Consider the following 143,774-nt stretch of genomic DNA (forward strand, 5'->3'; position numbering starts at 1 on the left):
TAATGATTTTTTTTTGCAATTTTGTCTTTACTTTTCCTATTTTAGACATTTTTATTGTTGGCAGATTTTTTTGTCACATATTTTTATTGTTGATTTTTAACATTTATGTGCTCTTGTTGTTGCTGTCGAGAGATGTTAGGTAGCGTTTGTTTTCGAAGACAGGACACAGAGACATGGATAGTACATTTTTAAAAAGCGTTTGGAAGCAAACATTGAACATATTGTTTTCGGGACAGTTTTTTATACTTTTGTGTCCACTCTTTTATGAAGGACAATGATGGACACGGGATTTGAAGGAGGGACACGGACTGTTTTTATGAATTTTTTTTCTTTTTTGTCCATGGTACTATTTTTTATTATTCCACTATTACCCCTTTTTATTTTTCCTATTTTGCGTTGTTCTCAGAAAGTACTTTTTTTTACTCCATGCTCTTTTTTTATCTTTACGTTCTTTTTCTTTCTCTTTTTTTCTCAGGTACTCTTTCCTTTTTATAAAAATTTGTATTGTACTGAATAATTTCTTTTTTCTTATCATTCTTACTTCAACATCATTTTAACTTTATATTATATTATTTGATTTGTAATAAAAATAATAACAAAAATAAGATAAATATTATAAAGGTAAAATTGATATTTTAAAATGCTAAAAAATAATTTATAAATTGTAATTGATTTTATATAATTTAAAGAAAAATTAATTTTTTGAAAAGAAAAATAAAATTTTAGATAAAAAAAATAATTTTATAAATAAAAATACATTTTTATGTGCAAAAATTAATTTTTTTCTATTTAAAAATGGATTCTTTTTTTAAAACTGATTTTGTATTTAAAATTAATTTGGCTTATTAACCTAAATGAAATTTTTTATTAATCAAACTCAGATTTTTTTTGTTAATATTAACCGTATGTATTCCTACATATTAATAATAAATTTTAAAAAATAATTATATTTATAAATTTTATTTTAATATAAATACTATTATATAATTTTTTATTAAAATTTTTGACTGCTTCAAATATTTTTTTTAAGTTTCCAGTGTCTGTACTCCTATGTACTCTTATTATTTATTAAATTAGTTTATACTAAAAAATTTGGAATCACATGGCTATTTTAGTCATTTTATATAATATTTTAGTCTTGTCCATGTGTATCCAAACATAATACTGGACATTACATTAGTGTCCTATCCATCGTATCTATTGTCTTTTGTCTCAGTGTCCTGTTCTGTCGTGTCTCTACAACCTTATGGTTATGGATTTTGTTAGGTAGATAATAATTTTTGTGAGTAATGTGAATAATGGAGTTTAGAATTGGTCCAATAAAGTAAAAAAATACTCCATTTTCAAATTATTCTCTAAACCTTAACATTAGGATAATCATTCGCATACTTAATGAATTAAACATCTACCCATTGTTAATTGTATATGAGTAAATCGAATAAAAATAAATAATCATCTAATTAAAAATAATAAACATAATCATCTGTATACCTATTAAATTGAACATTCGATATATCTATTATTCACATTATTTAATATTCTCATTATCTACCTATAATTTTTCTATTTTTATTATTTGATTTATTTTTGATATCTTATTATAGGTAAATTTTTTGTACTTTTATATTTTACATTTTATATGATCGGAAGAATCTTGTATATAAATATAATTTTTGTCTATATACTAAACTCTTTTCTCTTTTTCTTCTCCCACTCTTCTTTCTTTTCCTTCTTCATTTTTGTTTTTCCTCCTATTTTATTCCCTTCCAATTCCTCACTTTTGACCTCATCTTCTTGGTCTCTCCTTCTTTTAAATTAAAATCCTCCATCGTAATTACCGTTGTTATAATCACTATTCACTATCGTATCTACCCATGTTCTCAAATCAACCATTACCTCTGCTTCAAGTTGTATTTGTCATCATTTCTGATGTTATTAATTTTTAGAGATATTTTTCTCTTTTTTCTTCTAAAAATCTATCTCTTTTTTATACAATTATCTTCTTCTACTTTTAAATTTATTCTCCACTATATATCTTCTATTTAAGTTTTTTGCTATATTTTTTAAATTATATATTTAACTTTTTATTTATTTAAACTTTAATTAATATTTGTTAGATCTGATGATATTTTGTTTTCGTTAATTAGTTTAAGAGTTATAAATGATAGTAAAAAAGTGATACTGATAGTAATAAGAAAAAAATGGTAGTAGTGATAATTTTTTTATGATAAAAATAATACTGAAGATAATATTGACATTTATATTTTATTATTCTGTTTTGTATATAATTATCAAACAAATTAAGAAAATGTGTCTCATTATATTTATATCTTTAGTATTTATCTTCTTGTTTCTTTATCTCAATCCATACATCAATTAAACATAATTTTTGTTTTCTAACTAATACGAATATGCCAATGAGTTATAACTTAAATGACATAGTCTTTTTATATTCAATTAAGAAGTTACGAGTTTGAATTTTCTATCTTTAGTTAAAAAAAAAAAAACTAATACGAACATTATTAATCTCGATTCTTCTTTTGTTAGCATATTAATAGATTTTATACATACAACTATTACAACTATATATTCCTTATTCTGAACAATAGATTTCTTCTCTTTCATAAGAAGTGGATGAAAAATTAAAGATGTCAAATCTAATTCTGTATTAATTTATCAAAATCTTTTGAAAAATATTTATATTGCGTTTCTGATTCTAATTCCGTAGCTATTAATAAGGGCTGTTTTATTTTTTATTACTAATTTTATTTATTTTATGTTATTCACATAATGTACCTGATTTCTTTTGTTATTTTTTATTATATATATTTTTAATAATTTTATTTTAGTTAATAGGAGTTTTATCCAGGGCCATTTCATATTACCAGCAAAATTTTCATAATTCTCATTTACTACTAACATTTTCGCTCCTTGACTTTTTTGTAACTTAATATCTATACAAATTTTTCACGTCTATTTATATTATTATATTATTATGTATTTGTTCAAATATTAATCTTTCGTATAGTAATTAAAGACCAAAATGGATTATATAATATTTGTAAAAACCTTTTCTACAAATAGTTTAAGAAAAGTTGCTATGAATTTTTCTTTCTAAAAAAAACATGCATGATACATTATCTGTCATCATAATTTTAGATACAAATACATCTTAGGATATCATATAATTTAAGAGGTTAATATAAAAAGTATAAGAACGGTTGAGTTTGGAAAACTAAAACTTGATTAAAATAATGATTAAATATTATTGGACTATTATTAATTGTGTGTGTGATTTGTTTTGCTAAATATACAGGAAAATAATTTAATCAAAGCCAATGCAAGAAGCATAAAATGTAACTCAAATCCAGTCTGGTTCACATATGTATATTGACCTTCAATAAACAAAATCCCTCAACACACAATGAAAACATAAGGAAAGAAAAAAATGAGTCCAAATCTCTTCCAAGTCCAGTTCGGTGTTTACATTTAAACTCATCTCTCTTCAATCTAATCACTAATAACAAGACAAACAATTTAAACTTCATTTGAATCCTTTCTCAATTTTATCGAACACAAACTCTTTTTTCTCTTTTTTTTTTTCTTTTCACATCAAAACTCAGAGCAAAAAAAAAAACAATGAAAAAAGTCGGAGTTAGAGTAAGGTAAAGAACAAAAAAAGTTCTTACCAATTTCAAGTAAAAAAAAAAAAGACTACAACAAAAAGGTAAATCTCATCCAGACAGAGCAGCTAAAAAGTTGCTTTCTTCATTTGTACTACACTAAGAAACTGTGAAGAAATTTGCTGAGCTTCAAGCACAAATCAAGCAACTATGAAAAAAGTGAAGTTAATGATGCACAGAGGCTCATCCGAAAATCAAACTTGGGGCCAAAGCAAAGCTCAACGACCCAGATTCAAGATCCTTGAAGAAAAAGGTTGAGAGAGAAAGGTAAGGTTGCATGTCATTGGTTCTGCTTTCTCTCACATCTGACCACGCCGCTGTTAGTTCTGATATTGGATCAGAGAAGAAGATAACCCAAAGTGTTGAACTTGGTTTAAACCTTGGAAGTTTCATTCTTCTATAATAAGGATGAACAGCCAAGGATTGAAGGTAAGAAAGAAAGAGCACTTGTTTAGATTTCCATAGCTCATTGAGCTGATCTTGTTCTTCTCCTTCATGGTTTTTATTTTGTAATTTTTCTCAGTTTAGTCTCTCTAAGTTTCATTGGAAAAAGGCAAATATGGTGAGGTTTGTAAGAAAAAAGTCAATGAGTGAAAAAGAACAGTGAGCTAGACTTGGAGAAAAAGCCATAGTTATCTTAAAAATTCTTTGTCAGTTTTTCTGTTTTGTGTCATGATCTTGAGAAGATTCTCTTACAAGTTGGGTTAGCACTTTGCTGTTGAAAGTTAGGTTTGAGTCCTAGTCAAGTTTAGATTGGAATAGAATCTGGACTTGTTCCAAATAGGATTGGGTAAATCCTACGGAAAATTGGTAAATATAAATCTATTGAAAAGATAGTAAAATTATGTCACTGTTGTGATAGAGACTGGATGTAGGCTACATTGCACTAGGTAGCTGAATCAGGATATATTTGTGTGCCAATCTCCACTCTCATCTCTGTTTCTGATTCTGCACAATAGGAGACAAATCAAAAGTATCTCCTACCGAGTTAAGAGACAAAACCAAAATTTCTCCTTTATTTTCTTAACAGATATCAAGTTTACACGAAAAAAGAAAAAAGGGGTCAAGATTCAATCCCTCTTCTCTTACCCCACTGATAACCATCAAGGACAATACAAGGATCAGCTAACATAAACAACAACTTAAAAGATTAATTAATTTTAAATTAATATTAAAATCAGATTTTTAATTAATTAGAATAATTAGATTTTGTTTTTGAATTATTAAGAATAGGCGACACAATTTTCTCTCAACACACTCTCATACCACGTCTCCATTCCATCTCATTGTGTCAATGCTCTGCCACTCAGAAGGACGCATCCCCCGTCCCCCCACAATGCGTCGTCGCTACTGGTGGCAGCTGTCGCACATCCTCTCCTCCCTGTCGTCACATCGCCAATGTAGGAGGAACGTGCGCAAAGTGACGGAATCGCGTGCAATCACCGTTTGCGCCGCTGCTGTGTTACGTTGCTGCTGTCGTGTCACGCCACTCTTCACTTGTGCTGCTGCTGTGTTGCGCCATTCTTCCGGTGGTGTTGCCACTGTTTCGACGCGCAACCTCTACGGCTTCGTCCCATGACGCGCCACACTAAAGGAAAATAGCTCTATTACCATGCTTTTTGTGCTACCGAGATGCTTTTGAAAGGGTCACATCTGCTAACGTAGCGGTTGCTCTATCGCCATGCTTTATTTTTTGTCACGCTTGTCACCTTAAAAGCGTGGTCGTATTTGAGAGATATGGCAACACTTTTAAAGCGTGGAAATAATGAAAGATACGACCACACTTTTAAAGCGTGGCAATAGGGAGATATGACCACACTTTTAAAGCGTGGTGATAGCAAGAGATACGGCCACGCTTTGAAAGCGTGGCGATAACCTTATCAAATTTAAAAAAAAAAATATTTTTTCTGATTTTACTTTTATCATTGCACAGTATAAATTTTCAGTTCTTTATTATTACCAAACTTATAAATATAATATGCACTTTTTATTACAAGACAAATCAAACAGTAATTAGTGACGTATATAACTTTTGCTATAATTATTTTATACATTAATACTCAAATACAAAATAAATATCAAATTCAAAATTCTAATTTCTCGACAAGCGTCTCAACCTGAAGCTTAAAAGCATAGAAATAATCAAATGGCTAATGAATCATCTTCGTATATTAGTTCCACCGAAAAAAAAAATCCTAAGAGACTCTTTTTATATGAATAAAAGAACAAAAAAAATTTAAGAACTTAAAATTACAAGTCACTCTATATATAATGAATTCTATTCTTGTCTTCTACCAATTCACAACAAAAATAAAATTCTTTAAAAAGAGATAAGTTTATAAGTCACATTATATATAATAAATTATATATGTGCTTTACCATAAAACATACCAAGAGATAAGTCACTTCAAATTAAATCTAAACTTTCCTAAAAGTTTCTTCCACGGTTTTATTAAAGATTATGTAAATGTTAATCATCACAGAAAGTATAGATCCAACTACCTTGTTACAACTTGTAAGTGAATAGGAGAACTTTGTATGCATTTATTCGCATTTCAATGACTAAATCTCCATTTTGATTCTTGAGATTCACGTAATTATTTATTTTGGTTCTCAAAATTTAAAGTTATCTATATTGGTCCTTCAGATTCAAGTTCGAGAACTAATGTGGTCCCTCGACTCTTTCTGACGATGACTAAAAAAACGTAATGCTGAGATGGCATCCTCTCTGCCACGTTAGATGATGAGTAAACGACTTCGTTTACACTAGGCACCTAAACAAGTCAGAAATGTCGTCGCTTTGTATATGAAGGTAGAAGAAACGATGGAGACCCAAAATAAAATATTCTTTTTCTTCTTTACCTCTACTATTCTTCATTTTTAACTTGTTTGGGCGCTAAAAGTAAACGACGTCGTTTACTCATCATCTAGTGTGGTAGGAAAGGTGTCATTTTAGCACTCCGTTTGTTTAATCATTGCCAGAAAAAGTTGAGGGACCATATTGGTGCCCGAACGTGAATCTGAAAGACTAGTATAGGTAATTTTAAATTTTGAGGACCAAATTGAGTAATCGCGTGAATTTGAGGGACCAAAATAAAAAATTTAGTCCATTCCAATAGCACAGCATGCCAACAAAATATTTATAGAAGTGAACAAATCAATAATCTTTTGGGGTTAAAAAATATTCAAAAGTATCATATAACTGTCCACCATTCAAAAATAAATGAGAGTAGTTTTTCATATTTAGAATAAAAGAAGAATATTACCAAGACAAAGGCAAGAATGAACAACAAGCTAGAAAAACTAAACAAAGATTAGAAAAAAAAGCTATCAGTGAAGCATATATAGCTTTCAATTTCTCACCATGTCTAACAGGGAAAATCCAATAAAAAGATGATAAGCATTACACCAAATCGATGTTTAAAGACAAGTAAATTAAATCTAGGGAAAATTTTAGAAATTCGTTGTCCACAATAAAATAGACAGTATTGCATCAAAAACAAAATGGAACAACAAGGAACGTAAATGAAAGTGTAACAGCGTAGGTAAATAGATTGGGATGTTTTTCTTTTCATATTTACTGTTCAATAGATCTTAGTGTGTAGTTAGGGATGGAAATAGATCAGTTAATCTGTCAGGAGTCTGTAGTCTGGCCTGTATTTGATTTGGCCTGGTCTATTATAAAATAAGTACAGACTCAAATTTTTGTAAAAGCCTTAATATGTTAATAGGTCAGGTCCAGTAATTAGTTAGGCCTGTTAAAAACATAATTAAATATATAAATATTTTTTTATTATTATTACAATTATTAAATATTCTAAATTTATTATATTTTATTATAAATATTTTTGTATATTTTAAATACTTTAAAAATTTAAAATTTTTTGTAAATATTAAATATAATATATTATTTATAAATATTTTTATTAAAAAATAATTTTTTAAAATAATATTTTTATTTTTGTAAGAAAAAATTTATTAGGCCTTTTAACAGACTACATGTCAGGCCAGACTAAATAACAGGCCAAATTTAGAAATTTAAGAAAAAAATTATAATAGACTGCAAGTTAGACCCAGGCCAATTAACTACATAACAGACCAGGTCTCTTAAGAATAAAGTCTGGCCTGACTTGGTCTATTTTTACTATTAGATGTAGCCCAATAAAATATTGAGGGGTGTTGTCTGCACCCTTTGTTAATTATTACCTAATAGAATTGGGTTAGTAATAAAAATAGAAAAAGTATAGGTAGATAATAAAAATACTAAATAATGTGAATAATAGATATATTGGCAATTCAGTAGGTGTGCGGATAATTATTCTAATATTAAGATTTAGATGTGTAATTAAATAATGTAGTGTGTTTTTTATTTTATTGAGTTAATTTTAGAACTTATTGTTCACATTATACAAAAAAATTATTGTCTACTACCTAACAAAAAAATTTAAAAAATAAAAAAATCTATTATAAATATAGATATAAATTATTTAGTTAGGAACAATCAATTACTTAATCCAGTTCTCGCAAATATAAAAAATAGAATTAAATAAAATGTCAAAAATTAAAATTATGGAGACTAAAATATAAAAATAAAAAACTTCACATATAAAATTATTAATTTGGGAGGGTTATTACTCTTCTTAGACTACGGAAGACTTTGCCCCTCGAAACAGATTTTTTTTTGTTACTAGTAAAGAGTGGTTTATATATATAAATAATGGTGGAAACTCAGATGCAGTCGACTTCACATGAAGTTGATAACTGAGAGCCATTAGATGATTTGATTGATTTGACTAAATTTTCATCTAACGATTTTTAACTATCAACTTCACGTGAAGTCGACTGCACCTGAGTTTTCACTATAAATAATACTACGCGTGATCAAAAGAAATTATTATTTTTTATTAATATTAAGGATTAAATTTTAAAATTTAATAATATAAAAAAATTATTTAAAATATTGACTAATATTAATAAAAAAAATTTAATTTTCTAAAATTTATCTATAGGCCACCTTTCTGTAACACCTTAAGTTAAATCTTAACCATAAAGGTCGTTAAATAAGGTGCCACACTTGATAGAGATAGAAAATGAACTTAATCGTTATGCAAGAGAGGAGGAAGTGCGCGTGAAAGGAAAAACGAGTAGCACTAAAACGATAGAAGTGAATATAATAAATATGAAATAATAATTTATCCATGAGTATGGTTCAAAATAAAATGCTTAGAGGTAATTATAACAAAGAAACTAATACGTCCTAACTAATTTCGTCGAAGAGGCTCCCATACTTGTGTCCCATCCTATCCTTGATCGGGACCCTTCAGTTATTCACGAATCGGAGTACCAGTGGTCTTCCTCCAACACCTTTTCGCGCAGTGAAGATCCGGTTCCGTTATGTGGGATGAACTAAGACTCGACGGGGGTGCCGAGGTGGGTGAATAGGGTACGTATTCCACCTTTGGACTTTCGCAAGGATTCGACTCCTCCTCTGGATTCTCCTCCATGGTGTCCTTCTCCTGGTTAGGGTTGTCGAATTCTTCTTCCTCCGTCTCGAAATCTGATTCGAGATGCACCACTTCGGATGACCGTTTCTTAAATGCTGAAGTGTTCTTATCTAGGAAGGTTACGACGGGCAGTTGGGATTCTTTCTCCACGAACTCTCGACCTAAGTAGACAGTTTGGAGCACGGTAGTAGTGGTTGTAACTACCCACGCGTGCTTCGAGGGGTCGTACTTAGAAGTTACCTTCGGGGGGCACTGCGTCGTCTCTATCCGCCGTGCCATGTTCCTCTGGAGACAGTATGGAAAAAGAAAAGGGATGAGAACCTAAGGTCTCAGTAGGAGTGCTATGCAACACCTCCATGCCTATCTCCAACCCACGTGCAGGATTTTAAAAAAAGTCGTACGATATGGCATGTAATATGATTCTTTCTTGTAAAGCACATAGGTAAAAAGGAAAGCACATAGGAAAAATAGAAAAATAGTAACATATGAAATGTCGACATGTTCATAAATAAATCTTTAGAAAAAAACATCATCATGATCAAACTTTGCCTTATACTTTCTCTTTTCCTTAACTTATCACTTTTATGAAAGGTATTGAGCTCAAACCGGTATAAATGAGATTCCCCTTCCCTTATCGAAGGTTCTTATCTCGAATGTCTTGGCGACCACCTTTCCTTACCGAAAGATCATCTCGATCGATCACCCTCCCTTACCGAGGGATCATCTCGATATCTTGTCTTTGGGGGTCACCTTCCTTTACCAAAGAATCATTCTCTCAGTTCAATTTACAATCAAGGTTATTTAAACATACACAAGAAAAGAGTTATATCAACAAGATATCTTATTATATAAAATTGATGGGAGTCCCCTTCCCTTACCGAAGGTTCCCAAAAGTTTGCCGATCACCTTCCCTTATCGAAGGATCATCTCGATTCGATCACCTTTCCTTACCGAAGGATCATCTTGATTATCTTGTCTTTGGGGGTCACCTTCCCTTACCGAAAGATCATTCCCTCAATTTAATTTACAATTAGGGTTGTTTAGGCATACACAAGAAGAGATTCATGCGAGAATAGATTATGCAAAAATAGATCATGCAAGAGGTGGGACATATACCATAATAAAATGAGCATGTTGAATAATGATATTATAAGAAAGTAGGTACTCTCGGTCCTAAAGGGATATTAATAATATAGTGTATAAAATATCACATAAGTATTCATTTATTAAAAAATATGATATTTTAAATAGTTGAATAGTTATAAGGGGGTATGCACTCTTAACTCAAAGAAATATTATTAATCCAATGGTTTAAAAGTTAATATAATTTCATGTAATAAAATAGGGAATATTAATTAGTTGAATAAAACAATTATAAGGAAACATGTACTCTTAACCCTTAGAAGATATTAGTAATATAATGTATAAAATACAATCTAAGTGCACACAGTAAAAATGGGATATGTTAAATACTTGAGTAAAATATTATAAAGAAGCATATACCTTTTACTTTAAATTTTAAGAAGTAATAATAACATAATGATATAAGAAGTCATTTAGTTGCACATAATAGAATATAGTACACTAAACAAGATATAGAAAAATATGTACTCTTAACATTAAAGGAATAATAATAATATAATGGAATAAAAGGTCATGTAAATGTACATAGTAAAAATTAGAGTGATTAAATAAAATATGATAAAGGGGTATGTACTCTCAACGTTAAAGAAATAATAGTATGATGGTATAAAAGGTCATGTAAATGCACATAGAAAATATGGGATATAAATTAAGAAGGCATGAGCGATATAATAGATAATCATGATTAATGTGGATGAAAGATAAGTAAGGGATCATTAATACTATAAGACACATGAAAGATGGTAGCCATGCATGGATGAAAATAAAATAAATTAGAGCATACTACATGCCAACATAAAAGTAAGAAGAGTATAATTTCCTACTTTTTTTTCTAATGCCTCTTTTATTGCTTATGAGCTTGCCTCTTGTGTTTGCACACGAAATATTTGCGTAAAGGGAGAAGGGGAAGGATTAGTGTTTGAGAGGGGTGATCTTCTACCTATGGTGTATCCCTATTTATATAAGGTGGTTGGGATCATTTTGAATTCAAAAGAAGGACGGTTATTAGATTCCTATCCATAATTCAAAATTCTAAACACATCTCCTAACTGATTTTCAAAATTCGAATTTGATTTTATTTCTAGAAGGGGTGAAGGGAGGTTGTTACACTTTCTCTATACAAGGGGTGTTCATGGTCCGGTTCAATTTGAAGATTCGGCCTGGTCCGGTTCCAAACTTTTTAAGGACTAATTTAGTGTGATTTTACTGAGTCTAGAGTCGGGTAAGAATCTCAAAAATAGATCCAATCATTATTTTGGGTCAGATCCGAGTCATTACTTGAATCACCTGAACTCGACTTGGTAGCCAGCCATTATACACAATTAATATTTTGTGTTATTAGTAATGGATAATGGCTATTCTTATGTGAAATTTAAGTATTGTAAATCTTAATATTTTGTGTTATTAGTCATTATAAGACTATAAGTTAATGTTTTATGTTTAAAATACATAAGACTTTAGACTAATACATAATATTGTGTTATTTGTATTGATTTAAATATTTGGTGTTATTAGACAATACTAGTATTAATTATAGTTATGCTTTAATTTTAGGAAATGATTGGTTCTTGTTATATTTTTCTAAGTAAATTTTACCATGTCAAATAATGATCCAAGTCTTAAAAATTTAGATATTTTCAAATGCTAACTTACAAAAAGGCAATATTAACGGTCCAATTTTTATCCAATTTTTATCCAGTATAATCGTAGTCCGAAAATATATAAATTTCATCGAATCTAGAATGAAATTTGAACCTAATAAACAAGTCCAATATATATTTTAAACTGGATCTGAATCACATTAAATTCGATTTCATCCGACTATAAACACCCCTACTATATATATGCTGTTTAAATCAAATTTATACATGTGTTTGCAAAAATATGAGTGGATCAGATGCATTACAATTTAATGTGCGGACGAGTATACAGCTCTAATTTAAGATAAAAAATAGGCGGAGTTCAATCTTTTTTTAGTGTAGGCGACAAATATGTTTCATTCATTTATTGTATGGGTTCATATACGTGTTAGTTTATTTATAAATATACTATAAACTAGTCAAACTATATATTATATTAATAAAATATACTTTTCAATTTACAATATTTTTATTCATTACATATTCTCATCTTTTGATAAAATAAAGTAATCTTCAATTACTTTATCTTTTTAAGACACCAAAAAATTACTTTATCTTTTACCCAATAATTCTAAATACAAATAAATAATAAGATGACAATAATACAAAAATATTAATTACTTAATTATTATTATTGATATGATCGTTACATATTGGTTATACGTTATAATTTGACTATAAATATTATAAATTGACAGTCAATAATTATCATTTAAACAAACACAAATATATTATTATTTTTCGCTTAAAACACTATTACTAAAAAATATAACCGTTATTCTTTATTTTCAAATATAAACGAAAGGATAAAAAAATTGTTAGATTTATTACATTCTATAAATTTATTACTTATTTAGTGACTTGAGTATCAAAAAGTTTATAAATGTTCACCAATAAACAAGCTATATACGGATCAATCTCCACAAAAATAATAATAATAATTATTATTATTATACGAAAACTCACATGCAATAATTATTTTTATGTAAATTTGATAATAAAAAATTGTTAGATAATTTAATATATTTAATTTAATGATTAAATTATTATTTAATAATTATTAATTATTAATTTTATATAAAAATAAATTATATAAGTTTCTATTTTATTATTATTATTATTATTATTATTATTATTATTATTATTATTATTATAGTAGTATTAGTCGTCGTCGTCATAATTATTCTACTATGAGAAATTATAGGTAATTAATATTTTTTATTTTACTTTACATTTACATTAAATTTACTAATTTTTTTAATTAAAGGTGTTGACCTTCTTGTATTATCTCTTTATATCTGCTACCTCTATATTAGAAAATATTTAAGATATTATACATTAATATAATATCTAAATATATTTGTTATTGATTTTGTATATTTAATAAGAAAATATTATAATATATTCAAGATATTATATCTACATATATTCCTTGTAATTTTATATCAGTACTTGTTTGTATAAAATCAATATGAGATATATGTAGATACAATATTAATATTCTGAATATATTATAACGTACACTCCATGCTCCTATAAATTCCTTGATACAACAAGTCAACAACCAAACCAAACCTCCCACCAAATTCAAAACAGTATCTTCTCGCACTCTCTGGGCAACATGACGACGAGCACCCTTTTTCTCTTCATCCTCCCCCTCTTCTCATCCCTCGCTGTAAGCGTATACTTCTGATCTCTACGTCATAATTTTACATATCCACTTTCATGTTTACGACTTTACGTAATTTAGGCTAATATCATTTGTGCATTATTACTATTATTATGTAACTCACATTATATATATATTAACCACCGTAAATATAAAGTGGTCTATTGTAGAATTAAAATTTCAAAATTAATTTCCAGTCTAACACATTATGTGATCGAAAGAAACTAATAACATTCTTCTCATCAAACGCATTATTCACACGCAGATTGGTTTCTCCAGCAGCGGCGCCAACGGTGGAGACAAAAATCCGTTCACACCAAAGGCGTACGCTCTGCGGTACTGGGACAAAGCCATTCAAAACACGCTTCCAAAGCCATCCTTTCTCACCTCCAAGGCCTCGCCATTAACCGCCATCCAAGCCGCTTATTACGCCAAACTCGCCGCCACCAACGCCCTCACCACACGTCTCCCTGAGTTCTGTTCCGCCGCGCACCTTCTTTGCCTCCCGGACATCAAGCCCAATCTCTCCAAGCGAGACAAGAGCCAAAGCTTCACCGGCTACGAAGACGGCCAGAACTTCACCAGCTACGGCATCGGCGGAGCAGGAAGCGTCAACAACTTCAAGAACTACTCCGACGGCTTTGGCAACCCCGGGTTTAACGAGTTCCGCTCATACAGCCGCAATTCCGGTGGCGGAAACGAGACCTTCACGAGCTACGGTGAAGGCAACAGTAACTTCGAACAACGCTTCAACACCTACGGCAAAGGTTCCGGAGGCGGCACTGGCGAATTCACACAGTACGGAACCAACACAAACGACCCGACCCTCCGGTTCTCGTCGTACGGCGAAGAAACCGGCGGAAGGCAAGAACAATTCTCCAAGTACAGCGACGACGGCAATGCCGGAGAGCAAACGTTCTCGAACTACGGCAAAAACGCTGCCGGAGCCGTGAGCGAGTTGACAGCTATGGTAACAACTCGAACGTGGCGGCGTCGTCGTTCACTAGCTACGGCGGTGGTGGAGCGGGACAGAACGAGACGTTCATGAACTATGGGATAAACATGAACGTGCCTGAAGAGAATTTCAGTAATTATGGGGCTCGAACCACCGGAGGAACGCAAGCATTCACGAACTATAGAAATCAGGCGAACGTCGGGGATACCTCGTTTTCTTCGTACGATAAGGGATCAAACCAAGGAGCGGCCACTTTCACCAGCTACGGCCAATCCTTCAATGAAGGCTCCGATACCTTTAAAGGCTACGCCCTCAATTCTACGAGCAAGGTCAGTTCTCTTGTTTCTTGAGAATCACTTTTAATTATTAACTTAAAATATTTTTAACTTATACTTATAAATATTAATTATTAACTTATAAATATAAATAATAAATTCTGATAATTTTTTTTATATTTTTTTATTATTTAACTTCTAAATACAAATAATAACCCTGTGTGATATATTTAACTCATTATATTATGATTTTTAACTTTGTTAAGAATATTTCAGTATTTTGAGTATTATTAGCAGTATTTTAAGAATTTATGGTTTTGTAATTTGTTGGTTGCATAAAAGGCTGCGTTCAAAGAATACGGTGTGAACACGACCTTCAAGGATTACAACAAAGACGGTGTCTCCTTCTCCGGCTACACCAACGCCACCACTTCTTCCGCCCACATTAGTGGCAGTCTGGCCAAAAAATGGGTGGAGCCAGGCAAATTCTTCCGCGAAAGCATGCTAAAGGAAGGCACTATTATGCCCATGCCGGACATCAAGGACAAGATGCCCAAAAGGTCATTTTTGCCCCGTTCCGTTTTGACCAAATTACCCTTCTCCACCTCCGAGCTCAAGCGCATCTTCAAGGCCTCCGATGAATCCTCCATGGACAAGATGATAAAAGACTCCATGGGAGAGTGCACCAGAGCTCCCAGCGCGGGGGAGACAAAACGATGCGTTGGATCTGTGGAGGACATGATCGACTTTGCAACTTCCGTTTTGGGGCGTGACATTACCGTTAGAAGCACCGAGAACGTTAACGGGTCAAAGAAGAATGTGATGGTGAGTAAGGTCAAAGGGATCAACGGTGGGAAAGTAACCAAATCTGTTTCTTGCCATCAGAGCTTGTTCCCTTACTTATTGTATTACTGCCACTCGGTTCCTAAGGTTCGGGTTTACGAAGCGGATCTTTTGGACCCGAATACAAAAGCTAAGATTAACCACGGTGTTGCCATCTGTCACCTGGACACCACTGCATGGAGCCCAACCCATGGTGCATTCTTGGCCCTTGGATCGGGTCCTGGTAAGATTGAGGTTTGCCATTGGATCTTTGAGAACGATATGACTTGGACCATTGCTAATTGAGGAACAACGGATAATAATGGATTCGAAGCAACCTCTCCATCATCAGTTAATATAAGATTTTAATTTCATCCCTACTACCAATTAGTTAAGTCATGGTCGTCAGACCGTGGTCCTTTATTATTATTATTTATTAGTTATTACTATTAATTTTTTGTGGTCATGCATTTGGATCCGAGTATATATAGTTTATGTAGTTGTTAAAATATATAATGGCGAGATTGCCTTTTTAAGTGTGTATTTTATGGTTTCTCTACCATGGTAGTTGTAAGGCAACGACGAATCAAATGTGCATTTTGTATTTACATAAGTATTACTCAATCTCTATTTATAAAAGGTAAATTTTGTGATGGCAATGACATATTGACAATATTTTTGAAAACTTAGTTAAAAATTTAAAATTATATTAAATTTTTAATTTAATTGCTCTTTTTTATTTTTTTTTTTAAATTGAGAAGCGTTGCTAAAAAAGTAAATAAATAATGTGACTTAATTTTAGCTAAAATTTTATAATTATCATAACAATCAAAATCATAATTATAAAATGCATCTTAATAAAAATTATATTTTCTTTTTCCTTTTTTGGCCTTTATTTCATTATCCAATCCTTAACCCATATCATTTATTTCATCTATATCGGATGTGTAAGTATTACGTAAAGGAATTATGAGGTTGCTTCCTAAGCTTGTATTTTATGGATTCCAATTAATGCAACGAATATAAATCAACTCCACGTATACATGGAGAAATGAAAAAATAGTTCATACTTATCTTATTTATTATTTATTAATTATTTTAATAATTAATAAATATTAAATAAAATAAATTTATTTTTTTTAAATATTATTGATTAATATATAATTATTGGTCATTTCTTTAAGGTTTAATTACTTTGCAGGTCTCTATAATTTCACTGAATTTTCAATTAGGTCCCTATACTTTTTTTCTTTTCAATTAGATTCATGTACCTTATTTTTTTTCAATTAAGTCCCTACCGTCAGTATACCGTTTGAAATAACAGAATATTCTTCATAAAAAAAAATATTCTTGACAATTAGCTGTAGAGACTTGGTGAAGTAATCTGAATTTTTCCCTAATACCCAAATAACTCCTCACATTTCATTCCTAAGAAAAAAAGAAACCCTAAGTTTCTCCTGTCTTCTCCGTCTCCTGCCTCCGCCGACGGCGTGTGTGTCTGCCATCAACTGCAACAGACGGTTACTGGTGTCCCCTCCGTCGCCCTTTCTCTGGGTTGGGCCATTGTGCGTTGTTGTTGTCAGAGGTCTTCTCCACAGTTTGTCTGGCCAAGGCGTCTTCCTTCCGCCGCGGTGAAGGTCCTCGCCTGGAGTCACCGTGCCGCACGTTGCCGAGCCTCCGACCACGCCTCTACTCCATCTCTCTACAGTCAAAGTTTCTGCAAGTAAGTGACAAAGAAAAAACCCTAATTTTTTCAGTGTTAAAAGTTGATATTTGTGTTATTTTTTTCAAAAAAAATATGGCATTGTTTCACTGTTATTGTTGTGATGGTGGTGCTTTAAATGAATTCGACTTCTATTTTTATTAAATGGATGTTGCTTTTAATGGGAGATTTGTGAAAGTGTAATGTATGCTCATGGTTTCGACTTATGAAAGTCTGAACCTTTTTTTCAAATTATGTGATTGAATGGAGCTACTATGGTATTGGATGATGAATTTTATTTATTCTTGAATGTTGATTGTTGTGGCTGTGCTGATGTTGCTTTAAATGGATTATGTTTCTGTTTTTAATACCTGTAGGGATGGGTAGGGGTGTGCAAAAAAACTGGTTTCACTGAACTGAATTGAAACTGAACTGAAATTGTTTTAAATAAATCAGTTTTTTTAAATAAAAAACTGAACTGAAACCATAGTTTTTATGAAAAACCAGTTTATTAAAAACCAGTTTTTATGATACAGTTTAGTTTTAAACCAAATTAAAATTGGTTTTATTTAAACTCCAAAATTAGTTTTTACATACTCTTTCTTTCTCTTTCTCCCTTCACTCTCTCTCTTCCCTTCCTCCCTCTCTCTCTCTCTCTCCCTCTCTCTCTCTCTTTCTCTCTCTCATTTCCCTCTCTCTCTCCCTCATTTTCTCTCTACTCCTCTCCCTATCTCTTTCTCCCCCTTCTCTCTCTCACTCTCTCCCTCCTTTTTCTTTCTCTCTTCCCCTTTCTTTCTCTCTCCTCTCCCTCCTCTCTCTTCTTTTCCCCCTCTCCCTCCCCCTTCCTTCCCCTCTCTCTTCCTCTCTCTCTCCCCATCCCCTCTTTCCTCTTTCTCTCCTTTTTCTCTCTTTCTTTCTTTTTCTCTCTCTCTCTCTCTCTCTCTCTCTCTCTCTCTCCCCCTCTTTCTTCCTCTCTCTCTCTCACCCTATTTTTTCTTTTCTCCCCTCTCCCTCTCTCACCCCCTCCCATCCCCCCTCTCTCTCTCTCTCTCTTTCTCTCTCTCTCCCTCCCTTCCCCCCTTCCCCCTCTCTCCTCTTTTGTTTCTCTCCTCTCCCTCCTCTCTCTCCCCTTCTCCTCTTTCTCCCCGTTCTCTCTCTCTCTCACCCTCTCTTTCCTTTTCTTCCCTCTCCCTCTCTCACCCCATCCCATCCCCATTCTCTCTCTCTCTCTCTCTCTATCTATCTATCTATCTCCATCTCCCTCCCTTCCCTCCTTCTCTATCTCTTTTTCTCTTTTCCCTCTCTCCCCTTTTGTTTCTCTCCTTTCACTCCCCTCTCTCTCCCCATCTCGTCTCTCTTTCTCATTTTTTCTTTTTTTCTCTCTCCTATTCCTCTCTTTCTCCTTTCCTTTTTCTCTCTCTTTTTTTCTCTCTTTTTTCTCCTTCTTCTCTCTCCTTCTTCTCTTTGTTTCCTTTTTTTTCTCTTTTCTTTTTCTCTCTCTTCTTTCTCTCACTCTATATCCTTTTTCTCTCTCTCTCTTTCCCTCTTTTCTCCTAAATAAGAGAGAGAAAAGAGAAAAAAGAATAGAAGAGGAGAGACAGAAAAAAAGGAAAAAGAGGAGGAAGAGGATGAGAGTGGAAGAGAGGGGGAAAAGAGCATAAGGAGAGAGAGGAAGAGAGAGGGAGAGAAAGTGAGAGAGATAGAGAGAATGAGAGAGGGAGAAAGAGAGAGAGAGGAGGGCGAGAGGGAAGGAAAGAGAGATAAAGAGGAAGAGTGAAGGGGGAGAGAGAAATGGGAGAAAGGATAGAGAGGAAAAAAAGAGAGAGAAAGAAAAGAGAGGGGGAGAGAAAGAAGGAGATAAGGAGAAAGAGGGAGAGAGAGAGAAAAGGAAAAGGCGGAGAGAGGGGGAGGAAGAAAAAGAGAGGGGAGGGAGAAAAAGAGGGGGAGCGATAGAGAAGAGGAAGAGAGGGAGCAAAGAAGAGAAAGAGAGGAAGAGGGGAAGGAGAGAGAGAGAGAGAGGATGGAGCGAGAGGAAGAAAAGGAGAGAGGGGAAAGAGAGAGAGGGAGAGAAAAGGAGAGAGAGAAAGAGAGAGAGAGAGAGAGAGGAAGATGGATAGAGGAGAGAAAGAATGGGAGAAAGGGATAGAGAGGGAGAAAAGGGAGAGAGAGAAAGAGAGAGGGAGAGAGGGGGAGAGAGAGAGAGAAAGACAAAGAAATGGGAGGGGAAAAAGAGAGGAAGGGGGAGAGAGAGAGAGAGAAAAGAAAAAGAGAGATGAAGGAGAGAGGGAGAAAAGAAGAGAGAGAAAGGAAGAGGGGAAGGAGAGAGAGTGGGAAAGAGAGAAAAAAGGGGGAGAGAGGGAGGGAAGAAGAGAGAGAGAGAAAGAGAAAAAGGAAAGAGAAAGAGGAGGGGGAGAAAGAGGCAGAGAAGGAGAGAAAGTGTGTGTGGGAGAGAGAGGGAGAGAGAGAAAAAATGTAAAAACTAATTTTATATATGTTAAAAGTTAAAACTAGTGTTAGCCTATAAACTAGTTTAAACTGATTTTTTTAATTAAAACTGGTTTTATTTTTATGAACTGGTTTAAACTGATGTACTGTATTGTAAACTGGTTTAAAACCAGTTTCTTATGTGACAAAGCAGTTTGGTTTAGTTTTTAAACCATTTAAAATGGTTTAGTGCAGTTTCAGTTCAGTTTATGAAAAAACTGAACCATGAACACCCCTAGGGATGGGGGACTAGGATTTTACCATAGACATACACCATGGTGGCAAGTTTCATGATTTAGAGAACGGGCTAGAATATTTGGGGGAAAGGTGTTGGAAGATATGCATTATGAGCTCGATGAATTGGAGTTTGCAAGAAATAGTTAGTGAGTTGCAAAAGTTAGGGTACAAAGAGAATGCCAAGATCTGGTACTGTGAACCAAGCTGTCAATTGAGCTCGGGTCTTAGAGAGTTGATGAGTGATGGAGATACCATGAGAATGGGTAGGTTATTAGTGTCGCAAACTGTTAAGCATTGCTCGTTGTATGTTGTTGATGGCTGTAGGAAAGGTAACGGTGTTGAGATATATTCGAATGATAAGGACTATGTGCCAACTGAAGCTGAGTACAATGAGAGTGATTTCGTAGAAGTAGAGGTTGAATGTGAATCAGAAGCGTCTAGTGAGGAGGATAGATTTGATGACAGTGTAGACGATGGAGACAACGAGGATCATTTTGGGTTTGACGTTGAAGATGAAAATGATAGTGGAGTTGGAAATGCTTTTGGGGGATTTGATGGCCCTTTAAATGAACATGACAATGCTCAAACTGGTGGTGTTGATGCTGTTGTGAATGACGCCGTCGTTAGGGATGATGTTGAGGTTGGAGAGATTTCTGAGGGTTATGAAACTGAAGATATTGATAGCTATGAGGAAGATTCGGATGATATGATTAAGAAGAGAAGATATCCTAAATACAATGAGGTTGAGATGAGTAAGGAATATGTGTTTAAGGTGGGTTTGGAGTTCAAGTCACTTGGTCAGTTTAAGGATGCTATTAGGGAGCATGCTCTGTTGAATAGAAGGGATATTATGTATATCAAGAATGATAAGGTTAGATGTAGAGTGGGCTGTAGAGGAAAGAAAGAAAAGTGTAAGTGGATGGCATTTACATCAAAAGTTGGTGGTTCCAATTGCTTTCGGCTGAAGACCCTTAATGGAAAGCACACTTGTGGACGAGATTACAGCAGTAGGCTTGCATCAAGTAGTTGGGTGTCTCAGAAGATTGTTACCAATATTAGTAGGGGGAGGAGATGAAGATTGCAACAGTAATTCAGACCATTCAGGATAAATACATGGCTAATATTTCAGTCACAAAGGCTTATTGGGCGAGGAGAAAGGCGAGGGAAGAAGTACATGGCAGGGCTATTCTATAATATGGCAACTTTAGAGATTACTGTACAGAGATTATGAGGACAAATCCCGGGTCTACTACTCAGATTTTGGTTGACAGGCCTTCAATTACACACCAACCAAGATTTATGAGGATGTATATGTGTCTAAATTCTGTCAAGCAAGGCTTTTTGGCTAGTTGCAGGCCTATCATAGGAGTAGATGGCTGCCACTTGAAGGGTGATCATGGTCAACAACTGTTGGTGGCTATCGGAAGAGATCCAAACGATAACTATTTTCTAATTGTTGTTGCTGCTGTAGAGGCTGAGACTAGAGACAGTTGGGGTTGGTTTATAAACCTGTTATTGGATGATATTGGAGATGTCAGTAGAAGAAAGTGGGTATTCATGTCCGACCAACAAAAGGTTAGCATTTGCTATTTAAATCTTGTAAAATTGAACTTTTACTATGGCGATCTCTCTTGTAAAATTGTCTCTTGTTTTATCATTTTAGTGAAAATGTGGCTACAGTTTTCAATAGCCTTATAAAAGCTATAATGTAGCATGTGTATGATTTAGTAGTTGTCTTAGCTAGTTTGCTCTTAATTTTTTTTCTCATTACACACTTTTGCATTTCACATAATGGTTTTATGTTCTTGAAATATGTTTATATTGATCATATCTTGAAAATTTTATCTTATTTGCCCCACCCCTTGGTTTATATTTTAACATTGTTGTTCCACTAACTGATTGTGATGAACTAAGAAAGAGGTCTCATTACTTCTTTGTTATATTCAATCAAATGAAAATTAGTGTTGTAATTGAATCAAATAATTTATTATCATCAAGACTAAACTATGCAGAATGCTAAAGTATATTGCTAGAGAATTGATGCCTTTTCATATTATTATTTTTAATTACGTGATATATAAGACCCTTTGGCCACATATACTTTCCACAAGCTTAAGGAATTACTAGTCTTATTCTTATAGTCATTAGGTGTGTGTTCCCATGCACATTATTTATTATAGAATGAATGCTAATAAAATTAAACCACAAATGAAGTGTATAGTGATTTAGTAGTTGTGGTATGGTTACTTCTTTAATGAAAGATGTAGTAATAGTAGTAGTTAATGAAAGAATGAAACACAGAAGAATAATCATATCTATAGCCAGAATGAAAATCTTCTTTGACCCCAACATGATTGTATAGTGTTAACAAGTGGCTTTTGGTTTAGAGTTTGGTCTTGCAAGTTGCAACTGGACGACTTATTAAAACAGTTTTTTATTTTGCAGAAGTTATCATTGGCCACACAATAAATATTGCTATTAAAACACTTTTCTTACTAAGTTTATTATTATGGGAAAAAAACAAAAACAGTGATATAAGAATTTACTTTTTTTTAATTTATTTATTAATTTATTTACTTTTAATATGATATGTTGCAACTGCTGAAAACTGAAATATTTATCATATGTTGCTGCCGTTTATAAGTGAATTATATATGATATGTTGCAGCTCTATAAAAAGTTATTATATATAATATGATGCAGCTACATGGATCTGAATTATATATGTTGTGCTGTAGGGTTTGATGCAAGTTTTTCAAGAGATGATGCCAGCATTAGAGCATCGACTATGCTTGAGACATCTGTATGTGAATTGTAAAAAAGCATATGGAGGTGGGACTGTTTTGCGGGATCTAATTTTATCAATAGCTAAAGCTACATATGTGGAGGAATGGGAGAGGAGGATGACCCAACTAATGAACATCAACCGTCAATGCTATGAAAAGTTAGCATCATTGGATCCAAAGCTCTGGTGCAAGAGCTACTTCACATTTCTTGCTAAGAGCGACATGTTGATGAATAACATATCTGAAGCTTTCGATGGTAGGATCTTGGAGGTAAGAGATAAGCCCATACTTACTATGTTTGAGTGGATTCGGTGTTATTGGATGTCTCGGTTTGTTGAAAAAAAGAAGAAGGCCAAAAAATATGAGGCTACAATCATGCCTAAACCCAAAAAGAGGCTTGATGTCATTGCTACGCGAGCTATGGAGTGACAAGCAAGATGGGCTGGAGGACTGAAATACGAAATTTCTCATAAGAACCGGATGATTGTTGAGAGGTTTGTGGTTTACTTGTTGGCTGGAACGTGTAACTGCAGATTTTGGGGGTTATGTAGAATGCCCTGCCCGCATGCTTGTTGTACCATATTCGAGAAAGGGGATAGTCCAGAAGATTATTGCAGCAACTTCTATAGCCCAGCAGCCTATGTTGCAACTTATGGTAACTTAGTTTCTCCAATCAATGGAGAAAATATGTGGCCGAAGGTTAAGTGTGACACCATCATACCACCTATCTTTAGGGTGAAGTCAGGAAGACCACGGATGGTGAGGATCAGAGAACCTGATGAGAACCGTTCTCAGACAAAGCTAAGAAGGACGGGTTCATCTGTTATATGTAGCAACTGCGGCCAATATGGACATAATAAAAGGCATTAACCCAATCCAATAATGTCAGGTATCATGCAAATCTGAACATACAAACTGTTGTTTTACTATTTTAAATTCGAAATTATAGGGTATTCGAGGTGTCTAGTAGATTAGGTTGTGATTAGTATAACGTATGGTTTTTGAAAATTTATTATGCTGTGTTGTAAATTGTTGTGAATTGATTTGGATTGCAAACAGATTATACTGCCTTATAAATAGACTATAAGATGATTATCAATTGATTATGCTGTGTTATAAATAAATTGTAAATGGATTATAAATTTATTGAAAAAAGAGCTGAATATTCATGTTGCAATCTGTTGTTTACCTGATTTTAGAACCTGGACTTTTTGCTGTCGCCAACGGAGAAGATCCGAATGCTGCTGACACTGTGCCTACTGCTGCTGCTACTGCTGATCCTGCAACTGCTGTTAACACTGATCCTGCTGTCGACAACAGATCCGGTGTGAATATCCACAGATCTGAGTGAATAAGGCAAACAGGGGTAGCCAGGGGAAGATGAAGGGGCAGGGGAAGGGGTAGAGCTGCATCTTCACAACCACTCTCCACCACACCTGCATCTTCCCAACAGCTACCTGCCACACCTGCTATTGCTGCCTCCACTCAACCACCTCCCATACTTGCAACTTCAGCTTCTCAGGCTCCAACCACATCCACCGGTGAAGTGGCTCCAACCACAGCCACCTCACAACAAGCCTTACCTCTTGAAGGGCTAGCCTCCCAGCCTCTCCTAGCTGTGGCAAGTGTAAAATCTCACCAATCACCTAGAGCATCTTCTCAACCTTTACCAAAGACAAAGGTGTTTGGTGTGAGGAGAAGTGGGTGGCTGAAGTTAGGAGTGATGAAGCAAAAAGGAGCTCCTAGTCTACATATAGACCCAGGTGATGACTGAAGTCTCTTTATATTTATAGTTAGGGTTGTTGGGGTTGCTGTTAAATAGTATATCTTGTGATGAATTGTGTCTATGTGGCCACTGTTTATTATGTGGATAGGACCACTATTTTGATATTTTGTAATCCGGTTGGACCACTTTTAATTGTTGCACTTCTTGGATCCTTATTTTAGATTAGCTATATGTGGCATATTATATGACCACTTATGTTATGATATTTTGTGTAAGTATGATTTACAGGAACACTTAATGAAAATATATGTAGCATATTTTCTAGCCACTTCTTGCTGCAAGTTGTTGTCAATTGTGAAAATTTAAATATTCACATTGATAAAGTTGCTTTCCAACTATCATTTGTTATACACACAAAATACATCAAAGTGCAAAATTGATTCAAACTAAACTTAATTAACTTTAATTGGATTGAAGCCATACAATCTCTTATATTACAACTTCATAGCACATATAACTCTAAACTCTTGCAAACCACATTCCAATTATTAAGACTAGCAAAAACATAAATAGCATATATTGCATTTTACATTGAATTTTCATATTGTCATCCAACCTCCCAATTTGTTCTTGGAGAATATTCAACTCATCACATAATCTACCCACACAAGCATCTATTTCTTTGGCTTTAACAATTAATCTCTCCATCTCCACATTTAGCCTCTCTATCTTTCTTTCTTGTGCATCCAATTTCCACATTTCAGCTTCCAACTTAGCAGAATTTTGTGTTTCAACAACTCCAACAGCAGCGGCAAACACGTTACTTCTTGCACCAACTTCATCAACCCACTCAAAAAATCTGCATCTTCTGTTAGGGTAAGAAATAAATCTTCTATTATTAGGATTCTTTGTGTTTTCTGAAATTTGAAGACTGAGAGTGTCACCACACAAACAGTGAACTCGCCTTTCCTTTTCCTTTGGCCACCTATTATTTGCACCGTCATCAACCTCAATCCAATCAAAATCATCAATCCACTAAAAAAAGTTGCATTTTGGTATCTCCCCACAAGTAACATACCTCCTACCATGGTCAGAAACGACTGAGGAACGACGGACGGTTACTGCCTCTCCACAGAAACACAGGTGTCTTTTTTCCTTTGAGTACGAACTCCTCGAAACACAGCTTCCCGAAGAGAGAATGAATGAGGTTCCTTGACTATGAGCCATAAATTTGGAGAATATGAAAACTAAAAATGGAAAAGAGAGAAGAAGAGAAATTTCAGATACTGCAACGAAAGTGTTTATAGGGAGAAGACAGGGGTAAATAAGTCATTTCACAGCTCACTAACGTTTTTTTAACGTCAAATGTTAACAGGGACTTAATTGAAAAAAAAAATACAAAAATCCAATTAAAAAGAAAAAAAGTATAAGAATCTAATTGAAAATTCGATAAAACTATAAAGATCTACATAGTAATTAAACTTTTCTTTAACTACTCTATTATTTGAATTGGACGTAACTACGTAAGCCGTTACATATTATTGCCACGTAGCATCGCAAATATCATTTTAGTTCTGATTTGCCACTGGGTTTAGTATGGACCTATGGGGAATATTAATTAGAAATGCTAGATCATCAATAATTAATGCATGAATAGACAGAGACATAGTGACATGCTATAGTGATAGTATAGTCCACGATTCCACGTTTTAGAAGGGTGGACAAGCTAAGAAGGAAAACCAGCTTACACATAAAAGTTTGTGATTATATCCACAAACAGCAGTCATGTCGACAAATAATGAGTCCATACTTAAATGTCACCCATAATATACATGAACGGGTGTGCAAAAGTTTACAACACATTTATATATACATAATATATTAATTAATAGACAGCAACTTTTCTATTAATTTTTATATAAATATAATAAAAAATTTAAAATTAATTAAGATAATAAATAATACATTTTTATTTTATAAATTTTATATATAAAATTATATTTTGAGAAAATAATTTGGACACCAAAATACTTATCATATTTTTTGTATATAATAGATAAATAGATAAATAAATAAATAAATTATACTAAGTATATATTAAAATTAATTACTAATATAAAATATATATTAAAATATAAATATATATTAAAAATAAATTAAACTATATAAATATATTAGTAGTTAATTTTAATAGTTAATTTTAATATATATATTTAAACAATATTTTTGTAGATAGATAAATAATATCAAGATAGGAGAAAAATGAATTTATCGTTTTGAATTTTGATTTAGGTAAAAGAGTATTTTTTTTCTTTTATTTTTTTTTTCATTTAATGAGTTTTATTGACATAATTAAAATATAGTTAAGATATCACCTCTATATCGATTATCGAGTAAATCATGATACTTTAATGAAAAGAAACCCTCTTCTGATTTCTGGAATAAAAGCTGTAATGATTAACGATGATATTATGTATACGTTAAAGTCAGTTATTAATATAAATTATATATTAAAATATAAATATATATTAAAAATAAATTAAATTATATATATTTATATATAAATATATTAATAATTAATTTTAGTATATAAATTATATTTTTAATTATTAATATATTAATAATAAGCATATTTTTTTACTAAATAATTAATACTTATATATATAATTGAAGTGACTGACATTTGTGAAAGAAAGAAGAAAATAACCAAGAAATGTACGTAATAATGAATAAAGCAATATTAATCTTATCCGATCCTTTATTTATTTATTTATTTTTTTGTATACAGCTCACATCCTTTATTCTATGCAGCATTTAATCATTCATGATGCCCTGGGTTGAAAGTAATTAATTAGAACATTCTTGTTTGATGTGATAATTTAGACCCATCATTAGCTCTGAGTTATTCTTTTTTAGGTTAAGTAGCTTTGAGTTATTTCGATGGCCTTGACGAACTACTATTATAGTAGTATGCTTTTCCACTCCCCCTCCCCCCTTCTCTCTAGTACAGAATTATAACTAAGTACTACTATATCATTGCCTTTAGAAATTGAATTAAGACTTGCTTGCTTTTCAATATTTTTTTAGTAAGATAGGAAGATTCGAATCCACAATTTTTTAAGTAAGTATAAAAATATTATGTCATTTGAATTTTAATTTATTATTTATTATTTTTAAATGTTAACGGCATTGAAAACGTATAAATTATAAATTAACGGTCGGCTAACTAAATTACTATTAGTTTCATCACTAGTTTTAATAATCCATCTTCAACTATGTCCTAATCATGTGTCATTCTAGAGATGTATTTAGATTGAGTGACATCAAATTTATCTTAATTTGGATTCGACCTTGCATAATAATTGGATTTATTTTTTAGATGTTATTTGATTCTAAATACAGTAAAATTATACTATTTTTAGAGTTATTAAAATTAGGTTTAGATCAAATAAAGTTCAGATCTTAATAAAATTTATCTCAAAAAATTATGATGCATTTATTTATAAAAAAAAAATTAAAAAATTATACTTGTTATCGAAAAGTTGATATTTATATTTGAATTTAAATTTGTCTATAAATTGTAATTTCATACTTCTTTAATCTATTTTTCTAATTCAACAAATATGACTAAAAATAAAATAATAAACTTATAATTAATTTAAAATATTTATATTTTTTAGTTTTCCGATCCTAAGATTTACATAAACCGATCGAGTGAAACTGAATTTGTCTTTATCCAAACTCAACTCTAAATAATGATAAGATATATTTTTAAAATTTTATCTTTTTAAAATTTTATCAAATCCTAAATCTATTGAAATCGCTCCAAAATATTCAAGCTTAGACCGAATTTTTGGGTCGACTGGGTCCTATGTACCCCTATGTCTTTTGATCATATATATGTTAACGGTACTTATTTGTTGTTCCAACGAGGATTAATAATTAAGGATTAGATTATTTTACTATACCCTAAAATTTAGATATACCTCCTCAATCACAGTTATTTGATTATTATTATTATTATTATTATTATTATTATTATTATTTCAGAAAAAAAATGATTTTGTAATTTTTAATTCAATTAATCAATTAAATTCTCTGGTATAACTATTTGCATCTTAGCCGTTGCGCTTTCGCTTTCATGATCACACATCCACTAATAAGACTTGGCTAGCTTTGCGTCCAGTGAACTAACTTCATAATTTCAAACCACGTTTAAACTACTACGCCAGAAAAGTCAAGATATTGTAACAGTCTTATTATAATTAAGCATATACATAATTAAGTTAATTTTGAATATAATGAATATCAAGGTTCTCTCGTTGCGGCAAAAAGGTTATAATTTGAGGTATTCAAAAATATGCTAATGATTAACTTTCATCAGGATATCATATATATCTTATCTCCGGCCATATATATACGTACCAGCCACTGCAATTATTGGAGTAAATAAATATGTTGTCGCTTGTTGAAAGAGTTTCGTTTCATTAGGACTTATTAGGAGCAGTAATCATATCATCTTTTCTATATATATACACATAATGGAAAAGTCTAAAGACCAGCAAATTTTTGTGTTTTTTAGCTAGCATTTAACTATCCAAATAAAAGTGAATGATTTTTTATTATTAGATATAATTTTACACCATTAAAAATATTATTGATTGCCAATTAATGGTTGCAAAATATCAAAATTATTGGTCCTCTAATATTCCTCATATATATAATATAATATTAGTTTTAGTATCTCTCTGCCGTGAAACTAAAATAAATTTTTTTGGCAACTATCTGTATAGCATAGTTTCAGTGAATTGATGAGGAAGCTTCGAGCTGAGTGATAAATCTTAAATTTAGATAGCGATATCATGGAGGGAGACACACACATAATGTAATGGCAGTAGTACTAATTAACCAACTATATATATGCATAGTATGCTTCAACAACAAATTTATTACGTTCATTAATACGGTCTCCAATAATGAGGATAACAACCAGTTGTAAAATCAGAAAGGGGAGTGATAGGTAAATAATGATTATCTTGAATAATATGAACAACTATTAATTAAATAAAGAGTAAAAGTATTGTTTTTGTTCCCAACGTTTGGGGTAAGTCTTAAAGTTGTCCCTAACGTTTTAATCGTCCTATTTAAGTCCTTAATGTTTCAAAATTGGCTCAATATTGTCCTGCCGTTAGAAATTCGTTAACAGAATTTACGGCGGGACAAAATTGAGATAATTTTAAAACGTTAGGGACTTAAATAGAACGAAAACGTTGGGGACAAAAATGATACATAGAAATAAATTTTAATTTTATCCATTAATAATATCAATATTTTGTTGTACATAATATTCAATTATTTTTAATTACATATAAGTAAATTACACTTAATCACCTTACTTTCATTTTAAATATTTTTTTATATTTTTATATTAACTTATAACTTTAAGTGTAAAATTATAAAAAAAATTATTTAGAATGGAAGTAATGTGATTAAGTGTAATTTATTTAAGTGTGATTAAAAAATAATTGAATACTATGTACAGTAAAAAATTGATATTATTGAAGGATAAAACTGAAACTTATTTCTATGTATCGTTTTTGTCCCCAATATTTTCGTCCTATTTAAGTCCCTAACGTTTCAAAATAGTCACAATTTTGTCCCGCCGTCAATTCTGTTAATGGATTCCTAACGGCAGGACAACATTGAGTCAATTTTAAAATTTTAGGGGCTTAAATAGGATGATTAAAACGTTAGGGATAACTTTGGGACTTATCCCAAATGTTGAGGACAAAAACAATACTTTACTCTTAAATAAAAATACATTACACCCTAATTTAATGCTACTAATTAAATTTAAGATTAATTTATTCTTTTAATTCTATTAATTCACATTATTCATACATTATTTAAAAATATTGTTGATTATTTATATTTTTTTAATCGAAAATATTTGGAAAGTAATAAAAATCAGCTTCAATTAATTTAAAATTAATAAATATGTAATTTTAAATATTATATATATATAAAATTATAAATATCAAATTAAAGTAAATAATTTTATATTATTATTTTTTTAGCATTATTCTCTAAAATATGCTTCAAGTTCACCCCCCCATATCATAATACAGCTCATCATTGTATACTATTTGAGTAACATTTATAACATTTATATCAGTGCATATACAGCGTATAGTTATGACACTGTGCAAACTTAGTCTTCCCACTCAGCAGCCTTATCCCAAACAACCAATTATGATTCAACCTATATATATAATTTTTTATTAACAGTTTTTGTATAATTTGTATTCATTATACATAATTTTCATATATACGTGGACGTGGAACTTTGTTGAATTTCAGAGCAAAGGAAAAAGTTAATATTACAATAAAATAGGAATTAAAATATATTTTTTTTAAAATAAACTGAAATTTATAGGGAAAATATGAAATTTGGGGAGGCTATTATGCCCTTATTCTCAATCAGACTTGGTCCATATGCATCACATTAGTATATGCTTAAGCCTTTTTTTTTTTTTTTGGACGGAGACCCGGGATGCTTAAGCCTTAACAGTAGGGTTGTACATGACCGGCCAGAATTGAGTCGGTCCAAATACTTTAAAGGTTAATTTAATGTGATTTAATTGGGTCTAGAACTGGATAAAAATTTTAAAAATAAATTCGGTCATTATTTCAGGTTGGGTCCGGGACATAGTTTGGGTCATCCAAACTCGACCTGGTTATCATACACAATTAATATTTTGTGTTATTAGTGATGGATGATGGTTATTCTTATGTGGAATTTAAATATTATAAACCTTAATATTTTGTGTTATTAGTCATTATAAGATTATAAGTTAATGTTTTATGTTTAAAATGCATAAGACTTTAGACTAATGCATGATATTATGTTATTTGTATTGATTTAAATATTTGGTGTTATTAGACAATATTAGTATTGATTATGGTTATCCTTTAATTTTAGAAAAGGGTTGATTCTTGTTATATTTTTTAAGTGAATTTTACTATGTGAATTGTGAAATAATGGTTGGAGATTAGATGATTTTTATATGCTACAGACCCGATTTTCACCCAATTCGAAAGTACGCAAGTTTCATTGGATCTAAAATCGGGTTAGGGTCTAAAAATTAGACCCGATTTATATTTTGGGCCGAATCTGAGTTAAATCCAACCTGGTGTGATCCGACCTATGTATACCCCTACTTAATAGTAGTATAATATGACGTTTAGTTGATAATAATAATATAGATACGGAGAAGGGTAGAGATTGTTAAGCATGAGAATTTACAATGACAAGGATGCATGGTAGTTATATGAGCTATGAACGTATATTCCCTCCCAACGCTGTAACGCCATTCCCTTTGAGAGACAGTGTAACGACAACAAATCAATTCTTGTGAATACAAATTTCCAACTTTTGGGATTCTTGCAGGGAATTTTGGCAAATCGCAACTAATATCCAAATTCATTACGCGCTTCTTCTTTGCACTACATGCTGCTGCTTTACACAGTTAACATCCAAATTCCAAACTTCATTCATCATTCACAATTGACAAATCAGAATAATGTCTACTACTTCTACCATTTTTTTTTTAGAATAATGTCTACTACGCAAATTGTCTGTCATTTTTAATATTAATTTTTCCTGCTATTGAGTACATTTTTGCTTGTGAAGTAAAGTGATAAAGTCACAGATACCATTTTTGTTTTTGGTCTTGAGTCACAAATACCTTGTTCATGTGCTAATGCTATTCTTTTTTTTTAGTGGACCAATGGGGCCAGCTGGCCAGAGCCCACATATTTTAACAAAATACGGTTTTATTAACTTCCACAATTATTTTTTCTCCTCTTCAATCTTGGCCCATCATCACCAATGTGTAGATTGTATGTTCCAATGGGTCCTGTATATGGTTCTTGCCCAAAATGAAAAAGACCAAAAACTTAATAGCTATCCTCAAACCATAAAAAAAAAACTAAAAGCCCCACAAGTGCAGGATGGAACATTGTTCTGAAAATTGAACTGGGAACCGGAAACCGATCACCTAATAAGTAAATAAGTTTGATTAAAGATAAAAAAATATAAAAACCGATTAAATAATTAATTAATCGATCGAAATTATATATTTTTTATATAAATATATGATTTTATTATATTTATTTAGGAAAATGTTTAAAAATCAGTATTTTTATTAAAATTTGACCAACACTTAATCAACAAAAAAAAAGTGAGTAATTCTACACTATTAAATATAATCTCATATATCACAACACCTGACTCTAACACTCTTCTTCATTTAGTTCAATTTTGATTGAACTTTTAAATTTTTAAACATCTAATTTGATCCATTTGATTGCGAATTCAATTTTCAAAAACTTAGATAGAAGTTAACCAAAATAAGTTAATTAAATCAACTCAGGAAAATTAAATCTAGCTTATTAATAATTGAATTTAATTGTAAAAGTATTATGTCTGTCCATTTTTTTGCAAGTTCTTTTTAATCTTTTATTGTAAAAGAACAAAATTTTTACTTTTTATGAATTAATTTGAATATAAAAAATAAAAAGGTATGTGTTATGAGATATTTGGATGAAGTTATTTTGAGTGGGTATGGGGAAGTGTAAGAGGAAATGAAGTATGAGTATGAGAAGTTGGATGATGAGGCGCATGGGAATGGCGATACTTGTGCCACCCAACCCTATTCCTTCCATAATCCCTTCCTTCCCTCGCTCTTTCACCACCCTAACTACGCCGTTTCTCACTACTTCCCGCCGCCTAACCCTTTCAGCTCCATCTTCTTCCTCTTCTTCTCATTACCACTTCTCTGATTTTGGTCATTACTTACTCAACGCTCTCTATTTTTAAAAATATTTTACTTCCCTTTTAATTTTGTCAATATTTTTTAGATGCAGGAGAAGGCGACTGCGTTGCAAATGCAATTCCATGGAATGGTTCTAAGGTGCTTCTTAAAGGGATGACTTATACTCAACTCCAAGTATGTTTCCTTGTTTTAATTTCGCTTTCGATATGAATTGTTTTCATTTACTTAAACTATGTACTTTTTTTTTCTTTTTTTATAAATAACATGTCAATAAGATGATTTTCAAATAACATGTTATTGTTAGTAAGACATGCCAGTTCTTAAGCTTGCTTCAGGTTTTATGGAATATGGATAGAACACAGTCGAAGTTTTAGTTTCGGTATCTTATGTTGTTCTATGAATAAACTACTATTTATGACCACCAAAAATTTATGCACAGCCAATTCTAACCATGAAAGAGATAAACTAGCTCAATATCCATTGAAGATTGGGGTAGTTGACAAAGCTATCCAAAATGGTTGACAAAACTACCCAATCTTTGATGATATATCTTTCACGGGTAGAATTGTTTTATTCTTGAATTTCTGTTGAACATGTCAGAGCAGGCAAAGAGAGATATATTGTGAAAAATGGGTATTTGATTTCTCAATTTTTGTTGTTACTGCACAGAAATGGGTTCAATCTCATGGATACAGACCCGGGCAGGCAATGATGTTATGGAAGCGTATGTATGGAAACGATATTTGGGCTTTTCATACTGATGAACTGGAAGGTTCATAATTCACCATCTTCTCCTTCATGTATTTAAGCGAGTTCAAATCATTTGTTTTATGAAAATTTGTACTGTTCAATAAGTTAATCATGCTAATGTCCATCTCTTTCAGATCCTCCAACTGAATGAGTTAAAACTCATGATTTTCTATCAACTTTCGCTTAGATATTCTGATTCTAGTTTACTAATAAATGTAATTTATATACGAATGTTATAAACATGTAGGTTTGAACAAAGATTTCAAGAAGATGCTGAGTGAAAAAGCTGAGTTCAGGGCACTCTCTTTGAAAGAAATTCGCACAGCGGCTGATGGAACTAGGAAGGTTGAAATGATCTTTCCCACTGTGTTTGCCTTCTATTTTTCTTACAGCATAAGTTCATCTGTTAATCCATGTTGCAATCCATTTTTCCCACTCTTTTGTGATGCATTTTTGGAGAGTCTTCGTGTTGACTGTTAATCTCACAGGATATTGCAGATTTTGTTCGCATTGGATGATGGGATGGTTGTAGAAACAGTTGTCATACCTTGCGATAGAGGCAGGACCACTGTGTGTGTTTCAAGTCAAGTTGGTTGTGCCATGAATTGCCAATTTTGCTATACTGGACGGTAACTTCTTTTTCTGTTGTGATCAATTTACTGGCTACATTCTGATAGGAATCAAACATCTGATCAGTTAGGAGTTAGCTGGTATATGAGTAGTTAGGATTTTAGAGAGGATAGTGGTCTCTAGAATGGACCTTAACACTTGTAACCATTTATAATAAGTAGCAACGACACATAATTTCTCTATTGTTTTACTGTTCTTTCCTTCACTCACTTGTTCACTGGTCCAGTTTTATCACATTTGAATCTTGGTTCTTGTTCTATTTTGCCTGCAAGTTTGAAACACGCCTAAATATTTTGTAGAATGGGTCTCAGGAGACACCTTACTGCTGCAGAAATAGTAGAACAGGCAGTTTTTGCCCGCCGAATGCTTACCAGTGAAGTTGGTTCCATCACTAATGTTGTCTTTATGGTAGGTCTATAATTTTGTTGACAGTTGTAAAGCTTACCTCATGTCAACAGTCTGCATAGATCAGAATTTGTACTGTATTCTTACATTCTAGATAATAGACTGCTACTTCTGTTCACCTCATACATTAACATGTCAATGTGGTGATAGAAAAATATCTCTAAAATATGAGGGGAAAGATATTCTATCTTTTATTTTCGCTACTCCTGTCTCCTAAAATATAAAATTATCCATGAGTCCCTATTTAAACTTTTGATTTTATGTTATTGTTGATTGCATGCTAATACCAGCTATATATTTCTTTTAGGGAATGGGAGAACCACTACATAACATTGATAATGTCATTAAAGCTGCAGATATTATGGTGGATGAGCAAGGGCTTCAATTCAGTCCCCGCAAGGTCACTATTTCTACCAGTGGGCTTGTTCCACAGCTCAGACGTTTCCTTCATGAATCCAAGTGTGCTTTAGCTGTTAGTTTGAATGCCACCACTGATGAGGTAAATTTATTATTAATCACATGAAAAAAAAAAGTTGATGACAGGGAGGGAGGGTTGATCAAACTTGAATATAATATTTCAGGTAAGAAATTGGATCATGCCTATAAATCGGAAGTATAAGTTGGACTTGCTTCTGGGTACTCTTCGGGAGGAGCTTTGCTCGAAACGCAACTATAAAGTTCTTTTTGAGTATGTAATGCTTGAAGGAATTAATGACAGGTTAGTTTGCTTTTGCCCCCTAGTGTTCATTGTCATGTTGCCAGACAAACTATTTTTCAGACTTTAAGTTCAGAATCATTTGTTTGGTCCACACACAACCATGTCATAAATTCCTTTTTAGGATTAAAATCCATAAGATTTTGAATTGGAATGGAGCAAAGAATTCCAAATTGCATGATGATCTACTATTATATTGGCAGTTCCTTGTAGCTTAATGTTTAAGTAGGATTTTTCATGATATTTAATAAAATTTTGTAGCGCCTTTTTTCCTTCTATCTGTTCTATGACTAGTGGCTGTTAAAGTTTAAACGTTAAAATCTTCATCTACATAACTATATTCTTCCAGCCAGTGGAATATGGGTCGTTTGTTGTTGATGAAATCTTTGTGACTTTTCCTTTTCCCTTGCTCGGTAGTTTTTTCCCCCTTAACTTGTAATCTTTTATGCAGTGATGACGATGCAAAGAGGCTAATTGAGCTTGTGAAGGGAATTCCATGCAAGATCAATCTCATCTCATTCAACCCGCATAGTGGATCATTCTTCAGACCAACTAAAGAGGAGAGGATGATTGAGTTCCGGAACACATTGGCCAGTGGAGGGTGCACAGTCTTCTTGCGGCTCAGTCGAGGCGACGATCAGATGGCTGCCTGTGGTCAGTTAGGCAAGCCCGGCACCATTCAGGCACCTTTGCTCCGCATACCACAGCAGTTCCAAATGGCCATTGGAAATTCAGCTTGATTCTTTACATATAGGTGTGGCTACAAATTTGTCCAACAGTTATTAGATGAATCCCATATGGACTTGACATTGAGAAAGCAAAATTTGTTTAGAACTAGCTAGTCGGATTGTTATATTTATCTATTTCCATATTGGAAATCCCTACTGTTCACAATAATTTGATATATGATATATGATATCTTTGGTCAACTCTGGTGTTGTATCACGTTTTGTTTGCTTGCATTTTCAGATTATTTGATTAATAAAGGGAAAACTTGTGGTGACTCTTGCATATGTTACATTTTTTGGCACGACTCTGGCTAGTATTTCCATCTGTAAACTGTGATCTGTTGCTGGTTGTGAGCCAGCCATACTTTCTCTCTCTCTCTCTCTCTCAAATTCAATGTCATGTTACTCAATTATAGAACTCTTGACTTGAAGAAAATGAGAAACAACATTAGCTTTTTCAGTGGCTTAATATCCGATAATTACTTGGCTTTGCGTTACAGCTTGTCAGGTACAGTAATGTATGCATGAAATATATACTAAGAAATTTTTTTACTAAATTTCATGATTGTTTTCCTCGGTAAATATACCTAAATTTAGAATAAAATAATTATAATTATGACCGTATAGGAAAATAATTTTTGTTATTGTTTGATAAATTTAATAATGTTTATAACATAATAATAATAATAATAATAATAATAATAATAGTTCATTAGCACCTGCATTTCTTGTTGGTTAAGTTTATCCTAAAGAAGTGAGAATGGAATATTCTTTTGTTCTTCCCGGGTACAGGTGTCCAAATTTAGAGGAGGGGCTTTCAAGTTTTCTTTTAGATAGTGTAACGTGTTTGCCTAGGGAACTTACTAGGTCCTTTTCACCGTCAACAAGCAATCATTTTCTCCTCTCTTACATTTTTTTTATTAATAAATAATCATTACATGGGAACTTAAAAAACGTTTGGGGTCTGTATACTAAACCAAGTAATATTAATGGTGCGATTGTTCGTAAAACTGAGTAGTTAATATTCCTTAAATTACTGCATGCAAGTTGCAACTTGCAACCATCATCATGGGCTGCTTGATATATTCCAAGTATCTGCATGACCCCTAAGACTCGAGTAAAATACAAAGGTAGGAATTTAATTGCAAAATTATTTACTAAGATACTTTTAGTTAATAATAATTTTATAATGTAAATATTTCATTGTTAATTGTGCTCCACATTCTGTGCAGGATATTAAGCTACTCTTCTATCTTAGCTCATAACAACAATAAAGAAATCTCGTGACCCACAAATTCAGCCCAACAGGATATATAAATTTAATTCTAATTTTAGTCATTATTATCTTATCTTATCTTTATGTTATCTTCTTATCTTATCTTTACTTTTACTTTCATAGGCAATGCACTATATATATTTAGTTTTACCTTTATAATTTTCAATTCAATCAGTCAACAATCAATAAAAAGGAGAAGTGCAAAATCATGTAAAGAATTTTATTACTTTAGTTGAAACACAATTCAACTCTAAAGTCAAAACTATCCGTTCAGATAATGGACCAGAATTTATTTTACATGATTTTTATGCTTCCAAGGGCATTATTCATCAATGTAGTTGTGTTGAAACCCCTCAACAAAATGGACGGGTAGAACACAAGCATCAACATATTTTAAATATAGCTCGTGCTCTTATGTTTCAATCTAATTTACCATTATCTTTTTGGTCTTATGCTGTTAAACATGCAGTTTATTTGCTTAATAGAGTTCCATCCTCTGCAATTAATTTTCAAACACCATTTGAGATTCTATTTAATCATCCACCAAATTATCATGACCTTAAAGTTTTTGGTTGTTTATGTTTTGTGTCTATCCTAATGACAAATAGATCAAAATTTGATCCAAGAGCCAAAGGGATGTTTTCATTGGTTTTCAAAATGGTTTTAAAGGATATATCATTTATCTTTTGGATGACAAAAGGATTGAAATTTCTCGAAATGTTGTATTTGATGAATTAGTCTTTCTTTTGGTCTACACAAATGACCCAATCTCTCCCTCCAACCCAACAACAAATTCTGACCCAAATAATTTTTCTATCAACACACATAAACCAAAAATACCAACCCTTCCAATTGAACCCTCACCCATACCCATTGACCCAACTCCATCTAATTTTTTATTCTCTCCAACAACCTCTCATTCTTCCTCACTATCGTGTCCTAACCAACTTGAATTCATGACAACCGAATCTCTTTTGAGGCCCACACCCTCCTCTTCTTCTGCACTAGACACTAGTCCACCATCACCTCCTCATCCCCCGTCACCTTCCTCACCACCTGAGCAACCCCATTCTCGTCATTCTGATCGACCTCACCGACCTCCAGCATATCTCTCTGATTACTTGTGCAATTCGTCTCTCACCTCTACCAATCAATCTCCCTCAAAGTGCAGATATCCTTTATCTTCAGTCATGTCTTTTTCTTCTCTTTCATCTTCACATAAAAGGTTTTTATTATCTCTACATTCTGACGTTGAGCCAAAGTTCTTTAAAGATGCCAATCAACATCCCAATTGGCGTAGTGCTATGAAAGATGAGCTGGATGCTCTTGAGTTGAACAAAACTTGGCGTCTTGTTGATTGTCCTGCAGATGTTAAGCCAGTTGGCTGTAAATGGGTCTATCGCATCAAACGCAAGGCTGATGGTTCAGTTGATCGATATAAGGCTCGCCTTGTGGCTAAAGGATTCACCCAGACTGAAGGTGTTGATTTTTTGGAAACCTTCTCTCCTGTTGTCAAGCCTGATTAGTTTTGGCATTGGCCTCTATGAAGCATTGGCCCATACATCAGTTAGATGTCAATAATGCTTTCTTATATGGGGATCTTTCTGAAGATGTTTACATGACTTTGCCACCTGGGTTCACATCTCCTCGCCCAAATCAATGCTGCAAGTTACTAAAGTCATTATATGGTCTACGACAATCTAGTCGTATGTGGTATGACAGACTTTCTCATCTTTTGCTATCCCATGGATATCAGCAGACTTTATCTGATTATAGTTTATTTGTTAAATTTACTGGTGCTCAAATTTCTATACTTCTCGTCTATGTTGATGACATCGTTCTCACCGGCAATTCTATTTCTGAACTTGCTTCCATTAAGTCTATTTTGCACCAACACTTCCGAATTAAAGATTTGGACCCTTTAAAATATTTTTTGGGTATTGAAGTAGCTCAATCAGCAAAGGGAATTTGCTTATCTCAGAGAAAATATTGTCTTGATCTTTTGAAAGATTCTGGTTTATTAGGTGCTAAACCTGCCTCTGTTCCAATGGATAGTTCCACAAGATTATATCAAGACAAAAGTCCCTTGCTATCTGACCCTTCTGTGTATCGCCGTTTGGTTGGACGTCTTCTCTACCTTACCACTACTCGACCAGACATCATGTATGTCACTCAACAATTAAGTCAATTTATGGCAACTCCTACTGAATCTCATCTTCAAGCTGCCAAGCATGTGTTACGATATTTGAAAACTAGCCCCGACAAAGGAATTTTTTTTCAAGAGAATCAGAAATTCAGCTTCTCGACTTCAGTGACTCTGATTGGGCAGGATGTCCTGACACTCGGCGATCCTTAACAGGCTATTGTTTCTTCTTAGGCAATTCTTTAGTCTCTTGGAAGACCAATAAACAAACCACCGTTGTCCGCTCATCCACTGAAACAGAATATCGTGCACTTGCCAACACAACTTGTGAACTTCAATGGTTACTAAATCTGTTACAATTTTTACGCATCTCTCCTATCCGCCCACCAGTTTTATATTGTGATAATCAAAGTGCTCTTCATATTGCTGCTAATCCAGTTTTTCATGAACGGACCAAACATTTAGAGGTCGATTGTCACTTGGTTCGACAAAAAGCTCAAGTTGGAGTGATGAAACTTCTCCCCATACCTCCTTTTGGGCAATTAGCTGACATCTTCACAAAGCCTTTATCTCCTCAACCCTTCCATCTTAATCTCAATAAATTTGGAGTTCTCGATATCTTTCATCCTCCAGCTTGCGGGGGCATATTAAACTACTCTTCTACCTTAGCTCATAACAACAATAAAGAAGTCTCGTGGCTCACAAATTCAGCCAACAAAATACATAAATTTAGTTCTAATTTTAGTCATTATTATCTTATCTTATCTTTATATTATCTTCTTATCTTATCTTTATTTTTACTTTCATAGGCAATGCACTATATATATTTAGTTTTATTTTCATAATTTTCAATTCAATTAGTCAACAATCAATAAAAATTCTTTTCTTTGCCTTTTCTATTCCTTCATAATTTTGTTACAGGATAAGAAAAGAATAATCAATATGTATTGCATTAAAACATGAAAATAACAAATAACTAACGGTATTTTACAACACTATTATTAAATAATCAATTTCAACTTAAGTTTAATAGTTGTCATGGGTTAATAATGCTATTTAACCAAATGTTTATGCTTTATGACTTTAGAGACAACTACATAGTTAATTGACCTTCTTTTGTATTTTCCAACACATAATTAACTTTTTTTTACTACATACACAATTTTTTTTTTGAATTTTAGTAAAGACTCGCATTCGATTTTATTAATTATTTTTAAGTAATAATTTCGTATAAAAATAAGCGCCTTTAACTTTTTAGCTTGAATTTTTAGCGAACCAAGGGAAAGGAAATTGATATTTTGCTCGGGGAGTTGTGGTGCACGCGCTTCAACTTGGCGGGGTTTTCACCTGATGTTGATGAACATAAAACATTGAACAATACGTAACCAGAACCCGCACTCTTTCTCTGGTTCTCCATTTCTCCCCTTTGCAGTTACAGTTACGGTTACACCTCTTCTCACTCTCTCTCTCTCTCTCTCTCTCTCTCTCTCTCTCTCTCTCTCTCTCTCTCTCTCTCTCTCTCTCTCTCTCTCTCTCTCTCTCTCTCTCTAGCCTCACGATTCATTCTCTTCTCTGCTTCACTCGTTGTTGTTGCTCAGCAATCAGCATTCAATGGCTGCTCCTGCAAACGACGTCGTCGCTGTTGAAAGGACATTGCTCAAGCACGTTCGCGACAACGTCCATGGCAATATTTTCCTTGAGCCGGTATGCAACAGCTTTTTTTTTATACTATTTAGGGAAAAAATGGAACATAACTCTCATTCAAAATTTTCTCTAAATTCATTTTGCTTCGCTTGTTGCTATTTTTTTCCTCTTCGTGTTTCTGGTCACTTTTGCTTACTTATAACATTAGGTGTAGATTCTGTGGCTGTAAACTGAATAGTTTTATGTATGAATGAGATTTTTCTGTGATGGAGTATAATCCTCTAACTAAGAGAAGATTCGAAAATCCTCAGGAGTATGCGTATAGTTGTGAATTTAGGATCAACAACAATATAACATCGGTTGAAATAAGATTAAACTTAATCGAAAGTGAAAGAGAATAATAAATGAAGATTTTCACTATGAGAAAGTTGTATTAATAGTAAATTCAGAAACTGGATGGAGTATTTTTATTTTAGCCTTTTCTGGTGGTACATTTTTTCATCATTTATTGTTTCCGTTGATTTTGGTTGAACCTGAAATTCTCGTTGTTTATTGCAGATTTTCTTGAAATTTGTTGACACCGAACAATTTCAGAGGCAAGTGCGCATAGTCAAACTATATACTACTACTACTTAACTCTTATTTCTTTTTAACTTTTTTTTTCTTGTTTTAAATTTATGCAGACTTCGTGATTTGAAGCAACTAGGTGAGTCAACTTACTACATGTGAATGAAGTAGTCAAATAGGATTCATGAAATAACTCTATGTTTATCAAATTTAGTATATAGTTTTATGGCAGAGCATATGGATGTTGTCATAATGTGAGGAAGTCTGCACTTAGTCGATCAAAATTAAGCCCTAACTTTGAATCTTTGATTTTAATGTAATACAGGTCTAACTCATATGGTTTATCCTGGAGCTGTACACACTCGTTTTGAGCATTCACTTGGTGTTTATTGGCTTGCCGGCAAAGCTATTGACATAATAAAAAAATACCAAGTAAATATATATAAACTGCCTTGTGTTGCTATATGCTTGTTATTGGCAAGATGATATGAGATTATGTTGTTAAACAATCTTACTATGCTTTTTAGGGCCCAGAGCTTGGTATTGAACATTGCGATGTGATGGCAGTAAAGCTTGCTGGTACCTGACATCTCTGGGGAGTTATTTGTTTTGACACTTCTAATTCCGCTATTTTGTTAGTATTACTAATATGATATGATATTCTGCGTAGGATTACTGCATGATGTTGGCCATGGTCCCTTCAGCCACATGTTTGAGGGCAAGTTCCTTCCCCGGGTCTTTAATGGTGACAAATGGTAATTCTATGATGTTCTTGTTAACTCAGGTTTTCTGACTTCTCTCTGTACATTAAAGTTTCTTCACATGATTAATAGCACATGTTTCCTGCTTCTTCCAACAACATTCCTAAAAATTATATTGTCTATAACTAGAACAAAGAAACATAGCAATGTTTGTGGGACTTGCTTCACATTATCCAATAAACTGAAGATAGATATAACGGATTCTGTCATTATGACTTAGTAACTTATACATATTTTCTGGATTTGTTTATTTCTATTTAAGGAGTTAAATTCACTTTCTAGAACCTGCAACTATGTGTTGGTTGAGAATTCATCCTTTTGAATTAACATTACTTTCAGGTCCCATGAGAAAATGTCAGCGAAGATGATAGATTACATTGTTGATGAACACAATATTGATATTGATCCTGAACTCCTCAAGAAAGTGAAGGTTAGATCTTAGTGTGTGCTATCAAATGAATACACTCATACTTCTGTTTCATGTTTTTTTGAAGCAGCATTCTGTGATCGGTGAGAAAGGGCGGTTCCTATTGACATACTGCAAAATTAAGAAATTCTTGGAGTGCAATGATACTCTATTTTTGGGACCATATTAACATCATTACATTTCTGCTACTTTGTAATCTAATATGTTTTGGCTCCTTGAACTATTTTACTTGTTGAGGTTCTTATGTTTCTCTTTCTGTACATATAACACATCTATAGTTAGAAAATTCCAGTATATAGATAAGCAGCTCTGATGCGGTTTTAAATTGTGGCAGGAAATGATCACTTCAAGCTGTGGCAGTCCTACACAAAATGTCGGTCTACCTAATTCTAATTGTCTCGCTTCTGGATGTTATTTATTTGCTCTCTACCATCTTACTACTCCTAAAATTTCCTTTTTGAATTTCTTAGGGAAAGGGAAACCAGTTCTTGTATGATATTGTGGCAAATGGTCGCAATGGAATTGATGTTGATAAGTACATACTTTTCTGCCTTTCTTCCTCGTCTTGTGTGACTGTTATTGATATGAGTGCTTTTGATAATAGTACTATAAAATTCATGATTTTCAGGTTTGACTACATTGTTCGTGATTGTCGTGCTTGTGGCCTAGGTTGCAACTTTCAGCCTGAAAGGTATATATAAGGATGAATGCTTTGAGTTTGACATGACTTCCCTTTTGTGCAGAAATGTTATTCTACTCTTGATTCCTGAACTATGCAGAAGCATCCATACTTTATCCATGTTTCTCTTTTCAAAAGGGATGATAACTGAAAACAATTTTACTGTATTATGCAGATTGATGGAGACAATGCAAGTCATTGACGATGAAATATGTTATCGTGCCAAAGATTGTTAGTACATTCTGAAAATTTTGATATCATTGTTAGGGTGGAAGTTATGGTACGTATGTTATCTCAGTTTGACATGTTGGTCAGATCTGACAATTCACAAGTTATTTGCAACGCGGGCTGATTTGCATCGAACTGTCTATACACATGCAAAAGTACAAGTGAGTGATTTCTCTAACTTCACTGATGCAAAAGCAAAAATCCAAATTATTCCGCCTTTCAACGAGAGAAAACCACTTCAGTGTTGACTGTTGTTTCCTTTATCAGGCAATAGAATTGATGGTCATAGATGCGCTGGTGAAAGCAAACCCATATCTCGATATTGCCTCCTCAATTCATCAACCATCTGAATTTTGGAAGGTCTGTAATAATTTTAAAATTTTTGGAGTTGGGATTTCGAATGTAGCAGTAGCACCATGGAAATATCTCTCTCTTGCCATATATTGCAGTTAGATGACTCGATTCTTAAAGCAATTGAGATTTCTCCTCGAGAAGAGCTCAAGGAATCCCAAGATTTGATCCGACGCATTCGCAGAAGAGATATATACCAGGTATTCTACCTGACAAATTTTCTAGCATAGATCCTTAACTCTATCTTTGTTTCTTTTTTCGTTGTCTTTTCTCCTTTACTATTATCTATTTTACAGGACATGAGAATTGAATATTTCTGTGTAGCACTGTAGTATTGCTTAGTAGATAATTATCATCATCAGCGCATGCTAACGTGTTATTTAAACTATATCATCTTACTCCACTTTTGTAGTTCTGCAATGAGTTTTCGGTACCAAGGGAGAGACTTGACCACTTCAGAAACATCACACCCCAGGATATTGTTTGTTCCCAGGTTCACAAATAGTCGTTTAACTAGTTATTTGCTTATTTATTTTGGCAGAGAGGGGGTTCGTTACTTTATTATTCATGATATATATCCGTTTTTTAATTTTTGGCTTGTCAGACAAATGGCATAAATTTGAAAGAAGATGATGTTGCTGTGAGCAATGTTAAAATTGATTTGACATACGGAACCGAAAACCCTCTCGAAAGGTACTTGACAATGAAATGGTGACATAAGTCAAAGCACTTTCTTATATGGTATGGCATTGACTAATGTTCTTCCTTTATTGTGCATGAATCTCCTGATCCAGAATTAAATTCTTCAAGGTACAGTTATTATGTTCTAGAGTTATATTTCATTTAAACTTTTGCACATTGGTGTGTGATTGGTGATTGCAAATCTTGTAGTACATGTAACAACTTAAACAAAAGGCAAGCAAAATTAGTCTAATTTGGAAAAATTATTAGTATATATGTAATCAACATTTTGGCCAATAGGTGGTTATGGTATACCTGTAATTGCTCGATATTGTAATGGTGCAATCCAAATTTTGTAATGGCTTTGATAATCCTCATTCCTCCATGTGCTATTCGATTTGCATGTTGGCAAAGTATAATCTTGTTTCTTCATTTTGAACATTCTTCCAAGTTGTAAACCAAGCTTAGCCCACAGACATCACATTATAAAATCCAAACTACATCTTATATCATGCATATTCTAGATGTAACTTTGAGTTCGATAGTGAAGAGCATAACAGTTTTTTTGTTCATTGAGCAGGATTACGAGAGCAAAGAAAAGTTCCCAATCCCAGACTATCGCATCAGTCATTTGTTGCCAGCTTTCAACGAAGACATCATAGTGAGGGTATACAGTAAGAAGCCTGAACTGGTTAGTACCTGGTGACAAAATGAAGAAACCAAAGCAAAAGTATTATACTTTCACATGTAGTTATTATTGTTGTTGTTGATGATGATGATGATGGTGTAGGTTGGTGCTGTTTCTGCTGCCTTTGAAAATTATCAGTACAAGATATTTGGAAGAAAAGCGCAAGTACACGAAACTCCTGAGAAGAAGAAACGCGGAAGATGCCATAATTAGTATGTCTAACCTATTGGCCCCCCTCCCCTTCCCTCCCCCAGCTTTGAATTTGTAAATTTCTACTCACAAGTCTCTCTCAGATCAGACGATATACGTAGGTACTAGGTAGTGCTCTTAGTTAAAATGGTAACCATTTTACGTAATGAATTGTGTATATTATATGTGTAGAACTGATATTGTGAAACGATTTATAGTCGTATAATCACATTCGTTTTTAGATATGAAAAGTAGTTATTTTTTAAAGCATGTGCTAGTGAGTAGTGAGTGATATTTGATGTTACTCATTGTGGTTTCTTATCTTATAATTTTAAAAATTCTTTTGAGTAGGTTTGAATGTTTTTTATATATATAAAAAAATAGTAATAAAAAAAAATATATCATTTATTATTATATAATTATTATAAAGGAGTACAAGAGGTTTAAATTCTAATTATAATTCTATAATACTATTAAATTAATTATTAATTTGTTTATATGTTAATTCTGAATAATTTATTAATTAATTTATATTTATTATACTATACATTAAATAATTTATTAAAAAATATTAGTATAATAAATATTATAACAAAAAATAATTTAAAAATAAAATTGTATAAACTTTTTTTAAGACAAATAAGTCCTGATAAATATATTTTTAACCAATTTAATAGCATAACGATGTTTTATTTGAATGAATAAGAATAAATAAGTTTTTAACCAATTTAAATTTAAGGATAAATCGATTCTTATCCATTTCATGTTATCATTTAACATCTAACTCAAAATATTAACGTAATATATCAACGATTTCTATTAATAGATAACAATAATATTGACAAAAAGACAATTTATCTCAAAAAAATAAAAAACAAAAACCAAAATAGATTTTCATTTTTGTCAAGAATTGCATTGTCATTCCGAAAAAGAAAGACAGTGGTAGATTGGTACTTTAATTCTTTTGAAAGGAGTACCCACGTTATCTAATGAATGAATTTTGTTATTGAACTCATGACTTTCATTAGAATCTTTGTTTTACATCTTAGTTGCTGGAACTATGACGTTGGGTTTCACGGAATTGTTTTTGTTTTAAGGGTTACCCATTAATTTGGTATCGAAAAAATGATAAAAAAAAATTCTTGAAAGATATTATCGACAAAATAATCTTCGAATGATTTTAAAATGTGACAAAAATAACTAATAAATATTATATTTTTTGTAAATAAACAAAAAAACTTTTCTAATTAGTAAACAATTTATCCATTTGATCCAATTTTTTGTGACAACATTTGAATAAATATCTAGAAGGTGCACAAAAAAATTTAAAAAATTAAAACAAAATTTAATTTCTAAATTGTTTTTAATTTTTCAAAAAAACGTTATCATTCACAATTAATTTTTTTTAAAAAAATTCACCTTAACATAAAATTACTAAATTTTAAAAATGAAAAGATTTTACTTACAAAAATTTACATTAAAATATGATCTCTAAAAGCTTTTTTAGAATGGGCTGGGCTACACATACAAGTTTACAAGCTTACAAGTTGGCCCAGCCCAAATAGAACTCGCGCGCATGAAGAGAAATAACAAGGCGCGTCAAAATCACGCGCTCAACACTCGAACGGTTACGTATGGCAGACTCTTCCACTTCTTCCACTTCTCAAAGCGCTTTGAAAACAAGGAAACCGTCCCATTTTCGAGCGAAAATCAAAGTTCAAAATATACAAATCGTTGTTCGAAACCTCCATCAAAACACCATCAAACTCTCCGTGAAGAATCTGAAGAAAAAACAAAGCAACAATACTCAACGTAAGTTCATTAAGATTCCTGTATATTTTACTTTTCTTCTACGTCGTTCTTCTAGGGTTTACTATTATTCTTGCTTCTTTGTTACACTGTTCTAAGTTCTACGTCGTTGTTCTAAGTTCTACGTCGTTCTACGTTGTTGTTCTAAGTTCTCCTGCTATTTTTGTTGATTTTTGGGGGGTTTATTCCGTAGATTGGGGGTGTATACTGCTTAACCTTGTAATGTGGCTTGATATTGAAGCATGGTTGAGTGATATCTGACTGATATCTATATGGATGTATCTGAATAATATCTATGGGTGTATCTCACTGTAATCAATGGGTGTATCTTGTTGATATCTTTGGGTGTATCTGAGTCATATATATGGGTGTATCTTACTGTTATCAATGGGTGTATCTTATTGTTATTAATGGGTGTATCTGAGTCATATATATATGGGTGTATCTTACTGATATCTTTGGGTGTATTTTTCGTTTCAGAGAAAATGGCAACAAGAAACTAAACCAAAGACCTTAAGTGTGCCACACATCTCCTAAGTGATAAGTTCAGAAACATGACTGAGGAGAAGAAGGCGATTGTCAGGGATCTCGGATTTGGTGGCTTGATGCACATCCCACCACTAAGGGTGCATCACCAACTGTTAAGGGAGCTGGCAAACAACTTCAAACTTGGGGAGAACAGACTGGAAACAGGATATGGTTCTTTCAAAATAACCCCAAGAAAAATAGGTCATGCGCTTGGGATCAATGCAACAGGTAACTAGCTTAAAATTATAGGTGTATATTAAGTTGTTGCTTGGGTGTATTTAAGTTGATGCTTGGGTGTATTTGAACCGACTTGGATACTTTGTTGTCTTCCTTTTTGTAGGAGATCTATTTCCTGAGAAAGTTGAGTATAAGAAACTTTCTGATGATGACAAAATAATTTTTAGAAGATTCCAGGGTAAGACCCTCAAAAGTCTTACCGATGAAATGATGGAAATCGGCGTTGGCAACGAAGAGGAACGCCTGATGTTCAAGAGGATATTCATCCTCTACATACAGATGGCGTTCCTTTTGCCAACGACGATAAACAAAATATCGCCCGTGCACCTGGCCCCAATTTTTAAGATGGACGGCATATCGGAGAGAAACTGGGGGGGGGGGCATGTTTTGACCTTCATGGTCAAGGGCATCACAGACTACAAGGAGAAGAAGAAGAAGGCAATTAATGGCTGCCTCTTCGCCCTGATGATAATCTACTTTCATCTTTCAAAAAACAAAGGCAAGAACAGGACTGAAAGACCACCAAAGCCCTGGATTGCCAACTGGACTAAGGAGCAGTTGGTGGAAAGAATGACCGCAGAAAGAGAGGAAATTTTGGTAAGTAAACATAATAAGTTGGGTGTATTTTATTTACCCGAATGCTGCTAACTAAAATATCTCATGTTTCAGGGGATTGTGAAGATGGCAGAGACAAGAGAAAAAATGAAAAAAAAAGAAAAAAAAGAAAAAAAAAACAAGAAATCAAAAAAACAAAAAAAAAGGTGAGTCCAACATCGTCTTCGGAGACAGAAACTACTGACAGTGACACTTCTACCTCTGAGTCTGAGGCTCAAGAAGACTCAGAGGATTCAGGAAGAAAACACCCCAGCGAAAAGGGGAAAAAGTAAGTACCATACTTGGGTGTAATTTCTTTTTCGGGTTGGGTGTATTTTGTTTGTTCACGTTGGGTGTATGTAGCATATTAAGCAGGGTGTGTTTCGTTTGCTGTGTTGGGTGTATATTGTATATTCAGTTGGGTGTATCTCGTGAATTCATTTGGGTGTATTTTTAGTATGTTCTAAATGACAATTGTTTGCCTTCCAGAATGGACTCCAGAAAAAGAAAGCAGAGGCAAGAGGAGTCAGATTCTGATTCAGAATCTGAATTTGAACCAAGTGATGAGTAATGTCCTGAAATTATTACTCCTTTCTTTTGGCTTCATTATAAAGATTTCGTGTATTAACTGAAGTGTCTATTATTGACTTATAGGAGCGAAGAATCATCACCTGCGGAGAAGGAGAAGAAAAAGAAAAAAACAAAAACAACACCAAAAAAGTAAGCACTTCTTTGGATAATATTTTGTGATAAAATTAATTTTTTATTTCTGATTGGTACTCTTTTTTTTCCACCCAGAACAGAACAAAAAAAGAAAAAAGTTGTTGTGGAGGATTCACCTCCTGAAGAAGATCAATACTTTGACGGGTACAGTACCTCGTAAGCTATATTACGGTCTATCATCGTAATTATTTTTGTTAACGTCTTATTTTATGAATGTAGTGAGAGATATGAAATATCAAGTGACGAACTCGATGAATGGCTAAGGGAAAACGTTGATAAATCTGCTGCAGAGGGGTATGTCTTGCTGGGCTGTGTATTTGAGATTTTGGTGTGTTTTGTTTGCTAATAATTGTATCTTGTTTCGCAGGGAGAACCAACCTGACCTGTGATCGACAGAAGGTCGCTATGTGTCCTCTGAAACGTAAGAAGCTTTATTATTTAATAAAATCTTGTTATTATTTGAGATTTGGATGTATTTTGTGAACCATTTGGGTGTATTTTGTGGATCAAGTTGGGTGTATGTCGTTTGTTTTGTTGGGTGTATATTGTCCATTCGGTTGGTTGTGTCTCGTGCATTCATTTGGGTGTATTTTATACCTGTATCTTATTTTGTCTGAATAACATGAAATCTGTTTAGACTACCGGCTGTGAACTTGGGAAGTGATGATCCTTCCTCTCAAGGACGCACAGAACAGAGTAGTGTAAACCAGCCGTCACAGAGTATGTAATTTCTCTTTCAAATAACCGTTACTTTTGTTCTTCTATTACCTTCTACTTCTAATTCTGTATATATTTTTTTTTAGAAAAAAAGCCCTTTATTATTTTATTCAAGAAAAAAAGGCAGCAAAAAAAAGCAAAAATTGCAAGTATGTAAGTTCTCAAAAAACAAAGCCCGTCTTCTTTTTGAATTGTTCGGGTGTATTTTTTGACCTTCTTTGGGTGTATTTTAGGTTGATTCCGACTGATTCGAATATGATGGTTGTTAGGGAACAAACACCGTCAGAAGCGATTGCAGTGTGAGTTTTCCAAGAATATTTCAACCTTATAACCTTATTATTTTCAAATACGTTGTTAACCTTTCATTTTTATTCTTGTTTAGAGTCCCGATCCAGGTTTTTGTGCCGGCATCCCAACAAACAACCACTGACACAAATTTCGAACCAACCCCTATGCTACAGATTGAAGGGACTAGAGAAACGTATGAAAATAGTATTGGGTGTATATTTATTTAGAGTTTGGGTGTATATTTGCTAACAGTTTGGGTGTATATTGTTCCTGACCAATTTTTTTTACGCCATGATTAATTTTGTGTAACTGTGCAGCACTCCTGAACCCCCCAAACAACTTCAAGAAACCACACCCACGCTTCCCCCAGCTCCAACTAAAATGTAAGTTCATCAGACTAAAATCAATCTTTGCTTATTATCCGTATATTCTTATTCTTACTCTTATTGTTATACATCATGACGCAGTCATCCAGCCGCAGAAGACGCTGCTGCCCTGTTGATGATGGCACGGACAGCAACCTATGTTCCTAAAACAGATCCAGGGATGCCATCATTCAGCCTTGGATTGACTGATTCAAGCCAGGAGGGGGTGTCAACGCAGGAGACAGAAAGGGAAAAATCTCCAGAAACTGCAACTATGCTAGAACAATTAGACAGTTTGGTCCAAAAATTAGCAAGCAGTGCGGCGAAGGGAAAAGACGAAAGTCCACAAATTCAGAGGGAGACTGGGGGAGAAAGTTCTGCAAAGTTTGAAACTCTTGGGGGAATAAATCGAATTCCAGATGATATGAAACAAAAGTGCTACATCTGGGGGACGAGACTGAAGGAAGACGCAGATGGCAATACTGACGAGTATGAGGAGATTTGCACTCTGATTGGACAAGGAGAATACATTTTGATAAGAATGCACCTTGCATCCCTCCAGGCAAAAAGTGATATAGAATCTCAGGTAATATTAGAATGGGCTGGGCTACACATACAAGTTTACAAGCTTACAAGTTGGCCCAGCCCAAATAGAACTCACGCGCATGAAGAGAAATAACAAGGCGCGTCAAAATCACGCGCTCAACACTCGAACGGTTACGTATGGCAGACTCTTCCACTTCTTCCACTTCTGTGCTGTATTCAAGATTTAATAAAATATACACCCAACTTTCTGTGCTGTATTCAAAATGTATGAATTACATGTACTAAAATATGAAGAAAAACATCAAATAAAATATACGCCCATAACCTGCGAATTTTTACAGCTTTTGTTCTATATGTATCTATATATGTGTCTATATGTAAATTGTGAATTAACAAAAATACACCCAAAAAGAACAGTGCTTTTACACCCATATTCTATATAACTATACACCCAAAGAGTTATCCCCTGCTGCTGGTACCCTGAACTGATAATTTATAACGTGTCCTTGATATTGGCTGCAATTTGAATGCGCCGCTGATGCAGCATCAAGCAGGTTTATCTGAATATAACACTCACGCATTAGCTAAACTATTAACGAGAAAAATAAACTCAATCGCCACAAATTTAAAGAACATTACTTTTACCTCGCTTAAAACTTTAGTCTTCTTCTTCTTTGTGGCATTTGCAATCTGTTTCTCCAGCTTTGAACCTAGCCTGTTTTTTGGACGTCCTCTTGTTCGAATCCTTGGCGGGCTTTGAAGCTCGTTAACGGATTCCAAGTTGGTGTCTTCGTGGGATAAAGAAGATGTCCCCTTCCTTTTGGCTTTTAATGCTTCCATCTCGGCCATGGTGTTATCGTACGCACGGTGCATAATTGCAGTCAACTCCTCCGATTCGGAGGCAAATTCGTAAATATTTTGCGAACGAAAAACCAATTGGTCGAACCTCTTGCTTCTTGGCTCCATCAGTGGCTCGTCGTGGCTGCTCTTGATGTGTGTGTGTCGCCTCTTTACCTTCTTGCTCCATCGTTCCAGTATATATCTAGGGGACACTTGGCTTACTTGTTCGAAGCTTAACACGCTTAGTGCGTGACGGCACAGTATCCCTCTCGACTCGAATAATAAGCATTGGCATTTTACCTCGGCTGCAACTGAGTCGTAGGTAACCGCGAATTTGTTGAATATTGAGCTGGAAACTTGTTCTACGACTTCATATACTGAATAGCCTAGAGCGGAATTCTTTAATCTGGTGATGCAATTCGCCTTTCCTCTGAATTGCGCTTGGACTTCCCTAAACTTTGCGTGAGTGTACGCATCTTGAAACTGAGCTTCAATGGAGGATTTGGTTGCACACGGTATGACCGTATGAAAATTTGCAGCATCTGATTCTCTCTCTGCTTGCTCCCTGCTTCCGAGGCAATTATCGTACTGTTTGACGAACTGAATAAGCGAGCTGTTCTGGGTGATGTACTTGTTAAAAAATGAATGCATGCTCTCGCTCCTTTGTGTGCTTCTCATCCCTGCCCAGAAGTGGTGATCCAGATAGATAGGAACCCATATGTGACGGTCTTCGTACAGATCTGCATAATACACCCAAACACAGACTGTAAAATACACCCGAAAGAACGTACAATTTACACCTCTGCTGCAGATTTTAAAAAAACATTACCTGAAAGCCACTTGTTGTCCGCAAGACCAAAATTCAGCAGAAAATCGTTTCAATTCCTATCGAATGAGTCTTTGCTATGAGAGTTCCAAACAACATGGCTCATTTCTTGTTCGATATCGGCATGTCCCTTGTACCCGTTTAATTTGCTTGGAATCTTCTTCATGATGTGCCAAATACACCAGCGGTGAACTGTTGTTGGCATACAGGCCTCTAAAGTCCTTTTCATTGATGCGCACTGATCGGTGAGAAACCCTTTTGAAGCGTTTCCTCCCATGCAACGAAGTCAGCATTGAAATAACCATTTGAATGATTCAATTTCTTCGTTCTTCATCAAAGAGCATCCGAGAAGTGTTGACTGACCGTGGTGATTCACCCCGACAAAAGAACCACAGACCAAATTATACTTGAAACAAATTACCATGGTCCAGAATGCAAAATCATTAGGTACACCCCAACAAATGCTTCGAATACACCCAATGAAACAGCCAATATACACCTCTGCCGCGGATTCGTAAAAATAAATTAATTTAGCATCATAAAAAGGGACAGTTTGTTACCTGTTTGTATTGTAGGTGGTGTCGAATGAAATGACGTCTCCGAAATACTCAAAGGCGGCTCTGCTTCTTGCATCGGCCCAAAAAGCCAGCTTAATCGATTGATCCTCCTCGAGTTCGAGCTCAAAAAAGAAATTCGGATTCTTCTCTTTCATTCTTAAGAAATATTTCCCGAATTCCTTTGCATCTTCTTGTTCGGAAACATTCCGCACTTCCCTGGTAATGTAATTCCTCACGTCCTTTTCGATAAAATTTAACTCGCGGTGACCCCCGGCAGCCGCAACAAATGATTGGTAGGTTTTGCTTGGTCTGATACCGGCCTCATCGTTATTCTCTATCGTACGACGAATGGAATGCTTAGTTCCCTGTGCTGTTTGAGCATCTCTGCTTTGCTTGGACAGCAGGGGTGTGAATGATCCAGCACAACCTTTGAAATGATCCAAGCACCGACATCCTTCAATGTGTGTATATAAATTCTTGCAGGACAGTTTACACCGGCTGTCGGATTGGTCTTCTCGGTTGGAGATATTTTAGATTTCCATTTTCCCTCTCTGCTACATGTAATCAGTTGATTCTTGATCTCGTTTCCCTTCCTATTTGTGCACCTAACTCTTGTAGAGAAACCTGCAGCCTTGGCATAGTTCCTGTAAAATTTTCTGGCATCTTCAAGGGTGGTAAAGGTCATTCCGACCTTTGGAACAAGCTCGTCATCAACAACCGAGAAAGGCTGCACAATACACCGTGTCAGAACTGTAAATACACCCATAGATATGATTCAAATACACCCAATCATGTCTAATATGATACACCCGAACCGCAACAACTCAACTACAGAATGACCTTTAAAGCCATAAACTGTCAATACACAGGCTGCAGAATACACCATGTCAAAAACTAAAAACACACCCAATCATGTCTGATATAATACACCTGAACAACAACAACTCAAATAAAAATAACAAAAAACCAGTAAAGTGTAGATACACCCACACTTCTAGCTAAAATACACCCAAAGAAGAATTGATCTACACCCGAGCGTCTGCTATAAATTCAGGTAATTAATCACAACTAATACATTGAATCGACAGATTCATGTTAACGTGTTACTTTCACAGTCAATGTTCAGCAATTTTTAAACTACACAATGCTATACAAATTACTGAAAGAAAATTCATACTAATCCTATGTAAATCAAACCTCAGGAACTTCGTTAGATTCAAATTCATAATCCACTTCGCCTGGATTCAGCTGACTTCTGAGGTTGAATGATCCATTATCTTCAAAACGAGTTCAAACTTTGATTTCAGAAAACAACAAATCAAAAGATAAAACGAAGCTCGAGTTGCAGAGAGAGAAAAAGGTAACGTAAACGAAGAACATACCAGTGAGAAAAGGAGAGGAAAAGATCGATGGAGAAGAATGAGGGAAGACGCGCGAGAAGAAGAAGAACCAAATCTCAAAATAACGAAAACGAAGAAGGAAACAAATATTTTAAATTTGGAAGTTAGATATACGCGGGATGTTATATAGCGCGTGTAATCAACGTACGTGAAGCAGCGCGTATTTTGATTTTATTGTTTAATAAACTTGTAAAGCATACAAGCCCTAATGGCTTGTATGCAGAGCTTTTCCGTTTTAGAATATATATTTAATATAATTTTTTTACCCCATTTTTAAATTTTTCGATAACTCATTTGTCATTGAATCTTTTGAGATTTTTTTATCAAGGATGTAAACTTCAAATACTATTTTGGTATTTTCCTCTTGTTTTAATTTTGCCAAGGACCAAAGACAGTTTATGAAAGATGCCTCATTCGGTTATACTGCAGGGACTCGAGAGCTCGCTTATCACACAACTTATAAAATATCGAGACATTAGCCAAATTAGCTCAAATTGGTGGTGTTAGTTTGCTCTTATACTCATGTACTGACACTGACAACGTTAAGGACTAAGGTGAACAAGACAAACCCGCAAGTTAAAAACGATATGGTGAAACATAACATCAAATGAGTTACCGCATCAAACTTCAATTGGAATCCTATAATATTAATCCAACTCTCAGCGATTCAAGTACAAAATAATTGGTAGATTCACCTTGGAGCCTACCTAGCAGACTATCATCTCTGTACTGACCTGTCCTACTATACATCTGGAAAGTGGAAGGAACTCTTATCCACAAGAAATGGTTAGAAACTGGATATGTGTTTTTACGCATAGTAAACTGCCGGCCACCTTTTTCCATGTACCGTGGGAAACTCGGTGATAAAAAAAAGCACCAGATAGTTGATGTCTGTACAGGTGAAGAAACAATAACATCGATTATGTGAACTGTCGAAAGATTCTTCATCCAATTAAAATGCAAATTGTAATTCATGCGGTGGTTAGATCAGGGTCCTTGGCTGTCTCAGCACATTCAGTTGGACTTGTGCCCGAAAATGATGAAGGAGAACACTTTGGAGAATAGTTACGGTCAATTGAATTTGTAAGTTCTTCCACGAGCAGTTTACGGATTTTCACTCTCAAACTGGATGCTTCTGAAGGTTTGAACCACTGCTTGCCAAACTGCAAATTGATCAATTATTAGAGATAAGATCTTCTCTTATTTTAACTATCAAAATAAAAAATAAATTTTATTTTGTGGTGGGGGTGTGTGTCAGGGTGGGGTGGGGGGAGTAAGACCAACACTAATTACCATAGCCAAATTTTTCTTTTTGAGTCTTTCTGGTGCCTCTTCAATGAAACGTTCAATAAAGTACAATACAAAAAGGCCACAATCATAATCATTCCTTTGTTGGGGAACCTGGTGCAAAAGACGTGCATAAAAAGTGGAAATAAGATTAAATCATATTATCATCCTCAAACAACTACCACAAACACGATATGCTAGATTACAGCACATAAATTTACCGTGATAACTTGCGTTTCAATTCGACGGGGAAGGCAATTCCATATCCTGTCTGCAATTGAAACATCTGATGACATATGTTCCTGATCCAAATAGTTCTTTTCTTCTATCAGAAAGCTACAAAGCATAATTTCGCTACATTAACTTCGATGTTTGAATTGTAAAATAAAAACTAACAAAGCAAGCAAAACTAGATTGTGCGTCGACCTAGTCAAATGGCCTTCTTATCAGCCCCAGGTCCAAAAACAATAAATCAGGGAAATTGGTTACCCAGGTAGGTGGTAGTGGACTTAACTGAATTTGTCATACCCACCAAACAGACTACCCAAGAGGTTTAGCTGGATCTGGCTTTCAAGTCCAGTACTTACAAGCACATAAGAAAAGTACCTACTTGTAACATAGGATGGTAGTGAAGTCACAAGATATGGAAGCTGTGATATGTTTAAGAACTAATAACCAGAGCACAAATGAACTAGATATGTCACATATATGGTATACAATAAATCAAGTGCTACTTCATCCTAACCTTTTGATGTTATCAAATAGTGATCTGCTAGAGTGAAGACTCAGAGAATCCAGATGAAGTATGATTGGCCCTGATTCATCACCTTTATCCGGGATACAAATAATGATCAAGCTCCAATGAAGACTAAATACATGAAACATTAGAAGAAAAAGAATCCGGAAATGAGAGAATGGACAAGAGAGATTAAAATATAACAATAAAAATGACCCTGCTGTCAATATAAAATTGGGCATGAAGTGCATTCATAGGAGCACAGAAAACATAACTATAAAAATTTACAGTTAAATAACCCATTCTTCATTTGTTTTTTCTTACCAGTTTTTCTTCTCCCACTATTTCTTCTAATATGAAAATATTATAAGGCAGAAGAGACTTAAAATATATCAAAGAAAAACTAACTACAGAGCATATCAGCCCCCTATTTTAGTCGGACAAGCCATAGTTGTAGTTTCAAGTCAATGTAAAATGAGGTGACACTATAGCCCAAGTATTAAATATATTTCTTGACCTTAGAGGGCTTTCCCTATCACAAGAATTGTATTTTCTTCCTATAATAACCTAAAACAAAAGAAAGCACAAAAGAACTTCCTCGCAGTCAAGAATTTAATAACTTACAAAATGAAGTTTCACTGCTAAGGAAAAAAACTTACTCCTCGTGTACTGGAATCAAAACATAGGTCTTCTGAAATATATTTACACCCTTCCACCACCTTCTGAATTTGACAAAGAATGTTGCTCTGTCACTTTGCTATATCATTTAATGGGAAAATGAATTAGAGTACATACTAAAAAATTAACACTCCAAAATGCATAAGTTGCTAGGTTAAGGCACGTGGATGCAGTTTGTCTCTTATACAGAAAAGCCTTTAGGCTTGAAATGCAGACAATACCCAAGCGACCTCCCTCATGATGAAATTTAACTGTTAATAAGAATAATAATTACACCTATTATTCACTTGTTCTCTATCATGCATTCTAACTAATGAACTATCAAATATCCCACTCAAATTTCCAGATTACTTTTCCCATAGACAACTTCACATGTCTCCTAGAAAGAATCAGTGCAAAAAAACAGAAAAAAAAACATTGCAAAAGGGTCATGATACAAGTGATAAACTAATAGTTTATGCTGCCCGAGAAATAGTTCTTCGATCAGTCATTTGCACTTGTATAGTGATCTATTGAATGTTTCCTTCAAAACTATCAAGCAAAAACATATTTAATAACAGAAGTTAAACATCGTTCATACGTTATCAGCTATCAGTCAAACCAGCAGCCAGTAAAGGGCACATTATTTTTAGAATAGAACAATTAAGAATGTGATGATCTTAAACATATAAACTCTACTTGCAAATAATTAGAAAATTATTGCCATACATGCACATAAATACAGCTATGGATGTGCATAAAGATAATATACTACCTTAACCGAAACAGCCTCCTGAAGCTTCTTGTAGAAATATGTATTAAAAAAATGATACTCGGATAACGATCTATTTGCCAAAGATGCTTGCTGCTTCAAATATCTAGCAAAGTGAAAATGTCATAAGTAGAGATATTAAAAGCTAACATCATACTGCAGTATGGTTCAAGTTTTCAGCTAGAGTCATCCAAAAGGTCAAAAACAGCACATTGGTTTAGGAACCAACGCAATAGTAATGACAGGTAGAAAACTCCAGTGAGAAAAACTAGTGGAGCAATCTTGAATTTCTTGGCGTTATATTTGGCTAAGCATAGCCACACACAAACAAACAAACACACACACACACACAAGGTCAAAAACAGCACATTGGTTTAGGAATCAAAGCAATAGTAATGACAGGCAGACAACTCTGGTAGGAAAAACTAGTGGAGCAATATCAAATTTCTGGGTATTATATTTGGCTACACACACAGACAGACAACTGAACTTAAAGACTAAGTAGTTTCAGTAGTAAAAAGAACTATAATTTATCCTATCAAATACGCAACGATTTCGCTCTATCCATATACATCCCCACCAAATTACATCCTATGAATATAGGTTAACAAGAGAAAGAAAACACGAACCTACATATTTCACTTCAAAATAACAAAGAAAAAAAAATTTAACATTAATAACCTATTTGGAAAAATGGAGGGAAAGTACAAATAAACTTACCGTATGTAAAAATTCATAATAGTTGAAGTCAAATAGCTTTCAGGAGCAAGGCAATCTATGTCTGAGTAACAAATTTCAACAGACTCAGGATCGTCACTGGGCCATCACAAAGGTAAGTTTAAAGGTCATACAAGAAAAATGTGGATCTAAACAATGATGGTTAAAGTACAAAGTTCTATCCTTTGGAGTACCTTGATGGGTAATACATCTTAGCATCTTTCGCACTGAAAAGCAACACATACAAATCAGATAAAACAACAAATTTCATAGACATATTGCTGAAGAGAAATGACTAAATATATAATACCATTCAGCAAGTTTTTTTTCTTGCTCTGTCTTCTCTAGCACATAAGGTTCATCATCATCATCATCATCATCAAGGACAATGGGCTGACCCTGTTTAAAACATGTTATATATAACATATCACAAATCAATTATTAATGAAGCTAAAGTTGTCTGTGATTATCAACATACTACTAATCAAACTGTGGGTTCTAGTATAAATCACTCTAACTGCCAAAGGTGAATGGATATATGAGACATTTTTATATATAATATAATAATAAATAATATATTATAAATATACCTTCTTGGACCTCGAGTCATCTGATTGAATTGCCTGTCTAGTTTCCTTCCTACAAGAAAGGAAAAAATCAAATTAGAACACAACTAACAAATTCATTCATTTGAAAACTCCCAGTTAGAAACATGAATAACAAATCATATATGTAACATCTTCAGCTCAGATAGTAAACAGGTAAGAGAAAACCATATTAATATTAATGGCTTACTTAAGTACCTGAACGATTGAGCATCAGGTTCTCCAGATCATGAGTTTAGATTACAAAGGAAGAGGATGAAAGCAAAAAACTTTTTTTTTTAAAAAAAAAGGACAAGGAGACAGAATAATTTCAGATGAAACCGATTGCTATTCTTCATCTAGCCCAAATTTGTATTGGGCACTGACCCAAATACAGAAAGGCAGAAATGCCACACACCATTATCCTTATAAACTATAGGATGCCCCTGGGTAAATTTAACTAAAATTGGCATATACTAGAGAAAGAAATATTCAGTACAAGAGATGCAAAGGATACATGTCAAGTGAATTAACGATGGTAAAATGGCTAGGGTTTGAATGAAAAACAGTGAAGCAAGACATTCTGCTCTTACACTTCTGGAGCAAAGAATCTTGACAGGCTTTTCCCAATGTTCGCAGCAGAGATACTGGAAGCTGCTCTGGATTTTTTACCATCATTAAAAGCATCATTCTTGGAAAGGTTGGTAGCGCATTGAAATGGCTCATTTCTAGAAGATGATCTAAGCCTCCTTCCTCCTTTAGGTTCTCCCTTGTCTTTTATTGTCTCGTTATTGCAATGTCTGAAATGTGAAGTCTCTTTTCCAGATGTATCAACCACCATACAATCAGTCTGCTTAACAAATTACAGTCAAACCGGGTACTGACAAGTAAGTCAAAAAGGACAAATGGAGTATCTTGCAAATGTTGCAAAGGACCTTACATCAACTCCTTCCAATTTCTTAGAAAAACAAGATGCAAATGAGGGTTGAACTGGCACTTGAGATGAGATACTCTTCTGTCTCGAGTCACTAGACACACCTTCAAAAACATCCAGTTTCTCAGTATCCCACAAACAAGTAATTCAATCACACGTCACTGCATAGTTTTACAGATATATCATACCAAATTGATAATCTGATATGAAAAACTTTTACAATACCGAAGATGCACACCTTAACCAACAAATGCAAAGCAAAGCCATGACATAATGCCCCAGTAACAATGGCAAGAAAAGATTAAATTTCACTCATAGACCATTTTCAACAGCCACCTTCTATTAGCAACCATATGATTAGGCTCTATGGGGTTAAGATGATAGTTAATTAATAGGCATTACCACAAGATTGATTCAACCAAAACAGAAACCTCACCAACATCACTTGAGCCAGTAGCATTTCTCGGTTTATCATCAGCATCAACAACTTCCTGTTCTACATAGGAAAACGAAAAATCAAACAAAATATAAGTAACTAAACTTAGAACAAAAGTCCTTCGACATCAATAAACCACATGAATTTACAGTGCAATGCTCATTTAAGCGAAAACCGAATCGATTAACGCGGGCTAATCAAAACCAACGACTCACACAACACATTAACACACATTTTTAAAAGGAAAAAACAAAAAACAAATGAATGTTTCTTTGTATATTAAGAGGCAAACCTGGACGTGTGGCGTCCTTCTCCGGCGAGCTAGCTCTTCCTCTTGTCGCTTGATGGTATCGAGAATCTTGACACCTCCATCCTTCAACATCGGGAGATGGATTCTCAAGGTTTGCTTCTTGCTCTGAATGCTTTCGATGAGCTGGTGGTCGGTGTAGTATCTAAATTCATCGTCGAGGGAGAAGGAATTACCGGAGGCCATAGGCTTGACCACGATCTCCGGCGGCGGTGCGTCGCCGTGGCGGGGGAGAAGAGCTTCCCAGTCAAGGTCGAGACGGCGCTTCTTCTGCGAATTAGAGTTAGGTTCGCGTTGTTGGTCCATTCATTTGATCTTTTTTAACTCTCAGTGAGTTACTCAGCGAGTGGGCGAGTGAACTCAGCGAGTGAAGGGTATTTTTGGAATGAATCAGCAATCCGTAAAAAATTGGAATGAAGGAAGTAACGGCGGAGAATCCATTTTACGGTGCGGTGTGGTGGCCTGCGCTGCTATGCTAGGGTGGCACAGTTTTTCAGAGAACGATAGAACTTGTTGCTAATTCACACTTTTTGTTAAGGGTAAAATATTTCAGCCGATTATTATATACTCAAATTCCTTCTCAAAACTTAGAATTGTATGTTTTCACTTTTCCGTAATAATATAACAAATAAAATCTTCTAAAAAATAATTTCTCTTTTAAAAATTAATTTTGAGTCATAGATTCACGCGATTATTCAATTTGGCCCCTAAATTTTAAAATTGTTTATATCAGTCCTCTAGATTTCAGTCCAGACACCAATATAATCTCTCAACTCTTTTCTGCAATGACTAGACAAATAGAGTGTTGAGATGGAGCTCTCCTTATCACACTGGATGATGAGTAAACGACGTTGTTTATCTTTGGCGCCCAAACAAGTCAGAAATGAAGAATAGTGGAGGTAAAGAAGAAAAAGAATACTTTATTTTGGATCTCCATTGTTTCTTCTCCCTTCATATACAAAGTGATGACATTTCTGACTTGTTTAGGTGCCAAAGATAAACGACGTCGTTTACTCATCATCCACCGTGGCAGAGAGGGTGTCATCTCAGCATTCTGTTTGTCTAATCATCGCCGAAAAGAGTCGAGGGATCATATAGATGTCCGAACTTGAATCTGAAGGACCAGTACAAATAATTTTAAATTTCGACTATCAAAATGAGTAATCGCATAAATCTCATATACCAAAATGAAAATTTAGTCATGAATTTGAGTATTAATACATTATATAGAAGAATTTATATAATTAGGATTAAAAAACCTTCTAATTATCTATTTGCCCACAAAAATATTACTTATTTATTATAATAACAAAAATACTCAAAACAATATTAAATAAGAGGTAAATAGTAGCATAAACTTAAAGTTGGACATAGAAGAATTTCAGATTAAATATTTTGATTTCTAACAAATTTTATTTTTTTTAAATTTTCAAAAAATAATTTCATTAAGGAAAAGTATGAGGAGACAATATACCTATTGTACAATATATATATATATATATATATATAATGGGGTTTAATTGAAATTAGCGTTAAATTATGGGTAATTAATTAATTTTGATTTCTTTTTAATTTGAATTTTGAAACAAATTAGGATTACCGTCAGTTATAGAATCAAAAAAAGAAACGGCCTCCATCAAGACGGCGTGAATTCAACTCTCTCCATTAATTCGAGGATCTCGCCGCGTCAGCCCTTCAAGATCACTGACTGTCGTCTGCCTCTCTTCCCACCGTTCTGTTGTTCGAACTGCGTCCAGGTGGTTTGCGTGGTCTTCACGCTAGTGCAGCAACCCAAACCTGCAACAAGGAGTATTTGTAGCCGGAAGACTGTCTTCCCAACGGTCACATCTCAAGACGAACGCATTTCAAGCGAGGGTCATCCTTCATGCACACTATCGGACAAAGATACATTAATGCAGTGCGATCTCGTTGAACCCCTAGGCTGTGATATGTCTACCGTTGCAATGGTTTCATCAGACCAACCTCAAAACATATCCGGTGATGTTGTCGTCGGCGTTGAGAAGTCAAACCAGGTGAGCAATTTTCATAAAGAAATTCTGCCATGAATGTTTAGTTTTCGAAAAATTCAGATTTAGGTGAGCAATTTTCATAAAGAAATTCTGCCATGGATGTTTAGTTTTCGGAAAATTCGTATTTTATGTCACATTGTAAATGAGGTGTTTATTTTTATCATAAGAGCAGTATCTATATGTGATGAATGAGTTGTTATTGAACTAAATGTTTGATTGTTTTATATTAAATGGTATGATTATATTCATGCAGAATTTGAAAGAATTAATTAACCATTTCATGCGTATATGATTGTTTTTAAAGGAATGGTATACTTATGTGCAGCAAACATATTTTATACTTATTTTTTTGTATATGAATGTATTTTGCCTACATATTATATGGCATATTTTATATGCTAACTATCCTATTATATTTGTATCTGTCATTCAGATGGCCATATATTTTATATGGATGTTGGAATAGCCTAAATTACTTAGTTGGTATGCATTGTAATGTATGGTATGCGTATATTGTTGCTACATGAAGGTCATTCAATGAATTAAAAAAGCAAATATAAGGTGATGCAGGGGTTGACAAACAGGACTAAATTAAAGTGTATGGTACTTGGATTTCCTGCATGTTAATCATGACATGCTTATTTTAGTGCTTTGTAATGGCATGGTATCTTTATATGATAACTGCATATATTTGTTTTTATTTGCTCACATGTTGTATGCATATTATGTGGTTTATATGGATATGGGGTTTGTGTGGTTTATATGGCATGGTATCCTTATATGAGTGTTTTGTACGTATATGATATCTGCACATTATGTTTGCCGGCATGTTTTTATTTATATATTTTATTTATATTTTTTATGTGTAGAAAAGATGTTTTGTAGCTAATTATACATGATTGTCATTGAATGAAAAAAGAAACAACTAAAGGGTGAAATATAATTAAATAATACAAGAAATGAAATAAATAATTCTCTTGGCTTGATTTGTAGCTGTTGCTGTGTTTTTGGTGATTGTTTTTGAGATTTTATTTAAATGAGTTTTGATAAGGATCTTTAACCTTTTGGTTACTCTGTTTGTTTTGGAATTATAGGCTACGCAGTTGTCGGATGTTATGGATATTGGAAGTGAAGAGATGGAGCTTGGTGATGAGGTTTTGGAATCTAGTTTATTTTTGTGTAGTCATAATGTGCATGTTTGATTTTATAACTAATGGTAATTAATTTTTCTTTCGGATTAATATAAAATATAGTTACCAGATCATGGTTGCCTACAAGAAGACGAGATACCAAGAGTTGGAATGCGGTTTGCTCAGTTACAGATGACTCATGACTTTTATGTTACCTATGCAAAGAAAGTTGGATTTGCAACTAAGATAAAGACGACAACATTTGACAAGATCACAAAGGCTCTCGTTAACCAAGTTATACAATGTAACCGCGACGGGTACCGCGAGTCTCGTGTTAAAGCACCAACGCGAAAGAATACGATTTCAGCTGCTGGGTGCAAGACAAAGATATATGTAAAGTTTGATAAAGACGTGTAAGACTGGGTTTTGTTCAAGGTTGACTTGACGCACTCACACCCCTATTCAGCGAGAAAGGTAGTGCACTACCATGAGTATAGGCAGCTAACCATGCATGCGAAGTGCGTGATCGAGGATAATGATGAGGCTGGGATTCGACCAAATAAGACATTCCTTGCTTTGTCAAATGAGGTTGGAGGCCCCTCTAATGTGGGATTCTCAGAGAAGAATTTAAGAAACTATATAACAGCAAGGCTCCGAACTAGCAACGTGAATGCGGATGTCAGGGAGATGATGAGCTACTTTATGAGAATAAAGGACATCAATCCGAACTTCTTTTACGCGGTGAAGTTGGACGAGGAGTGTAAATTTAAGAGTGCAGTATGGGTGGATGCAAGATGTAGGGCGTCGTATGAATACTACGGAGACGTTGTGTCAGTTGATAACACCTACAGTACAAACATGTATGAAGTAGTTCAATTGGTGTTGTGCACTTTATTTTTTTAAACTCTATATAATCATGATTGGCATTTCTTATGTCTGGTTGGTTTTTTCTAGTAGGCATGAATTACCCTTTGTGTCATTCGTTGGGGTCAACCACCATGGTAAGTCAACCCTCCTCGGTTGTGCTTTGCTGGGGAATGAGGAAATCACAAGTTATGAGTGGGTCTTCAGCAAATAGGTGAAGTGCATGAAATCTGCTCCGCAGCGTATCATAACCGATCAATGTCAGTCCATTTTCGTGTGATCAGGAATACATTACCCGACACACGCCACTGATGGTGCATCTAGCATATTACGAAGAAGTTACCGAGCAAGCTTGGTGGTTACCTCCGGTACAGAGCTTTGTATGATGACCTCAATGACATCGTGTGGAACTCTCGGACTGAGGAGTCATTTGAGGATAACTGGGCAGAATTTATAGATGAGTACAAGTTACATAACAGCACATGGCTGGCAGGTCTGTTAGTAAATGATTGATTCACGCGCTTTAATAGACAATTATTTGGTATCTGAATTGTTCTTATTTGTATTAATAAGTTTGGTGTAAGGTTTCTTTGCTAAAATTGGGATTCTTTATTTTCTATAGACTTGTATGATGACTGACGCATGTGGGTCCCCATATACTTAAAGGGTAAATTTTGGGTAGTAATGAGGAGTACGTAAAGGAGTGAGAGCATGCACGCATTCTACGGTAGATACTTACACAGTAAAACTAGCTTGGTTCAATTTTTCCACGAATATGACAATGTGCTTGGAGTCAATGAGCAGAGGGAACTGGAGGATGATGCTGCAGACTTGAGGGGGTTATCCCTTGTGCAACGAGCTCGCCTATGGAGAAACAGTTTCAGCAAGAGTATACCACGAGCATGTTTAGGGATGTTCAAACTAAGTTTGTGAAGAAGACTGACTGCAGAGTTTCTGCAATTGAGAACAAAGTCCATGGTCTGCGTGAAGGTGGAAGAGGAGAAACTAGTCAACGATACTATCCTATGCATTCCGTACGATGTTCACTTTGACCGTTCCATACAGGAGGTTCGTTGTGAGTGCAATCTTTTTGAGAGTTCAGGTGTGTTGTGCTGTCACTGTCTTGAAGTTTTCCATTCATATAAAGTGTACAAAGTACCTTCTTGTTATGTTCTCCCTCAATGGAGCAAGAAGATAAAGCACAAGCATACGTATGTCAAGAGTAGCCATGATGTCAGTCGGTCGGATGAGAGTCATGTTGCATTTAGGGGACTATGTGCACACTTCTATAATGTTGCTCAAGAGTTCATCGATGACGATGATGAAACAGCATTGCTGCATGTTGCTTTGGAAGAAACAAAGGCCAAGTTGGCTGCGCACCGTGCCAAGAAGAGGTCCGAGAGCGTGTCAGAGACCCAGACCAACATTGGCTCACAGAGTTCGAACTATGTCGGTGTTAATGACATCCACAGCCCATCGAAGGTCACCACAAAGGACAGGCCAAAGAGTAAGCGGCTCGGCACTGCCCTTGAGAAGTCATTCAATAATTCAACTCGGAGAAAACAAAAGAATTCATCCCCGGTAGATGTTTGGCTTAATCTCAACTTTGTATGTTTATTTGGTATAGTACTATCCAAGAACTTAACTGTTGGACTTTTTCTTTTTTTTTTTTTGCAGGTGGTTCGTTCGCACGCATCTCAAGATGTAAACCATGATGCTGTTGCTGGCCTGAATGTTCCCGAACAAGCCGGTGGTTTCATGTCTTTGTTAAGCTCCTTCGAAAAAAAGTAGGATTAGTTGGACAAGGTTGTGATAGTGTATATTTTCTCATCTATGTGTTTAAAGGGTTCATGTTAGTTTCAAGGTTCTAAGGCAGCTGTTGCAAAAGTCCATATGTTATTAATTGCAAGAACTCTTTTTCCATTTGTTAGAACGAACCATTTGACTATTTTTATTTCATTTGGACTTAATGCATAACCAGTGTATTTGATGGGTATTCTGTAATTTACGAGATAATTTAATAAAGTTATACCTGATTTTTACATGTTTTACTGTATAATTTTTCGGTACGTGCCTGTTCGTTATAGACATTGTTTTCACGTATTTTTAATGAACTAAAGTGGATGTTCATTTTTATAAGTGATCAGATGTTCATTTTCACTCTAAGCATGGACGGTTAGCCGTTAGTGTTCATGTGTGTAGCACTTGGTTGTTATGTTTTAATTTTGACCAAGTTACACTGGATGTTCATTATAGTAAAGTATAAGATATTCAGTTTAGCTATATTGGTGGATGGTTATTGGTCACCTATTTCAATATGCACAAATATGGCAACTTTACCAAACAACTTTGATAAATCCGGGATTCTAACCTATAAAAAAATATAGATAATTTTAAGGTAACATAACCAATAAATCATTGTATTGTAGAAAAACAAAATACGTCCTGGAATCAAGTCTTTCTAATGTGACATAAACAAATCCCTAAGAATGTCAGCAGTAAGTAAACTAATTATAATCTGGTAGTTCAATTCATTGTAACTAATCCTAAGTAAGCAACTTCTTCCTCCCTTTGCGCATTGCCCCCTTCGATAATCCTTCCGCGCGTTCAATCAATGACCGTGTGCTAGGTGTAGTGTATAGTGAACTAACTTCCTTCTTCTTGTTCCGTGGTGCATTGCGCCAAACAGGTTTAACCTTATCATTCAATAATGAAATAAGCTGGTGAACCAATGCATTGTGTGGGCCACAAATTATGTCTAGCATCAACTCCATCCTGTATGATCTGAGTGAATCCTATGAGTAGATTTATCAGGCGATTTAGTGTTAAGAATCGTTATAATGATATTTTTACATCACGAATAATGAGAAGTGCGAAAATGTTTATTTAACAAACCTTGTTCCATTCGTAAAGTTCACGATCTTCTGTCCAACTTTCCATTAACTTAATAACGCACATGCCACAGTCAAAGCTACAGGAAAATAAATTACTTTTGCAATTAGGATGACAAAAACTTTTAACATGCTACGCCCAATTATTGAAACAAATCTAAAGAAGTCTCAAATTTGGGTTATAATTTTATCTCACTTGTTTGGTTGCTTTGGAACCCTAGCGTAGGAATGAGCTGGGCCGTACGGAGTCCGAACGAATGCAGGAATAGCAGTGCTTGCCATATCCTCACACAGTTTCCCCTGAAAACCATGGAACGAACATAGTGGAACAATATGCTAGCGAATTAGATAATATAGTTGTATATTAAATAAAAGAAGTATAGTATCTTACCACATATACATCGAGTTTATCTCGTTTGTCATCTTCTGGTGAAGAATGCAAACTATCAAGTATAACTATGCACTTCGCATTCACCTCAAATGCATATACCCACCAATGGCCCCTCCAACAATAAAAAAATAACCACTGCAGCAAACAGTACATATGAATGAGTTTGTCTCGTGAGTAAACAAAAAGAAAACCCCAAAAAACCTATTCATCTCCCTCGAGCATTCAATAACCAAACATCCTCGAATTATATGACAACCTATTTCCAACAGCATAGTATGGTAAAGTCAATCAACGTAATAACATGGGAAAATCCAATACCAAAATATGCAAATAAAAACACCCATAAGAAAAATTGGTCACAGTGACCCCCCGTTCCAGATTTAACCATGTATTTATTAGTTGAATCAAAAGCCCGGGTTAGGTCACGTATACAAATCGTGGTAAAATAATAAACAACCCGCATAAACTAATATCGGGTTCAAGGAGGATATAAACAGTTCAAAACAAAATAGCAACTCACCCAGTTTCTCTTTGCTGCTACTACCTTGTCAAAGAACCTAGTATCCTTACCAAAGCTTGGACTAAGACCAGCATAAATTGGTTTCACATCGTCAATAAATGAAGCAAGACTATCATTTCGTGTCACTGATTCCTGCAAACCCACACACATAGTAAGAATCCCAACAAAATCTTTTCCAAATTGTAATGAGAAGAATGTAATTACCAATATGCTTGGACACACGCAATAGAAATCTCGCTTGAATATAGATGACTCGGTGTCGTTTAAAGAGTAGCACATCCATTGAATTACCTACACAATTTATTTAGCTAGTGTAAGCTAAACCCCGATATAAAGATAGTGAATAAAAGCGCATGATTAAGTTTATATACTTACGCAGCTATTGACCCAACTGCGGGGTTTCAAGGTCCAGAAGTCCTTCCTTTGTAATACCATGTAGTCCCGCCCTTCATACTTAGCTAAATCTTGATCTTCGTCCAAGGACGAGCTAACTATCCATGTTCTTATTTGTTCCTCCTTAGTCTCCCCCAACTTTATATTTCTTAGGGTTGGATGAATTGAATGTATCGGGGAGGGGGTTGGAGTCTTTTCAAACTGAGTTAAACCGAGTGAAAAGCTCGGTCTCCCTGGACTCGGTGTATGGTAGCTTGATTTGTTTGGCAACACCGTTTGCAGGGGCTGTATGATGATGGCATTTGTTTCACGCCCCAATTCAACATTATTGAGTACTTGCTCAAATTCAAGACACTGAACGATCGAGATGTCAAATTCGCTGCAAACAAATGTGACATGAAGTTAGCTAAAATAACAAGTTATGCCTATTTAGATGGGTAATCACATGGCATGTGTATGAAAAATAAAGAAGATAAACATAGAGCAAGGTAATCCAAAAACCACTAACCGGTCAAAATCATAGTTACTGAGCTGTACAAGTGCTGCTGGCGGTGTGTGTGGAGATCTACTTTTAAGGTCAGTGTTTTCTTCTTGAGGACTACTAAGATTGCCCTTGACCACGGGATCTGCTTGTTTTACATCATGTGGCGGAGGCTGATGTTGGAATAACCGTATCCTTCTAGTAAGCGACACGTCGTCATCATCATCAGAATCTGGGACTACCAATGGTGCAGCATTGCTTCCTGGTAAATTTTCTCTTGGAATTGCTTTTTTGTTGCCGCATCTAGATCGGCTTCTGCTGACAGGCAACTTTTTCATCGTACCAATCTTGGATTCCTGTGGTGTAAATTCATCCATATCGTCATTTGCATCAAAAATACTGAAACTCTTCATCATAGATACTATCATTTGAATGAAAAAATAAACACACGTGATAATAACGCAAGTAATTCTAATTAACCAAAAGAGTTAAGAACTACATGCACATCACAACATGTTGCACACCAGCCAATGAAGGAATATACAAAGATTAAGAAGGATGCATGAAAATACTAACAAAAATGAATCACAAATCAACAATCAAGTTCAAAGCATAAACCCCTTTTAGCATCTTAAATGCATTTGTCTACATAACAAAGACAATCCAAATTAAGAATCAAAACCAACCATTGCAAACAACTCTCCCAATTTTCATTCCCAAACATCATCTATCAAAACCGAACATTCGATTCCATAATAAAGTTACCTTCCAATTATACAAATCGAAGATCTATGAATAAAAACAACCATCTAATCATATACTCGAGTAACGATCCAACAGGAAAAACTCTATCTATCATAAAAAACAACCATCCGAAACCCTACTAAAGTGAACAACCAAAACCCAACGAAAGTGAACATCCAATTCAAATTAGCGCATGAAATATCATGAAGAAAATAAATCACCTTATCCGCTTCCTTATAACTTTGCTGAGATGTAGTCTTGGCTTGGGTAGACGGAGATTTGTCAGTTTCCTTGCGAGGCCTTTTACACCCTCCTTTCTCGTTAACTGCTTTACTTGAGGACTGTTCCTTCTGTTTTTTCTCTTTCATTGCATTGTTGACTAGGCAACCCTGTGTGTTCAACATGGGACAACAAATAGATGGAAAAAACTAATGTGAACCTTATGGCGCAAGGCAAACAGAACAAAGTCGCAATCTATCATCACAACCAACCATCTAAAGCCTTACTATAGTGAACACCCAAAATCCTACTACATGCGAACATCCTCAATTACAACCACACCAATCATCAATGAAATCTATTTTCACATAATCAATCAACTTGGCAACCCCATAAAGCAATTCTTTCATACATAAAAAGCCATCCAAATAAAGATATCATACGTTATCTATCCAGTTCAGATAAGAACCTAATTAGAGCATCTTAAATCCATCTATTTACTTAACAAACTTGACTCAAATAAAACCTTAATAAAAATAAGGCACAACTAATGTTATCAAACAAGCCTTCAACATAAAATCATGTAAATATCGTTCATGGTAATTGGAGTCAGCTCTCCCACACGTTCATTAATAAACACCATATATCAAAACAAGCCATGCAGTCACATAATGAATTAACTTTACAATTTTGTAATGGCAAATTCTATGATAAGGATCAACCATCCTATCAAATAAGTAAGGATCCAATTAAATGAGCTCGCGAGCTAACATAAGGAAAGCAAATCACCTTTTACGCCTCCTTATAGCTTGGATGATGTGTAGTCTTCCCTTTGGTAGACGGTGATTGGTCAGGGTCCTTGCGGGGCCTTTTACACATTCTTTTCTCATTAACTGCTTTACTCGAAAAATGTTTCTTTTGTTTTCTCTTTTTTCTTGCATCGTTGACTATGCAATCCTGTGTGTTCGACATTGGGCAACAAAGAGATGAAAACAATCAACATGAACCGCCAATTTGCATTTTTGTTCAACTAGATTATAAAAAATGCATTATTAGAGATTAAACATAACATAGCCGGCCTTCTTATCAAGTTCATTAGTTGTCCATTCAACAATCCAAGGCTCGGGTACTTAACATCCATGCAACAGACCATGCTTTAAGCGCTGAAAGTACAAAACCTATACAGAAATAACTTAAATTTTAAGAAGTACACCTACAGTCGTACATGGGTTTTAAATTTAAGTAATTTATTGCCATTACCAGCAACACGAACATGCACCCGCCGCATGTTTCCCGGTTCTCGTCTTGGAATTTCCTTATCGCATCTCGCAGTCACTTTAATATGTGATACGGCCAATGAAACCTTCTTGGGTTCGAGACATCCAATATCGGAGGGAATTACCATGGAGAAATAGTCTGCTGACTTGTGGGGTTAAGAAACATCTTCAACACAACCATGATAAAGTATCTTCTAAAGGTCATCCTCTGTTGCTCGGTCTCCATCGGACAAGCAAAGACAAAGTCCCGCAGTTGGGTTGTAGTTTTCTTCTGAAATTCTTTCTTAATTGCCAAATGCGATTCATTTTTTTCTGCAATTCGGGGATTGGGTCCCCTGCCCGAAACGAAACAGTTTACCACAATCAATACGTATCAACATCGGAAAAAGCATTACCATACAGCAAAAAGCTTTACATCTTACATAATTTACACTAACCTCGAGAAGGTATGCCGAATACATTGTCGATAAGTTCTGCAGTAATGCAAATGTCCCCGGCGTCGACCCTGAGAGTGTTTGTCTCCACGTCATAAGCCCTAGCTAGTTGGAGCATGATGCTCTGCTTCACATGCCATTGTGGCACCTTGCACAGGAAATCAAATCCAATAGCCTCAATTCCGGTCAACTTAGCTTGCTCATTATGTCATTCCAAGTGGGTAAATAAGTTGTTAATGTAGCAAGTGAGCAACGCGTCTCGACTAGTTTCTGTAGAACAAAACAAATATGGATCAGCAGAACATCATAAAAAATACCCATATATGTTCATTTATTCATGTAATCAATGGGATACCTTTTTACCATCTGAGTTTGTCTTGGGCCGGTTTAGAGATTGGTTTGTTCGAGCACCGTGATAATTTACTCACGCAATAGCCCCCTTGCAATCTAAGTCGTTAACTCTTGCAAAGGAGGCAAGTAACCTGCAGCCAAATAACGTAAATTATAGCATATTATTATTCCAATTGATGTCACCTTAATTATTGGAGCTATATGGCACGACAATATCATACTGATATATCGAGGCAGATAAGAAAATATTGACCTCAAAGACTATAGCGTTTTTCTTATATCTGCTATGTTATTGGAGAGATATAAAGTTCAAACCTCAAAATTTCCCTTTTGTAACCATATATAATTAACATAAAAAACCAATTCATGAAGACATAAGAGCAAATACAAAATCCAACTGTCCAACCACAAATTTAAGTAATGAACCATATAAATATGGCCAATGTCTATCAAGTACACCAACCATCCAATACCCTATTAGAGCGACCATCCAAAAGAATTAAAAACTACGAGCACATCACAGCATGTTTCACAAATATAAAGAAGGATGCATGAAAATACTAACAAAACTAAACCAAAAATTATCATTCAAGTTCAGTTCATAACCCCTTTGAACATCTTAAGGACGTATAAAATGTCGTATAAAGCAATATAAATGTCGTGAAAATTAATATCTAAGAAACACTAAAGCAAGGGGTTTCACCTCCTAGCAATTAAGGACGCCTGTCTTGTAGAAACCTTGAACCTGGGATAGTAAGATTGCTTTAATGCTTCCTGTGGCACACACCAAAAAAATAAATAATAAGCTTATATTGTGAAGTTATCCTGCTCGTGTAGCTGGAAGCATGACTTAAGCACAATAAATAAAAACATAGCCAAATTTAGTTTACACAAAACAACATGACACAAGGATGCACCTCAAGTCCATCAACCCTTTCCTTATATCCATACAGCAGATTACCTTGTTAGAGCCTCATAATGCAATTTTGCCGTCTGGGTTTAAAAATCCTAACGGTCCAAGCCTGAGATGAAAATTATTTTAAATTTATTACAAACCTATAACAACAAGTTCAGGTAATTCTTTGGCTGCAGTGGCAAGAGCAACATAGCAGGAATTAGAAATTGTTCAGACTTGAGAAAATTTGCAAAACTGACCATCCAATATCCTACTAAAGTAACCATCCAATAAATATCAACCAATTTTCAACGATGGTCAGCCAGTATACGTCACGTTGCATGCACATGGTCCACACAGGAACAGACAAAAAAATTTTTAAATTTAACTCATATAAACACGATCCCAAACTTTTTTGACATTTCCCGCGCTAAAATAAAATAATCATGAACGGTAACAACCTAAACTAGCTACAAAAATGGCTTCTACTGCTATTTCACCATGGTTAATCACGCATTTCATCAACAAAATCTATCTATAATCAAACATGCAACCGTGATTACCAATAAAAAAAATGAACAACCTCACCCACTTAGCTTAGATGGTTAGGATTCTTCTGGTCATGATGTTCGTTGTATTTCCGGTGAACCGTTGACTAGCAGGCGGCTATTTCTTCAAGGTCGGCTGCTCTGCTGCTCAGAGACAACAGGGCCCATTCGCGGAGTACTCTGAAGATGCTTGGTTCGACTGTGAGATCTCCCTGGCGGCAGTTCTGGTCGGTGGCGTCTCGCCTAGCGGCTCAATTGCAGCGAAGGCCGGATGTTCAGCGACGGCGCCGTGCTTGAGGGCAACGAATAAGTCACTTGCATTCACCTGTGACCTTCCTTGGTTGCAGGTTGTGGGGCTCAGGGTTCTAGCACCGTCACGGGTCTCTGTAACGAATTGGTAGGATTTTGGTGGGGGGAGGAGAAACGACGAAACAAAAGGGATTTGGGATTTGGGGAAAAAGTGGAAATAGCAGAAATCTAGTGGTGTGTTAAGGTAAACAGCCATAATAGGATTAGGGTTAATTTTCTCCTTTAATTTCAATTGGGCCTAATAAAGAGCCCATTGTAGGCATTGTATACATATTTCATTGTCTCCCTAGTGGGACTCAGTACTACTAGGGAGCCAATGGTCTAAGTGTACAATGTGTACAATGGACTATTGAGTTACAAAATGAACACACCATCTGAGTACTATGGATAATAAACATCCCAGGTCATGAAACCACTCATCCCAAAAGTTTAAACTGATTTTGGGGTTCACCAAGGATTGAACTATTGACCTTTCGGATCTAAAGCTCTAATACCATGTCATGATACCACTCATCCCAAAAACTTCATCTAATGGAAAAGAGTAACACTAATGGTTATATCTCTAATACTCCCTAAATCTCCATTGTACACATTGTACAAATATTTCATTGGCTCCCTATACTTTCTCATAAAAATAATATAGTAATGGTCAACATTAATCACAAATTTGAAAAATAAGAGTAACCTAAAACAGCAACTCCATATTCACATAACATGAATTTGGAGAAACCAACCTACACACCTACCCCAAATCGAAACCCCCCCAAAACCTTAGTCAGCCTGGATTGTTGCACTGAACACCAACGTCCACTCCACCCACATTCCCGACCGTTTTACTGACTAGAAGCCGCGCCTAATGGCCACTATAATGCATTCGAAAGAAGCACTCGATGCTCTCCATAATGCCATTGACGCCGTCATTAGCCAGCAACGATAGTTTGCACGCAATGGAATTGTCATCGAGATCGCACGCACCTTCATCCCGCAAGTTCGGCCACATCCCAAAGCCGCGAACCAAAACTCTGTATTTCCAAGGACATCTCCATTAGAAGACACATGCATAAAAAGACACTTCCATTAAAAGATACACGCATAGCAAAACATACCCAGAGGACACATCCGACGTATTAGAAAGACACACTAGATACGAATTAGGTGGCAGTAGAGCAGCAACATGCGACGAAAATGGAGAACATGAGTCCGCGTCCTAGCGACAGCAATAGATTTCACGCCCACGAGATGAATGCTGAAGGAGGTGGAGCATCGACCGACCCGTCGGAGAAGACGAATCCGTGGCGGCATCTTTGATAAGGATCCAAAGCAGAGGCAGCAGCAAGTGCCGTCACGGTTGACGTGGATGGCTTCCTCGCGCGCAACGACAGCATTTTCTTCGCTGAAGCACTGGACGGCGCTGATTAATGTTAGTTGTGGGAGAGAAGATGACTAGGGAAAGAGATGTGGAAATCGTCGCCTGTAGAAGAAGCTCGCCAATGGTATGGAACTAGAGAAGTGAAACATAATGGTGGAAAACTAGGCATTAGGAGAAACGGTGATTTTTTGAATTGATCAGGGTAATTAGAGTAAAAGCTAGATAATTGGGTAGATAATTTTTTGGTAATTTGAGTTTTTGGATCCAGCCAATTAAGAGTTGGCATAAATTTGTTGGACTCCTAGTTAGTTACTCAGCAAAATTCTTAACACGTATGTTTGACTCCTTAGTCCATTTATAGCTCGACCCGTATTCGATGTTTGCTTACCGTTTACCCAATCTTAACCTATTTTGTTTTCCATTCAAAAAGTCGTAAATTCCCAAAAAAAAAAAGTGGTGTGACATATGATTAGACATCTCTTTGATATTATAACATAATTTGTGAACCTTAATCAATTGAAATCTATATTGACATCCAAATTGTAAAACCTTAATCTCCAATACACAAAATATAGGTTAGGATTTTATAAATTTTTGGGGCTCAATATAAATTTCAGAAGGCTAAGGTAAACAAAAATAATGTTATAGTGTCAACTAGAAAAGCAATGATAATTAAAGACACAGTGAAAGGGAGATCGGGATTAATGATTCCAACATCCGATGCAAAATACAAAAACATTAAAAATGGCTACAAAATATATTAAAAATTAAAATAAATCTCTCTGAAATTAGATTTAATGGTTTCAATAAATATTTTCTGCACTCAGTCATTTCTTTGAATCTAAATTGATGATGAAATTCTAAATTAAGAATAAGGAATGTTACGATAAAAAAAATAAAATATTTATTTTCTGTGAGAAGCATCCATTTACTATTTTACGAAAAAACAAAAACAAAGAATAAATTAAATATTTATTACCAAAATCAAAGTACCTAAAAATAATTACCAAATTTTTCTTATCATGTCCTTTGCAAAATTGAAGTGCAGGGTAGTCATTTGCTAATTTTTTTTATATAAAAAAAAATTAGTATAATGCAATGAAATTGATAAATAGAAAAAAATTTTACTACTATGATGTTAACATAAAATGTAATATGCGTTTTACCTATTTATAATTTTTTTTGTTCATGAAATTAAACAAACACAACCTGCATTTTTTCTTTTTGAGAATTTTTAAAGTGTCAGAAAAAATTTTTAAAAGCATAAAACGCAAGTTGCATTTTGTGAATGAAAAAATATTTTAAGCAAGAGTGTTGCCTATAAATATGAAGCGGGACTCATTTAAAGTTCTTCACTCCACTTCTACTCCTCCTAATCATCTTTCTTGCAGATACGTCATAGTAGTGAATTTTTTTGCAGTTAGTTGTGTCAAAGAAGTTGGGTTATGTGAGGTAGAAGTTATGGAAAGTATTGCAAATTTGCAATTGTATAGAGTTATGTGAATGTCTGTTTTTACATGAGTTTTATAGAGTTGTAAATGGTCTTTGTGATAACATATAAAGTCATATTTCGAAAAGGGTGAGCAACATTTTATACAGAAATCCTGTACAAGTATTTGGTATGCTGATACAGTTTCAAATAATGCCCATCAATGACGATGCAAGTATGCAGCAGATGTTCTATATTTATCAACAATTCTGATTTCACGTGCCGATGATAGAGTTGTACGTTGAGTTTGAACAACAGTCGAGACTGGACGCGGTTGGCAAGGAGGTCACTGTCGATGACCTCGAGAATATAGATTGGGAAGAAGCTAACAACGACAGTAAAGAAGAGTTCGAAGCCAACTATGAAGTCGATGACGAAAACGATGATGGAGACTTGGTAGGCAATCCGGCGGTACAAAATGAGGTGCAAACGATTGTAAGTCAGCACCCCTTTGGCGTTCCGTCTTTTATGCGGACTTTGGATCTCAAAGTCATGCATGCCCCAGAATTTTCTGAGTAAGCGAATATGGGTATGTTATGATTATTAATTCAAGTTACCACTAGTGTGTATTTTATTTGTCTTCTCTGACTGATGGTGGTGCGCATGTTGTAGGTGAGGGCAACGTTGCGGTGAAAGATGGTGAGTTTAATGTCGGAATGAAATTTGGTTCTAAAGAGTCGGTGATATCTGCAATCAAAAGCTATACTATCTCTAGAGGAGTTGATTACACTGTGTATGAGTCTGAGTCGCAGACATTCTATGCGAAATGTAAGGGTTATGGTGCAGGATGCGATTGGCTTATTCAAGCTAGCTTGAATCGAAAGAAAGTTTGTTGAGAGATCAAGAGTTACAATGGCAAACACACATGCACAATAAGCACTATTTCATAAGACCATGCCAAGTTGGACTCAGACACAATTGCAAATGCTATTAGGTCGTTGGTTGAAGCACACCCATCGATCAAGGTGAAGTCTATTATTGCAGAAGTTCAATCTATGTTCAACTACACTATACGTTACCGCAAGGCTTGGTTGGCAAAGTAGAAATCTATGGCAAAGATTTTTGGTGATCGGAAAGTTTCTTACCAGATTCTGCCAGTATGGTTGAAAGCAATGATTGCGAAGATGCCAAGGTCTCGTGTTCAAATCAAAACGCTCCCCGTTTACCGTAAGAGTGAGGAGGTTCAAGGTGTAAGAGTTCTCCATCGTGTTTTTTGGAGCTTTTATCCGTGTATTATAGCATTCAGACACCACAAGCCATTGGTGCAGGTTGATGGCACACACCTATACGAGAAATATAAAGGTACACTTCTAGTGGCAGTTGCACAAATAATGTGTTCTTCAGATAACGTAGGATCACGAACCATTTTTTATTATAAAATAAAACCCTAAACCTTCTATTCTTCTTCTTCTTCTTCTCACACTTTCTTCAAACCATTTTCCTCCTTCAGCGCACACTCTCTCAATGGAACCCACTCACCCTTACGTTTTGTTAAACTCTTTCCTCTTTCACCTGCGTTTTTCAATTTAAAGGTCCTCTCAGCACCCTCGACGAACATGTATCGCGCATGTATACACGGTGCTGACAATCACAACCTGTGTTTGGGGACTTTCCAAGACGGTCAACACAGCAAGTTGCAGGGAGCTGGGACACGTTTCATCCACAACATGGCCCTCCCTGACAAACGCAAGCTGCGTTTTGCAGCTGCTGCAGCTTTTACTTTTTATGTATCATAAAAAACGTAACCTGCATTTTTCAGGTTACTGTGTATCGCAAATCCACATTTGGGGATTACACGCCTTGCACCAATAATATTGCATATCACCATTTATAACTCCATTAATAAATTAATTTCTGGTAGTCATTCAATTGTCATTAAATGAAAAAATAAGTGTTTGGTCATATCACTATTTTTGTAATAAACTAACATGATTCTAGGACTGTCAAACTAATTAGTGATGCGTGAGCATCTTATCTATCTTTTCCTAGTGAATTTGTACTTAAATTGTTGAGTTTAATTAAGAATTAACTATATTTTAGCCACTATGGATGCTATTTTGAGTTTTGTGCAATACTGTTTATTTTAGGTAGCATTCGGCAGAATTTGATGAAGTTTCTGCAACACAAGAATCAAAGGAGATGGCTGCGAGGAGCGACGCACACGCGTGCGCGTGATCTAAAAGTATCCATGGCGACGCGTACGCGTGATTTGAAGATTTGCTCAGCGACGCGTTCGCGTGACTGACGCATCTGCGTTACTTGCGAAGAAGACCAGCGACGCATACGCATGACGTGCGCGATCTACAGAAATTACAGAAATCGCTGACGTGGATTTTGGGCCGCCTTTTTGAACCAGTTTCCAACCCAGAAAACACAGATTAGAAGCTGCAGAATGGACAAATCAAGTGATCCCCACCCATCAGCGGAAGACTTGTCGATTAATTCGAATTTAAATTCAAATCTGATTTTTAGGAAAAGATATTAATTTTAGATAATTATATTTTAAATTTATTAGGATTAGTTATAAATAGGAACTCTGTACATTTAGACACAACATATTGATACCAGAACCCTTATTTTTCCTCTCTGAACCATGAGCAACTAATCCTTCATTGTTAAGGTTAGGAGCTCTGTCTATTTGTATGGATTTATTCGTTTGATCTTTCTAATTTAATCCATGTTTAGATTTATATTTCAATAATTGTTTTCGCTATTTATTTTATGAATATGGGTGGAACGGAAGTATGACCCATGTTCTAATTGAGTTCTTGTAAAACATGGAAAAGCTCTTTACTTGAACAACAGCTGGAAAACATATTATATTGAATTTCTAATTGTTTGTATTTAATGGGATACGTGACATATAATCCCCTTATTTTTGGATAATTAGGATTCTTTTGGCATATAAACTAGAAATTGATCATTACCCTCTAATTGGAATTAATTGACCAAGGAATTGGCAGTTAATGAATTTTAGAGGAGATTAGGAAGGTCTAAGGAATTAGGGTCTAGTCACATATAATTTGTCATGAAATTAAATCTTGCATGATTAAATTAATTAATAATAAAAGTTAATCCGGAAAATAGATAACTCTGAAACCTTAACTACTTTCTCAATATTTTATTCTCAACTTATTTATCTACCTTTCTGAAATTCTCAAATTACTTTTTAATGCTCTTTGAACTCTTAACACTATTTTCTGCTTGTCTAACTAATCCTATCAAACGCTATTGTTGCTTAATCTATCAATTCTCGTGGGATCGACCCTTACTCACGTAAGATATTACTTGGTACGACCCGGTGCACTTGCCGATTAGTAGTGTGGGTTGTAAAATACCGCACCAATTAGTCCGGTCTATTTAGACTCAGTCCGTTAAGTTTGTGGGTTAAATGGGTTGGACCGTTTAATCCCGCTTCATTTGCGTGCCATAATTTTTTAGTTCAGATCGTTTATGGTCAGCCCGATGGGTTAAACGGGGCAACCCATTTATTCTTTTATTTTAATTTTTTGAAAAATATTTTGACAAAAAATACCATTTTTAGGTCAAAAATCTTTTAAAAAAATAATATTTTTTAGTTGATGGGTTGGATTTTCGGGTCGAATCGGGAGAAATATCGGCTAAAGATGCAACTATTTTTGATTAAAAAAATATAAAAAAATAAACGGGCCACCCGTTTAGTCTGCGAATTAGCCCGTTTAACCCGTAATTTTTTTCGGCTTAATTGGATTTAGCCCGTTTAACCCAAAATTTAAACGTGTTTAATTTTAGAGACAAAGTCCATCCATTTAAATGGATAAACCGTAAACGGACTGGTCCGATGAATTTAACCCATTTTGACGGTCCTACATGATTCTAATTTGCAAAACTGATGTAGGATTTTATTTTATTTTTATCAAAAAAGTTGATATAGTAGAGAATAATGAATAAAAAGAACACGAAAAAAGAAAAATTACAGAATTCAAACCTAACAATAATCTCTATTGTTAATACAATGACTCTATTTAAATTCAACAATAATCTTTATGAAATTATGATTATCTTTATATGTTAACATGTCTTCTGAAAAAATTTAAACTTGAATTATAAAGATGTAAAGTATTCTATCAGAACCTACAATCAATATAAATGAAAATTCATAAATAGAGTTAATATTTAAAAAATGATAGACAAATAAATGTAAAAGCACAGAATGGAAAACAAACATATACAAATGAATTTTTTTCAAATTAATTTTCAATTCAAAGTTTAAAATTTGAATACAAAAATTTGCGTATTAAACAAATAATAATTATTTATATAATTTATCTAATTAATTAACAATTTGAATACAAAAATTTGCGTATTAAACAAATAATAATTATTTATATAATTTATCTAATTAATTAACTAAAATAAAAAAAAACCATATAAATATGTTCCGGCTACCGCTTAGATCCCACTGCTTTATTTTAGTCATTGATGTTGTGTTTTCTATTTTTATAGTCTCATTATACATGTATTTTCTGTGTTCGCTATTCAATACTTTTCAGCGATCTACTATCTTCCATAATTTTTCTCTTCTATATCCATTACTTCAACATCGATAATCACTATAAATTCCACGACCACCATCGCCATATCATTGTCACCACCTCATTTATCGCTGTAACACCCTATTATCATCATTGGCATTTTTTCTACTGCGATGACTTTTTAGAATATTAGAACTATGAGATATACTGACATTGTACAATAAATTCTCTATTTTTTGTGTGTATATAAATTCTATAATCTGCACCTCTAACTTAAATTAGGAACAAGAATAAAAAAATAGAATCAGTGAATTGAAAAAAATATAGAAGAAGAGGAAGCAAAAATGATAAAAAAAAGAACAAAATCTGAAAAAGAGAAGAAAAAGAAAAAATAAAAGAAATGATTTTTTTTTTAATTTCGAATTCAAAATTTAAAACTTGAAATTTCATACTTATACATTATGTGAAATGCATAAAATGATGTTGATTGACTAAGACGGAAGAATTGTTGAGAATTAACTTGATGCAAGAAACGTCAGAATTTTACTACTAAAAATATTTGTTTTATGTATTTAATTGGGTGTAAAAAAAATTGAATAAAATTATTTTTAGCTATGTTTAATAATTTTTAATAGTAAAAATAATTTTTTTTTGAGAAACTATAAAAAAATATTTTTACATAATAAATAAAAAATATTTTTATATTATTATATTTAAACATAATTAATAAATTAAAATATTTAAACATTAAATTATTTTTACTTTATTATAAATCTTTTAAAAAAATAATTCGAAAAAAAACCCACCCAAACAAATCTTATAAAAATGTTATAGGATATATTTATATTTTTATTTTATATATTTATAATATCTTACAAACATTTTAATTCCAATCATCTAATAACAGGAGTTTTTTATTTTTATAAATTAAATAAATATAATAATTATCAAAATAAATAATTTTAAAAATATTTACTAAAATAAATATTTTTTTTATCTCGAGATAATTTTACATATATTTCGTTTATCGTGTAAATGAAATAATACAGATATATGCGATACGTGTCTCGTTTACAGTGTAAACGAGATATATGTATTTTAAAAAAATTGAAAATAATAAAAAAATATTAATAATCTAAACTTTTGACATGCAATTAGTATATAAAAAAGTTAGTAAAAAAGATTAAAATTATATGTTTGATCAATTTTAGTCCTTTTAAATGACAGGGAATTAGGGATTAACATATTTGGAAACTATTAAACTGTTCATTGTTGATACGGTTACCTCTTTTCTAACTACCCACGGTTTAAAAATTTTAAAAATAATTTAAATACACGTGATTTATTTAATGACTCATTTAATGCATGTCACTACTCTATTAATATATAATATGAAATCTTTTTTATTTAAATTATATTTTAAATTTGTATGTACAATAAAATTTATATGTACTCTCGTACAAAAAACTAGAAGGAGTGAGTAAATATGGAAGAGAGCAAATATGTTACCCACTATTAATAATGAATAGTTACAAATATATTTCCAGCACATTATTAATATATTTGTTTCTTCTATATTCACTTACTTTTTTTCGTTTTTTTTGGTTGTACGGGAGTACATATAAATTTTATGGATAGTTAGAAAAGAGGTAATCGTATTAATAGTGAACAGTTTAATGATTTCCAAATAAACATGTTAATCCCTATCGTTTAAAAAGAACTAAAATTAATCAAATATATCCATTTAATCTCTTCTACCAAGCCTTTTTATGTACTAATTGCATGCTAAAGTTTGGATTATTGATATTTATTTACATTATAAACGAGATAAATATCTGTCGCATACATCTGTCTTATCTTGTTTATAGTGCAAAATTATCTCGTTTACAATATAAATGAGATAAGAGAGATATTTTTTTCTGTAAATATTTTTTAAATTATTTATTTTAGTAATTATTACATTTATTTAATTTATAAAAATAAAAATCCCTAATAATAGTATACCATATTACTTTAAAAGTAGTCACAAAAAAAAAAAATTACTTAAGAAGTAATTTAAAAGAGAGTGAATCAACTAGGGGAGCACCCACCAAAGCATTCTTATTCCCTCGCTCGTTGATCAGCAATAAAAGCATGAAGCACTCCTGAGCGAAACCTCGTCATTGTGATTTGTGAACGCCGCGAAGCAGCAGATCACAAATTCGCTCCCAATATAACCCTCGACAGCTTTTAACTGAACCTCTACCTAGGGCACGGCACGGCACACAGCAATTTCACCACCACTAACATTGAAAACCAATAATAACTGAATTCCAAACACAATTCACGTAACCAACCCTTACAATCTTAATCTTATTCTTCTTCTTCTCTTTTCCATGGCGGATCCCGCCTCCTCTCCCGCCGTAACCCTAGAACCCAAACCCCAGCACACTGAATCACAACCTGATCCAGCTCCACCTTCCACATCCCTATCTCAATCTCCAGCTCCCGCAAACCCTAATCCCAATCCCACTCTGCTCTCCGCGCAACCGCCCGCGCCGCCGTTGCAGCAGCACCATCCCACCTTCTCCTACGTGCCTCCTCAGGTCTCCGCTGGACCTCCCTTCGCGCCTCCCGCCGCCCCCTCCTTCCGGCCGCTGCCTCCTCAGGCACCGCACTTCTCCCCGTTGCCAAATCCATCCGGAGGCGCCGCTCCGCCGAGCCTTGCCTACCAGAATCCGTCGATTCCACCTCCTGGTGTTAGCTCTGCGGCTGCAATGGCTCCCGGCGTCGCCTCTGCTGCCGGTGGCGTTGCGGTTCCGGTGTCTGTGCCGCACATGCAGCCAATGATGTCGTATCAGGTTCCTCCCGGCCAGCCCGCCATCCCAACCCTGAGACCGCCCTACGCGATGCCAAACGGTTACGCCGCTATCCCGGGTGCTCCTCAAACGGCTGTACCTCCCGCTGGTGGGTTTTGTTGCTTCCATAGTTCAACTGTTTATTATTGTTAATTGCTCAATTATTATTATTTTTGTTGTTGATATTTTGTGATTATGCGTGTTTGTGCATTTAGTGCTTGTTCCGAATCGTTGATGTCAATGTGATATGTTTTTGCTTGCGTTAAGATTGATAGTTAGTAGTACTTTACTAGCACTTTGAAATGTAAGGAGGCTGTTGACTGTTTCAGCAAAAGACAAGGAAAAGAAAACCTTTTTTTTTTTACTGGTACATCTTATAATAATTCAGGATTTCGTAGTGTGGGAGGAGTTTGTTTCAGATGAATTGGGGAGGGATTAAGAAAAGTTGTTGTTGGTCGAGAAAGGGGTATCGATGACAGGATGTTTTCTCCTACAGTGTCTTGACTCTCTTGATTGAATTCGGTGAGAAAGGTTGGGAGGCTTCATATTGCTTACAGACCTACATCTACAACAGTACAACTCGTTTAAATTTGGTATGCACGTGTTTGCCAGGTTTCTTGCTTTGTCTTTTACTAAAATTGGAAATGAAAGTTTACAAAGAGTGATACTCACAATGGGAAAATAATATTTGTTCTTCTGTCGATGTAAATAATATATGGTTGTGTCATGCTCATTTTAGTAGGCTACTTTGTGCTAGTTGTAAGAGTACTTTCCCTTCAATGGTTTTATGAATTCCAGAAGTCGACCATGTTTGCAACTGAATGCACGTTGGCCTTGTGTGCTAAGGTATTGCAATCTTTTCAATTCTCTATCTTTCCTCTATTGCACTTTCATTTCCCATTTTTAATGCTGCGAGTTAAAAGAAAAACTTAGAATTCAACTAGAATTTCTTCTTATTTAAACCAAGCGTACATGAGACGAGGATAGTCTCATGTCACACATGTGCTTTGGTTGATGGGATAGTTTGAGAAGCCCACTATATTACAAGTGATCTAGAAAAGGTAAGTGCTTTCTACATAACCGTAAATTTCAAACTCGATAGTATTTCTTAATGTTTTCTTCAGGTTGTCATTTCAGCTGGTGATTGTTGGCTGTGCTGCCATCTCTATTATGCTTTTGATGTGTGGTAACAGCATTCCATTGTTCTTGTCGCATTTTTCCACATATATCCTTAGTGTTGTATTGATTAGGTTATAATGCACATCCATTTATGACCCTTTCTAATATATTTGCATAGATGTTTTTGTATATCTGTACAGGAATGCCTCGTTATCCTCCTCCATATGGAACTATGGTTCGTCCTGTATATCCTCCTCGAGTACCTGGAGCGGTTAATGTTCTCCCGGTATCACGTCCCCCTGTTGCAGGGGTACCTCCAGTTCGCCCTATTATTCCTCCTGTTGTCAGACCTGTGGTTGCTCCTAGTGTTACTCCAGCTGAGAAGCCACAAATCACGGTTTATGTTGGCAAGATTGCACCTACTGTGGAAAATGATTTCATGCTTTCTATTCTTCAGGTAAGTTGTGACTATTTTGTCCTTGTGTCTGGGGAGTGGAGGTTTTTTTTATATTTTTTTTTGGTATACAACATTTATTAAGACAGTTTTCTTTCTCTGAAGTTATGTGGACCAGTTAAGAGCTGGAAACGTCCTCAGGATTTATCGAATGGAACGCCTAAAAGCTTTGGCTTTTGTGAGTTTGAGACTGATGAAGGGGTTCTTCGTGCCTTGCGTCTTCTTACTAAATTAAATATTGATGGGCAAGAGCTAATGGTATATCTTCATTTTCATAGCACTTCTTTCTTTTGCTGTTGTGTTTACATTAATCTTGTTATCAAATTACTTGAAATTGTCTGTCACTATGAATGATAAAGGGTTAACTCGGTATTTTATTTGTCATTATACAGTTGTTCCTGCAATCCTTTTGCTTTGACAAGAGCTGTGGTTGTCTAAAAAAACTGAACTTGTGCATTACTATTCTCCATTTTCTTTTTCTGATTGGTTCTATATCTGAGCCATGCATCCTTTTATATTTGGTTGACAGCTGAACATCAATGAAACTACGAAAGAACATCTGAAGCGGTATGTTGCGAAAAAAACTGAAGATTCAAAGAAAAAAGAAACCCAGGTAGCAGGTGCTGAAAAAGATGATGAAGGTGCACAACCTTCTGATGGTGGTGGGAAATCTGATGCCGAGGACTCAAAGAAAGAGGATAGTGATTCACATAACAAGGAATCCCTTGATTTCGCTACCTTCGGCATTGTCACTGATGATGATAGGGAAGCTGATCGAGAGGCTTTGGAAAAGATTACGAACATGATAGAGGAGAGGTTGAAAACAAGACCTTTGCCTCCACCGCCTGCACAGACGCCTGGTGATGGCTCTGCAATAACTTCAGAACAACCAGCTAAAACAAGAGATGGAGATTCTGATGAGGCTATGGGGAGGAATGGTGAGATTTATTGTAGACAAAAGTCGCATTATCTATTTCTTTTGATACGTTGAGATCATATTATATCAATGAGATACATTGTCCTCTGCAGTTCTTTCTTTTATTGCTTTTCCCTCCCTTCTGAAAAATTTATCAGGAGATTACTGTTCAATTTTTGTAGAAGGAAATGAAGATAAAACTGAAAAAGATGCAAACAGTGACATCAAACAAACTAGTGAACATGATAAGCCTGAGACCCCTGATAGAAGGCATGACAGGAGAAGCAGAGAGAGGGACCGAGATAGGGAACTAAAACGGGAAAAGGACAGGGAGCTTGAAAGATATGAACGAGAAGCAGAGAGGGAACGTATTAGGAAAGAAAGGGAACAAAGAAGGAGGATTGAGGATGCTGAGCGTCAGTATGAATCATGTTTGAAAGAGTGGGAGTATCGAGAAAGGGAGAAAGAGAAAGAGCGCCAGTATGAAAAAGACAAGGAAAAAGAAAGAGAACGCAAACGGAGAAAGGAGATACTATATGAAGAAGAAGATGAGGACGACGATTCAAGGAAGCGGTGGCGTAGAAGTGTATTAGAGGAGAAGAGAAAGAAGAGATTGCGTGAAAAGGAAGACGACTTGGTTGACAGACAAAGAGAAGAGGAAGAAATTGCCGAGGCCAAGAAGAAGGCAGAGGAGGATCAGCAACGGCAACAGCAGAGAGATGCACTGAAACTGTTATCTGACCATTCTATAAATGGTGGTGAAAAAGCCATGGCTACTGAAGAGGCTGCCAATGAAGTAAAAAATGTTGTTACAGAACACAATAATGCAGTTGATTATAATCATGAAGGCCATATAGGTAATTTTTATAAGCCTTATTCTCTGTTATTTCTTTTACTCTCTCGTTGTATTAACAATCGGATGCTTTACATGGCAGGTGATGTCAATTCACTAAACGCTATGAATGATGAATCAGGCATGGCATCTGTCTCAGAAAATGATGCACGATCAAGTGCAAATGCTCCTGCAAAGAAGTTGGGATTTGGTCTAGTTGGGTCCGGAAAAAGAACAACTGTCCCTTCTGTTTTCCACGAGGAGGAGGATGATGATGCACACAAGGACAAAAAAATGAGGCCTTTGGTTCCAATTGATTATTCAACTGAGGAACTGCAAGCTGTTCAACCTACTGCCGCTGGGCCAACACCTCCAAATTTGGCTGCTGCTGCAGAATTTGCAAAGCGTATATCCAGTGCTAATCTCAAAGAAGAGAAGCTTGATGGAGAACGAGATAGAAGTAAGCGTTCAAGTGAGAAGTCTAATCACCGAGACAGGGACAGGAGTGATGAAGATGGCACCCACAACAGAGATGACCACAAGGAGAAAACTGACCGTGACAGAGATCGAGATCATGGATTGGACAAAGTAAAGACCTCGGATAACAAGAGACTCTTGGATGCAAAACAGTTAATTGATATGATTCCAAAGACCAAGGAGGAACTGTTCTCGTATGAGATAAACTGGGCAGTGTATGACAAGGTATGTGATTCTTAACTGTGGATGCATTTGGACTTGTGCGATTACTTGCTCTTGATATATCTGGAAGATGTTTGTTTACCTCTTTCCCATATGGTGCTGGATAGAAGATGGGTACAAGCCCTATTTTTAGGGGTGGTAGGGGCGGGTTTTGGTGTGGGAAGAAAGGTTGAACATATTCTGGTTTCTGTTAGAGTATATTTTTGGCATCGTTATTGGGGGCACCATATGAAAAGTGTTGAAACTTTTAAAAGTTATGAAGATTCTGTAGAATGATTTTACAAATAACTTACCACAATACGTTTAGAAGGAACACCATAACCTATTCTTCATAGTCTATTTTGTGCATTTTTTTAAGAATTGCAAAACATTAATAACTGGATAGAGTGCACAATGGATGTACTATGGAGTATTGACTATGGATAGAGGAGTCCTAGACAATATTTTTGGGATTGAAATTTTTGTGCTGATTGAGTTTAAAAATTTCTTGCATTTATTGTCATTTATATTTTGGTGGTTTGTCTTTGTGTTGTGTAGCCGATAAGAAAAAAGAAAAGTTCATTGTGCTCCAAATTGTTGACTTAATATCTTATTTTTCAGCATCAGTTGCACGATAGAATGAGACCGTGGATTTCAAAGAAGATCAAAGAGTTTTTGGGGGAAGAAGAAAATACATTGATAGATTACATTGTTTCCAGTACACAAGAACATGTGAAAGCATCCCAGATGCTAGAACGTCTTCAAATAATTTTAGATGAAGAAGCTGAAATGTTTGTTCTCAAGATGTGGAGGATGCTTATCTTTGAAATTAAGAAGGTAGAGACGGGGCTTGCTTTGAGGACGAAATGATGATTTCTCTCAGGATTTTAAGTTTAGAGTTCTGCTGGATTGAGATTTTTACCACCGTCCCCATGTCTTCATCCTAAATTGTAAATTAATTGCATGACCGGTTAGCCATAAACAATTTAATGTAATTTTTTCCGTCTGTACTGAATACTGATCCAAGATTCAATTAGGCTTTTGGATAAATTCGTTTCCTTTAATGAGAAGGCTGCACTTTTTGTCATGTTGAGAATAGTGTAAAAGTTAGAACTTCGGTGTTGGCCGTTTTTATTTTGTTTGTCAAGTGAAGTAGTGAACAGTGAACAGTATATAGTCCTTGGCTGCATGAAAGAAAGGGGTGTCACCCTAACTTCATAATGATTACACTCTCTGATCATAAACAATTTGAGTTGTCTAATTTTGCTTTGAACGTTACTCGGACTTGTGTTGATAGCTTTGGAGATGAGAAGTTGAGAACGTGGAACAGAATATGTAATAGTAGAGTAGAGTAGAGTAGAGAAGAGAATAGTGCAATCACTATTCATATTTTGTAAAATGATATTCTTTAGCCATCAGTGTAGAGTAGAGTAGAGAATAGTCTTGAAATGGAGAGGGTAAAAGAATTAAAAATTTGTGGATGGATTTTTGTTGTGTGTTTTTGTCATTCTGAATATGGTGGCTATTCACTTATTCGTATGAAGATATAAAAATAATAATAAAAATGTAGATATGCATTGCATTAAATAGTTCAATGTTGACAATTTAACTATAAAAGAAGTAAACTATATATCCATCAAAGATTGAATTAACTTGACAAAGCTATCCAATAGATTACTAGTTTTATCGAATGTTTTGGGTGATTTTATTAAATTAATCCAATATTTGATGGTTAGAATTATTCGTCCTTAGTCTTTCATGATAAAAAAACAATAGTTTAGAATTATTCTTGCTTAAATCTTTTTTTTTTTTCAATGCATGAAACAACCGGCATTTCTTGTTTTTTATCCTATATGGAAATGTAACAAGCACACGCGTAACTGAAAATAGAAATGTTACACACATAAATTCCAAATGCACGGCAATTCATTAGAAGCGGCAGGTTGAAAACTACATAATTTTTTGCTGAAGAGAGGAAAATGACAATAAGGACCACCTTGAAGCCATTTGCTCAATTCTCATGCCTTCAAGTTCACATAACTCCAACTCCAAGCTAGCCTATCTACTACTTGTATTAATAATTTGTAAAATCTTTCATATCCCTATCTTATATATATTGGTTTCATCTAAAAAGTGTCATAATGTTTGACATTTTCATAGTTTAGTAACCATTTATTGTTTACATCGAAATCAACATGCAGACCATGTTAGATTTCTCAAGCTCTAATGTGATAATGATGTTTCAATGGAAAGAATTCATGCTTTTATTCATTACCTTTATTCTTTTGTGTTCCCAAACTTATTCTGCCAGCAGCAATTGTGTCTTTAACATTCAATACTCTTCAACCTTGAGTAACTCAAACTGTGAACATCATAGTTGGGGAGGATTCATCAATACTTGTTGTCAACCACTTTTTGATGATTATCTATATGCCTTGGGGCTTCATGCCAACAAAACTGGAAAGATATTTTTGAACCCCTCAGAGCAAGAAAACTGCTTCGTGCCGGCGAAGAATTTTAAGCTCTGCGGCGGGGTCAAGAAGTTGACAAGGGGAGCCGGTGGTTGCTCTGATTACACTGTTATGGATGTCACCAAGAAGCTTGGTGAAAATTTAAGGAGATTAGATGAAGATTGTATGAATGACAAGCCAAATGGAAACTGCAGTTCATGCTTGAAATCATGGGAGGATATAGTTGTAAGATCAGAGGATACAAAGGAATCAGAATCAGAGAGTTTCAGTGATGATGTTTGTAGGTTTGCTGTTCTTATCTCAATGACAAGCATCAAAGTTTATGATAGAGAATCAATTCAGAAAGTTTATAAATGTATAGGGGGAAACACCATTTCTGAAGGTGAGGTCTTAAACTATAGTTTGATAGTGTCTTTTAAGATTTTAGTATACATATTAAAAATTCATTAAAATTACATAATAGTTACTATAAGTAAATTGTAAAAATAGTTATTACAAGTTAATGGAGATCATTATAGTAAGGCCTAAGGGTAACACTAGAAAGAACAAACTAATTCAATTATAAAACTCAAACAACAGATGTTTATAGACTTAATATGCATGTTGATGAACCTCTCACAGATAAGCAAGAAATTCAAGCAAAGGGGGGCAATGCTAAGCCAGGTATATAGTTTCAGCCTTATAACATGTGAGACATAAATTCTCTCCTTAGATTCATAATAGATTATGTAAAAGAATATGATGACTACAGGTCTCAAGATTCTAGCCTTTGCTTTAACTGGAGTCACAGTAGTAGTACTTCTTGCAGCACTTGCATTTTTTGTCAGAAGAAAAAGAGGTGCTACAACTCCCACATTACTAGAAGGTACTCATGAAAAAAGAGCCTTTTAAATTTTCTTTTATGGTCCTGAAACATTTATTTCCTTATCTCTTATTTGACACCATGATATGATGTAATTCAGTTTATGAGGATTCAGCATCAGTTAAAATAACTTTGAAGGATGTTTATGTAGCAACTAACAATCTCAGCGCCGCGAATTTCATTGGCCAAGGTTCGGCAGGTAAGAATATGCCTTGAGATATATGGGATTTGATATCATCAGGTAAATAATATACAAGTTCAAGAGTTTTGATTAACAATGTTGATGATAGTTTTCTGTATTTACATTTATGATCAGATTAAGTTAGAAAAGAAAGCTGTCTTCATAGGAATTGTACCATAAACTACACAATGATGACAAGGAAAATGATAACAGTCATGTTCATATCAAGCTGAGATAATAATATTATTCATGAATCATAAAACCTGTAACATGAAATAAAAAGATTCTCCATTTTTGATTTTTTGTTTCAATTCCAGGGAAAGTGTACAAAGGTATACTCTCCAATGGTCTACATGTTGCAGTGAAGCATATTACCAATGGAAGTTACATGGAAACATTTGTTAGAGAAGTGAAAAGCCTTTCCCATGTTAAACATCCGAACCTTGTTACGCTGCTCGGATACTGCGAAAACAATGAATCTGAATGCTTCCTAGTCTATGAACTGTGCTGCAATGGAAGCCTGTCACATTGGCTATTTGGTACTTACTTTTCCTTCTAAGCTTCCTCTGTCCATACAAGTTCTTGAACTGATTAGTTAACTGTGACAGACTATGATAAAGTTCTTTCATGGATTCAAAGACTAGAGATTGCTGTTGATAGTGCAAGAGGCCTCAAGTTTCTACAAAACTACCCAGGTGGCTGCATTGTTCACCGTGATATAAAGGTAGACAATCTTATCTGGGATTTTAAGTCCATTGAATCTTAAGAAAGAAGCTAGTCAAATAGAACTCACATTTCTTTGTAATGTATGGTTTATGATCAGCCAGCAAACATTCTTCTTGATGCCAATTTTCAAGCAAAACTTTCAGACTTCGGGTTGTCCAAGGTTATGGATGTGGATCAATCCTATGTGAGCTCCGAAGTGAGAGGAACATTTGGTTATATAGATCCTGAGTATAGGACAAATCACCATGTGAATGCCTCTGGAGATGTTTACAGCTTTGGCATAGTGTTGTTGCAACTTCTATCAGGACAAAGGCTCCTTCACAGCAATTTTCACAGACCAATGTCACTAAGTAAAATGGTGAGAAATCATAATATCAGTAATTTAGTATAACAGTTGATTGATGATTTACTAACCAAAAAATAAAATGGCCCACAAAAAAATTTCAAGGACTAAAATTGTAAAGACTAAAGTGTACATAGCAATTTTAACACTAAATTACCTTTGACATTTTTTATGATCCTAGGATGTGTATCTGACAAACTAGATCTATAAGTACCAAACTAACATTTACCCCTAATCCATTCATGGATTTGCTTTTTCAGGCCAAAGATTCTGCTAGAGGTGGCGATATTTCAGAATTTGCAGACCCTAAACTCAATGGAGAGTATTCTGTAGAAGCATTTGGCATCATACTGAAGCTAGCTTTGTCTTGCATAGGGCTCAAGGAAGAAAGGCCCTCTATAACAAAAGTGTTACATAGTCTAGAAAAGGCACTAGATATCTCATCATCATAATAATCACACTCTATTACATTATCTAGAATATATGATCAAGGAAAGAACAGAAATTGTTGTATAAACAATAACAGAATGAGAGACAGAAATGATCTAGTATTATTTGAAATAATAAGATATGAACAACTATGCATTTATCTGTTTTCTAGCCACATAAAATACTATGTGAAGCATGTTTTATATATCAAAATAAATAACCAAAAAATAGAAGTTATTAAGCAGCTATAGAACTTGGCAGATTAAGCAGTAATTAAGCAGAGGCACAAGCTGGCAAAAAAGTGGAGTTTTGATCTCTCTAGTTTCCATGCTTTATTTTGGAAAGTATATATGAAGCCATAAGAAGAAAAACATGTTCTTAAAATTGAAAATAACATACAAACAAACAAAAGCAGATCACATATTTTACTTGAAGAAGAACAGAAATTGATTGTCAGACATAAACAAACAAAAGTAAATCTTCTCTCATTCTTCTTGAATTGTGAAAACTACTTGGTCTATAGGGCAGTTTCACTATTTATGTAGGCATAAAAAAAATCCTAAATAGTTGATATTTAATTATATTAAAAAATATCTTATCTTATCGCAAATGATTTGTTCCTCAAGACTAAATAGCCTTAAAATAAATTCAAATATTAATAATAGCAATAATATCCAAATTAAATCAACCCACATATTTTGCAAATCATATCCATATCTCTAACTTGCATATATGAAATCCAATTAAACCGAATCTATTTTAAATAACTACGTTACGTGTATATTAAATCTACTACCTGTATTAAATATATTTTGATATATAAAATATACATTAAAAATAAATTAAACACTGTATATATTTATTTTACAATTCTCAATTCAGATCACATATCATTTCCTAACTATTTATTCTTCGATTGATACAGTATGTATACAGTATCAAAACTATCATAACAAGTGACGAAGGATATTAGTCGAAAGAAAGAAAGAAGGAAATAAAACAGTCCAAAAATATAAAATTTAATAATACCTGATGCAAACCTAATTTATAGAGAAGTCTACATCATACTATCATAGTCCTGTATCGAACCAAAATGATAATTTCAACTGTCACATTTTATTGCGTAATGAAAAATTGACTAATACCTATGCCAAATTACCTATTTATAGACACACGGGAAATCTATTTTTAAAGATTTAATTACTATGTTAAAGCTATCAATTGAGAAAATAAAAAAATTATTTAATTTTTAATATATTTATTAAAATAAAAATATTAAATTTTTTTTATTAATAATAAATTTAGTTTATGCCCTAAATAAACTCCTATTATTAATGTTTGATTTCATCTAAAAAATACTTGATATATAATCTTGAATAAAAATTTTTAGAAAAATATTCAAAAGACTATAATTTTATGTTATATTGATCAATAATTTTAACTAATAATTCAATATTTTTAGTTCAGTAGTTTAATATTATATTTTTTGTCAATACTTTTAAATATTATTGATTAACTACTTGACTAAAAAAAATAAATTCTACTCTCTTCTGACATTCTTCAAATCTTAAAATACCAATGATAAAAAAAACCATGAAATTTTAGAATTGAGCTATAGCTCAAACATAGCTTTCAACATGGATAAAGATCAAGTTGAGACTGATCATAATAACACTAAACTCCAATGGGTGACACCAACATACAGGTGATGGAGACTTCAACCCTTCCCCCTTTATATATATATATATGCAAGCTGGCCCAACTTGCACACTTTTTTGTCCATGCTATCAATAATATTGTGTGTGATGGGTTGTGACCTTTTTATTTTTCTTCCAATTATTCGCCGCCTTTAATTAGTTTAGGAATATTTCTCCATTTAGGCTAAATATATATTTGAGAATAAAAAAAATTAAAATTAAAAAATTTTTTAGTAAATATTTTAACTTTCCCTAGTAAGATTATTTTTTTAGAATATATTATTGTGTTTCTCTCTTTAAAAACACATACATTATTTATATAGATGTGCTGTATACTTGTATGAGCCAAATAAAGAGTTAAGATTGTTTTTTTTAATAGAAAAAATAAAATAAAATAAAATAAATATAATAATAATAGAGTGCGCTTTACATTTAATAAAAAAAACAATAAATTGTCTAATAATAATAATTGAAAATGCGCCATCCTATTGGATTTCATCTCCATCTCCATCTCCATCTCCATCTCCATCTTTAGCTTGTTTTTTTCTTTGGTTTTAGCTATTTATGACCGAGAGAGAAGAGAAAAGAAAAGTAAATTGGGCGTGCCATAAATCAGCATATAACACCATTACCACCGCCTTCAATTCACAATGTCCTTTTCCCTTAATGGGATGCATGCAACATTATTGCAACTTTGCAACCTCTTCCATTATTTATTATTACTTTAAAATTTTTTCAATATATAAAAAAAGAATTTAGTTAACATATATTTTAAGAATACATGATAAATTTATCATAAAAAAATTTATATTTTGTTATTTAATAAATATATTAAAAATTTAAATATTTTATATTTTTAATAAAAACTTTTAAATTTATAATTTTAATCTATTTCTAGATAAATGTATAAAATAATAATTATTTATTAAAAATACAAGTACTAAAATATTTTTTATTTTAAAGATTTATTTAATTTATATCTAAAAGATATATATTAAATTTTTAAAATAAAAAATTATTAAAAATATAAAAAAATTAAATTTTTAACATATTTATTTTTATTTATTAAATAAAAATATTTAAATTTTTTTTATTAATAATAAATTTATTATGTATTTTTAAAATGCATGTTAATTAAATTTTTATTTTAATAACAAAAAGTTACTAAAAGGATAATATTTTGCATAAAATATATGTATAACTGTAGTATTTTGTTGTTTTTAATATTTTTATTTTATAAATTAAAAATTAATTTATTATAAATCTAAATTTTATTTAAAAAATTGTGTATAAATGATTATATATACAAGATAAAATTTAAATTTTTGATATTTATTTAATCGAGGAAGTGAATTCATCTGAATCAATTCAAGCTTGTTAGACTGTTCAGTCTTTAAGTCGTATCAGATTCCTCTGCATGCCAGCTAAGTCACTCCTGTCAGATTTGGTCACTTTCAGACATAAAGATACTTTGACATTTTTTGTTCTCTCCCTAACCATGCAATGCAAATCATTCCTCATTACTTATTAGTCATTAGCACTATACTATATATCATTAAATTAATTAATCAAAGTTCATGGATCCCTCATTTGATTCTCTCGAGTTATTTATTTAACTGTTTATTTACCTACCAACTACCCAGTTTGGAATCACCAGGGCATTTATATATTGCTGGATTTTTGGACTGAAAGAATCATTTTTATCATTGTATGCCATGACAATTCAATTTAATTCAATTTCAGATATGTAAATTTGATGGGCCATTACGTACGACTCAATGAATACGAATTTGATTAAATTTAAATTTTAAAAAATTTGATTTAAAATAAAAGCAATAAATTTACATTACTAACATGTCAAAAAAACAAATAATATATGTTAAAATGTTTAATTTCCTTTTAAAGCACATAAGAATTTTTCTTATTCGAATTCCACTGGTAAAAGAAAAAAAATCCTAACAAGTTTACTAAGATCCAAATCCTTAACTAACAAAATGAAAAATAAATTATTTTGTAATGATGAGTTAGAAGGAAAAAGTGATTATGATTGATTGAAATGCAAAAAATGATTAGCAATGGAATCAAGACGTACGTACACGCTTTGAAGTTGAATCATGAATGAGTTGCTTCCAATCGGATCACAGCTCCCATTACAAGAATGGGAAATTGAGAACTCCATCCACTGCGCCTAAAGTCTTTATCCAACTTAAGTCAAATTATGGACCTCTTTCCATTCATTTTTCTCAATGTAGTCAATGTACAATTCTTTGAAACTGTATGTTCATTTAAATAAAAAAATTAATTTTCTTTGTTTTAGTAAAAATACTTAATATAAACGCACATTATTATTCCCACCTAAAACTCCTATCTTGAAAATGAATATCATAGCATATTTCATAACTTTTATTAATAGGTGGAGATCACTCGTTCAAATATCAATAATCGAATGAAAGAGATTTATTCTCCTTTAATCAAATATCAATAATTTTATATCTGTCTTAAATAAGAAAAAGAAAAAAAAGGTTCTAAAATATTGATCAACTATACCATTACCATCGAAATGCTTACAAAACTTACTTACAAACAACTCCTTAATATCCCTTTTTATTGCCTATACATTACTCTACCAAGGAAAAAGACTTAATACTTGTTTGAACGTCGTTATTTTGATAAAAAAAATTTTAATAATTTTTTTTAGTGTATTTGATAAATTTTTAATAGTAAAAGTAAAAATACTAAAAAAATAAAAAATATTTTTTTTGAGAAGTTGTAATTTACATCTTTTTTTAAAAGATTTTTTTAAAATTATTTTTCATATAATAAATAAATAAATAAATACTTTTATATCATTATATCCAAACATAATTGATAGATAAAAAGATTTTTTTGTATGAGATATTCCAATATAAAATTATTTTTACTTTTTCATAAAATCTTTTAAAAAAAGATAATTCAAAATTTTTTTTTTTAAAAAAACTCACCCAAACAAACTCTTATACCAGTTGTTATTACCATCAGTTTTATTAATATAAACCATACATTAAAATTGGGCACAAATAATATTTTTCTGCCAAATACTAAAATACCAACATTTTTAGCCAAAAAAACAGATAATTGATTAGTATTAACTTAAATACAAGAAAAAACATTAACTATTAAATATTTTTGATCAATTTAGATTGTCCAAGTAGTGAGCTTACTCATCTACTATATTGGAATTTAAATTTAATCCTTATACTTGCAATAATTCATTGTAAAAAAACTACTAATATTTTTATTTAGTTTTTAGTTTTTATGTAAGAAATAAGAAGCATGCGGGTGAGACTAGGAGTGAGGGTGCCCATCAAACATTAAACAAGATGTCTCACCCGATTTCCATGCTCCCCCTAACTTTAAGGCCAACCCTACAGAGCAACAACCCTGCCAAACGCCCAAACCTAAGGAAATCATACTCACATGACTCCTTTTGATACATTGCCTTTACCATCCAAATCAGATCACTTATTAACAAACCCCAAACATATACATATAAAATAGCCAGCTACAAAACAACTAAGCAAAATAGATTAAGTATTAAGCCACCATCACCACCACACCCCAATATATAGGCCACATTTTTCTACTCATAATACACTACTAGACATGGCACTAATTTGGCAACTCAAGCTTCTCTTCTCACCTCTCTTAATAATCTTATTAGCAAACGTGGTTTCTTCACGCACTAGGCCCTTCACAGCTCCAACTGTGACACCCTTGACTAATTCCTTCCCTCGTGTCCCAATTGATCCTAATTTTTCTAATGCTTTTGGGGCCTCCAATATCAAGCTTCTTGCTAATGGGACCATGGCCACTCTGGCTCTCGACAAACTCTCAGGTGCGTCCGTTCGTGCCTGTTAAGCCGCTAGTATTATATAATAATCAATTCTTCAAACATGATTATTCTTCTATTGCAGGCTCCGGATTAGTGTCCAAAAGCAGTTACTACTATGGATTCTTCAGTGCTGCAATCAAATTACCAGCTGGTATATCATCTGGAGTTGTAGTTGCCTTCTATGTAAGCTACCTAATAATATAAATAAATAATATATCTTAAAATAAAAAATAAGTCAAAGCTTAGATATTAGTTTATAATTAACAGAAAATCATTGTGAAACTAACTAGATAAAGTGTTGTATATACCAGTTGTCTAATGCAGATAAATTCCCTCATAACCATGATGAGATTGATATCGAACTTCTTGGGCATGACAAGAGGAACGATTGGGTTATCCAAACAAATGTGTATGCCAATGGAAGCGTGAGCACTGGAAGAGAAGAAAAGTTCTACTTCTGGTTCGACCCGACAAAGCAGTACCATTACTATAGCATCTTGTGGAACAGTTATCATACAGTGTAAGAACCTTAATCACTAATCATCTCCTTCACCAAAACAGAGTAATCTCGTATAGCTTCTAGAGTTTTTGGTATAACAAATCATCTTGGATGACGTGTAAATCATTTTTCACTAGTATACATAAATTTTTTCCTAAAAAACAAAAAAATTTTGGTAGAATCTTATGAAAAGTCATTGAAATTAATAATTAAAATTAGTGAATAATAATTTAATTAAATATATTAAATTATCTAATCATTCTTAATAATCAACTTCACATAAAATTCACTTCATGTAAATCTCTATCAAACATACTTTTCTTTAAGTGAATCTAATTAAATGTCATTATTAAAAAAATTTTATATGATCGTAACAGTAAATTAAAATTTAGATAAAATATATTTTTTATTCTTAATGATTGCGATTATTTTTAAAAATACTTCGACCAATTTTATTCAATTTTATTCTTAACGTTTTCTATTAATTCAATTTTATCCCTAATTTTTTCGATTTATGTCAAAATTACTCTTATTATTAGTTTTTAATTTTGTCCTTGACATTTTACATGAAATTAACGTCTAGAAATAATTTTAAATGTAACTAAATATTAAAAATATTCTTAAAAAAAAATAAAAACAAAAGACATAAATTATTTTTTATTTTTAAAATTAAATTGATATATTAATTAGGTTTTGTTAAGTAGACAATAGTTTTTGTAAAACATTAGGATAACTATATGCACACCTAGTGACTTGAACATCTGTTAACTGTGCATGAGTAAATCAAGTCAAAAGAAATAACCATCCATTTAAAAATAATAAACATAATCATCTACATACCTATACATATTTATTATTCACATAATTTAGTATTAATTGTGTACCTATGCTTTTCAATATTAATATTATACAAGTGGAGTAGTTGTGAAAAGAATTGTAATTTGAATTTTTGTAGGTTCCTAGTGGACAACATTCCAGTGAGGGAATTCATACACGGGTCTGTTTTCCCATCAAAACCGATGTCGGTGTATGCAACAATATGGGATGGTTCAGAATGGGCCACACATGGTGGAAAATACCCTGTTGATTACAAGTATGCACCATTTGTTGTTTCATTCTCAGAGATGCAACTCGCTGGCTGCACTTCTGATCCATTAGCATGCTCTAAATCCACCCCTTCTTCTGGTGTAGACCCTGTTAATGGACCTCAATTTACCAAGCTATCCCCACAACAGATGGCAGCACTTGATTGGGCTAGAAAGAAGCTCATGTTTTACTCCTATTGTACTGACAAGAACAGATATAAAGTCATGCCACCAGAATGCCACTAAACACATAAATAAATATTTTTAACTATTCTTTTTTCTCATACTTATACTTTTCCATTTTTTTTTAATTATTTTTCTTCACCTGAGTGGGGAATGGGGAATAATAGTAATGTTGTGGTTTCAATAGAACATTCAATATGGTCAAGTCAATGTATAATGCATGTAATTTTATGTATGTATCTACAATAACAATACTTCATATATTTATACACTCGCATTCAAGTTTCTTCACATAGTTGTGAAATAATGATGTTAACTTTCTTGTGGTTTCTTTCCTTCTTCTACTTATGAAAGGTAAAAGTCTTCAATACCAAATTATAGTTACTAGTTAATTAATAGTAAACTCTATTGCCATTTTTACTTTACATTGAATTTTGATATTCACATACCCAACTACCCATGTGATGATGCCCATGCCATGTTGTGATCACATCAAAATGTTGGTCCCCTAATGATAAGAAAACATGCACAGAATATGTTACCAATTCAGAAAAATACAGTATGGCCATTTTGGGTTATGTGTTTCTAACTTTTATAAAGGCACATGTTAACTGTTAAGGGATTGAAAAGTTAAATTTGATTTTTTTTAAAATATAAACGTTGTCTTTTTTTTTTATATATATATATACACTAAAATAATGTATATAACATTATTCTTATATTTATTTATTTATAATATAGATCCTTAAAAAAGCATGTTGCTGTGACTTGTAATGATATATTGGGTGCATACCATGTGGCATGTGCCCAGCACAGGGGTAGATCCATCCGAATAGAACGTTGAGAATTGCAGATTTCAATAACAACTTTAAAATTATTTTAATATCAAACTTTAAAAGATGAAAGAAGAAAGTAGACAAAGAGTATAAACACTAAACAGAAACCTTTTTTTTTCCCCTTCCTTGGAACCTTCGGCAATCGGCAGCAGTAAACACAGCCTAGACCAGCCAGAGATGGCTAGTCACTCTCATAGCATATAGCCATGTGGGACACAAGTCTTAAAATAGAGATTAGAGATTTTGAGTCCTCTTATTATCTTTCATGTTATCTTTTGGAGAAATTTTTTTTGTGATATACATTTTTCTAGTATCACAAAATAATATATATTGTACACAAACCTGAGTAACACTTTGTATTTTATGGAAAATGGTATACTTTATTTACTTATCTATCTATTTGTTATGAGATAATAACATGAACTCAAAGTCAGTGTTTTAACTTTTAAGTCTAATTAATCGCCTTCTTTTTTTTTTTTTTTTTGGGTCAGTAGTCTCCTACTTAATAACAGAGTTAGGTTATCTGATTGAGTAAATAAAAAACCAAAAACAAAATCTAATAGTCCTTTGTGTTTTCTTTTTTGGTCATGAATAGTCCTCTTATATCTTTCTTTTCTTTCATTTTTTATTGGTTTACATAGTTCCAGTCCACCACTTACAGCATCGACTCAAGTTTCTTGACCAGAAGTTGTTTTTTTGGCTTAACAAAACCCAAACAATGCAAAAATACTTTCAAAAAATATCTTAAGACACTCCCTTTTTGGGTCCAAAGCCCAATGTCTTGAGTTGGACTTATCCGCATAACGGCCCAAATTTGATAAACAAGAGAAAAGGGGGAAACTACTCCGTTATACTACTATTACTAGAGAAAGCGCACCAAAAAATAAAAAATAAAAAACTGAGAGAGAGAGAGAGAGAGAGAGAGAGAGAGAGAGTACTCCTTAAACTTAATACTGAAAGGTTTGACCGTTTGACAGCTTATTTTGGAGAAGTCACTAAAATCAGCAACTTCAGAGTTAAAGTAATTTCAAGAGAAAATTTAAAAACAAGTGGACAAGTGGTAAGAGATTTATTATGGAGTTGAAGGTTTAAGATGTTAACTAAAGAAGTATAAGGCGAAGAATGAAGGAGAGGAGGAGGCGTTTGGTAGTTTAATTTCAACTAGTGGAGGTGCACTTGTTATTTTAGATGAGACGTGAGTAAGGTTGGATGATTTGTTGTTTCGGAACATTTCATGTTGTTGACTTTTTTTTATCGTGTTGTTAAAAAAATAAATTGAAAATTACAAAAAATAATTTATAAATTTAAGAAGTGAGGAAAAAGACAAGACACACGTGGAGGATGTATCAACACAGAAAGCGACAGAAAGAGATGGCAGTAACTGTGCCGCCAGGGCTCAACTCACGAGGCTCCCACACACTCCCACTACTCTGACTCTCTTATCTACATTCAATAGTACATGTTTCATAGGTATCTCTTTTATATTTAATTATAACACTTAAATATGATAAGTGTTAGTGTGATTAACTCTGACATTATGGACCATCCCCATCAAGGCAACAATTGAAAATCTCTCTCTTTTTTATTACATTGTGGAAGAATTCTAGGGAGAAAGGATAGAGATAAAAGACTAGAGAGTGGTGACAACTTACAAATCATAAACAATGTCACATGTGTACAAAGCAAAAAAACACAAGAAAATTTTCATTATCATCATGATTGGAGTTCCTCCTATTTATTGATGTATAGTAGTAAATAGTAATGGCAAATGCCTAAAGCCAAGCAGGGTTCTTCAAAGGGGTAACAACTGCCTTGACTTGCAAGTAATTCTTGAGGCTGTACTCTCCCTTTTCCCTTCCCTGCCCACTCATCTTGTAACCACCAAATGGAATTGCTGCATCAAATGTGTCAAAGCAGTTCACCCAAACTGTTCCAACTCTCAACGCTCTCGTCAGCGTGTTCGCCGTGTCTATGTTCTTCGTGAACACCCCTGCCGCCAGTCCATACCGCGTGTTGTTCGCTCTTTCAATAACCTCATCGAGGTCCCTGAGATTATTAACACACATATTAGTCCAAGAAACAAACTTTACCATTATATCAAGAGAACAAGACACATTACTTGAATTTTAGTATGGATTGCACCGGGCCAAATATTTCTTCCTTTGCAATCAGCATGCCATCCTGTTAATTGTAACAAAATACAATTAATGTCACTAAAATTGTTGTACTTCAGCCTCCATTTATAAGATGGAAGAGCAACTACAAGATGCTATACCTCAACATTTGAGAAGACGGTAGGCTGAACATAGAAGCCCTTGCTGCCAAGTCTATCTCCTCCGGTTTCTAGTGTAGCTCCACTTTGAACGCCGGATCTGATATACTTCAGTATCTTCTCAAATTGTTCAGAATCAATCTGATGGTTGTTATCATAAATGAAATCATCAGTATAGCCACGCATTTCAAACAACTCGCATCTTGAAACAATGGAATATGAAATTGGCAGCAATGTAGCATTCTATGTGCATTTCTATACTCAGAAGCATCAAGTATATAACATTGCAATCACTAAAACATTTAAGACTTTTCCATTCATCAGTAATTGGCATTTGAGTTAACTTAGCATATAATTGATAACAAATTGTCACTATTTCACACTAAAAAAGACAGTTCAGAAAAAAGCACTAAGCACAAGCATGAGGTTTTATGAAAAGGATTATTTGAAATTTTACCTGAGGACCTTGCTCTATTCCACTCTTGAATGGATCACCAACAATACGTTTCAAAGCACGAGCCTTTGCTTTCTCTACAAACTCGTCATATACACGTTCATGTACATATGTCCTAGACCCAGCACAGCAACATTGTCCCTGGATTTTTTAAAGAGAACCAATCAAAATCTGCTTAATCCTATGGAAAGATAATTGTTTATGTCGCAAGAATTCTATATTTATAAATATACCTGATTAAAGAATAAGGCAAAGTGTGCTAGCTCAACCGCCTGATCTACATCGGCATCCTCACATACAATAAAAGGAGATTTTCCACCAAGCTCCAAAGTTACTGGCTTAAGATTGCTTCTAGCCGCTAGCTCAAGGACAACTTTCCCGGTATCAGTAGAACCAGTAAAGGCAAGCTGCGAAGGAAGCAATTGTCCAAAATTCAGGCTATGAAGACATTATCATGTCTAGATGTCCGATAATTAGATGGGGTAAAAATCAAGTACTAAACACTGAAATTGAAAATTTAATTGCAATGAAATTTGTTATAGAATTTCATGGGACTACAGGGGACATGGTCTGAAGTATATTCTTGGCATCTAGTTGACTACAGAAGAAACTTATTTTAGTAACAAAACATCAATAAAATGAATCTAATGCCACTGCAGAATTAAAATATTTTGGCACCTTATCCACATCCATGTGACTTGCAAGAGCAGCGCCAGCAGTGGGACCAAAGCCTGATACCACATTCAAAACACCTTCAGGAAGTCCAGCCTGCCAAACAGATTATAAATTTGGAAGAAAGATTGATCATCAAAGCTATTTTAATTTAAACTACGCCTCTTTATATCTTCCAAACCAGTAAATGAGCATGGTTCCATTTATAGAGAATATGTCCCACCTCATGAAATAGTTTTGCTGCGTACAAAGCAGACAATGGTGTCTGCTCAGCGGTTTTGAGAACAATTGTATTGCCACAGGCCAATGCCGGTCCAACCTTCCAAGCAAACATGAGGAGAGGGAAATTCCAGGGAATGATCTGACCAGCAACACCGATCGGTTCGTGCAATGTTTGCACATGATATTGCCCATCAGCCGGAACGGTCATACCATGGATCTTATCTGCCCAACCTGGAGAACATCAAGATTAACAAATTTTAGCATTGTTGCTCATAAAATGAAAGGAGGAAGAGCAATTTCTGAATCCCTTAAGTTACTTACCAGCATAGTACCGGAAAAGGCGAACAAGCATTGGGATTTCAATCTGAGCAGATTGTTCATATGGCTTCCCATTATCCCAGGTCTCAAGTGCTGCAAGCTCATCATTGTGCTTCTCAAGCAGATCGGCAGCTCGCAACAATATCCTTTGCCTTTCCTATACAAAATCAAAGTAAACATAAAGGGATTTTAAGCGGATAATCATACAAAGATTATATACTCATAAAAAGAATAAAATAAAGGTCCAATGGTATGAATTACATAGGCTGTCATCTTAGGCCATGGCCCTTGATCAAATGCCTTTCTTGCGGCTGCAACTGCTCTATCAACATCTTCAGAGTGACCCTCAGCAACATGAGCAATCACTTCCCCTGTTCTTGGATCCAAGGTTGGAAAAGTTTTACCTGATACCAAAGAGGAACCCCAACACTATGGTAAGATACCCCCCACAAAAAAACTTCAAAACACTTTTTTTCCTCTTGGCAGTAAAAGATGCAAACTTTATGATTTTCATGTCCAACTATAGTGGAAAAAACAAGATCAACAATAAACACAAAAAAATATTGGAAAGCTCACCAGAAAGAGCATCAACGAATTTCCCACCAATCAGGAGTTGGGTGTGTTCTACTTGCACTGCTGGTTTTATTGGTTCTTCTTCAAGGGCAGTGGCAGTGCTATATCTGCTGAATCCTGCACCAAGGTAACCCTTCCCACCTGAAAGATTTCCATTTTCGTTCCAAACATCCAAAACAAAAAGGTCAACGCCTTTGTAAGGCCTAAAAGGTAAAACTTTTTATTGAAAATCCCAAATCAAAAAACACCAACCCTTATTTATTTATGACAAAGCTGAAATAAATGCCATGAAGATGAGTTAATGAGTTGTAGCCTTCAGAATGTTACACCCCATAGACCCAGATACAGTACTAAAACTGAAAAGTACAGTGGACAAAGAAAAAACATAGGAATCATCGGAATAGTGGTGGTGGTGGTGGTTGATGAAAGGGACAAAGCAATCAATGAACTCTCTCTCTTTCCACCCTTTTCCCCCATTTTTGCCACACGTGTTTATTTTCACCAAGCTCCTATTAAGTTTTGCGGCGATCTTTATCATCATTAATGAAAACAAACCTAGTAAGCCAATTTCGATAGGGAATCAAATGGCAAGAAAAAGTTATCATTTTTTGTTTGTTGAAAATGATGGGGCAAAAACAAAAACAAAAAACAAAAACGAGGAGCTTTGAATTTACAGCGTAAAAAAACTTGAAGGAGGAAAAGAAGCAAGTATACCTCGCGAAAAGAGAGAGGCGGAGGAGCGAGAGAGAAGCCTGGAGATCCTGGTTGAAGAAGAAGCCATGGTTGGTTGGTGAATGAAGAGTTGTGAATGTAAGTAATGAGTAGTACTAGTATTATTCCCTTATGAAAAAATGAAAATGAAAGGGCAGTCTTTCACTCACTCATATAATGCATGACATGAGCAACCAAACTTGTTTGTTTTGTATACAGTTTTGCCTCTCATGCTTTGCTCATTGCCTTTCACATTATTGTAGATATTTTCTTTCCATTTGCTTTTACTTTTCCATTATCAACTTAATATTATTTTATTGGATAACTTATCCTTTCTTCCATTCAATCTAGGTGATTAATTCTTTTGCCGCAATAGTCATCCATTTAAGAAATAAAAAATATTTGGGACATACTTTGAGAACTATAGAATTATAGATAGTTGGAACTTGGAAGTTGTTTTATGTTTTTTTAACATCATTAATTATTACTAGAAGAAATACATAATATTAAATATAATAAGTATATAATTATAAATATAAATGTTAAGTTAAATAATATAACTTTCAATTATTATATATATTTTTTCTTAAGAAATTTTAACCCTTTTGATTAAGGGATTGAGCGATTGGTGATTTTAAAATTATTATATATTATTTAATTATTATTTAATAATGTTATATATACAGAATCAATTATCAATTGTATATAAAAATATATATTTAATATATAAATATTTTATTATTATTTTATTATATATAAATTTGATTATTCTTATGATTGACTATTTAGTTAAAAGTTATAAGAATTAATATGTATAAATATATATAATTACATACTAATTTGGTAATTAATTTTAGTATTATAAAACGTTTTTTAAAAATATTACGTTAAATTTATAGTTTTTTAAACTGAATTTGTAGTTAATAAAATAGTGCATAATTGAGTGACAAAATAATTTTTTACACATGGTCAACTCATTCGAATTAAATCTTAATAGCATACTATTTGGTAACATGAGTTTATTATCTTAAGTTCTTAATTATTAGAGAAAAGGATAAATTTATCTCTTATTTTTCGGTTCGCTATATTTAAATCTTTAAGAATTTAAAATTATATTTAAGTTTTTGAATTTTTTAAAATTTGAATATGTCGATTCCTAAATTTAATTAGTCTAATTTAAAAAAAATTTTTACGTGTACATTTATATTAATTAAGTGAGTGCAACGAGAATTATATTTAATTTTTGAGTTGAATCTGATAAACCCAAATAAATATAAAAAATCAATATATCTAAATTTTAAAAAAATAAAAAATTTAAATGTATTTTTAAATCTCTAAAATTTAAATATGTATAAATTAAAAGATCAAAAATTTATTTATCTTTTTTTCCAACTACTATTAAATTTAGGGTAATCCCGTCATTTTGCTTTTATTCCAGGGCATTGAAAGTTATCTTAAAGTACCGATAAGGCGTAATAAAAGCTAATAAAGTTAAAATAGAACACTAAACTCTATTACTTAATGTAAAAGATAAATGAAAAGATGCTGATGGCAACATGATGTGGCGGTTATCTTCGCTAGCCGATCTACAAAAGAGGGTACAATGGGGATGCATCTTTCCTGTATATCTGGTAGCTGTTGATTGTTGAGTACTACCTAATAGCGGGATCTTTTATTTTTATAAATTAAATAAATATAATAATTATCAAAATAAAAAATTTTAAAAATATTTATTAAAATAAATATTTTTTTGTTAAAGTATAAATGAGATAATTTTATATGTATTTCGTTTATAGTGTGAATGAAATAAGACATGTGGCGTTATACGTATATATCATGACATGTATTTTTTTTTTTAAATTAAAAATGATAAAAAATACTAATATTATAAACAATTAGTACATACAAAGGTTGGTAGAAAAAATTAAAATATATATGTTTGATCAATTAGTACTCAAAAAGTTGATGGGACGGTAGAAGATAATTGAAATCGTTATTGTTATCTCCCACTATCACGTGAGAAATAATCGTTTCAATTCTCTCCCCACTATCCCATCAATCTCTCCAGACAATTGGCAAACGGTTATTTTTATTTTTCAAATTTAAATCAATCCAATTATATCATAATTTAATTTCAAATTTTTTAAAATGGATATGTTTAATCAATTAATACTAAAAAAAGAGTACATAAAAAATTTTAGTTTAAATTATGGATTGATTCAAATTTAAAAAATAAAAATAACTGTTTAGCAATGGTTAAGAGAGATTGATGGGGATAGTAGGAAAATAATTGAAACAGTTATCTTACACTGTCCATTATCCACGTGAGAGAGATAACCGTTTCAATTCTCTTCCCACTATTTCATTAATTTCTTTCAAACTGTTATTTTTATTTTTCAAATTTAAATCAATGTTATTGGATAATATAATTTAAACTAAAATTGTTTATGTACTCTTTTTTAGTATTAATTGATCAAACATATTCATTTTAAAAAATATTAAATTAAATTATGATCTAATTGGATTGATTTAAATTTGAAAAATAAAAATAATCGTTTTACAATTGTTAAGAGAGATTGATGAGATAGTGGGGTAGATAATTGAAATGGTTCTCTCACGTGGATAGTGGGAGATAACAATTTCAATTCTCTTCTCACTCTCCTATCAACCTTTTTTAGTACTAATTGATTAAACATATTCATTTTATTCATTTTATTCTCTCCTACCAACCTTTTTATATACTAATTTTTTCCAAAGAAATTAGATAATTTATTCCTTTCAGCAAAGAAAAGGATACAATGTCCAAATGTGACTTAGTAAAGATAAAAGAAGAGAGAGATAGTAACCTCTCTAAAGCTCAGGCATATAGAGCAATAACTTAAAATTTCAATACAGATAGATAAAATAAAAGAAGACCTACTCAGAATTTGGATTCATTGGCAGCTGTGGAGACCCAGCTAATCATCCTTCTCGCGAGGCCATACACTTCCTCGGGAGTCTTGGCACTCTGTCCGAAGACGTGGTCATACCCAATCTAACCGAAATTAATTGAATAATAAGTTAAGTAGGAGCGAATATGGTTGGAAGATTTGACAATTGGAATTTGATGATTTAAATATGATATTTAGATTCAGTGAATTTTTCCGAGTCGAAACATAGTTTTCTGCGTAAAAGCGCACAGTGGAATTTTGACCGGAAGTACCGGTTGAGGTCTGTCTGGTACGAGAAAATTAATTATGAGTAAATAAGATTAAGAAATGAGGAATTATTATTAGGGGAGGTAGAAATATTTAAAGCGCGATTTGGAGCGCTAATCTTAAAGGTTTTGGCCCAAAATTGGGCCAACGGACAAAAATAAGTGAACTGGGCCTAAATGGGTCCAAGACCTAACATATATAAATATTAGTTATGAGCATTTCAGCTCATTTTACCCTAAAAGGAAGGGTTGGGGCGCTGAATTGAGAAGAGAGAAGAGAAGAGAGAAAACCTAACTCTCTTTGATCTTCAAACCACCATAACTTGAGTTACGGGGCTCCGATTGACGAGCCGTTTGCGGCCACGCGTCGCTCTTCTCATCCTCTACAATTCTATCTAAGTTTTGCGGTGAGTATTCCATTCATCTCTGTCCAATTTTTGAAATTCCACACTGTTACACGTTTTTGGGTAGTTGGTGTTGAAATCTTGTGATTTTTTGGTGTTTAGGGATACTCCAACATGGATTCCAAGTGGGTTCTATCCCTACTTCATATGGGTTGAGGTAAGAAGTGCTCAAACCCTTGTGATTTGTCATTTTTATGAGCCCTAGGTTGATGTATGTATGTGATATTGGTTATGTTAGTGTATTTGGTGATTTTGATGCACAATTGGGAGGTTGGTGTTGCTTGTAGAGCTTTGGTGCAGCTTGGAGCTAAGGGTTGGTGGAGACTTCCGTAGAAGAGGCTCAATTGGTTTAGCCACAAGAGGTACGGTTTAAGTTTCATTTAAGTACCGTGTGGTGTGATGAGAATTTCTAGGCTAGATGCCCCTAGGATTAAGTTTGGATTGTGTAAATGGTTGGTGCTAATATGCATAGTTGGTATGTAATGTGAATTAATGATTGGGTTAAGAATTGTGTGGCCTTGTATGCTTGGTGTATTGAGAATTTGATGTATTGGGTAATAAGTATTGATTTGTGGTTTATGCATTTAAATTGTGAAATTGGGCCGGAGGCCGTGAATTTTGGGCAGGAGGCCAGAAAGAGGTAAGGAAGGTAAGTTGATGTGTGCATTGTATGATGACACAAGTGATTGGATGAATTTCAAATAATGAATACATGAATGATTGGGTTGGTTATTGAATAATAAGGTTTGAGGAGTTGAAGCGTGGAATTTGGTAATTTTGGGTGAAATTGTATAGATGAGGTATGTTTGGTTTTGGTTGAAGTATGTTATGTGGTCATATATGTGATCATGCTTATTGATGCCTTGATGGTATGATGATGCATGAGAGATATGTATGTTGTGATATATGCTTGAGAAATGATTAAGGTTGATTTGTGGGTGAAACCATGTGATAGTGAGTATGATATTGATTATGTATAATGATGCTTGATTGGAAATAGTATTGTTAGAAATTGAGATGAGGAAGGATGTATGACATGTTAATGTGTTTGTAATTTAGCCATTTGTTTGAAATGGGTAAAAATGGTTATATGGCGATTTTGTGAATTGTGGTAATGTGTTAGTGTATGAGTTGAGGAGGCTTAATGTCGATTTTGATATACTTTGATTGATTTCAAAGAAAAGGGATGAAATTGGCATGTTTTGGTTGATTTTGAAAAGAGTCGGAAATGGCTTGTTTTGAAAATGGCACTTTGTGGTTTTGAGTGAAAACATGATTTTTGGGCATACTTTGATAGAACATAACTTGGACTTCGGATCCCCGTTTTGTGCCAAACTTGTTTAGAAATAAAATTGGATCCGGGATGTCCATGCCGTTTGAAGAACGGGTGGAAAACGATTTAAACTGAGAAAGTTATGTCCGTCGAAAGATTGGGGGTTGAATTTGTGAATTCTGCAGCTTTTAACTTAAAAAAATTTTTGCAGAATGACCCCCCGCGCGTAGGCGCACATGGCGCGAGCGCGCCGTTCTTCTAGAAGGCACCATCCACGCATGCGTGTGGTGTGCGCGTGCGCGTCGATGCGCTGCACCCACTGCCTAGCCATTTTCCCGAAAGTTGTGCCAAAGTTGTGCCAGTTTTGTGCCTGGGGCGCAAATGCACCCACGCGTACGCATGGCTGACGCGTATGCGTCGTCTGGCTGTGTTTCAATCCGCGCATCCGCGTGTATGACGCATACGCGTCGATGAGCTTTGTAGTCATCCATGCGTGCGCGTGGCCCTATTTTCATGCCAAAGTTGATTTTTGAGTTTTAAAAGCTAAATCTCATATTTCTAAGCCTCCGATCTCACCCCTTATGTATTAAATCATTATGATATGCCTAACAATGAGAAAAGAGCTAGGGGATGTGGTAACTTGCGAATGAAGCAATGGGAAAAGTTATGATCAATGATGATCAAAGATGATTATATGAGATATGGAGGATGACGGTGGAAGTACCGTGTATGCCATGAGTCGAAGGGCTATATTTATTGATAAATGGATGGTTCTTGATTGAACCATGAGTCGGATGGCTGAGTTATTGCCGGATACGGCGGAGCCATGTTGATAAATTGGCTAGTTCTGGATTGAACTGTGAGCCGGATGGCTGAGTTATTGCCTGGTTACGGCAAAGCTATTATGGATTATGGCTGAGTATAAATGCATATATGATTAATGAATGAATGTGTTAAATGGATAATAATGGAAAATGTTGAAATGTGATGTGTAACCCCGGGTAGTAGGCAGTGGCGTTGTCCACTTGCTCCGGGTATGAGACGGGAAAGGATGTTTATGATAAATGGGTTTAATTATGGAGTTTTGAATGAATGTAGCTCTGATACCTGAGTAGTAGTAAGGGTTGTGGTTCATCTCACTTGCTCCAGGTTAATGTTTGAGATTTGATAACAATGATGATTGCTTTTAAACTGAACGAATGTATGTTTTGAGATCCTGGGCAGTAGCAAGGGTTGTGGTTCGTCCTACTTGCTCCAGGTCAGAGATTGTGACGCCTGGGTAGTAACGGCAGTATTTGTGAATCCACTCGCTCCAGGTTGAGCTTTTAAACACCCGCCTGGGTAGTAGCCGCAGTAGTGGTTATTCCACTGGCTCTGGGTCGAGCGGGTAGTAGCAAGGGGGTTGTAGCTCAAGCCTACTTGCTCCGCAAGGGGTGTTTCTATCCAATGGTTAGCTACCAGGACATGTCAGGTTGGCTATATAACCGACAGATGATATCATCAGCTATAGGGCAGGCATACATCATTTGCATATATTTGAATTGTTTGGGTTTGCCTATTTGTTTTGGATTTCTACATCATATATATGCTATGTTAATGGATTATGTGCTACTTGTTCTACTTGTACCTTATTTGTGTATTACTTGCCTGTATTGCTTGTGCTTGTACAACTGAGAGGCCCCTCATGCTGGTGTCAATGGATGTTGAGGGCTGTTCTTGATGAGATAATTTGAGCTCCCTGGGTAGACGCAGTGATGTGATTTCACTAGCTCCAGGTGAGGGTATGATGTATTGAAACAGAATTGCTGAGGTAGAATAACTGGTGATGGTTTTGTTTATGATTCTGAGTCTGATTCGTGTAAGAGTCAGCGAGTTGGGAAACATGTGAAACATGAATTAGTTTAGCACTCTTTTATGACCATTGCCTATTCAGGATTAGCAAGAACGTAGGATGGATAATTATTGAAGAAGTTTAGGATGCTTAGTGAGTTTTTATTGCTGTGCATTGTATTTATTTGGCACTTTTACCGTACTGGAAACCCATGGGCCCGGGGTTCTCATTCCGTATATATCTCTTGTTTTTCAGATACAGGTCCAGATGCTCAGAAGTGAGCTGTGGTTCGTCTGAGAGACGGCGAAGATCTTTATTTTCTCTACTTTGTGTTTTGTTAGAATCTTTCCACCTTTGTTTCGAAAAGATTATATTATGTATTGAACTCTTTTGAACTTGCCTATAGAGGCTCTCATGTTTCCTTTGGGAGAGAGTAGGATATACTGTTGTCAACTACTTTCATACTGTACCCTAGCCGGCCTAAACTTCGCGGGTCGCGACTAGTGGCTATTTACTTATGTTATATATATCTATCTGTTATCTATCTCTTAATCTCCTTTATGCCTTGTCCGTATATCGCTTTCGGCTTCACGATTCATCTTTTTGATGTCGAAACGTGAGTGATACGTCTTCGCAAATTTTATTTCTACTCTTTTCAGGCTTCTCGATTAATACTCCTTTCAAATTTACCTATATTTATATATTAAAAATCCACCTGAGAGTCGTACCACCGTAATATCATTGACTTATGACTCGAGCATAAGTATTTGAATATTAGGGTATTACATGGGGAGTCTTGGCACTCTGTCCGAAGACGTGGTCATTGCGAGACCGCCAAATACACCAGTAGTAAATCCCTACTGAAGCTATGTTTTGCTCTTCATTTGGGTTAAGAATTAAGTGCTTCTTCTTTGCCTCCCAAAACTTGAAGAACAAATTTTCCTCTTCACCAGCAGTAATACCACGGTAAGGGCTTTTGTTTCACACTTCTTTAGCTTTCTCACAAGAGAATAGGCAATGTATAATGGTTTCTGTGGCTGCGTGACACCGCGGACAGGTAGCCAGACTTGAGGGGATCCTTCGGTGAAGCAGGTCCATAGTTGGAAGCCTTTCATGTTGCGCACGCCAGAGGAAAAGGAGGATCTTTGGTGGAGCTTTAGTCTTCCAGATGTCATGCCAAATCCCTTGTCTTTGCTGGAGGTGGGGATGCAGCTCAGTTGGTTCATGGTTGAACATAAAGGCTATTCTGTAGCCAGAAGAAACTTCATATCTACCTGATTTATGGAATAACCAAGTAAGCTTATCCCTCTGTTCTCCAATTTTTATTGCTAAAATTTGTTGGGTGATGGATGGTGGAAAAATTGAGGAAATAAGTTGTTGATTCCACTCGTTGTTTTCGTGCATCAGGTGACTGACCCGTGAGACAGGTTGATTTGTGGCAAAGGAGGTTAACCTAAAGGGAGGGGTAAATTGTTGCTGAGGCAGAATCCATGGTTCAGAGAAGATGTTCACCTCAAAAGCAGGACCTATTTGCCAGATTAATCCTTTCTCGGTAACTTTTCTCCCTTCCAGAATGCTTCGCCAGCCCCAGGACAGTAAGTTGCCTACCTCCGCTCTCATAATATCTGTATATCGAAAGTACTTGCATTTTAGGATTCTAGACAATATTGAATTAGGCTGTGTTGCTATTCTCCAACATTGTTTGCCTAGCAATGCCAGGTTTTGTGCCTTTAGATTCTTAAATCCCAGGCCTCCCTCCAATTTCGGCCTAGTCATCATGTCCCAGCTGACCCAACTAATCCTCCATTCTTCTCCCTTCTGACCTCACCAAAAGCGAGCTAAAATACCGTGAATTTTCTGAAGTAACGAGTCAGGCAGTTTGAAGCATGACAGGGTGTAAATAGGGACACCTTCTCCCACCGCCTTAATTATGACATGTCTCCCTCCAGCTGAGAGTAGCTTGCGTTTCCAACCTTTAACTCTTTTTTGATTGTTTGTCCACTAAAATTTTCATAATCACCCAGAAAATCCAAAATATTATCACAACAGTTAGGAGACGCTTTACAAAAGAGGATAGAGTCGTCTGCAAAGAGGAGGTGGTTAACTGTCAGGCACCTTCTGGTGATTTGGATCCCTTGTAAACTCCTGTTTTGCTCTGCTTTGTGTAGTAGGAAGGAGAGTCCTTCCGCACAGAAGAGAAAAAGATACGGGGAGAAAGGGTCACCTTGCCGGATACCTCTACTTGGCCTGAAATAGCCAAATGGTTGTCCTTCCACAACAACAAAGTAAGAAACAGTCGTAACAACCTCTTTAATCCACCCAATCCAAAGAAAAGGCCACTCTACTCGATCGTACGCTTTGCTCATATCCAGTTTTATGGCCATCTCAAAAACACTCCCAAATCTCTTTGTTTTTAGGTAGTGCATAACTTCATGTGCAATAAGAACATTGTCCGAAATCAGTCTATCTTTCAGGAAGGCACTCTGGTTCTGACTAACTAAGAGATTCATAAAGTGTTGCAGTCTATGGACAAAGATTTTCGAGATAATCTTGTATACTACTGTAGAGAGGCTAATGGGTCTCACCTGGGACATGTATTTTGCACTGGGGACCTTAGGAATAAGACAGATCTGGGTATGGTTGAAACTCCTGAGTAATCTGCTTCTTGTAAAGAAGCTCTTTACAGCCGAAAAAATATCTCCACCCACAATACTCCAGAATGTATGAAAGAACTTAGCTGTAAAACCATCATCTCCAGGGACACTTTGAGGATGCACACTAAATGCTGCTCTTTTAACCTCCTCCATAGAGACTGGCCGCAGAAGTTTTCGATTTATACTTGGGGTTACCTTCGGAACAAACTCTTCAAATTCCTGGCTCGGATCATGGATAGCAGTGGCAGAGAGATACTTTTGAGTAGTCCTCTGCTACTTTCACAATACCCTCATTTGTAGTTGCCACCACCCCATTTTCACCAACCAAACTCCAGATCTTATTACTGCAGCATCTGATCCGAGCAAATTAGTGGAAGAACTTGGTGTTGTGGTCCCCTGTTTTTAGCCACTTTATTCTTGACTTGTCTTTCCAGTAGCTTTCTTCATTTAAATAGGCCACCTCAAGCTGCTTTTCAATCTCCAGAATCTGCTCACCCCCTTAAACTCCAGAGGATCTCAGCTCTTCCAACCGGTCCTTGAGCTCCCGAATTTGTTGTAGGGAGTTTGACCGAAAAATTTGCTGCCAACGCACGAGTGAATGTCTGCATTTCTTTAATTTTTGGGCAAGAATAAACATAGGGGAACCCTCAACTTCTGCTTTCCACGTCTCCTCCATTATTCCCCTTACCTCAGCATTCCAACACTATCTCTCTTGAAACTTAAACCTGCGTTTTGTTTTCTCTATAGGAGGATTAAAATCCAGCAGTAACGGAAAATGATCGGAGCCGTCCTCCTGTAGTCTGAGAACTGTAGCTGTAGGGTAAGACTCACTCCACTCCAATGTTGCCAGCACCCTGTCAAGCCTCTCTTGAATAAGCTCTTGTCCTCTCCTTCTATTTGACCAGGTGAACGGTCTTCCGACCATTCCCAGATCCAGAAAATTGTTGTCTTCTATAAAGGAGTTGAAAGCTGTCATAGACGGTTCCGCAGGCAAACATCCACCCTCCTTTTCTTAGGTATTCTTTATAGCATTAAAGTCACTAAGAATAATAGTTTTGCCTTGAAATTATTGTAGGATAGGTTTGATCTGTTCAAATTGCTGATGCCGGGTCTGTTCTATACTACTAAAGTGAACACCAATTAGCCCCCATTCCTCCTGCCTAATAATATCCTTGATTTTTGCAGCAATAAAGAAATCACCGGAGTTCGTTACTACTACCTCAGTGCCCTCTTTCCATGCCAAAGCTAGACCACCTGCTGTGCCATTAGGATTGCCCAGAAACCAACCGCCAAAACCACATGTCCTTAACTTGTTCTCCACACGACAAAGCTGGTTTTTTGTTTCACAGATGAAACCAACCTCGGAGGAGTGGGATCTACAAATCCCTTTAAGATCATGGAATGTCAGAGGTCTCCCCAAACCCCGATAATTCTATGTTAGAACTCTCATGACTCTTGTGGCACCGTTTGACGGCCGGTGCCCTCCACCTCCTCGCGAGTGTTTTGTATCTTTTCCAAGCAAATCCTTTTGTGCGATTCTATATTTTCTTTCTCATTGAATTTTCTCTTCACCCCACCTTTGATGTGAGAAACCTCTGTTTTTTTTTTCGTACCATCTGCTTGAGCTTGAATCGCTCCTTTTATATACTATACATGCTAAAAGTTTGAATTATTAATAATATTAATATTTTTTATTATTTTCAATTTTTTTTAAAATACGTATATCTTGTTTACAGTGTAAATGAGATATACTCATTTCGCGTTCACCTGTCTTATCTCGTTTACACCGTAAACGAGATACATGCAAAATTATCTTGTAAACGAGATAAGAGTGGAATATTTTTTTCGGTAAATATTTTTTAAATTATTTATTTCGATAATTATTATAATTAAATTTTTATTAAAATAAAAAATTTTCTAATAGCGTTTATATTAGAAATGACTGAAATTAACTTAATTTCAAAAGCTAACTCTAATGTTCAAACTTATGATAACTATAAAGATTAAAGAGTCATATTCTTGATTCATTGAAATTTTTAATATTTTGAATTTGATTTTGATGTATAATTAAAAAAAAAGTATTTGATATAAATATTTAATTATGTATATGATATCAATTAAAATAATATATTTACTCTATAAATAATGAGTTAACAGAATATACTTAAATACTTAATTAATGAATGTATCATATTAATTAAATTATTAATCTCTGTTTTCTTTATATTTTTGCTGATTAATTCTATCTTAATTTTCATTAAACTTCTGATTTATCAGTCAATGCATTAGATAAAATTTTCAATTTTATTTTTATTATTTACTTTGAATGTGCTAAAGTAGTTTTAAATCTATATGTTGAATTTTGTAATTTATGAAGAAATAGTCATTTCTTAAAAATGAATTGTGATTTGTGAAATGTCAATTGAGCCAGCGCCAAAAGTAGCCGACATATGCATTTATAATAGCAGTCCATCATTGTCCCTATGGAAAGTTTTTGACATATCTATGCACACAAATGAGTTAGGGGTGGCAACAGAGTAGGTTTGGGGGCGGGTTTTTGTTCTATTCAATCTCGTTCTGTTGTATAATAATTCATATAAAATTTATTCTATTTTTATTTATAAGTAATACAATATTGAATTTTAATATGTCTCTACGGGTACTTATTCTGTTTTTACCCGTTTTTATAATTATTAAAATCTAATATATAATTAAATTTTAAAATTTATATAACCATCGTCATATACATAACATAAATTAAAATAAAAATTTAAATATAATACAATATTATTAATCATTTACTAATTATTTTACATATATTATATATATAGCGGGGCAGGTATTACCTAAACATGTCCCGCCCCGTCCCTCCCCAAAACTCGCCCCACTAAAAACCCGTCCCGAACGGGTAGGGGCGAAATGGATACCCATGGATTTGAGAGGTATTACTATCCCTACAAATGACACAATAATATGTCCATTTTTTTCATCAATAAAAATCTAATTAAATAGGTTTAATGCCTTAGACTGTATTTAGTTTTGAAAATATGATAAGATAAAATATTAAAAATAAGATATAAAAAATAGAGATACAAAAATTAGTATTTTTATATTTTATTTGGTAATAAATTATAAAAATTTAATTCATTTTTATTTTTTTATTCAAAAAAATTAGAAAAAATATAATAATAAAAATTATTATAATAAAAAATTAACAAAAATAATAAAAAAATATATTTTTTATTAATATTTTTATATTATTTTTATCAAAATAAATACAATATATATTAATTCAATATTTCTAAATGTAAAATTTTATTTATATTTTATTTACTAAACATAATTTTATGTTCTAATATTCTTTCTCTATAAACAAATATAATCTTAGAAGTCAACAAAAAAAAAATATAGTCTTAGATGTCACCTAAAAAGCCGTATAAATATTAGGAAATACTCGAACCATATATTTTTAAAATATGTTTCTAATCTTATATTAGATGTACCAAATTTTTGTCTATAAATAATAATAAGAAAATGAAGCACTAATTAAGTATATCGATCGGATAATGGAATAGTGTTTTTTAGAAATTTAAAAAGTATGTATTTATGAAACTTTTAAGAGTAAAATAATAGTTAAGAATTTATGTATTAAAATAGAGATCAAAATATAATTAATGGCTATCCACTGAGCTATATAAAGAGCTAATTACTAATCCACCATCCCCATTCCACACACAAATGTTGTCTCTTCATTATTAGTTTATTCTTTTTTAATCTCTCGCGCAACAACGACAATAATGGTTTTGGTTTTGCAATCTCCAATTCGGGAGGAAGAGTAATTAGATATGTTAGAAACTTAGAGTCTAGTGTTTGAAGTTTTATAATATTCAAAATAGGTAACAACTAAGCAAATATGTCATATACCAACATAATATGTGATTTCCTTTATCTTACAATCATACACTAAATGATACTCCATATATGATTAATTATATGTTATGTCCCACGGAGTACCCTATTCTTATATATAACGGATAATCAAAAATTAATGTGATAACAAATAATTAATTATCTACTGACTGATACTGATGATATGACCACAATATATAATTATTAGATCGCATGATCATAGTTCTTGAACAACCGAAGAATGATTAAATAGTAAAGCCAACTCAACCCAATAGATCACATAAAAAAAATATGTTCGTGTATTTCAAGTGGTTGCAATAATGATCAAAGATACAATTATTCGTTTAGCATTTCCGGCTCCATGCATGTGATGTGTTTGTTCCTGCAATCCTGCTTGGACGGAGAAAAGCAAAAGGAATTTTTTTCCCCTTTTAGTTTTAAATAAAGGAAGATATATATACGGTGAAAATTCAAGCGCAGTCGATTTTAAGTAAAGTTGATAGCTGAAAATCGTTAGATGAAAATTTAATCAAATCAATCAAATCATTTAACGGCTCTTAATTATCAACTTCACATAAAGTCGACTACACGAGTTTCCACCTATATATATACCGATATAATGGTTTTTGACCTTTTTTTTTTCTTTTGTCAAAAGCAAAAATAAAAATAAAATACGGCTTTTTTTTTGTCTGGCTAGGCAAAGGACTGGCGTTTTTCTTTGACAAAAATGGAAGAATCCTTCCATTCTCATTTCTGAGTTCTTAGTCTTACACATGTAAGCAACTTCTATTGACAATAATACAATGAAAAAAAATCTATAATATAAATGAATTTAGATATTCTAAAATAAAAAATTGATAAAATAATAAAATAAAAAATTAATTATTATTAATTTTATAACTTTTATAAAATATGTATTTTTTTATTTTAGTTTAAGAGTGATTAATTTTTTATTTTATTATTTTTTTATTTTAGAGTTTAGAGCATCTTGATTCTACAAAGTAGATATCTAAAAATATAAACACATAAGGGACTTTTGTGAAGGGATTATTATATTAGACATAAAACTATTTACTCTAAAAGATTAAACTGGTAAAAAAAAAAAACAACACAAATAGTTATAGTTATTTTTTGAATTTGTTTATTTTTATATCGATTTTTTTAATAAATATTTTAATATTATATAATAAAATCACTTATCTCCAAAAATTAAACTGATAGTAGTAACCAACATAAATGGCCTAAATCAGAATTATGTTATATCCACTGACCCAAGTTTTTGCATATACTATTTAAGTAAAATATATACCAATTAAACTTAATTAATATTAATTTAAAAAATAATTACATTTAAACAAAACGCATATATAAATTCTAGCATTTTGGTTTAATTGTTTTTCTTAAAGAAAATCAAGTATATCCTCTTGCTTTTATTATTGTAGATGTTGGAAAAGATTAAATTAAAGTAGTTAATGTTTTTTTTGTTATAGTCAAATTTATCTCTTAATTTTTTTTAAAATTAATATTTTAAATAAAACTTTTACAAAATTAATTATTATTATTATTGAAAAATGTTTTTAACAAAAATTTATATTATTTCAAAATAATAAAATTAAAATATCCTTTAAAAAAATTCACATTATCTTTATTATTCGGTAAAAAAAAAAAAACACTATTAGTATGTAGTATCTCATTGATATGATAGAATCACGGCTCATATTGCATGGCCATATATACATAGTACATACGTAAAACATTAGCATGGGAGGCAGGGATATATAAGTGATTAAAAAATAGGTAAAAATTTAGGTGCAGTCGACTTCACGTGAAGTTGGATAATTTGACTGATTTGACTAAATTTTTATCTAACAGACACTCAGATATTAATTTCGACTTCACATGAGTTTTTAACTAAAAAATAATATTTTTAAATACTCAAATTAAAATATAAGTAATTTTTTATTTTAAATTAGTTTAAATTTTACCGAATAAAATAATATTTGTTACAATACAAGACGAAGCAGGAACGCAGCATCTGATTAAAAAGCAGATTCTTCATTATTTTTACGCTTTATGCTATATTCGTTTTTCCCCCAATAATAAAGAGCCAAGCACGGTCGTAACTGAAAATCAGTGAGGGTATGGCTTCGGAAGTGAAGAGGCAAAGAGACCACGAAGAAGAAGAAGAAGACGAGAACGGTGCCCCTGTCTCAGATGGAATTGGAATATCATCCCTCATTCAAGGCTGGTTCTCCGAAATTAGTCCAATGTGGCCTGGTTCGTTCTTTTTCTTTTAATGGATTCCAATTTGGTCTGCTTAATTTTGATGCATGGTTTTGTTCTGATTGACTAGTTGATCAAATTTTGTTTGATGATGCATCTTGCAGTAACAAAATTATACATTTGTGGCCATAATTGTTACAAATCCAGTGCTTTAGGTAGAAATAGAGGAGTTCTAGGGGCAGCAACTTTTGTGATTTGTAGCCATTAAGTAGCCATCAATGATATTTTTAATGGTATGTCATTTCATCAAATGGTGTGGGATTTTTCATTTTTCTTTTGCTGGTTAGTTGCTGGTCATAATTTAATAAAGTTGATGGCCCCTTAGACTTTTCCGGTAGAAATATATTTGTTGTAGGTAGAAACAGAATCGGTTTTATCTTTGTTTTCTGCAACTAAAACTACTTTTACTTTTGTGATACACTCACAAAATCAAATATGGTTGTACATTTTGCAGGAGAAGCACACTCATTGAAAGTGGAAAAAGTTTTGTTTCAAGGCAAGTCTGATTACCAGAATGTCATGGTGTTCCAGGTACATGAGGCTCCACCAATCAGCCTCAAAGTTACTATTACGTTCATTCTGCGAGCTTTTTCGTTGTCCTGGTTATGCTGTCAATGCAATTCTATAATGTCCTTTGCAGTCATCATCATATGGAAAGGTTCTTGTTTTGGATGGAGTCATACAGCTCACTGAAAGGGACGAATGTGCCTACCAAGAAATGATCACTCATCTCCCTCTTTGCTCTATTCCAAATCCTAAAAAGGTTTCTCCATATTTATATGCTTCCATGAAATATTTTTTTTTTTTGGTGTATGTCTATGTTGCATGTTCAGCAAACAAAATTTGTGGTTTTTTACTGCCTCTAATTGTATTTAATGTTAGGTCTTGGTTATTGGTGGAGGAGATGGAGGGGTCTTGAGAGAAGTATCACGCCATTCATCAGTTGAAAAGATAGACATTTGCGAAATTGACAAGATGGTTGTTGATGTAAGCAACACAGAGTTATACTCAGTTCTTTTCCTATTTCTCTAAAACAAGTATGAAGTACAATTTCTAGATTTTTTTCCCAAGCAAGAAGGAGCAGAACAGCAATAACCACCTTAAGGGTGGATTTGGTGATTGTTGATCTATTCCCTTCTCTGTCTGTCTAGGAATAAAGATGTACTATATGTACATTCACTCAGTAATTCATCTTATGCAGGTCTCCAAGCAATTCTTCCCTGATGTAGCCATAGGTTTTGATGATCCCCGTGTGTCGCTTCATATTGGGGATGGTATGATCATCAATTCTAATTTGTCCCTTCAGTGTTTTACACTTGGGAATTAAGTTATCTCATGCTGGCTCCTCTGTTGATGGTTCTAGGAGTTGCATTCTTGAAGGAAGCTCCAGAAGGAACTTATGATGCAGTTATAGTTGATTCATCTGACCCTATTGGTATGCTGCATATGTAATGCACCTAAGTATGGCTTTTTTGTTACTGTTTTGTTTGCCACTTAAATTGTTTCGTTTTGTTAAAGAGAGTTTACTTTCTGTATTCTCAAGGTCCTGCTCAAGAGCTTTTTGAGAAGCCCTTTTTCGAGTTGGTTGCTAAGGCTCTTCGGCCAGGAGGAGTTGTAAGTACTCAGGCAGAAAGTATATGGCTTCACATGGACATAATTGAGAGCATTGTCACCAATTGTAGCCAGACTTTCAAAGGCTCTGTCAACTATGCTTGGACCACAGTTCCTACATACCCAAGGTATGCATCTATTTACAAAATTCTTTTGCTCATCTTTCCTTTTCAAATTCTGCAATATATGCCCCCCTATGCGATAACATCTTGTTCAGGTTTGAATTGTGATAGTTCCCCCATAGTTCTTTTATCTTTTTGTCTTTAGACTCTTGACAATGTTTTGTGATTTAATCTGTTTTCTGTATAGAGATAGCGAGACTGGATAATTGTCCATTTTTATGGTTCTTTTGTTTTGTTGTTTTATTTTCATTTCAGCGGAATAATTGGTTTTATGCTTTGCTCAACTGAGGGACCACCTGTGGATTTCAAGCATCCAGTGAATCCCATAGATGAAAAAGAGTTTCAGAAGTCAGTAAGACCAATGAAATTTTACAACTCTGAGGTAAGCTTAAAACTCAATTATTTGGATCATTATTTTGCTAATCTAGTTCCAAATTTCGTTTATCCTTAGCTCCTTGCAATATTACTAATACTTTCTGTTTGCAGATTCATACAGCATCTTTCTGTTTGCCATCTTTTGCTAGGAGGAAGCTTGTTTCCAAAGCAAAATGAGAAGTTAAATAGTACAAGTTCGGCGTTCAACTTTACTAGATAGAATAAACTCGACATTGAAGAGTTATATTATTTATGGAAATTAGTTATTAATTATATGATAACTAGTTGATGGATTTAACCATCAGTTACTTTCCCACATAAATATTTTAGTTTCTTGTTTGATGTATGTTTTAAATTTAACTATTTAAGGCCAATATAGACGTTTGAATCAATAAAACAAAACGAAAATAAACTTGAAAAACTATGACATGAACAAATCTCTGTAACACTCGTTCGTGTTGGTATATAAAGTAAGAAATAGTATTTACTCTTTAGTTACTATTCTCCAATTAAAATACACCTAGTGACGTTACCGCTCTAACTTGGAAAAAAAAAAGGGATAAAAAATAGCAAGTATCCTTCAATTTTTATGATATAGGCTTTAAATTCGGTTTGCTTGAAAAAACTAAGACAGGTCAGAGAAAGAATTCTAATTGTTAGTATTAGTATTTAATTGCTAGTATGTATCAACAGAACAGCAGAAAATTATCCTTAAATTACAGCAAAGTAATATGGCAAAACAACTAAACTTCACAAGTTCACAATAGTCAAATAGGCAAGCCAACAGACAATAAATTCCTCAAGATCAACCATCCAATGCAATCAATGCTGTCAATCTAAGCGGAGTTCTTCATACACTTGATCAAGTGCTGAAGACTAAAAGAAAACCCCAGATAGCAGATAGGAGACAATTAGGCACGAGGATCCCGGGAGCCGACGATGACACACAAATTCAGATGCAAGTAAAAAATCATCAACCGAGAAGGAATGACACAGTCAGAAAGTGGACAATCAAAGACACATGGCGCTTGGCGCATGCTGGCTTGCTAGGGATAGAGCACCCAAAATAGTCTTGCACACAACCAAGATGCTGACCATTGCAATCCCAATCGTGTAGTATGCAGACCACAAACCACTAAAAGAAACAGTCATAGAGCAGACAATGAGAAGCAGCCCATCAATTTAACACATGATGGTGAGCAGTAGACACTAGATGTATAGCTAGTCACTAAATAGGAACCGATTTGAGTCAATTTCATGATGATGCAGGATGGAAATAACTAAATTCTATCCACAATCACCAAAGAGTTCACCAATTCAAAGGAGGATGCATCTGCAGCATTCCTGTCCTGAACAGAACTAAAAGGTCCTATGTAACCAACTTGTTGCACTTTTAGTCAGCTTATATACCGAAGCAACAACATGAGACGATTGTGAAGCAGAGAAGCAGACAAGAAGATGGAGTAAGTGGCGAAATGATGCTGTTATGGCCGATAATCAACCTCAAAACAAAGAAACACAAGACATTTAGGTAACTTTTATGAAATATTAAATATTAACATAGTCACTTAGTAAGACTACCAGCGAACAATTAACATGCAATATAAAGTAAGGAAGACTGAAGTGACCTTCAAGGTTCAATGATCCAAGTGTGACAGCCCATGCAAAAAAGTGTCCCCAGGGCACCCTTTTGTGGCAACAACACTATGCAAAAGCCATAAAAATCCAAGAGTTTATCAATACCCATTACCATTGTCATGACATCAACATAACTAACATGTTGGCAGTGTGCTCAGTCAATCCTAGGGGAACTACATTATAGCACAGCGTTCCATAATGATCATTCAGCACTTGATCCATTCACATCCGATCTCAATCTCTGAAAGCAAGATATCAGAAGAATCTAAATTAACAAGGGTAATAAGATCTCATGTCTATTTTTTAACTTCCGTCATTCATGGCAACTTAATTAAACATAGTAAAGCATACCCATTGGCATAAGGTGAATCACGGCGAGCATGTCGGTATGGAGGGGACCTGCTGTAGCTGCGACCCCGATAAGGAGGTGATATGCTACGTCTCTTTGGAGATCTTCTCCCACGAGGACTAACACTCCTAATAAAATGAAGCAAATTCATTGGATTAATATCAAGTTCTGGCTTTCATGAATCATCCAAATGCAACAAAACAATGAGAAGAAAAGAATATATCAGAAGCAGCTTCCATAACCAGAGATGTCAAATTTCATAATAACAAAGTCAAGACTATTGACAAAACATGCTATAGGATGGTTCAAAGACAAGGCTGGTTAGTCAATTTACAAAGTTCATTTTACCATATCATGTTGCTTTCTAATACAGCAAACAATAATTCACTATTGTGCAATCAAAGCAAATAAATTATAAAGAAAATGCAAGCTAAAAGACATAGAAATTTGAAAATTTATTTGAAATGCATAGCATTCTAGTTCATATTTGGCATGTCAGTCAACAACACACCTGCGGCCATACCCATAACTTGGACTTCTGCGACGCCTATAATAAGGACTTGGACTTCGCCTCCTTCCACTACCCAGGCCACGTGAACCAACGCGCAAGCGACACTCCCTTGCAAAATGTCCAGGTTCACCACATTCATAACATTTCAGGTCATCACTTCCACGCCCACGCCCACCACGGCCTCCTCCCTTAGAATTATGAGAAAGCTCTACGCGCCACCCATTTTTCCCTACGTGAGATAAAAAAAAATAGCATTAATCAAACTTCTAATGAAGCAAAGCAAAAGATTTGGCTTCTCTAAAAATTTGGCACTTTAACCGGTGAAGTGTATCATCTTAACTATTTATGAGAAAACACAGTTTAGGAACCAATAATGACAAATTGAATTAACATGGAAATAAACTGACCATCCAAGGCATGAATTGCGTCAAGTGCATCCCTCCTATCATCAAACTCGATGAATGCATATCCGGGCGGTCTACGAGCAACCCAGACACTGCATCGTATTTAACATATTTATTGCCAATAGAAATGTAAAAGAAACCATGAATATATAATAAGACTCGTGAACCATTGACAAAAAAACGCAGGTTTAGAAGCATTACTAGCACAAACAAATAACAAACACAGATATAAACTATTATCTGGAAATAGACAAAAACTGACGAGCTCAGCTGCCAAAGAGAACAGTGAACTTCACAAATACATATCTTCAATTGGAATTACTAGAAAAATAAAAAAATAATAAAGAATATTATCAGTAAAAAAAAAAAAAAAACCTTTTATTTACGGGATTTTTAAAGAAAAATTGTTTATAGAAATTTTCCAACATATATACTCGTTTTATGAACAAATTAACCACTTAATTTATGTCAGAAACTGGTAATTTGGTTACTACTCCTTTTACACGAGTTTGAATTTGGTAACCAACATAAGTGATTTTCATTGGAAAAAAACAAAAGGAAATAACTTTGAAGAGAATCTACCTCCGAAGAACACCAAATAAACGAAATTCATCTTCGAGATCCCTCTCAGACACACGAGGGTCCAGATTCCCAATATAGACCCGAGCCATCGTCAATAAAATCAGAACCACCCTACAGGACCGAAAAAAAGCTTAGATGGAGGAACAGATAGTTCGAGAAGTGAACGTGAAAATCAATTATCCTTAGAGAGAGAGAAGAATACCGACGATGAAATCAAAGCTTAGCTGAAAGTGTAACGAATCTTCTGGATGATCGGAAAGGGAAATCGTAGAGCTCTAAAACCCTAAAACCTTCTTATTTTGCGTATTTTTTGCACCTTTACGCTGTCGTTTCGGGCTCATTTTAACTTTTTGGTCAAAGTTTCGGGCAAATATAGGCCTACAATTTGGGCTCATCGTATCCCAAAACGGGAGAAAAGATAATTAGATTTTGTAAACCGAAAAAAAAATGATGATTAGATTTTATGGATACCTCAAAAACCTGTCCCCCAAACAAATATATATACCTAAAAAAAATGATTTTTTTTTACCAAGAAAATTCGAATCCGTAACCTTTTAAGTGAGTATGGAGAAAATATGTTGTTTGAGTTATACCTCGTTGGCAAAAAAAAAAAGATGATTTTATATCTTACAAATTTTTTTATATATATAATTTTTATCTCATTTAAGTCTTATATATATAAGATCAATTAAAAAATTCGAAAATTTTTATTTACATTTCAGTATGATTTTATTTATGTTTTGCTAATAAGAACTAAATATATATCTATTTAATTTTAATTTAGTATTAATTTTATATTTTTTATTTTCTACGGTATTCATAACTCGACAAGTTAAGGATTAATTTATCGTAAATCTTATCTTTATTTAATAATTTTGTCGTTAGTCAATAAATTGTTATATACACAATCCTAAATTTAAACTTTCAACTTTTGTTTAAACAGACGAGTCAACTGATTTCAACATAAAACCACCACACTAGCTTGCATTGCTTCTTGATTTTCTCATGATTGTCTCTTTATCTCTTCTTCTTCTATCATCTGATTACACTTTAGTTCTCTCATTTGTTAGTGTTCTGCTTCTTTTTTTGGCGATGATCTCTCCTTTAGTCCAAGTATATTGCTAATTCAAATGGTCAATTTCACCGACGATCAAGGTTTCATATTTTTATGTCATTAACAACCTCTTCCAATACATCTGTACTAATAATCTCCTCGTTGTAAACTTTTCACACAATTTCAAAAAGTTTATTTCTCTAACACTCGACTCAGTTCTTTTCAACTTCTATTCTTTCCACAATCGTTGCATGCAGATTTTTCCTACACCTCTAACATGATGAAATTTCTAGTTGACATTTAAAACCAAAACAACTATCTACAACACCATGTAGTATATTATATATTTATTATATCTTTGTCTCGTGTTGATAAATCTTCACAAACTTGATCGACCATAAACAATTCATTGACCATTTGTAGTTTCATAAAAATAATTTTCAATTAAGAATAAATCTCAAAAAATACATTTTAATTATTTTGACGCAGAAATAAATTTTTTTTTGAATTTTTGTTAATAATAAAAATACACTAAAATGATTTTTGAACTTCTTTTACTCTTTGCTTGTGATTGAATTTGAAATTTAGTCACGATGCAATCAAGAATAAAGTAAGGTCCAACCTGTTCAAGTAAGGTACACTTAATTATATAGTGAAAAAGGTGAGAGTTGAACCCATAATTTTTTTTATGTAATAACTTGCAATAAATAAGTAACAACTAAACTAATTAGTTAATTTAGTAATTTAGAGCATTTGTATATTTATAATAATATGTATGTTTGTAATTTTATGTTAGATTTCTTTAAAATTTTATTATTTTAAATTTTAATTTGAATTTAATTTTTTATTTTTTATTTTATTAATATATATATGAAATTTGGAATGATTGAATTTTATATTTGTTTTAAAAAAATTTGATATTTCTGCGGGTAAGGTAGGATAGAGTTTAAAACTTTAAGGTACAGGTAGGGTTAGGGTTGAAAGATTCTCAACGTGCAGGTATGATAGGGTAGAGTTTTAATGAAATTTTTTACCGGCGGGTAGGGTCCTACCCTACCCATTGTTAGCCATACTCTTTACTTTTGAATAGCTGTAACTTTTGTGAAATAGGCAATGTAGGAAACACTTTTATTTTGTCTCATATCGAAAGAAAATAAAAGAAGAACAGAGAAGAGAAAATTACACTATCCTGATTCAGTCACCATGTGCAATGTAACTTACATTCAGTCTTTTCCACAATAATGGTGGAATTTTCACTATCATTCACAATGATTACAAATACCAATTTTTTTAGAATTCAACCCAATCTTATCTAAGACAAACTAAGCTTCTACCCAAGTTAGATTTGGCTAGGTTCACTTCCTAAACTTGCAACTACTAAGTGCTCACCCAACATAGCAAGGGAATCATTATGTGTACAAAATAGAAAAATATACAAAAGAATTTTGACATAATTTTTTAGTTTTTTTTCTTAATAACTCTCTTTGTCTTTTTTCTTAATGTCTTTTACTAATATCTCACTTAATGAATTTTTCATTGAAAAGAAAAAAAAATGAACTCTGAATAGAAAATTTAATATAAACTCATGAAGAAGAAAAAGAGTTGGTTTGAAATTAAAGCTATGAAGATTCAAACTTGTGTGTCCACTTCTTATTTCAACTTTTGGCCGTTTTCTCTTTAATAGAGGAGTAAAGCTTACAAAACTTAAACTTGACTTGAATAGATTTGTCTTCTTCTTCCCTAAATAATACAGCAGCAGTGTAGAAAAAAGATAGGACAACAACAATGATTAAAGTTAACATGTATTCTTACGTAACTACTTCTCTTTCTTTTTCAATTTTCTTTAAGAATTTAAGTCATTTATCAATACTTTGATTCGAAATTTTATTCTTAATCCTTGATTTGTAACAGAGTTTTATAACTTCTATTTTTTTTAAGTTTCTCTTTTGGTACATATAGGAAAAAAGCATATTCAATAAGCAATAATGAAGTATAAAAATGAAAAAGATTTTTTAATTCACCTTTGATCTTTGCTTTTGTGCCCTATCTTATGATTTTCTTTTTTTTCTCCTTTTGTTTCTTAATTTTAATAATCACATTTTTCTCTTTAATTTGAACCATAATCAGAACTTTCTTTTGGAATTATTTCACGTGAGTTAAAAAAGAGAGAAAATAAATTCGATTACTTTACTTTTGTTTGGAAAAGATGTGTTTGCTTCTTTTTATTTAGGTTAGTGATCAGCAACTATTCTTTAAGTCATTAGGTTTCGTTTGGTTACTGTCTTCAAAATATATAGATACAGACACAACTATACCAAAAGACACAGACACAGATAGACATAAATTTTTTAACGTGTTTGGCAACAGTGTACAAGACACAACAATTTAATTCAAATGTCTATTTTATCCTTATTAGTTCTCTACCATCATCTTCCACCAACATTAAAGTTGCTGCCACCATAACTTTCTACTACCACCACTATCACCTGCAATTTTTTAACTTCATCTCAAAATACTATCTTCAACTTTTATTTATTCATCAGCAATTTAATTTTCTCATTTAAAAAAAATGAAACAGGTTGAAATAAATAAATAAAAAACAAAAATAAGAAGACAGATCTCAAGAATGATGGACAACTATTTTGGGTGTTTTTAGTTTTTTTCGCCTTTCTTAATAAAATTGATTCAAGTAATAGTGGAGACGAATAGATCTGAGCAACACCTAATGAATGTAGAGGAATAAATCTGACCGAAAATGATGACTCATGGTAGTGATAGGCGCGACTGTGTGAAGAGAGAAAGAGAGAAGAGGAGGAAGAAGAAAGAAGGGGCGTCAATGGTGGCGGTCCGTGACAACGGTATGGAGGGGCACAACAATGGAAAGAGAAGCAGAGTGATGGGTGTGGTGATGCAAAGAGAGAAAGAGAGAAGGAGATGAGAAAGAGAGGAGAGGCAATGGCTATGGCGGTGGTGTAGAAGAGGGACACAGCCATGGAAGAGGGAGGATGGAGGAAGAAACGTGGAGGTTGAAAGGATTTTGGGGTTAGAAACACAGAATAAAGAAGATAATAAGAGAGAAAAGGAAAAATTAGGGTTAGATTAATTAGGGACATAGTTGAAATTTAAAAAAAAACGTAGGGATAAAAATGTAAAATTTTGTGTCTTATAAACTGTGTCTCAATGTCTCAGCTAAATGGAGAGACACTAAAAACATGTATTATGTGTATACTTGTGTACCACCGTATCCATTATAAATTTGTGTTTCAACAAACAAACGGTGGACATGTGCCAGCGTGTCCATGTCTTTAGTGTCTAGAAACACCAACCAAACGCGCGCTTAGTGATCATGGAACTAGAGCATCATTGGACATTGTCTGTTACTCTTTCTTTTAGATTTTGTCTGCACACTAACCAAACAAAATTATTTTTACTGCTTTGAGTTTTTTGGTCTATTATTATAATGTATGATCATCATTAAATAATTGTTTTATTTTTCTTAGAACTCAACACTTTTTTGTTAACGTAAGATGTCTTAATTTATGAATGTGCATTTTTTCATGTTTTTAAATAATTTAATGACAATTTTATTGATAATAAAATTTGAGCACATTTTTATCAGCAACAAAATAATTTAAGTATAATTTTTAGAAATTTATCCTTCAATTAAATAAAGACAACAAAAATTACCAATTTAATCTTTAGTCTTTTCTAAATTTTTTAATTTGTCTCACTAATAAAATCTTTTTAATTACCTCGGTTGGATTAATGATAATCATGTTTAACTTCATGACTAAAAATATAATCACTTTTCAGACTATAAAATCTATCAATTTTTTATTAGTAGGTCAACTCTTAGCTACTATGATTATGGTTGACTTAGCTACCATAATCATTACTTTATATTAAAAGTTTAATTTTAATGCATTGACAATATAAAGAATTTTACACAGTCATGTAATTATATCTGTTTTTTTATGACTATTCACATTATCAAAGTAAAAAGTAGTTATTTTTACTAATATAGCATTACGTAATTGAATATAGGTGTAAAACTACTTTATATTGACAATGTATCAAAACTAAATTCTTATACCTGAAAAATAAGAAAGATCGTAACTCAGGAATGACAAAATTTTTTGAAATGTGGGGATTCCCGTGAGGACTGCCCCAAATGGGGACGCAAAGATGGAAAAAATTTTCCGCAGGAATGGGGATGGGGTAAAATTCCCCCGAAGCAAGTACGAAAATCCCGCCCCAACCCCGTTAATGCTCAAATTATTAAATTTATTTAAATATCTTTAATAATTTATTTTAATATAGATTTTTTAGTCATTTCACATTTTTTATATATATATATATATATATATATATATATATATATATATATATATATATTGAAAAACCTAATCCTAATTTAAAAAATTCTTTCCTTCTTTCCGTAACACTAACACGGTGTCGTCTCACATTTTCATTCTCTTTTCTCCATGGTTATAGTATGTTATTTTATATTTTTGGACTTGTAATATTAAACAATACTCTATTTGTATGTTATAATAATATTTTGTGATTTTTTTTTATTTTTACTAGAATTTTCATATAAATTATTAATATAAAGAGATGGGAAATGAGGTCCTCGCAGTCACGGAAAATAGGACCCCATGGGTAGGGTGGCAAAACAGGTTAAATTTATCGGGTCGACCCACCGAACCCGCTAAAAAATCAGGTTAGGCTAGGATTTGGAATCTGCCAAATAAAAAAAATCTGTCAAACCCGCACTGCTAAATTTGCGAGCTTTGACGGGGCGAGGTGGGCTGGTCTGGCGAGCCAAAGATTTTTATTTTTCTTTTTTTTATTAAATAAAAGAGTGATTAGTGTTACAAAATTAATAATTATATAATTTTTAAACACTTTTTTTTCATTTTTTGTTTTTGTGCTTCTTTTTGTTATTAACTTTATTTATTTTATTTTACAATTTCGTATATATGTTCAAATTATGTGACTTATTTTTTAAAATAAAGATAGTTCTATTGACAAATATTATTTTGAACAATTTTATTGAAGTTAAAAATTAAAAAGGATAGTAAAAAAACTTATATTATAATATTATAGTTTGACTATTTTTTCTTTGTATTTGATTTTTTAATTTACTATTTTTATTAATTTTAACAAAATTTTATTATTAAAAAAAAAAAGTCAAGTGGACTAATCCATCGACCCGCCAATCCCTTATAAAAAGGAATGAGCTAACATTTTGAACCCATCTTAACTCGTCTTGCCTTATTTTATGGTGCATGCATAGGCGGGGCAGAATGGATTAGAATGGGGTCGACCCGTTTTGCTATCCCTACCTGTGGAGAATAGAGATGGAATAATATTAAAGATCAAGGCAAGATCTGGGAGTTTGTGAACGGAAATGGGATCCCTACCCTGTCCGGTCATAGTTATCAGAACCGGACCTGAATCCGTGCCGGTCCACCATGCACCTGCGCGCCACTGAACCACTGTAAGAGCTCCCCGTCCACAACAATTCCAAAAATGCAGCTAGGGAGATTCAAACACGAATTGGCAAGAATACGGCGTCTCTCCCTTGCCAGTGTGTCATCTTGCTTCTTCATAATATATGTGACAAAAATTAAATATATAATAAATCATGAATGATTTTTTATTTCTTTTTTTATTCTTTTAAACATGGATTGACATGGATACCAAATAAGTAACAATACCTGATATACAAACATATTGATATATTAATATTGGTTATATTATTTTTTATTTTCTCTCGTTTATTTAAATTAAGAAAGTATTTTATACTAGTGACTAATTTATTATTTATTTTTGCATCATAAATTATATCTAAGAATTGATATTTGATTAATCATTAATATATTTTTTGAAAACATGCATTTAATTTTTTATTTTTATAATTTTATAAATTTTATTTAATTATGATCGAGTCAACCGAATAAATCAGTAACTTATTGATTGAATCAGTGACCCAATCACATAACCGACTGAGTCAATTACTGGTTCGGTTCTAATAACTATATGTCCTATTGCTATTCCTACCGTAACTTATGTAAGTAAAATAAAATTAAAAAAATATATATAAAAACTAATTTGTAAGTTCAGAAACATATAAAACTAAGGTATGAATTAGTTATAATCTTTGCATTGGCGTACGCATTATATTAACAATTGATCAAGATTATCCCGTTAAACTTAAATTAATAGAATACCAGGAAAATGAAATTGTTGTGGGGACACTTCACGGTAGTGTCGCTGTTGTTTTGGTACATGTTCCATCTTCTTCATAATTATGCTAGCTCAATGGTCAAGCGTTCAAACAAGAAGACAAATTTGTAAGCACCATTGCATATTAACCGTATTTGATTTTCACAAATATCTGAGTTTGATTTTCATTATAAACCGAGAACTTTTTATAGATAATTTATAGCTATAAGCTATAGATAAATACAAATACCAAATTAAGCTTCTGTAGAGTTTTAAAATATATTAATTTTGGCAAGATGCCTAATTGAATTTATTTAATTTTTTTAGTTGTATTATTGGGTTGCTTTTTATTTTTAACGTCTTAATTAATATGATAATAGGTAGTACCTGTTTAGTTGCTTTCTTTTAATAATAATATACAAAAAAGCAATCATAATTTATTCCATAAGTTTGTGTTCATCAATAATAACGACAAAGATGACACTCTCTCTTGCAGACTTTGTCATGTGAAGTTGTTAACTCAATATACTAATTTTGGTGAAAACAATTAATCAATTAAGTAATCAACAATATCCATGCCTAATTAATTTACAAGAGGGGAAATTAAGTTGACATCAAACTAAATATTAAAGAAAAGAAAATAAAAATTTATATGCACCCAAAAATGAATTATCCTGATCCATTGATTGATGACTTGTAAATTGTAATGTGTCACTTTGGGGGCCAAACTGGCTCTTCTGATGTTTCAACTGTAACAGCAGTTAGGGTCTGCAGTGTACTTCACAGACACAGTCCTATATGATTCAACACTACCCAGGAAAAAAAATGAACTTTTTCCTGAAAAATCATGAAAATCTGCTGATAAAGTTTCACACTTTCAGAAGCTGATCCAATTTGGTATCTGGGTTTTTAAGTTCTTTCTCTGTTATTGGTTTGTGTGGTGCTTGAAGAATGAAGGTGGATAGGATTGAGGAGAGTAGTGGGAGTGTGAGGTTGTTGGCAAGAAAAGGGAGCAACAGCAGTGGTGGGAGCAGTGAATCTTCAAGGTGGGTTGATGGCAGTGAAGTGGTGGATTGGGATGAGGTTCCTCCATGGTCAAGGCTCCATGATAGTGATGGTAGAGAAGGGTATGGAACAACAATTAGGAGGAGGCTTGTTAAGAAGCCCAAAAGGGTTGATTCATTTGATGTTGAAGCCATGGAAATTGGTGGAGCTCATGGTCACCACACTAAGGTATATTATTATTATTTTACAATTGTTGTCAGTGCTATAATTTTCAGTTTTCATTTCTTCTTACAAGCTCTTGGAAACAAGAACTACTTAGTGCTATAATCATATTAGTGCTTTAGATCTAATTAAATTTTATTAATTGTACATATTGAAATCCACTTGTTCCAGATTAGTTTTTTTGTTGAGCTTGTTCTCTAGGTATTTCACTGTAATTTATGCCTGTAGTTTGTGAAGGAAAAAGGCACCAATTAGATTATTTTAAGGTTCTTTGCACATTGAAAGAGGTTATGATAGAATTTAGGTCCTCTAAAGTACGAGGATTTTTTACTATTAGATCAATAAAATTAAAAATGGAACTCAAATTCATTTTATTGATCCAACTGGAATAATCTTCCACTTTACCTGCCAAAGTGAAATCCTTACTTTAGAAGATTCTCACTGGTTATCATTGGCATGGGATTATATGACCCATTAGTATTGTTGTATTGAAAGATAAAAAAAATGCACAAGACCAAGAAGGGTGTTGATGTAGCAGTAAAGCCATGCTAAGGCCTCGGAGAAACATTTTTGGAGAGAACACTAATTTGGGAGAGCAAGTATGACTCTATGCTCAATAGGGGAGGGGGATCCTATTTGGATGTACAATGTTGCATGGTCTTGTATATTTAACGAAATACTTGTAATCATCACACACAAAATGTTTGAAAAGTGTCCTGAAATAGAGCTACCTCACTCTTTATAATCTATTCTACTTATGTGAATCAGGATATGACCCTTTGGCCCACCCTTCTATTAGCATTTAAGACTCTTGGTGTTGTATATGGCGATATGGGAACAAGTCCTCTATATGTTTTTTCTGATGTCTTCAGCAAGGTTCCAATTGAATCAGATGTTGATGTCTTGGGGGCTTTATCATTGGTAATGTACACAATAGCTCTTGTTCCACTAGCCAAGTATGTTTTTATAGTGCTCAAAGCAAATGATAATGGAGAAGGTTAGTATTCTCTTTCCCACTCAGAATAATTCACTTCTGTAATCTTTTCATTTCACACTTGTATTTTATTGTAATCTTCTTATGATTGTTAAATTATAGGAGGAACGTTTGCGCTATACTCGCTGATTTGTAGGTATGCAAATGTGAATATGCTACCAAATCGTCAACAAGCTGACGAGCACATATCTAGTTTTAAGCTCAAACTGCCTACTCCAGAGCTAGAAAGGGCTTTGAAAATAAAGGAGACCTTGGAAAGAAGAGCAACTTTGAAAAATATTTTGTTGGTTTTGGTTTTGTTGGGAACTTCCATGATTATTGGAGATGGTATTCTAACCCCAGCAATATCAGGTACATGTAAAATCAAATTTTTGTCATGAAATCCTGTTGCGAATTCTTTGTTTCCATCATATGATGATCAAATGATAACTTGAGGTGTGACTGTAACAACTTATCTTTGAGATGAACTAGTTGAATTTGCAGTTTTCTCCTGCTGTTCCTATTAGTAGTCAACATACCATCACACCTCTTTCTCGGAACATTTACAATTTTTTGTGTCTTATTAAGACTCATGTTGAGAGAAGTTTTGCTTTGTTCTAACTTAAGAATATTCATGGTATGTTTTTCTGTTGCAGTAATGTCTGCCATAAGTGGTCTACAAGGTCAAGTAAAAGGATTTGGTACAGGTGAGTATACTTTCCTCTTCTTTCTAATAGTCTTAATTGGAAGTAGAAAAGCAATAGTAGAAATATAACAATCTATCCTGATAAAACATGTTTTCACTTATGGAACTATGGATGCAGAGATTAGCATTTTGCACAAAAAGGGTCAGATATTTGTTTTCTGTTCTTACTTGCAGGTGCTTTGGTTGGTGTTTCAATTGCAGTCCTAGTAGCTTTGTTCAGCATCCAACGTTTTGGTACCAGTAAAGTGGGTTTCATGTTTGCTCCAGTTCTTGCTTTATGGTTCTTTTCTCTGGGTTCTATTGGACTATATAACATATTTAATTATGATGTCACGGTTCTGAGAGCTATCAATCCAGCTTATGTATATTATTTCTTCAATAAAAATGGCAAAGGTGCATGGTCAGCTCTTGGTGGTTGTGTTTTGTGTATTACAGGTATATATTATTTATATATTATTTATTTATTTATACCTTTTTTTTTCTTTTGTTTGTCTAGTAAGTTTAGTTCTTTAAAGAACATTTTAGTCAATAGCAAGTTTGCATTTCTTTTCATTATTATCGCTTGCCGCGATATGTTGCATTAAACTGAACATGATGGAAAATACCACGAAACTTTTACAGGACTTGGAAGTTAATAATTCATTCATTAAGAACATAATTGATGTATGTTTGTCCTCACCACAGGTGCAGAAGCAATGTTTGCAGACCTGGGTCATTTTTCTGTACCAGCAATACAGGTTTGTGAATCCTTTAATTGTTTGGTTTTGAAAAGTGAAGCATTTAAGTTTGCCTCATCGCATGTTTCATAGTTTGAACATAATTAAAACGAATATGGTTATGATAGAACATTGTGGCGCCACCTGATCTGCGGTGAAACAAGGCTTAGTTTGTTGTTTTGTACTTAACTGAGTCTCATGCTTATACAGATTGCTTTCACTAGTGTGGTATTTCCTTGTCTTCTCCTAGCTTATATGGGCCAAGCTGCTTATTTGATGAAGAATCCCCATTCTTATTCAAGGATATTCTATGATTCTGTTCCAGGTGATATTCAATGAAATGATTACTGCTTCTATGCACACAAAATCACTGTACTTTTTGAGGGGAAAATTGATTTTCATTTTAAGTGTAGTAATCATGTTGTACCTGTTGTTTGTACTTTGTGTGTGCAACAGAAAGTCTCTTCTGGCCAGTGTTTGTTGTAGCCACACTAGCTGCTATGATTGCCAGTCAAGCAATGATATCGGCTACATTTTCGTGTGTAAAGCAATCTATGGCTTTAGGATGCTTCCCCAGGCTCAAGATAATTCATACCTCGAGAAAGTTCATGGGACAAATTTACATCCCTGTAATGAACTGGTTTCTAATGATCATGTGCATAATTGTTGTTTCAATCTTCCAAAGCACTACTGATATTGCAAATGCATATGGTAAAGTGTTCCCTGCTTCTATTCTCTAGGAATCTTCTATGTTTTTCTTTTCTTTTTTTTAGCTTGATCATGGGATTCATAATTTTGTAATATCACTGTTAGCAGCATCTTTTATGCAATGGATAGAATCAAATACTCAACAAATACTAAAACTAACCAAATGATATTTATATAATATGTTATGCTGAAGAAAATTTGTGGTTAATCTGTGCTAATGCATCTCATGTAATTGTTGCAGGCATTGCTGAAGTTGGTGTCATGATGGTTAGCACTGCCTTGGTGACACTTGTAATGCTTCTGATTTGGCAGACTAATCTGTTTTTGGCGCTGTGTTTCCCATTACTATTTGGTTCCGTGGAGCTGATTTACATGTCTGCTGTCCTCTCGAAGCTCTTTGAAGGCGGCTGGCTTCCTCTTGCCTTTGCTACTTTCTTCCTCTCCGTGATGTACACGTGGAACTATGGCAGTGTATTGAAGTACCGGAGCGAAGTCAGAGAGAAAGTCTCATCAGACTTGATGCTTGATCTTGGCTCCAATCTTGGAACACTAAGAGTTCCCGGAATTGGATTGTTATATAATGAGCTTGTCCAAGGCATTCCCTCCATTTTCTTGCAGTTCTTGCTAAGCCTTCCTGCTATTCACTCTACCATAGTTTTTGTCTGCATTAAATATGTTCCAATCCCTGTGGTTCCTCAGGAGGAAAGGTTTCTGTTTCGAAGAGTTTGCCCGAAAGATTACCATATGTTCCGGTGTGTTGCAAGGTATGGTTACAAAGATGTAAGGAAAGAAGATCACCACGCATTCGAGCAACTTCTCATTGAGAGCCTTGAGAAATTCTTGAGAAGGGAAGCTCAAGAAGCTGCCTTGGAATTGGAGGGTGCATTAACCGAAGAAACGGATAATGTCTCAGTGAAATCAATGGATACTGAACATCATCCTGATACAGATGAGCTTCGGATTCCACTTATGCAAGGTCAAAATTTAGAAGGAGAAGGAACTACTTCTACCTCTAAGGAACCTGCATCATTAGCATTGCCATTAGCATTACCTTCCAGTTATATGTCATCTTCGGCCGAAGATCCTGGTCTCGAGTATGAGCTCTCGGCCCTAAGAGAAGCAATGGAATCAGGATGCACCTATTTGCTTGGACATGGAGATGTGAGGGCAAAGAAGAACTCTTTCTTCTTTAAGAAGTTAGTGATAAACTATTTCTATGGATTTCTTAGGAAGAACTGCAGAGGCGGCACGGCAAACATGAAAGTCCCTCACACCAATATCATTCAAGTTGGGATGACATATATGGTCTGAGACTCATGATCCTTGCTGTTTCTTTCTGATAATTGTCAAGTGCAATGTTGTTTGGTATTTTTCCTATTCTTCTTTTCTTCTCTGTCAATGGTGATTGCTGGTGAAGTTTTCATTCTATGTGTTGCCTTGCAATTTGTGTACACAAGTTAGATTTATGTCTGAAATTGAAATTGTTTCAGAATCTGTAATTTATGAGAGAAGACTCATATTCTTGTTCAAATCTTCTTTAGAGATGCTTGAACTAGTCCATAGCTCCAAAACATGAAATAATAATTATAATGATGATGTGAAAATTTGATGATTCTTTTTCATTTTGGCCAAAATAAGAGCTAACATCAATCAACTATTGATTAAACATCATAATGTATCATTTTTATTAAAAATCAACTTTATTATTTTAAATAAAAATCATATACGGTTATTGAGTATTATATACTGAAGCATTATCTTTAAAACTTTTGTTTTAATAATAGATTAAATTTTGAGGGAAATATTGGAACAAGATAGGGAAACTCCCCGAATAATTTGGTCCCTTTGTCTGCTAATGTTCATGAAGAAAGCGATATATTTACCCTATGAACTTGGTCTTGGGTCTTGTGCCCCATTTCTCATAATTCATCTGAAGTTGAACCAAGAATTTTTTATGAAAACCACATTCATGTTAGTGTCAGTGTGTATAAATAAGAATAGGGTTGGTGGGGAACAAAAAGGATAAGAAAAAAAAGGGGCACTTGTTATCTGTCTATTCTTAATGTGAAATTTTGTATATTTTCTTTTTCTATAAAATTAAATAGGAAAATAATTGTTTTAGTTGTAGGTGTTTAATAAATTAGTAGTTGATATATATTGTAATTTTGTTTTCTGTGGAGTGAGGCAACTTTTTTAGTGTTTGACTGTTTGTATGCTATTTAATTTGTTGGGCAAAAAATTACATGTATCAAGGATCGGAGGTATTGTTTTTTTCAATCCGCAATATAAAGTGTTTATTATTAAAAAATAACTAACTATCGGTGTAATCAAAATTCAGATTATTGTTCAAAAAATAAACCGTGAAATTGTCTTATAGTTACTTATGCTCAAGTATTTTTTTTTTAAAGAAGGAAAAATAAATACAATAATTATATTTAATAATAAAAAGTTATTACTTAATAGATCAATGGTGCAGTAGAATGGAAGCAGCCTATAGAAATTAGTTATATTAATATAGGTCGGCAGAATAGCAACACAAGGAAACATGAAAGATCTTGTGTTACATTGAACGCTGACCACACAACATAATAACATATGCAATTATGCATACAGATATACTAAATACTGTTTGATTTGATCTAGCCTAACATTTGATCCAGCTTCAACACATTTTTAGATTTTGTTTAGTGTTAATAATTGATTGGTGTACGTGACAAGTTATTTTAAAAAATAATTAATTAT

The 143,774-nt window shown here is 33.8% G+C and overlaps 11 protein-coding genes, 1 long non-coding RNA gene and 1 pseudogene across 30 annotated transcripts; 9 read left to right on the top strand and 4 right to left on the bottom strand.

The window, feature by feature from the left end:
- The first annotated feature begins 13,541 nt into the window (after positions 1-13,541).
- Positions 13,542-16,350, top strand: LOC112791799 (polygalacturonase-1 non-catalytic subunit beta-like; annotated as a pseudogene).
- Positions 16,351-21,341: 4,991 nt separating this feature from the next.
- Positions 21,342-23,329, top strand: LOC140177763 (uncharacterized). Its single transcript, XM_072210924.1, has 2 exons — positions 21,342-21,689; positions 22,853-23,329. Exons 1-2 carry the CDS (start codon positions 21,342-21,344, stop codon positions 23,327-23,329), a joined length of 825 nt encoding a protein of 274 aa, XP_072067025.1.
- Positions 23,330-33,214: 9,885 nt separating this feature from the next.
- LOC112791801 (uncharacterized) lies at positions 33,215-36,892 on the top strand. Of its 2 annotated transcripts, none has more exons than XM_025834767.3 (9): positions 33,215-33,475; positions 33,549-33,637; positions 34,133-34,235; positions 34,461-34,558; positions 34,712-34,842; positions 35,143-35,251; positions 35,556-35,747; positions 35,830-35,966; positions 36,415-36,892. In XM_025834767.3, the coding sequence occupies exons 1-9, from the start codon at positions 33,280-33,282 to the stop codon at positions 36,701-36,703; spliced, it is 1,344 nt and encodes a 447-aa protein (XP_025690552.1). In that variant the 5' UTR covers positions 33,215-33,279; the 3' UTR covers positions 36,704-36,892. The 2 variants fall into 2 exon arrangements, with proteins under 2 accessions (XP_025690552.1, XP_025690553.1); XM_025834768.3 differs by having other exon boundaries at positions 33,223-33,475; positions 33,555-33,637.
- Positions 36,893-41,414: 4,522 nt separating this feature from the next.
- Positions 41,415-46,592, top strand: LOC112791800 (uncharacterized). Of its 2 annotated transcripts, XM_025834766.3 has the most exons (20): positions 41,415-41,547; positions 41,709-41,814; positions 42,313-42,350; positions 42,438-42,460; positions 42,647-42,753; positions 42,849-42,900; positions 42,992-43,076; positions 43,422-43,512; positions 43,844-43,882; positions 43,980-44,044; positions 44,138-44,200; positions 44,364-44,419; positions 44,504-44,577; positions 44,684-44,776; positions 44,866-44,967; positions 45,180-45,260; positions 45,372-45,460; positions 45,562-45,577; positions 46,029-46,139; positions 46,239-46,592. In XM_025834766.3, the coding sequence occupies exons 2-20, from the start codon at positions 41,722-41,724 to the stop codon at positions 46,347-46,349; spliced, it is 1,389 nt and encodes a 462-aa protein (XP_025690551.1). In that variant the 5' UTR covers positions 41,415-41,547; positions 41,709-41,721; the 3' UTR covers positions 46,350-46,592. The 2 variants fall into 2 exon arrangements, with proteins under 2 accessions (XP_025690551.1, XP_029153069.1); XM_029297236.2 differs by lacking the exon at positions 41,415-41,547 and having other exon boundaries at positions 41,591-41,814.
- A 9,775-nt stretch (positions 46,593-56,367) lies between these two features.
- Positions 56,368-62,778, bottom strand: LOC112791803 (ubiquitin-like-specific protease 1D). Of its 5 annotated transcripts, none has more exons than XR_003197286.3 (15): positions 62,171-62,778; positions 61,879-61,933; positions 61,449-61,546; positions 61,102-61,358; positions 60,515-60,563; positions 60,235-60,323; positions 60,119-60,151; positions 59,928-60,023; positions 59,211-59,313; positions 58,438-58,535; positions 57,788-57,910; positions 57,557-57,648; positions 57,264-57,344; positions 57,049-57,156; positions 56,368-56,918 (listed from the first exon to the last, which is right to left on the bottom strand). XR_003197286.3 is itself a non-coding variant. In XM_025834771.3 (14 exons), exons 1-14 carry the CDS (start codon positions 62,489-62,491, stop codon positions 56,876-56,878), a joined length of 1,554 nt encoding a protein of 517 aa, XP_025690556.1. In that variant the 5' UTR covers positions 62,492-62,778; the 3' UTR covers positions 56,368-56,875. The 5 variants fall into 5 exon arrangements, 2 of the variants coding, with proteins under 2 accessions (XP_025690556.1, XP_025690554.1); XR_011870035.1 differs by having other exon boundaries at positions 57,264-57,378; XM_025834771.3 differs by lacking the exon at positions 57,557-57,648.
- Positions 62,779-85,121: 22,343 nt separating this feature from the next.
- On the top strand, positions 85,122-90,957 carry LOC112791804 (RNA-binding motif protein 25). Of its 10 annotated transcripts, none has more exons than XM_025834780.3 (9): positions 85,123-85,980; positions 86,260-86,464; positions 86,670-86,717; positions 87,191-87,447; positions 87,550-87,702; positions 87,974-88,382; positions 88,543-89,217; positions 89,296-89,894; positions 90,492-90,957. In XM_025834780.3, exons 4-9 carry the CDS (start codon positions 87,193-87,195, stop codon positions 90,738-90,740), a joined length of 2,340 nt encoding a protein of 779 aa, XP_025690565.1. In that variant the 5' UTR covers positions 85,123-85,980; positions 86,260-86,464; positions 86,670-86,717; positions 87,191-87,192; the 3' UTR covers positions 90,741-90,957. The 10 variants fall into 10 exon arrangements, with proteins under 10 accessions (XP_072068819.1, XP_072068820.1, XP_025690565.1 ...); XM_072212722.1 differs by having other exon boundaries at positions 85,192-85,980; positions 86,368-86,464; XM_072212721.1 differs by having other exon boundaries at positions 85,194-85,980; positions 86,996-87,447.
- Positions 90,958-91,801: 844 nt separating this feature from the next.
- LOC112791807 (probable serine/threonine-protein kinase PBL1) lies at positions 91,802-95,045 on the top strand. Its single transcript, XM_025834781.3, has 8 exons — positions 91,802-92,723; positions 92,963-93,004; positions 93,093-93,206; positions 93,304-93,402; positions 93,702-93,923; positions 93,993-94,108; positions 94,208-94,468; positions 94,714-95,045. The coding sequence occupies exons 1-8, from the start codon at positions 92,066-92,068 to the stop codon at positions 94,903-94,905; spliced, it is 1,704 nt and encodes a 567-aa protein (XP_025690566.1). The 5' UTR covers positions 91,802-92,065; the 3' UTR covers positions 94,906-95,045.
- On the bottom strand, positions 93,603-94,748 carry LOC140178029 (uncharacterized). The gene is made up of 3 exons (XR_011870036.1): positions 94,611-94,748; positions 94,178-94,456; positions 93,603-93,950 (listed from the first exon to the last, which is right to left on the bottom strand). It is a non-coding gene; the product is annotated as an uncharacterized lncRNA (long non-coding RNA).
- A 4,695-nt stretch (positions 95,046-99,740) lies between the features above and the next one.
- LOC112791808 (probable xyloglucan endotransglucosylase/hydrolase protein 33) lies at positions 99,741-102,521 on the top strand. The gene is made up of 4 exons (XM_025834782.3): positions 99,741-100,453; positions 100,533-100,633; positions 100,762-100,970; positions 101,905-102,521. Exons 1-4 carry the CDS (start codon positions 100,222-100,224, stop codon positions 102,278-102,280), a joined length of 918 nt encoding a protein of 305 aa, XP_025690567.1. The 5' UTR covers positions 99,741-100,221; the 3' UTR covers positions 102,281-102,521.
- Positions 102,522-104,616: 2,095 nt separating this feature from the next.
- LOC112791810 (benzaldehyde dehydrogenase, mitochondrial) lies at positions 104,617-108,576 on the bottom strand. The gene is made up of 11 exons (XM_025834783.3): positions 108,279-108,576; positions 107,568-107,705; positions 107,253-107,395; positions 106,995-107,148; positions 106,675-106,904; positions 106,458-106,547; positions 106,013-106,186; positions 105,783-105,920; positions 105,329-105,466; positions 105,173-105,234; positions 104,617-105,099 (listed from the first exon to the last, which is right to left on the bottom strand). The coding sequence occupies exons 1-11, from the start codon at positions 108,343-108,345 to the stop codon at positions 104,826-104,828; spliced, it is 1,608 nt and encodes a 535-aa protein (XP_025690568.1). The 5' UTR covers positions 108,346-108,576; the 3' UTR covers positions 104,617-104,825.
- Positions 108,577-123,559: 14,983 nt separating this feature from the next.
- LOC112791811 (spermidine synthase 2) lies at positions 123,560-126,357 on the top strand. The gene is made up of 9 exons (XM_025834785.3): positions 123,560-123,819; positions 124,280-124,356; positions 124,466-124,588; positions 124,708-124,812; positions 125,027-125,099; positions 125,189-125,260; positions 125,369-125,564; positions 125,814-125,940; positions 126,045-126,357. Exons 1-9 carry the CDS (start codon positions 123,684-123,686, stop codon positions 126,108-126,110), a joined length of 975 nt encoding a protein of 324 aa, XP_025690570.1. The 5' UTR covers positions 123,560-123,683; the 3' UTR covers positions 126,111-126,357.
- Positions 126,358-126,571: 214 nt separating this feature from the next.
- LOC112791812 (serine/arginine-rich splicing factor RSZ21) lies at positions 126,572-129,891 on the bottom strand. 4 transcript variants are annotated; one of them, XM_025834787.3, is made up of 6 exons: positions 129,620-129,891; positions 129,418-129,528; positions 128,839-128,927; positions 128,432-128,660; positions 127,923-128,048; positions 126,572-127,812 (listed from the first exon to the last, which is right to left on the bottom strand). In XM_025834787.3, exons 2-6 carry the CDS (start codon positions 129,504-129,506, stop codon positions 127,806-127,808), a joined length of 540 nt encoding a protein of 179 aa, XP_025690572.1. In that variant the 5' UTR covers positions 129,507-129,528; positions 129,620-129,891; the 3' UTR covers positions 126,572-127,805. The 4 variants fall into 4 exon arrangements, with proteins under 4 accessions (XP_025690572.1, XP_025690571.1, XP_072068817.1 ...); XM_025834786.3 differs by having other exon boundaries at positions 129,624-129,886; XM_072212716.1 differs by having other exon boundaries at positions 128,444-128,660; positions 129,620-129,886.
- Positions 129,892-136,812: 6,921 nt separating this feature from the next.
- Positions 136,813-142,636, top strand: LOC112791813 (putative potassium transporter 12). Its single transcript, XM_025834789.2, has 9 exons — positions 136,813-137,935; positions 138,698-138,926; positions 139,026-139,274; positions 139,559-139,609; positions 139,783-140,043; positions 140,293-140,345; positions 140,535-140,649; positions 140,781-141,035; positions 141,274-142,636. Exons 1-9 carry the CDS (start codon positions 137,654-137,656, stop codon positions 142,341-142,343), a joined length of 2,565 nt encoding a protein of 854 aa, XP_025690574.1. The 5' UTR covers positions 136,813-137,653; the 3' UTR covers positions 142,344-142,636.
- Positions 142,637-143,774: the final 1,138 nt, after the last annotated feature.

This window comes from Arachis hypogaea, chromosome 13, assembly GCF_003086295.3.
Source record: "Arachis hypogaea cultivar Tifrunner chromosome 13, arahy.Tifrunner.gnm2.J5K5, whole genome shotgun sequence".
Lineage (NCBI taxonomy): Eukaryota > Viridiplantae > Streptophyta > Magnoliopsida > Fabales > Fabaceae > Arachis > Arachis hypogaea.

Bases quoted from the DNA above. Each gene is read 5' to 3' on its own strand.
- LOC140177763 (XM_072210924.1), top strand. From the start codon at position 21,342: ATGAGGACAAATCCCGGGTCTACTACTCAGATTTTGGTTGACAGGCCT. The intron at 21,690-22,852 runs GTTAGCATTTGC...GTTGTGCTGTAG, and splicing joins TCATGTCCGACCAACAAAAG to GGTTTGATGCAAGTTTTTCA.
- LOC112791801 (XM_025834767.3), top strand. From the start codon at position 33,280: ATGAGTATGAGAAGTTGGATGATGAGGCGCATGGGAATGGCGATACTT. The intron at 35,252-35,555 runs GTAGGTCTATAA...TATTTCTTTTAG, and splicing joins TCACTAATGTTGTCTTTATG to GGAATGGGAGAACCACTACA. The intron at 35,967-36,414 runs GTTAGTTTGCTT...TCTTTTATGCAG, and splicing joins CTTGAAGGAATTAATGACAG to TGATGACGATGCAAAGAGGC.
- LOC112791800 (XM_025834766.3), top strand. From the start codon at position 41,722: ATGGCTGCTCCTGCAAACGACGTCGTCGCTGTTGAAAGGACATTGCTC. The intron at 44,420-44,503 runs GTTAGTACATTC...CATGTTGGTCAG, and splicing joins ATGTTATCGTGCCAAAGATT to ATCTGACAATTCACAAGTTA. The intron at 44,968-45,179 runs GTATTCTACCTG...CCACTTTTGTAG, and splicing joins GCAGAAGAGATATATACCAG to TTCTGCAATGAGTTTTCGGT.
- LOC112791803 (XM_025834769.3), bottom strand. From the start codon at position 62,491: ATGGACCAACAACGCGAACCTAACTCTAATTCGCAGAAGAAGCGCCGT. The intron at 57,911-58,437 runs GTAAGTTTTTTT...TCATGTATTTAG, and splicing joins TTGATTCCAGTACACGAGGA to TCTTCATTGGAGCTTGATCA. The intron at 57,157-57,263 runs GTAAATTTATGT...CTTTTGCACCAG, and splicing joins TTGAAACGCAAGTTATCACG to GTTCCCCAACAAAGGAATGA.
- LOC112791804 (XM_025834774.3), top strand. From the start codon at position 85,410: ATGGCGGATCCCGCCTCCTCTCCCGCCGTAACCCTAGAACCCAAACCC. The intron at 88,383-88,542 runs GTGAGATTTATT...CAATTTTTGTAG, and splicing joins TGAGGCTATGGGGAGGAATG to AAGGAAATGAAGATAAAACT. The intron at 89,218-89,295 runs GTAATTTTTATA...TTTACATGGCAG, and splicing joins TAATCATGAAGGCCATATAG to GTGATGTCAATTCACTAAAC.
- LOC112791807 (XM_025834781.3), top strand. From the start codon at position 92,066: ATGCAGACCATGTTAGATTTCTCAAGCTCTAATGTGATAATGATGTTT. The intron at 93,005-93,092 runs GTATATAGTTTC...TGATGACTACAG, and splicing joins GGGGGGCAATGCTAAGCCAG to GTCTCAAGATTCTAGCCTTT. The intron at 94,109-94,207 runs GTAGACAATCTT...GTTTATGATCAG, and splicing joins TTGTTCACCGTGATATAAAG to CCAGCAAACATTCTTCTTGA.
- LOC112791808 (XM_025834782.3), top strand. From the start codon at position 100,222: ATGGCACTAATTTGGCAACTCAAGCTTCTCTTCTCACCTCTCTTAATA. The intron at 100,634-100,761 runs GTAAGCTACCTA...TGTATATACCAG, and splicing joins GAGTTGTAGTTGCCTTCTAT to TTGTCTAATGCAGATAAATT. The intron at 100,971-101,904 runs GTAAGAACCTTA...GAATTTTTGTAG, and splicing joins TGGAACAGTTATCATACAGT to GTTCCTAGTGGACAACATTC.
- LOC112791810 (XM_025834783.3), bottom strand. From the start codon at position 108,345: ATGGCTTCTTCTTCAACCAGGATCTCCAGGCTTCTCTCTCGCTCCTCC. The intron at 106,905-106,994 runs GTAAGTAACTTA...GATGTTCTCCAG, and splicing joins CCTTTTCCGGTACTATGCTG to GTTGGGCAGATAAGATCCAT. The intron at 105,100-105,172 runs GTAATGTGTCTT...TAATAATCTCAG, and splicing joins CAATCCATACTAAAATTCAA to GGACCTCGATGAGGTTATTG.
- LOC112791811 (XM_025834785.3), top strand. From the start codon at position 123,684: ATGGCTTCGGAAGTGAAGAGGCAAAGAGACCACGAAGAAGAAGAAGAA. The intron at 125,100-125,188 runs GTATGATCATCA...TGATGGTTCTAG, and splicing joins GTCGCTTCATATTGGGGATG to GAGTTGCATTCTTGAAGGAA. The intron at 125,941-126,044 runs GTAAGCTTAAAA...TTCTGTTTGCAG, and splicing joins TGAAATTTTACAACTCTGAG to ATTCATACAGCATCTTTCTG.
- LOC112791812 (XM_025834787.3), bottom strand. From the start codon at position 129,506: ATGGCTCGGGTCTATATTGGGAATCTGGACCCTCGTGTGTCTGAGAGG. The intron at 128,928-129,417 runs GTAGATTCTCTT...AATACGATGCAG, and splicing joins TTATTTGGTGTTCTTCGGAG to TGTCTGGGTTGCTCGTAGAC. The intron at 128,661-128,838 runs GTCAGTTTATTT...TATCTCACGTAG, and splicing joins CGCAATTCATGCCTTGGATG to GGAAAAATGGGTGGCGCGTA.
- LOC112791813 (XM_025834789.2), top strand. From the start codon at position 137,654: ATGAAGGTGGATAGGATTGAGGAGAGTAGTGGGAGTGTGAGGTTGTTG. The intron at 139,275-139,558 runs GTACATGTAAAA...TTTCTGTTGCAG, and splicing joins TCTAACCCCAGCAATATCAG to TAATGTCTGCCATAAGTGGT. The intron at 140,044-140,292 runs GTATATATTATT...TCCTCACCACAG, and splicing joins TTGTGTTTTGTGTATTACAG to GTGCAGAAGCAATGTTTGCA.